The sequence below is a fragment of the Somniosus microcephalus genome, chromosome 17 (assembly GCF_052327205.1).
Source record: "Somniosus microcephalus isolate GS21.2 chromosome 17, FLI_Smic_1.0, whole genome shotgun sequence".
In the NCBI taxonomy this organism is placed as follows: Eukaryota; Metazoa; Chordata; class Chondrichthyes; order Squaliformes; family Somniosidae; genus Somniosus; species Somniosus microcephalus.
This window is the reverse complement of record NC_141003.1, coordinates 18,374,090-18,518,268: the sequence shown is the minus strand read 5'-3', so window position 1 is coordinate 18,518,268 and position 144,179 is coordinate 18,374,090.

The following is a 144,179-nucleotide window of genomic DNA, read 5'->3' as shown; positions in this document are numbered from 1 at the left end:
ACCCTGTCACTCCCTTTCATAATCTTAAAAGCCTCCATCAGGTCACCCCTAAACCTACTCTTTTCTAGAGAAAAGAGCCCCAACCTGTTCAACCTTTCCTCTCAGTTCTGGTATCATCCTTGTGAATCATTTTGCACCTTCTCCAGTGCCTCTATGTCCTTTTTATACCAGAAATGTTCACAGTACTCCGTGTGGTCTAACCCAGGTTCAATCCAAGTTTAATATAACTTCTCCGCTTTTCAATTCTATCCCTCTAGAAATGTACCCCAGTCCTTGGTTAGCTTTTTTATGGCTATATGGCCTGCATCATTACTTTTAGTGATTTGTGTATTTATACTCCCAGATCCCTTTGCTCCTCTACCCCATTTAGACTCTTGTTATCCAAGCAGTATGTGGCCTCCTTATTCTTCCTATAAAAATGCACCACCTCACATTTAATTACATGCAAATTCTGCAAGTTTATTAATGGCCCAGTAATTCGGGTCTCCACGGGTGAGTACACACGGGGTACCCACGCGTGGACCCGATGGAAGTGCCGGTTTCTTGCATGCACAGCGCATGCGTGGGAAAACGGTACTTCCGGTCCCCTGAAAGCAGGGGTTAAGAGGTGAAATGCGTGCGACGTATGAGGCAGCGCGTGCGACGTATGAGGCAGCGCGTGCGACGTATGAGGCAGCGCGTGCGACGTATGAGGCAGCGCGAGCGCGTTGAACTTCCTTTTTTTTGACAGGTTTGCCCGTGCGTGAAGGCCTCCACTTTATACACATTTAAAAAGCAGACGTAAAGACTTCATTTTAAAAGGTAAGTGGTCAATTAATTAAAATTAGAACATTTTTTCCACAGGTTTATTATTTTTAAATACTTTACAGTAAGGTAAGTGTATTTTTAGCTCTGATTTTTTATTAAATTATTTTTTTCAAAAATTTAAATTATTGTTTAAAATGGTTATTTAATGTTATTTACAGTTGATTTAAATAACGTGATGTTTTTTAAAAATTTACTTTAAGGTTATGTACTGTTTTGGGCGCCCGGAGTTTTCATGAGTTTGACAATTCTTTCTGTCAAACTCATGAATGGACTTTTCCCTCCTCCGATTGGTTGCCCAGTGCTCACGTGATCCCAGCCGATGCATCGCACTAACTACGCCGCTGGGTCACGCAAGCACAGCGCGCCGGGAGCTGGAACGGGCCACAGACAGGAAATCCACGCAGGCCCAGGCCTCAACGGCCGGCGCGCTAGGTAAGTGCAGGTCGGGGGCTTACACCCGCGGGAAGCCTCCGACCCGAATTTCTGGGCCATTGTATTTATATAGCACAATTCATGACCTCAGAACATCCCAAAGTGCATTACAGCCAATGAAGTACTGCACTGTCAGAGGTGCTGCAGTCACTGTTGTAATGTAGGAAATGCGGCAGATCATTTGCGCACGGTAAGCTCTCACAAACAGCAATGTGATAATGACCAGGTAACCTGTTTTAGTGATGTTGGTTGAGGAATAAATATTGGCCAGGACACCGGGGAGAACTCCCCTGCTGTTCTTTGAAATAGCACCGTGAGGTCTTTTGGCGCACCAGCAAAGGCAGACCTTGGTTTAACGTCTCATCCGAAAGATGTCACCTCCCTCAGTACTACAGTGCAGCACTCCCTCAGTACTGAACAGACGTGTCCGCCTAGATTATGTGCTCAAGTCTCTGGAGCGACACAGTCGCAGTCCCAGATTTTGACAGTATATATAGGGGGAAAAATTCAGTTGCTTTGCGCCTCCCATTAGCGCCCTAAGAGGACGCTAACAGGGCACAAAGCAACTAGCGCCCGGGCGCGCTGCCGCCCACGCCTCCCGCGAAATTCCGCCACACCTCGCTCGCGCCCCAGCTGCGATCTTCGGTAACGCCCCGTGACTTACCGCCGGACGCTATGTCCAACGGGGTCAGGGGGGTGCCTACCTGCAGCCGGGGCAGCGCTAATTAAAGGCGAGGTGCCGGGCGGCCATTTATGTTGCGGCCGCCTGCCAGCACCTGCCTCCGCTGCCGTCCCCGGCCTCCTGCCCGCCCCCCTCCCCGAGGAGTGCCGGCTGCTCTCCGTGAGCCCGGCACTTCTCTTGAGTGCCGGGCTCTTTTGCCAGCACCCTCGATCCCCGGTGGCCCAGCTGGGCCCCGGATCGTGCTGCGCAAGGCCCCTCCCTTTTAAGAAGGGAGAGCCCCAAGAGGGAGACAGGGTGCTTCCAGTAGTGCCCCACCTCCCTCTTGAGACGCTACCACTCAATTTCGGCCGCGGGGGTGCTAATTTTACCGGGGCACTATAAGTAGCACCCCGGCGAAGTTAGCGTCCCAAAGGGAGCGCGACTCAATTTTTGCCCCAAAATCTCTGTAACGAGGACATGGGAGCGTTTCGGTGCTGGTGTGAGTGGAATGCCAAAAAGCAAAATAAGTAGTTGGATTTTAGAAGCCTTTAATGTGATATTTTGCAGAGTATAGGGACTGAATTATAATTCCTTTTCCGCTCTGCATTATTGGTACCAAGTTGTGCTTGCATCCTCTGTTATGATGAGAGCAGGACTCATGTTAATGTGGTGCCTGGGCCCCAACAACATATAGCTGGCATCATTGGGCAAATGGTAGGTGTGAGGCTTTCAGTTTTGAGTCTGCTGAATACCAAAATGTCACCTTGTAGGAATTAACGAATTCCTACGAATAACGGAGATCGACACAAGAGAACAATCAAACAGGTCTTTACTCAACGGAGATGCCACAAGGACTGCCTGGGCAGTCCCGTGGTTTGCGACGTGACGTCATCGCGTTTGCCCGCATTTTCCCGCGCTCTTAAAGGGGCCCCGCCCCGTACATGCAAACTCTATATACAAAACACAGTAATGCCTAACACAATGGTACATGTTTAGGCTGGTGTTAGAACATCGTTAAAGAGAATTATATGCAGTTAGCCAGAGTCATTCAGTGGTTCTGCCACAGCCTCACACCAAATAAGTAACAATGGTTAAATGTGGCAAGCTGCCTCCATGATGGGCAGAGAATGGCCTGTGCGTGCTTTAATCCAAGTTTGCTGTTCTTTCTTTGCTGATGTAGCTGCTCCAAGTCCCTGATGTTCTTCAGGTAGGGCTAGAACAACACCTGGAAACCACGGGAAGAAGCGATTCCAGCCAATCACCAATCGCCAATCCTCCCGGATTGCCCTGGAGTCTCCAGGAATTAAAGATTAATCTCCCGGACACTACTGCGAACAACACCCGGGCAAAAAAATCACAGGGACATTAAAAAGCATTGTGCGTTATTTTTCATTTTCTTTGAACACTTTTGTTTATCAATTATAAAAACTTTGGAAATGGGGAAAAAGGCTATTAAGAGAAGCAAGAGTCATCCAATCGGGTAATGGAGAGTCTGTTTCCTACGTGTTAGCTGACATACTATGTGCAGTCCCTTCTCCTCTCTAACATCCATTGTTCGAGTGATCTATCAGTGGCAGGATCAAAGGCCAACGTTTATCACAAGTATCTTTGTTTAAAATATGTCAACTCACAAGCTTAGAGATATTTTTAATAGGACAAAGTCAGCATGGTTTTATGAAGGGGAAGTCATGTTTGACAAATTTGCTGGAGTTCTTTGAGGAAGTAACGTATAGGGTGGAGAAAGGGGAACCAGTGGACGTAGTGTATTTATACTTCCAAAAGGCATTTGACAAGGTGCCACACAAAAGATTATTGCTTAAGATAAAAAATCACGGGATTGGGGGTAATATTCTGGCATGGATAGAGGATTGGCTATCTAACAGAAGGCAGAGAGTTGGGATAAATGGTTCATTCTCAGACTGGCAATCAGTAACTAGTGGTGTTCCGCAGGAGTCAGTGCTGGGTCCCCAACTCTTTACAATCTATATTAACGATTTGGAAGAGGGGACCGAGTGTAACATATCAAAGTTTGCAGATGATAGTAAGATGGGAGGGAAAGTAGTGAGTGAGGAGGACATAAAAAACCTGCAAGGGGACATCGACAGGCTAAGTAAGTGGGCAGAGATTTGGCAGATGGAATACAATACTGGAAAGTGTGAGGTTATGCACTTTGGCAGGAAAAATCGTAGAGCAAGTTATTATCTTAATGGCAAGAAACTGGAAAGTACTGAAGTACAAAGGGATCTGGGGGTCCTGGTGCACGAAACTCAAAAGGTTAGTATGCAGGTGCAGCAAGTGATTAAGAAGGCCAATGGAATGTTGGCTTTCATTGCTAGGGGGATAGAATATAAAAATAGGGAGGTATTGCTTCAGTTGTACAAGGTATTGGTGAGGCCGCACCTGGAATACTGCATACAGTTTTGGTGTCCATACTTAAGAAAGGACATACTTGCTCTCGAGTCAGTACAAAGAAGGTTCACTCGGTTAATCCCGGGGATGAGGGGATGGACATATGAGGAGAGGTTGAGTAGATTGGGACTCTACTCATTGGAGTTCAGAAGAATGAGAGGCGATCTTATTGAAACATATAAGATTGTGAAGGGGTCGGATCGGGTGGATGCGGGGAAGATGTTCCCGATGATGGGTGAAACTAGAACTAGGGGGCATAGTCTTAGAATAAGGGGCTGCTCTTTCAAAACTGAGATGAGGAGGAACTACTTCACTCAGAAGGTGGTAGGTCCATGGGAAATGCTGCCCCAAAAAGCTGTAGAAGCTACATCATTACATAAATTTAAAACAGAAATAGACAGTTTCCTAGAAGTAAAGGGAATTAAGGGTTACGGGGAGCGGGCAGGAATTTGGACATGAGTCTAGGTTCGGATCGGTCATGGCCCTGTGGGTAGCGGAGCGGGCCCAGGGGCCGTGTAGCCTGATCCTGCTCCTATTTCATGTGTCTAATTCTGTTAGATTCAGGAGATGGTTCTGTGATAGTGGATTGGCGGTTAGGATCAGATCAGCCATGATCTTATTGAATGGCGGAGCAGACTCGAGGGGCCGATTGGCCTACTCCTGCTCCTATTTCTTATGTTCTTATGTTCTTATTTTGTACTGCATTTTTTTTCCATTCCTGGCCCTTTCACAAGCAGGAAGAAAATTACCTCTCTAACCTTTGAACTCTGAAGTGGGCTAAATGGACCAAAATGGTCTTTTCTGATCCGGTGGATTCTTATGTTCGATATTCCCAATTTGCAGGCACTATGTGATGTCACTTCCTCCCCGAAAGGTTGCAGAATTCGTTGCCCATTCAAATTAGACACTTGCAAATTAATTTGACAATACAATATGGTGCTGCACCCTTGTCAAAAAGAATAAAATATTTTATTTGTTCCTGGGATGTGGGCATCGCTGGCATGGCCAGCATTTATTGCCCATCCCTAGTTGCCCTCGAGAAGGTGGCGGTGAGCCGCCTTCTTGAACTGCTGCAGCCCGTGTGGTGAAGGTACTCCCACAGTGCTGTTAGGGAGGGAGTTCCAGGAGTTTGACCCAGCGACGATGAAGGAACGACGATATATTCCCAAGTCAGGATGGTGTGTGACTTGGAGGTGAACTTGGAGGTAAACTTGGAGGTGGTGGTGTTCCCATGCGTCTGCTGCCCTTGTAGGTGTTAGAGGCCGCGGGTTTGGGAGGTGCTGTGGAAGAAGTCTTGGCGAGTTGCTGCAGTGCATCTTGTAGATGATACACACTGCAGCCACAGTGCGCGGAGCTGGAGGGAGTGAATGTTCAAGGTGGTCACAATTTATAGAACTGCACTACACATCTGCGGTAGTGTATACAGGAAAAATAAAACTAATTTTAAATATTTGTGAAAGGGTACCTGCCAAGCTAGGTCATCTCAGTCAATATCCTTGGCCTGCATTTATCCAATTCCCTGTGCCTTTAACCTACATCTTAGGAACATTAGAACAAGAGGAGGCCATTCAGCCCCTCGAGCCTGCTCCACTATTCAATTAGATCATGGCTGATCTGCACCTTAACTCCATTTACCTGCCATTGCTCCATGTCCCTTGATACCCTTAGCCAACAAAAATCTATCGATAGCAAAATACTGCGGATGCTGGAAATCCGAAATAACAACAGAAAACGCTGGAAAAACTCAGCAGGCCAGGCAACATCTGTGGAGAGAGAAACAGAGTCAACGTTTCAGGTCGAAGACCCTTCGTCAGGACCGATCTCAGTCTTGATAGCTCCAATTGACCCCCAGCTTCCACAGCCTTTTGGTGGTGAGAGTTCCAGATTTCCACCACCCTATGTGTGAAAAAGTGCTTCCCGATTTCCCTCCTGAACAGCCTAGCTCTAATTTTAAGATGATTCCCTCACCAGATGAAATACTTTCTCCGTATCTACCCTATCAAATCCTTTTAACGTTTTAAACATCTCAATCAGATCACCCCTCAATCTCCTAAACTCAAGGGAATACAAGCCATGTTTATGCAACCCATCCTCATAAGTTAACCCACTAAGCCCAGTATCATTCCTCCCTACATGACTCATCTGTTACATCTCAAAAATGTCCACCCAGGCAAGGTTAACAGAAACAATGAGTCGAAGCATAGTCAATCAACCATTTCTCCACAGCTCCCCTGTTTTCAGGCAGGGACGAGCCTGCAATGCAGCACAGTCCAGCTACACTAGAACTTCAATGCTTTGTGCGACCTGAATCACAATGAGCGTGGTCAAGGGTAATCAGTGTCCTCCAATGCAGCATCAGTCAAGTGCCTACATGTGCTGCTAAACCCCAGTGCGCCACCTCTGCCACTTCATTACAAGTAGGGGCATGGCTGAAATGTTGCTCAAGTGTGCAGTATCTCTGCTGCAATAAATAATTGATTAATAAGTAACTAACTGCCTACATTTGCACCACCCCCTGCTGTGCATCTGAGGTTCCCATCAAATAGAAATTTCAGTCTAGTAGACTCAACAAGTCTGCTATAAATGTTCAACCCAATCCTAGCTTAATTACAAGGCTCTTAGTTATGCCACCATGGGCGTAGTTCTCTTCTTATCATAAATATTACAGTACAGGAGGGGACCGTTTGGCCCATCGTGTCTGTGCCGTCTCCTTGAAAGAGCTATCCACTTAATCCCATTCCCCTGCCCTTTCTCCCATATCGTTTTACGTTTTTAATGTTTGAAATATTTACCCACTTCCCTATTAAAAGTTACTATGGGCTCTGCTACCACCACCTACAATAGGCCATCGACCTGAAACGTTAACTCTGTTTCTCTCTGCACAGATGCTGCCTAACCCATTGAGTGTTTCCAGCATTTTCTGTTTTTATTTCAGATTCCCAGCATCCGCAGTATTTTGCTTTTGGACTGAAGAGTTACCCAGTCGCCCGCAGAGTACATCCTCTCATCCTCTTATCATCTGGTTAGAGAACGGTCAATCAAACCAGATCAAAGATGCGATGGTGGCAGATGCTCACAGTCCTTGATAATGGTCATTGTTGTAGGAAAAATGATTCCTCGGAAACTAGACTTTGAGTAAGAGAGACAACTTTATTAAATGACAGAGCTCTGGGAGAAGAGTCTGCAACCACGCGGTCTGCGAGAGCACCTTCTCCCCGATTGTAGTACGTGCCGAGCTTATATACAATTCCAAGAAGTTGGTTTTAGATCATTTACATTCATCCAATCAATTCGTTTATTAGCGCATATCGTTCTTTTCCTCCAGTCAGGAGTTTACACACTTGTGTTGCCAATTCTGCCTCTTCAGGTCTTCGTTCCGTCTTGTTCCCCGGCGGAATGTGATTAGTTCGATAATAGGATACAAGTGATTAGTTCGATGATAGGATACCAGTGAACCTTGTTAGTCCTCAGTGATCCAATTAGTCCCAGTCAGGACACGAGACGAACTTTGTTCCAGCCATGCGTAAGTGTGGCATGTCTCACTGTGCAGTGATTCAATTAGTCCCAGTCAGCGAATTTGTTGTTTGTGTCTTTTCCAGCAAAATCTTGTCCAGCAATCTTGTCCAGCAAAATTTTATTCTAACAATCCCTCCTCTTGGTCCTGGAGCACGATTCATTTGCTCCCAGATGACCATCCTCGGTCCCCTTTCGTCGGTGCTTACAGCCACTGGCTTATGTCCGGGGGTTCGGTTGTTCCTTCGACAGTGTCGTATTGGTGTTCTTTGTCCCTTGGTAGCAGGTTGGTGTGTTCCTCCTCGATAGAGGCGATCAGCATCACGGTTTTCATAGCAGTTTGGCAACACAACTTTATAAGGCTCAGCGCACAACACATCAACATACAAATTACAACTATTATTATTATCCCTTGCATCATCCACGCTCCCCACCCGGTTTTCCCTAGCAACCAATCAAGCCACCCTGTGCTTGTGGGTTGATGGAGCTTCTTTATTTCTTCTTGGATATGATTTGCTAGGCTCGTGATATTCTCGGAGCTATCTGGGACATATGTACAGCAGTCTGTCCCGATCAGGGCACAGGTGCCCCCTTGCGCCGCCAACAGATAATCTAGGGCTATCCTATTCTGTAAGGCGGTGGTCCGGATCGCCACCATTTCGGCACTCATTTCTCTCAGGGACTCAGCCGTATCGTTGGCTATTTGTTCGAGCACTGCTGCCATGTTTATGGATTCCCTTGCTATTTTTCCTGTTCCGTACCAGGGGAATACTATAGCCCAGAATCTTTCGGTTTCCGTAAGAGCTCTCTTAACACGCTTGGCTGGTTGCCATAACGACTGGTACCCGTAGTGGTGGGTTAGGGAGGATAAATAATGGATGTATGGTACTACGTATCCTATATAGCATGACCCAGTCCAGGTTCGTGGAAGCCATGAATACGCCTTATATCCGCAAATGAAATAGGTATTATTATAGGCCTCAAATTTGTTCCAAAGTTGGTACATGATCCCAGGTATTCCCCTCCAGGGTAGATTGCTAGTCCGGTTTAGCACTTCAGATAAATTAAACGTTCCCACGTAGGGCCATTCTAGGGCACCTGGTGGTTTAGTACTGGTTTTGGTTAAAGTGTAATTATACTTGCACTTACTCCATCCAACCACTAACCCTGCCTCGTCATAGTTTGCCAAGCAGACTTCCCCCTCTGCATTGTTTAGTTTTCCCCCTGTGCTGACTAATAGCTCTTCTGGATACCTTCGATTATCGTACTGGGGATGAAACCATCCTTTAAAGTTCGTGGGGTTATACCCTGCCTGTTTCCACTCATGTTCCAGCTGATCTGGATTCAAGCTATTTTGGGTTTGTATGGTATCCTCCTTATTCCAGGTGGTATTAGAGTATAATAACCACCCTACCATCTCCTCTACCTTAAAGGGGATAGGCCTTAATGGGATTCCTCCCTCCGTATGGGTGGGCACATGGGCGCACACCCAGCAGGAGCTTTGGCCCATTTTTTTTGCATAGACATATGACATATACAGAAAGGTATTTACATGCAATCCTCTCTCTTTACGTAAATGGGGTACCGCGCTTCCCGTGGCAATATGAAATAACACCATTACCCATAATACTCTAAACATGATTAATATATCACTACAGTCCAGTCTTTACAGGAATTTTATGACAAAGGGTATGCAGATCACTTGTAAAACAGATTCAGAAAGTAGCCAGTCAGTTGTCTTTATATACTTTCAATTGTGTCCAATGCTTCCATATTCCTTTACCCCTTATGTCTAGACAGGCACAGGTATCCCCACTGATTATGATTTCATATGGCCCACTCCATTTTGGGGCGAACCCTGGTTTGCTGGGCAGAGTTTTCACCATGACTTTACTACCCGCTGAGGGAACATAAGCCGTCATTGTGAGCTCTTGTGCCCGATCCTTGTCCTCCTGATTATCGCGGACATTCTTTCGCATCTCCTTTAATTGAGTGCTAAGTTCCAGAACGTATCGTTTTAGTCTATCTTTTAAAGGGCCTACATCAGCCCCACCTGTTATGATGCCTTCTGGCAATTGCATCGCCCTTCCTGTCATCAATTAATAAGGGGTCAAGCCTGTCGTTCGGTTTGCAGTGGCTCACAGCTTCATTAGGATAATGGGCAATACTTCAGTCCAGGTTTTCCCTGACGTCTGCATTGCCTTTGCCAATGCATTTTTAAGGGTTCGGTTCATTCGTTCCACCATGCCCGAACTTTGAGGGTGGTATGGGATGTGGAATTTTTGTTTAATTCCCATTAATTGGCATACCGTTTTTATGACACTCCCGGTAAAGTGGGTACCTTGATCAGAGTCAATTTGAATTGGTATTCCCCACCTGGGGATTACTTCTTCAGCTAAGACGGTGGCTTAGCGGTTAGCACTGTTGCCTCACAGCGCCAGGGACCCGGGTTTGAATCCGGCCTCGGGTGACTGTCTGTGTGGAGTTTGCACATTCTCCCTGTGTTTGCGTGGGTTTCCTCCGGGTGCTCCGGTTTCCTCCCACAGTCCAAAGATGTGCGGGTTAGGATGATTGGCTATGATAAATTGACCCTTAGTGTTAGGGGGATTAAATATGTGGGGATAGGGTGGGATATGTGTTGGTGTAGGGGTTACGGGGATCGGGTGGGATATGTGTCGGTGCAGGCTTGATGGGCCGAAATGGCCTCTATCTGCACTGTGGGGTTTCTGTGATTCTGTGAAGACTCTGGCAACCGTCAAAGCGGTGCAATTTCGCGTGGGGAAAGCCTCTACCCAGCGGGTGAATTGGTCTATGACCACGAGGCAGTATGTTTTGCCGTGTGACGGTGGAAGGGGACCTGTGAAGTCTATTTGTATATGCTCCCAGGGCCCTCGTGGCCTTGGTTGATGTCCCATTTTGACTTTTATGGGTCGCCCGGGGTTATACTGCGCACGGGTGATACATCGATGGCAGTATCTCGCGATATCTCTTCCCATCCCCTTCCACCACCATTCTTTGCTGAGGCTTCCCATCATCGCTTCTCTCCCTGAGTGTACAAGCCCATGGTGGAGTTCTAATAGCGTATTTTGAATGCACTTGGGGGCCATTACCCTGTTATCCTTTCGCCAGACATTATCGCTTCCCCGCTTTGCGCCTTGTTCTTCCCATGTACCTTTTTCGACGCCGGGGGTGTCCTCATGGAGTTCGTCAATACTTATCTCGTCCTCGGAGCTGCTCACAGCGGCTATTGGTACTTCTTCGATCCTTTCTTGCTCTAGCGCCCTTTGTGCTGCTTGGTCCGCAGCCTGGTTCCCATGGTGATTTAACCAGTCCGGGCTAGTCCGGTCCGGTTCCCTCTGATGTGCCTTAATCTTAATTACTGCTACCTGTTGGGGTTTGTCGCTAGCTTCTAGGAGGGCTTCTATCCTCAGCTGGTGTTTTATGGGATTGCCTCCCATAGTAATGAATCCCCTCCTACCCCATGAAGTCATATAATCGTGGACCACCCCAAAGGCATACCTACTATCTGTGTAAATGTTCACGATTTTATTCTCTGACAACTCTAGTGCCCTGGTGAGAGCCACTAGCTCTGCTACTTGGGCCGATAGGCCTCCATCAATCCGTCCTGACTCTACGGTTTTTAATTCGCCATTAACCACCGCCCACCCCGTTCGGGGCAGCCCATCTATATACTTGCGCGAACCATCTACGTACAACGTCTCTTCCGCTGTCGCTAAAGGGGTGTCTTTTATCCTATCTTCTTCCAGGTTCATATCTACGTCCCCACAGTTGTGGGGCTCCCCAGTTCCCAGTATTCCTTCTGCCGGGTTCTCCCCTGTGTCTCTAACAATGGTTACTGCTTTACTCGGAGGGAGGAGGACGGCCTCCCACTTGGCACGTCTCATGTTCGAGACGGATCTTAATTTCCTCGTATTCAGCATCTCATAGAGTCATAGAATTATACAGCACAGAAAGAGGCCCTTCGGCCCATCGTGTCTGCGCCGACCATCAAGCCCTGTCCCATCTAATCCCATTTTCCAGCATTTGCTCCATAGCCTTGTATGCAATGGCATTTCAAGTGCTCATCCAAATGCTTCTTGAATGTTGTGAGGGTTCCTGCCTCTACCACCCTTTCAGGCAATGATTTCCAGACTCTAACCACCCTCTGCGTGAAAAAGTTCCTCCTCAAATCCCCTCTAAACCTCCTGCCCCTTACCTTGAATCTATGCCCCCTTGTTATTGATCCCCCTACTAAGGGGAAAAGTTCCTCTTTATCTACCCTATCTATGCCCCTCATCATTTTGTACACCTCAATCAGGTCCCCCCTCAGCCTTCTTTGCTCCAAGGAAAACAACCCCAGCCTGTTCAGTCTTTCTTCATAGCTGAGGCGCTCCAGCCCAGGTAACATCCTGGTGAATCTCCTCTGCACCCTCTCCAATGCAGTCACATCCTTCCTATAGTGAGGAGACCAGAACTGCACACAGTACTCCAGCTGTAGCCTTACCAGCGTTTTGTACAGCTCCATCATAACCTCCCTGCTCTTATATTCTATGCCTCGGCTAATGAAGGCAAGTATCCCATATGCCTTTTTAACCACCTTATCTACCTGTTCCGCTGCCTTCAGGGATCTATGTACATGTACACCAAGGTCCCTCTGACCCTCTGTACTTCCTAGGGTCCTACCACTCATTGTGTATTCCCTTGCCTTATTTGTCCGTCCAAAATGCATCACCTCGCACTTTTCAGGGTTAAATTCCATTTGCCACTTTTCCGCCCATCTGACCAACCCGTTTATATCGTCCTGTAGCCTGAGGCTTTCCTCCTCGCAATTTACCACCCCACCAATTTTCGTGTCATCTGCGAACTTACTGATCATACCTTTTACATTCTCCTCCAAATCATTTATGTAGATCACAAACAGCAAGGGACCCAGCACCGATCCCTGAGGTACCCCACTGGACACAGGCTTCCAGTCACAAAAGCAACCTTCGATCACCACCCTCTGCCTCCTGCCACTCAGCCAGTTTAGGATCCAACGTGCCAAGGCACCCTGGATCCCATGGGCTCTTACCTTCTTGACCAGTCTCCTATGCGGGACTTTGTCAAAAGCCTTACTGAAATCCATGTATACCACATCCACAGCATTTCTTTCATCCACACACCTAGTCACCCCCTCGAAAAATTCAATCAGATTGGTCAGACATGATTTACCCTTGACAAAGCCATGCTGACTATCCCCGATTAATCCTTGCCTCTCCAAGTGGAGACTAATTTTGTCCCTCAGAATCTTTTCCAATAATTTCCCTACCACAGATGTTAGGCTCACTGACCTGTAATTTCCTGGTTTATCCCTGCTACCCTTCTTGAATAATGGTACAGGTAGACTATCCTTTATCCGAAAACCTCGGGACCAGCCGAGTTTCGGTTTTCGGAGAATTTCGGATTTCGGAAGGTGGGTCGGCGGGGGTCCGCGGGGGGGGTCGGCGGGGGTCGGGGCCGGCGGGGGTCCGCGGGGGGGGTCGGCGGTTGTCGGGGCCGGCGGGGTCCGCGGGGGGGTCGGCGGGGGGGATCGGCGGTTGTCGGGGCCGGCGGGGTCCGCGGGGGATCGGCGGGGGGGGTCGGCGGTTGTCGGGGCCGGCGGGGTCCGCGGGGGGGTCGGCGGGGGGGATCAGCGGTTGTCGGGGCCGGCGGGGTCCGCGGGGCGGTCGGCGGGGGGGGTCGGCGGTTGTCGGGGCCGGCGGGGTCCGCGGGGGGGGTCGGCGGGGGGTCGTGCGCACGACTTATGCTCAGCGTAAGTCGGTCGGGGTCGGCGGGGGTCGGGGCCGGCGGGGGGGTCGGCGGGGGTCCGCGGGGGGTCCGCGGGGGGTCGTGCGCACGACTTACCCTTTATCCGAACTTCCGAAACCGGAACCCTCTAAAAACCGAAGGTTTTTTCGTTCAGCGTAAGTCGTACGCACGACTTACGCTGAACAAAAAAACCTTCGGTTTTTAGAGGGTTTCGGTTTTCGGAAGTCCGGATAAAGGGTAGTCTACCTGTACTACGTTAGCTGTTCTCCAGTCCTCTGGTACATCCCCTGTGGCCAGAGAGGTTCTGAAAATTTGTGTCAGAGCCCCTGCAATCTCCTCCTTTGCCTCACACAGCAGCCTGGGATACATCTCGTCCGGGCCTGGGGATTTATCCACTTTTTGGCCTGCTAAAACCTCTAGTACCTCTTCCCTCTCGATGCTAATATGTTCAAGTATATCACAGTCCATCTCTACCAGAGTGTGTTTAGTGTGCAATATAATGTTTCCTGTCATTACTTTCGGCTCACTAACCTTTACTGCCCAAGCCACACAATCCAATGCAGCTATGCACCGGGAGAGCCCTGTGACTACCGGTCCCTCTGCTGTGGAATAGTAGGCGACGGGCTTTCTTTTATCCCCATGATCCTGTGTAACTACTGCTGTGTAAAACCCTTCTTCATTGTTGCAATGTATGTGGAAGTCCTTACTCATATCTGGCAGTCCTAGCCCTGGGGTTGATACTAGCTCAGACTTTAGTTGAGTATAAGCTTCCTCTTGTTCCGGTCCCCAATCTATCGGTTCCAACGCGGGTTTACCCCCTTTCACTAATCTTTGTATAGGTTCTGCTAATTTAGCGAACCCCGGGATAAAATTTCTACTGTAATTAAAGAGCCCCAGTACCTTCCTAACTCCGCGTACTGTTACGGGTCTCAGCATGCCCTGGACAGCGTGTTTCCTGTCCTGTGGCATTTCTTTAAGTCCTTGGGAGATTAGATGTCCCAGGTATAGGACCTGAGTTTTTCCTATCTGTGCTTTTTTAGGGCTTACCTTGAGGCCAGCCGTCTCTAGGGCCCTTAGTACTAAATATAGGGTTGCCAGATGGTCTGCCTTCGTTTCCGAGGCTATTAGTATGTCGTCGACGTACTGCAAAATAGTGCTTCCTTTAGGTACTTCTATCTGTTTTAGGATATCACTCATGACGCGGTGAAAAATAGCTGGGCTATTATGGAATCCCTGTGGCAATCGGGTCCACATATATTGTTTATCCCCTACTGTGAATGCAAATTTCTCTTGTGATTCCGGATCTAATGGGAGTGCCCAGAATCCATTAGCTAAATCTAAAACGGTGAATATCTTCTGTTCAGGGGATAGCCCATTCAAAATTGTTGAGGGGCTGGCAACGATGGGGTGTAATTTAGGAGTGACCCTGTTGAGGGCCGTATAGTCTATAGTCAACCTATAGCTCCCATCAGGTTTCTCTACTGGCCATGTGGGGGAATTAGTAGTGCTCGTGGTTTCCCTCAGGATACCCCTTTCTACTAGCCCCTTCACTATGTCCATGACTGCCTTCCTGGCCTCCGCCTTTATTGGGTACTGGCGGTGGGATTAGCCAATGTCCCGCCCCGACTCACAGGAGCAATCTCGACTATTTCAACGTCCCCCTCGCCTGCAGGGGCTGTTGGTTCTGCACTGTAATATGGAGGAAGGGAGGTGGTGTCTGGACAAGTCCCCATTCGCCCCCCCTCGTATACCTTACACTCTAATTCCTTTATAATCTTTGCTTGACATTTCGCCTTTGTCTCTAGTTCCGTAACCATCTGTACTTTGTCTTGTGCAACTTTCTTTATTACGTTTACTTGTTCAATGAGTCCTGCTAGTTGGTGTATTAATAACACTCCTGCCTTCTTGGTTTTATCCTTTGTCTGTTTAGTCAACCAGCTTCTCTGGAGTTCTAAAGTCTGTGACACATCCCACCCGTCTTTCTGCATCTTCTTAATTAACGACTGTCGGTTTGTCATATAAGAATATGTGAGGGAGCCCGAAGGTCCCCTCTTAACTTCCTCACCTGACATCGCCGCTGCTTCACCGATCGTTCCTTCGTGTCTGGAGATCTGTTCCTTAGAGAGCCCCCCTATTCTTTCCTTCCGAGAATACCCGAGCTTCTTCTCGCACTCTATGCCAGCGTTCTCAGAGGTCCGGGTTTGTCTTTCTCTCAAAACTGCCCGGTCGTGTAACGCTTGCTTGTTGGACGGGGTTTCTACCCCTCCCCGGTGTCTGTTTACCTGATCAGGGTCCTACAACACCGACACTAATAATCTCCTATTTCACTTAGCAACATGATATAATGCAGAAAAATGTTAACCGTACTTGACTAGTATCACGACTTTAGAACACCTTGGAGTCTCGGCACCTACTTCATGGTCCTGGCCTTCGCGTGGGGCATTTGCCCTCTTAACAACCGGCCTGAGGCTAGGTGTCTGAGACAAGTGTCCTCCTGGTCCGAGGTTTTTCTTAGTTACTATTACACAAATACAAATACACAAATACAAATACACAAATACAAATCAAGTAGTGTCTCTTACCCACTCAGTCTGTGTCCCAGATTAGTTTTGGTGCCACTTCGCCGTTCAGTCGCCTTGTTGAGTGTCTCTGATTTATGGGCGGTCAAAAATCTGACTACTCACCCTGGTCACTGATTCGAACGACTGTTCAGCTCCGTGGCACCCTGCTCGCAGCGCCAATTTGTTGTAGGAAAAATGATTCCTCGGAAACTAGACTTTGAGTAAGAGAGACAACTTTATTAAATGACAGAGCTCTGGGAGAAGAGTCTGCAACCACGCGGTCTGCGAGAGCACCTTCTCCCCGATTGTAGTACGTGCCGAGCTTATATACAATTCCAAGAAGTTGGTTTTAGATCATTTACATTCATCCAATCAATTCGTTTATTAGCGCATATCGTTATTTTCCTCCAGCCAGGAGTTTACACACTTGTGTTGCCAATTCTGCCTCTTCAGGTCTTCGTTCTGTCTTGTTCCCCGGCGGAATGTGATTAGTTCGATAATAGGATACAAGTGATTAGTTCGATGATAGGATACCAGTGAACCTTGTTAGTCCTCAGTGATCCAATTAGTCCCAGTCAGGACACGAGATGAACTTTGTTCCAGCCATGCGTAAGCGTGGCATGTCTCACTGTGCAGTGATTGAATTAGTCCCAGTCAGCGAATTTGTTGTTTGTGTCTTTTCCAGCAAACTCTTGTCCAGCAATCTTGTCCAGCAAAATTTTATTCTAACAGTCATCGACACCCACTGCCTGTGTGACCCAGGGACTGCAAGGTGCTCTACACAAAGTGCTTCTGACCACCTTTGGTAGAACAAAGGTTATGTTCAATATCTAAGCCATTGGGATAACAAAGATGCCTGCCAGATCATGGGGCAGATTTTGCGGTCGGCAGTGTACCTACAGAGTACACCGCTGGCAGCGGAGTAGAATACGAACTTCGAGTAACTTCCGATTAGGCAATTTACAGCCTTCTGGACTCAATATCGAGTTCAACAATTTCACATCATAACCTCGGCCCCTATTACATTTTTATATATTTTTTATCCACACCTTTGGTTTGTGCCTTTTCCCTTTTTTTCTCTCCCACATGGCAGCTGTCTCTCATTCTGCCAGCGCATTTCACACTTCATCTAGAGCCGTCTTTTGTCTCTTTACTTGTCCTATTTTCATCTCGTCTCGTCTTGAATACCTCTTAATGTCTCTTCACTTTCCTTTTGTTCTTTCATCCCCTCCCCCATTTGCCAGCCCCCAAACTGGCCTTTTAATCTGTTTCATTTCCTGCCTTTTTTCTCAGTTCTGATGAAGGGTTTCGACCTGAAATGTTGACTCTGTTTCTCTCTCCACGGATGTTGCCTGGCCTGCCGAGTTTTTCCAGCGTTTTCTGTTGTTATTTCGGATTTCTAGCATCCGCAGTATTTTGCTATCGTAGAATACAAACTTACCTGATGGGGACCCTCCTTCGCGAACTTGCTCTCTGACGCTACGTACTAGAGGGCAGCGTAACGACCCATGGATCCCAGGGGCTCAGCGTACCAGGGAGCACGTGGGCCTGGTCCTCCAATCATCAAACAGAAGGTCTCTCATTCATCTATAATCTCCGGAGAGGTAAAAAAAAAACCCTCATTACTAGAGCCTTCTGGGATAAACAGCTATAATTTCAGTTTGGATTTTTTTAAGCCTACGCTCCACATAGATGCCAAAAAATTAATAATTTTAACTATGTAGCAACCGTTTCTTCCGAACTTTTCATGGACTAATAAATACCTTCTATGGACAAAATCCTAATATTTGTCCATTTCCAGCCTCATAAGTTTTTTTTAATTATTTGCATTTGTCAGGAGACATCCCCTTATGCTGTCCATCAGCCGTAAAATTTTCGTACGTAATTGCAGGGCAGTCGGTGGGCAATTAGCCCAACCCTGCACCAGCAATTGGCCCAGAAATTCGGGTCAGAGGCTTCCCGCGGGTGCAAGCCTCTGACCTGCACTTACCTAGCGCGCCGGCTGTTGTGCTGTGGGCCCGCGTGGGATTCCGATCCTGGGCCTCCTCCAACTGCCGGCGGGCAGTGCTTGAGTATCCCAGGGGCACAGTTAGTTCAAAGTGTCCCTTGAGATCACGTGGGCCATGGAGAACCAATGGTAGCAGGGAATCTGTCAAATCTATGAATACAATTCAGCCCCAAAACATCACTAAAACTTCAAATAAATTTTAAAAAACATCACATTTTTAAAATAACTATAAATTACATAAAATAACTATTTTAAACAATAACTTAAATTTTTGAAAAAATTAATTACAGTTTCTAACGCAGCTAAAACTAAACTTACCTTTCTTTAAAGTATTTAAAAATAATAAACCTGTGGAAAAAATGTTTTAATTTAACTTAATTCACCACTTACCTTGTTAAAAGCAGGCCTTGTGCCTGCTTTTCACATGTGTAACTGCTGGAGACTTACCCTCCTGGAAAAACCTGGAAAAAAAACGGAAGTTCCAGGCGTACGCGCTGCCTCTCCGGCGCACGCGTTTGACCTGTGAACCCCTTCCTTTAAGGGAACGGAAGTTCCGGTTTCCCGCGCATGCGCAGTGCATGCACGAAACCGGCACTTTCGTTGAGCCTACGCGTGAGTACCCAGCGTGTACTCACGCATGGGGACCCGAAGTTCTGGCCCGAAATTGATATCGGATATCTGGTTGGTGCGGTATGGGTGTGGATGATCTGCCAAGTCGGAACTTGACAGATCGCAAGTTCGGGATTTAGCGCATGCTCTCAGAGTACGCCGTCGTACCCACCGCAGATTCTGGCCCCACATGTATCTAACTTTTCTAGCTGTGACAGAATTTGCTGCTGCAATTAACTTGTCATGGCTTCAGACAGCATTTCACGTACTTGTGTATCATCCACATAAAGACAGCAGGACTTTTTACAGCCAATAATTCACAATACTCGACCAATCAGGGCGAAAAGATATAATACAGGAGTACCTCAGGACATGCTGCAAGAAGGAGCCTCGAATCTGTCACAGTCAACTTCCAATGTTTGCCTTGGTGCGGCAGTTCCACAGAAAGAACTTAGGAAAAAAAGCGGCAGTTCCACAGAAGGAACTTAGGAAAAAAAATACTAACTATCTTATTGAAGAAATAAATAGACTAGCTGTCAGTCTTGCCTGTCAGCTGCATTCAGCCTCCACATATTGTAAATGAGGCCTGGTGTGGTAAATGAAGAGACAGAATAGCTACAACTAATACCTTTACCTTGTGGCAAAATGTGTTTGTGTCACAGATGTAATAGAACTGAATCCCATTACAGTTGTAAGATAAAGGAACGTTGACCCTTGATTGGCACATGTTACATTTTATGCTCTATTATTCGACGTTCAATGTGATTATTTAGAATGCTTAGCTCTCCAGGAACTGGTTATAACAAGGCTTGCATTAACTCATACAAACCAGTATCTCAAGAATACTAGGCAACGTGTCCTTCTAACATTTACCCACAGGTTTTCCTTCAGAAACATTGAACCCTGCTTCAGTTTGTTAATGATCACCGTGTGTTACCGGTTGCCATAGACACAATACAAATTAGCAGCAGCATACGTCAAGGTCTAGCGGTTGTCACACCTCATGAGAGGCATAGAGAGAAGGAAATTATCAGGGCAGAAGTGTAAATAAGATTGATGCCCAGTCGTGACCTGAGCACACAGCATGCTAGCTTCATATTGTTTTCAATCAACATTGATGATCTGTTTAGCGTATGCTATTTGTTTTTCGTGGCTAGTTTATTAAAAGGTTTCATGTAAAATTCATGATGAAGGTATAGCGACTTAAATTCACACCAAACTGCACTTAATGTTTTGTGGTGTACACCATATTTCGATAACAAACTCTGCAATATTGGAATGTATATATATCTACATACACCTCTCTCTCGCTCTCTCTCTATACATATATAATTTAACAAAATGTATATATACATCTCTCTCTGTCTCTATCTGTTTCTATCAATCTATCTCTCTATCTTTCTCACTAGCTCTCTCTATTTATCACTCTCCCTAGCTCTCTATCTCTCTAGCTGTCTCTCTCTGTTTTTCTCTCTATCCCTCTATTTATCTCTCCCTAGCTCTCTATCTCGCTGACTGTCTGTCTCTCTATCTTCTCTTTCTCTATCTCTCTCCCTATCTCTCTATTTCTGTCTCTCTCTCTGTCTCTATCTCATTCTCTGTCTCTCTATCTCTGTCTCTCTCTCTCTCTCTCCTGAAGAAGCTGTGCTGTCTCGTGCTGGGACTCATGCAGCCACACAGTGCCTCGCTCAGATGACTATTCTTTATGTGTGAACCAGCCTGATTTGATAATAGAGGAGAGGGCCTCCCACATGTATTTCCATCCAGGCCCAGCAGGTAATGATCAGGAGCAGGAACCCTGACAGTTTTCCCCATTATTAGCCCAGGTGGGTGCTGAGATCAATTGCTGTGACCTCCCAACACTGCAAGGCTGAGTTCAGCTAACACAGCACAGACCCAAGATCGAAACTGGTCTGTACGTCTCACAATCACACCAGCTGATGCATTTGAAAACTCAGCCTTTGGAGCATCATATTTTAATGTATATCAAGTATAAATAGCCACTGGTCCAAGTACAACACGGATCAAAGGCCAGAGTTGTAATTCCTAGTCTAAATATAACAGTGTACTCTGTAATTACCTTCAAGATATGAAGCTACTCTCTGGCTATTCATATTTGACTGCTCAGCACACTTTTATGCTGAGTACAGTGCACTTTAGTCATTCACAGAATCACAGAATCACAGAAACCCCACAGTGCAGATAGAGGCCATTTCGGCCCATCGAGCCTGCACCGACACATATCCCACCCGATTCCCCGTAACCCCTACACCAACACATATCCCACCCTATCCCTGTAACCCCACGTATTTAATCCCCCTCACACATGATCCAGGCATAACAGTTCTTGAAAACCAAGCATTTATTGGCAGCTACTGTGTTACAGCAAGGAAATTCTCCTCGTCACCACTTAGCATTAGCACATAGAAACATAGAAGATAGGAGCAGGAGTAGGCCATTCGGCCCCTCGAGCCTGCTCCGCCATTCAATGAGATCATGGCTGATCATCCAAATTCAGTACCCGGTCCCTGCTTTCTCCCCATACCCCTTGATCCCTTTAGCCTTAAGAAATATATCCAACTCCTTCTTGAATATATTTAATGAATTGGCCTCTACTGCCTTCTGTGGTAGAGAATTACACAGGTTCACCACTCTCTGGGTGAAGAAATTCCTCCTCATTTCTGTCCTAAATGGCTTACCCCTTATCCTTAGACTGTGACCCCTGGTTCTGGACTCCCCGACCATCAGGAACATCCTTCCTGCATCTAGTCATAGAAACATAGAAACATAGGAGCAGGAGTAGGCCATTCAGCCCTTCGAGCCTGCTCCGCCATTCAACGAGATCATGGCTGATCATCCAAACCCTAGCACCCGGTCCCTACACCGACAGCCATCCCACCCAAGCCCTATCCCCGTAACCCTGTAACCCCGCGTATTTAATCCCCCCTAACACTAAGGGTCAATTTTTATCATGGCCAATCAACCTAACCCGCACATCTTTGGACTGTGGGAGGAAACCGGAGCACCCGGAGAAAACCCACGCAAACACGGGGGGAATGTGCAAACTCCACACAGACAGTCACCCGAGGCCGGATTTGAACCCGGGTCCCTGGCGCTGTGAGGCAACAGTGCTAACCACTATGCCACCGTGCTGCCGTCTGTCCAGAATTTTATAAGTTTCAATGAGATCCCCTCTCATTCTTCTAAACTTCAGTGAGTACAAATCCAGTCGACCCAATCTCTCCTCATACATCATTCCTGCCATCCCAGGTAGCAGCCTGGTGAATCTTCGCTGAACTCCTTCCATGGCAAGAACATCCTTCCTCAGATAAGGCGACCAAAACTGCACACAATACTCAAGATGTGGTCTCACCAAGGCCCTGTACAACTGCAGCAAGACATCCTTGTTCCTGTACTCAAACCCTCTCGCTATGAAGGGCAACATACCATTTGCCTTCTTAACCACCTGCTGCACCTGCATGTTTACCTTCAGCGACTGGTGCACAAGGACACCCAGGTCTCGTTGCACTTCCCCTTCTCCCAATATATTGCCATTCAGATAATAATCTGCCTTCCTGTTTTTGCCACCAAAGTGGATAACCTCACATTTATCCACGTTATATTGCATCTGCCATGCTTCTGCCCAATCACCCAACCTGTCCAAATCATCCTGGAGTTTCTCGGCATCCTCCTCACAGCGCAAACGCCCACCCAGCTTTGTGTCGTCTGCAAATTTGGAGATATTACATCTAGTTCCCTTGTCTAGATCATTAATATATATTGTGAATAGCTGGGGCCCAAGGACCGATCCCTGCGGTACCCCACTAGTCACTGCTTGCCACTCGGAAAAAGACCCGTTTATTCCAACTCTTTGCTTTCTGTCTGCCAACCAGTTCTCTATCCAAGTCAATACCTTGCCCCCAATCCCATGTGCCTTAACTTTACACGCTAATCTCTTATGCGGAACCTTATCAAAAGCCTTCTGAAAGTCCAAATACACCACATCCACTGGTTCTCCCTTATCTATTTTACCAGTTACATCCTCAAAAAATTCCAGTAGATTAGTCAAGCACGATTTACCTTTTGTAAATCCATGTTGACTTTGTCCGATCCTGTCACTGTTTTCCAAGTGCTCTGCTATTACATCTTTTATAATGGACTCTAACATTTTCCCCACCACCGATGTCAGGCTTACCAGCCTGTAATTCCCCATTTTCTCTCTACCACCTTTTTTGAATAGTGGGGTAACATTAGCTACCCTCCAATCCATGGGTACTGTTCCAGATTCCATCGAATGCTGGAAGATGATCAGCAATGCATCTACTATTTACAGGGCCACTTCCTTAAGTACCCTAGGATGTAGATTATCAGGCCCTGGGGATTTATCGGCCTTCAATCCCATCAATTTCCCTAACACCATTTCCCTACAAATACTGATTTATTTCAGTTCCTCCCTTTCACAAAGGGATTGAGTCTGTCCAAAGAAATGGAATCACTTTGTATGTCTATATACATTGAATTTGAAACACAGAGATGAAATGAAACCTGCTCCCTCCTTCAATAAACCTCACCCACTGCATGGAAATAAAAGTCATTTTATTCCAACGTACCACTGAACGCTAGAATAAGTATGTGTTCACCACATTTCATGACTAGATCCTTCATTATATTATGAAGATTTATATTAATTTTTTTTTAATGATTACATGATTCAGGTATTGGATATAATAGGCCATACTTTGCTGTGCCAAGGCATCTAACAGCATCTGCCGTTAGTTAGACTTGCCCTTGCACATTTAGGTTTTTAAATTTTTGCGTGGCAACTTGCACAAAGTGCGAGCTGATAACGGCACAGCGAGGGAAACCAGGCGGCGAGGGCCTGAGCGAACAGGGAAAGCAACTGTGTATCTCCTTAACCAATCACATGGAAAGAATGGCCCAGAAATTCAGGTCGGAGGCTTCCCGCGGGTGCAAGCCTCCGACCTGCACTTACCTAGCGTGCCGGCCATTGTGCTGTGGGCCCGCGTGGGATTCCAATCCTGGGCCTGCTCCAGCTGCCGGCGCGCAGTGCTCGCGTATCCCAGGGGCGCAGTTAGTTCGAAGCGTCCCCTGGGATCACGTGGGCCATGGAGAGCCAATGGAAGACCTGTCAAATCTATGAATACAATTCAGCCCCAAAACATCACTAAAACTTCAAATAATTTTTTTTTAAATCACATTTTTAAAATAACTATAAATTACATAAAATAACTATTTTAAACAATAATTTAAATTTTTGAAAAAAATAATTACAGTTTCTAACGGGGCTAAAAATAAACTTACCTTTCTTTAAAGTATTTAAAAATAATAAACCTGTGGAAAAAATGTTTTAATTTTAATTAATTCACCACTTACCTTGTTAAAAGCAGGCCTTGCGACTGCTTTTTACAAACGTAGCTCCTGGAGACTTACCCTCCCGGAGAAATCTGCAAAAAAAACGGAAGTTCCAGGCGTACGCGCTGCCTCTCCGGCGCACGTGTTCGACCTGTGAACCCTTTCCATTAAGGGAACGGAAGTTCCGGTTTCCCACGCATGCACAGTGCATGCACGAAACCGGCACTTTCGTTGGGCCTACGTGTGAATACCCAGCGCGTACGCACCCGTGGGGACCCAAAGTTCTGGCCCATTGTGAAATTAACAGCGCAAGGACTGAGAAGTAAGTGTAATTAGAGTGGGTGAATTCAGTGCCACATCAAGTACAGAAAGAGAAATAAAGAGAGGGAACGAAAGGTCGGATTAAGAGAGAGAGAAAAAAGTGACAGAAAGAAAAAGTAAAATACATTTCTGGGATGAGAGGGTTGTCGTATGAGGAGTGATTGAGCAGAATGGGCCTATATTCTCTGGAGTTCAGAAGAATGAGGGATGATCTCATTGAAACGTATAATATCCTCAAGGGGCTTGACAGGATAAATGCTGAGAGGTTGTTTCCCCTGGCTGGAGAGACTAGAACGAGGGGTCATAGGCTCAGGATAAGAGGTTGGCCAATTAGGACTGAGATGAGGAGAAACTTCGTCACTCGGAAGGTTGTGAATCTTTGGAATTCTCTACCCCAGGGGGCTGTGGATGTTCAGTCATTGAGTGCATTCAAAAATGAGATCGATAGATTTTTGGACTCATGGGGAATCAAGGGATATGGAGATCGGGCAGGAAAGTGGAGTTGAGGTCAAAGATCAGCCATGATTTTATTGAATGGAAGAGCAGGCTCGAGGGGCCATTTGGCCTACTCCTGCTCCTAATTCTTATGTTCTTCTCATGTCGTTAAAAGGGTACTTAGACTGAAATAGACAAAACGTAACTTTCTATGGCGAGTTTAGTTCATATCTATTGTGCAAATACAGCAACTTCACACCATTCAATGCATTTCAATTATGAAACAGATAGCAAAATGCTGTTTTCAAGAAGCTAACGTCGGAATGGCACAATTTGGGCAGCAACTTCTGCATTTCCGTGTTTAACCGCGCATCTTCCCTCGCTTGAAGTTGCTGTAGCATTTGCGCATAAATAATGGTGAGTGTTATTATCCTCACTGTTACTTTGAGAGCAAATTATGAGTCAATATAATTTTTCACATTCAGTTTGCATGTGATACCAATTGATTCAACCAATTGACCGCACGACATTGGTTTATCTCTGTAACCTCCTCCAGCCCTATAATCCTGCCACCGAACTCTCTGTTCCTCAGACTATGTCCTCTTGTTCATCTCCCCTCCTTCACCCCACCTTTGGCAGCTGTGCCCCAGACTCTGGAATTCCCTTCCCAAAACCCCACATCTGTCCACCTCCCTCAAGACCTTCCTCAAGCCCACCTCTTTCCTGGAACTTTTGGCCAACCCTCCTGATATCTCTTGCTTTGGCTCAGCGTCTATTGCGAAATGCATTGCAATGTTTTTCAACATTAAAGGAGTTATATGAATGCAAGCTGTTTTTAGTGGTGGTTGATTGATTGAATCACCCAACATCAATATTCCTTTGTTAGTCTATGCAAAAGTCTTCGAAATAGTGCCATGGGATATTTTATGTCCAACTGAGAGGGACCTTGGTTTAACATCTCATCTGAAATACAGCACCTCTGACAGTGCAGCACTCCCTCAGTACTGCACGGAAGTGTCAGCCTGGATTATGGGCTTAAGTCTCTGGAGTGGGATTTGAACACACAACCTTCTGACTCAGAGGCGCGTGCGTTACCAATTGAGCCAAGGCTGACACCTTAATTATCCTTTTCCTCTTATTTGGTTTATAAATGTAATTTACTGCCAATGGACCTGGTTTATGCCACGAGGCACCAAGTTTTTGTTAAAAGTCAACAAGCAAAATCTCGCACAGCTTTCAAAATACGTATGGGAACAATTTGTCAAATTAACAAACTAACTCGGTGACCGGAGACTTCGAATATCGAAAAAGAGCAGTAATTTAAACACTGCGAGCAACTCGGCATAGAAGACACACTTAACGCTGATTAGTGGTCTAGACCAATTGAGGTAATGGAAATGAGTGTGGGTTTTTAGACCAGATCTCTCATTAATATATTAACTATAATAATAAATCAAAGTTCATTAATTCAGCTGATGCACCACTGGATTAGTGTTAATTGTAATTTAGATATACTTCCAAGTGGTTTTCATACTAGTATTATAGGAAAGTTATCATTTTCTGTCCATTTCTCAGGATTCAATTTATCAATAGCTTTAAGGATTTTGATACCAAAATAGATTCTCCTCTCAGTCTTCTCTTCTCCATACACGTTAATTCATGTTACCTCGCGTCGTCCACACCCTGAGAGGAATAGTGTATTCTCTTTCCATCAAGTAGACTAAAGATAATAAAGTTTCTGTTTGTTATTCAATAATAATGATTCAATCTATTTTTTCCAGTGCATTTCATGCTCATTAAATCGACTCCCACCACCTCCCCTGCCTCCAAGCAACCCTAGCAAGAACTGGTGCTGGCTCAGCATGGGGGTGCCCTTCCACAGCCGACTAGCCAGGTGCCTACGTTGCGCCTGCAGCTGGCCGACGGCCTTTAAACATAGAAACATAGAAGATAGGAGCAGGAGTAGGCCATTCGGCCCTTCAAGCCTGCTCCGCCATTCAATGAGATCATGGCTGATCATCCAAATTCAGTACCCTGTCCCTGCCTTCTCCCCATATCCCTTGATCCCTTTAGCCTTAAGAAATATATCCAACTCTTTCTTGAATATATTTAATGAACTGGCCTCCACCGCCCTATGTGGCAGAGAATTCCACAGGTTCACCACCCTCTGGGTGAAGAAATTCCTCCTCATTTCAGTCCTAAATGTCCTACCCCTTTATCCTTAGACTATGACCCCTGGTTCTGGGCTCCCCGACCATCAGGAACATCCTTCCAGCATCTAGTCTGTCCAGGCCTGACAGAATTTTATAGGTTTCGATGAGATCCCCTCTCAATCTTCTAAACTCCAGTGAGTATAAGCCCAATCGACACAATCTCTCCTCATACGTCATTCCTGCCATCCCAGGTATCAGCCTGGTGAATCTTCGCTGCACTCTTTCCATGGCAAGAACGTCCTTCCTCAGATAAGGCGACCAAAACTGCACACAATACTCAAGCTGCGGTCTCACCAAGGCCCTGTACAACTGTAGCAAGACATCCTTGTTCCTGTACTCGAACCCTCTTGCTACGAAGGCCAACATACCATTTGCCTTCTTAACCGCCTGCTGCACCTGCATGCTTACCTTCAGCGACTGGTGCACAAGAACACCCAGGTCTCTTTGCTCTTCCCCTTCTCCCAATCTATTGCCATTCAAATAATAATCTGCCTTCCTGTTTTTGCCACCAAAGTGGATAACCTCACATTTATCCACATTATAGTGCATTTGCCGTGTTTCTGCCCAATCACCTAACCTGTCCAAATCGTACTGGAGTTTCATGACATCCTCCTCACAGCATACCCTCCCACCCAGCTTTGTGTCGTCTGCAAATTTGGAGATATTACATCCAATTCCCTCATCCAGATCATTAATATATATTGTGAACAGCTGGGGTCCTAGGACCGATCCTTGCGGTACCCCACTAGTCACTGCCTGCCACTCAGAAAATGACCCGTTTATTCCAACTCTTTGCTTTCTGTCCGCCAACCAGTTCTCTATCCAAGTCAATACCTTGCCCCCAATCCCATGTGCCTTAATTTTGCATGCTAATCTCTTATGCGGGACCTTATCGAAAGCCTTCTGAAAGTCCAAATACACCACATCCACTGGTTCTCCCTTATCTATTCTACCAGTTACATCCTCAAAAAATTCCAGTAGATTAGTCAAGCACGATTTACCTTTTGTAAATCCATGTTGACTTTGTCCGATCCTGTCACTGCTTTCCAAGTGCTCTGCTATTACATCTTTTATAATGGACTCTAGCATTTTCCCCACTACCGATGTAAATTAGGCCCGAAAATAGATTGCCCCCCTGGGTGTTTAAAGTGGAAATGTGTGATGTGTTATGAAGACTGTACAACTTATATCCACCAGGAACAGGATTGAGATGACCCAAGCTCACTTCAACCAAGTTTACCCTGAGGCAAGCACACCCTTGGATGAACCATGGTAACATTTCTGCTTACAGATAGAAGATCTGAGAATGATAGAATCTTACAGCCATTCGGCCCATCATGCCTGTGCCAGCTCTTTGAAAGAGCTCTCCAATTAGTCCCACTCCCCCACACTTTCCCCATAGCCCTGCATTTTTCTTTCCCTTCAAGTAAATATTCAATTCTCTTTTGAAAGTTGCTATTGACTGTGCTTCCACCACCCTACAGGCCGTACATGCCAGATCACAACAACTCACTTTGTAAAAATATGTTCCTCATGTCGCCTCCGGTTCTTTTTCCAATTATCTTAAATCTGTGTCCTCTAGTTACAGACCATCCCGTCAGTGAAAACAGTTTCTCCATAGCTGTTCTCGTGATATATACCCTTCATGATTTTGAACGCGTCTATTAAATCATCCCTTAACCTTCTCTGCTCTAAGGAGAACAATCCCAGTTTCTCTAGTCTCTCCACGTAATTAAAGCCCCTCATCCCTGTATATAAAAATTATTCACTGACCATAAGGCAATTACCTCTGCAAATATTTTTCAATCTCTTAATGTGCTAGCTATGATTAGCTCATATATTGCACAGAACAGAATATGAAGGATTCTATCTTACATACATTTAGATTGGATGAAATGAGTGCATGCTTTATGAAAAATAATGATCAATTTCTGCTTCCTCCTTTAGTAGTCTCCTTCTCTTCCAAATTAAGTATTCCCAACATATATCATGCTTTTGAAAGTCCACCAATTCACAGTGCAAGCACTGCAGTCTCATGGGAGAATGATATGTGAAGCTGAGCTGTAGCCATCTGTATGATGCAAATGACTGTCTGGAAGTGGCAGATGGAGATGAAAATAGCGAGGGTAAGCTAAGGTCAGAGGGGACAGCCAGCATTGAATCCTTTCAGTGGTAGTTATAAAGTTAAGAGTTTCTGGGCTGGTCTTTGTCGACCAATCCTCTACGCGAGGTAAAATCAGTGGAAAAAGAGCAAAAGCACGGCCTGAAAGGGCGGTGGAAGCAGATTCAATAGTAACTTTCAAAAGGTAATTGGATATTTGCAGGGCTCTTGGGGGAAGAGCAGGGGGGAGTGGGACTAATTGGATAGTTCTTTCAGAGAGCCGGCACAGGCACAATGGGCCGAATGGCCTCCTTCTGTGCTGTATGATTCTACGAAAAGCACATATGGTCTGTGTCATAACCTATTATGGTCAATAACTAATGTAATTTACACTGGTCTATTTATGTACCTGGCAGCTACATGTATATACTATATGTTGTATATACTATATGCTAGCAACTACATTTACATTTCTAACACTATATATATCATAGAGTTACATGGAGTGTACAGCACAGAAACAGACCATTCGGCCCAGCTGGTCTATCCCAGCATTTACACTCCACACGAGCCTCCTCCCACCCCTCTTCCTCTAACCCTATCAGCATATCCTTCTATTCCTTTCTCCCTCATGTATTTATCTAGCTTTCCCTTAAATGCATCTATGCTATTCACCTCAACTACTCCCTGTGGTAGCAAGTTCCACATTCTAACCACTCTCTGAGTAAAGAAGTTTCTCCTGAATTCCCTATTGGATTTATTAGTGACTATCTTATATTTATGACCTCTAGTTTTGGATTACCCCACAAGCGAAATCATTTTCTCTACATCTACTCTGTCAAACCCTTTAGGGACAGGAGGAGGCCATTCAGTCCCTTGAGCCTGCTCCACCATTCAATTAGATCATGGCTGATTTGTACCTCGACCCCATTTACCCACCTTTGCTCCAGATCCCTTGATACCCTTGCCTAACAAAAATCCATCGATCTCAGTCTTGAAAGCTCCAATTGATCCACAACCTTTTGGGGGAGAGAGTCCCAGATTTCTACGACCCTTTGTGTTAAACAGGGTCGAGCAGCCAGATCATTGGCTGCCCTTCTGTCTCACTGGGTAAATGCACCGCCTCAGGCGATTTGATACTGATGCACAATCATTATTAAAATGGCAATGCAAGACCACTGAGCAGCTGCCTCAAGCTCTTAAGGCTTAAGTGCCTATGACATAACATTGCTGCCATGGCAACCAAGTAAGAATGATTGGCTGGGAATTTCCTCGGTGCTGCTCTAACTTTGCCAGGCGTGTGGTGCAAAGTCTGTTTAGGCACACGTACACCGGGGGTGTCCTTCGTACTTCCAACAAACTTACGGTGGAGGAGGAGCAGGCAAATTCTCGGCCATTGTCTTTTCCTTGACTTTTCAAAGCAATCACCTTGGAGCAGCCGGGACCCAGGTTCAATCTCTCGCCTGCGCCATGTTAGCTGATTGGAGCCAGGGTGGTGATGAGAGGACTGCAGTTAGCCTCAGCATCTCTCAACGAGGGACGGGGAAAGATCAGCCCCAGGTTCCCACTTGGGATTGCTACTTAAATTAATCCGTGCTGGAAAGTGCACTTGTGTGAAAGTTGGATGAGGATAGGATCTGGCTCTACTGTGATGCTCCACATGGTCGAATATACCACAGCACCATTCATCGCTTGAACAATGGCTACTTTGACGAGGCACCAAAGCGTGACTGGCACCCAAGGAACCATGGAATGCTCTCCCACCCACATATTCTTCAAGCGCAACCTGCCCACAGGGACCTCAGAATCACCCCCATGTCCCACCACGTGAGTTGGAGAGGAGTGCAGGAAAGGGGAGAAAAATGGAGGAAATAATGAAGCATCCAAGGGGAGCGTGCTTCAGAAAAGCCTGAAGAGGTGATCGTTCTCCCTGTTCTACAGCAGTTTCTTCAGAATATTAAACCCCTCAGCGGCTGCTGTACTTTTCACTTTCCAGTCGCGACGTGAAAACAATTTTGTGGACACATTTCGCGTGCAGCTATGAAGAGATTTTCTATGTGTCAGGCAGCAATTTCCAGAATTCTCTTTCAAAACATGTCTGCCAAGCAATGACACTTGTTCTGTTGTGTGGATTTGTTTTGTTTGCTGACAAATTCTGCAGGTGATACCTGACTCTCTTCCTGTGCCTTATTCCACTTGCTCTTGCAAGGGATGGGCTCGTCAGAAATGCTGAGTTGAATTTTTCATTGCTACAGATGCATTCTCTGCACACATGCAGCATATCCATCAGCAGTCAGATTAGGAATGACAGAAGGATGAAGCTAAGAACAGATGTCACGAGCAATGTGTTTGATGAGCAAGGAATCCTCCAGTGAATAATGGATTGGGAGCTATCTGTTCAAGTCGGTGATCTGCACAGATGGTTAATCAAATCTAGCTCTTTTTTTTTAAAAGGCCATTGGCAAAAGTTCAGCCTCTCTAAGAACCAGAAGATATGTAGTGATTCAAGGCTTTGATGAGCGGAACCGATTTAAATCCTTAAGTGCTCCTCTCATTGTCCCAGTCAGCGCATGGGAGACACCAATCAGGCACAGCCAGAGGCAGAAATGTTCCTGTCAAAGTACAAGAGTGCCAATCTCGTGAGAAGCTGCTGGAAATGCAGCATGCTCAATCGCCGTGTTCCCCGCATGTCTCCGCTCACTGTGCTGTTGCGAGCAATTATAAATTGCTATGTCAACATTTCCCATTTAATTTTGCTATGTCAACGAACATGGCGCAGTTGCGGCCTCTGACTGCTAGGTGACTCTGTGGAGTGAATGGGCCAGATTTTGCTGTGAAGATAACAGCGTCTGAACGACGCTCGCCGTTATTAATTGGCCAGCAACTTGTAGTGAGGAAGAGGTACCCCGTGTGTTGCGAATCACCACAAGTTGCTGGCCGATTTGAGTGGCTGCATGAAAACGTCATCACGCCCTTAACCTCCCCGTGATTTTCATGAAGTTGCTGCATTTGCCCATTAATTGCCCGTTAAACTCACCACAGAAAGTGAAGTCTAGTAATTAACAGCGTAAGTACCCTTTTAACAACGTGATAATTGTCAATGACTGCCAAGCAACCTCTCTGGCCCAGAAAGTAAACAATTGTAAATGTGGAGTCTCATCTTCTCCAGTTGTGAATTGTTTTAAGAGATTTTTTAAATGTCAAATTTTAAACTTTTCTTGCATTTCCTTTGTCTCTTTTTTCTCTCTCTTTTAATCCAATCTTTCTTTCCTTTTCTTTATTTCTCTTTCTGTACCTGATTTGACATTGAATTCACCCTCTCTAATTCACCCTCCTTCTCAGTCCTTCCTCTCTTTATTTCTCAATCCTTTAATCTCATTGGTCAAGGAGATACACTATTTGTCTCGTTGTTCCCCAAGGTCCCAGATGCCCTGTTATCAGCTCACACTTCCAGCAACTTTGTGGGCAAAAGATGGTAAAACCTAAATGTGCACAAACAGATCTAACTAACACGGCACTCCACGAGATGCCCCGCACCAGCCAAAACTGGCCCTTCATCTCTAGTCAACCTCCCAATTCCATCACTTCTCCAGGGTTTCCGCTGTTTGGCCACAGAAATGCTACCCCATAAAAAGACTTATATTCATCAACTGACCCCGGGCAATGCCATGGGTGATTTATAATATTTAACGTAAATGTTTACACTTTCCCAAATCATAAGATTGAAGATAATTCACGAAATGCTTGAAAGCTTAGTGTGCGAATTAAGTTTGTGTAGAAGTGTTGACGGAGGTGTAGATAACGCTTTGCCCCTCAGACATTTGAATCTAAAGTATGAATTAAGTCTATTGTTAGCACTTAGTAAAATTAATTCCACATACTTGCATTCCACTCCCAGATGATTAATTACAGCTACTCTGCTGAATCCCCACGATACCTAAACTCCTGGCAAGTCACTGCATCTGATATTTAACTGAATATTAAGCACAGCTGCCTTTTGAGTTTCTTGCAGATGTGCTAATCTTTGTCACGCGACTCAGAATTTTGGCATTCTATACTAGCTACCCAACACATTTGGGACACTTGCAATAAGTTCATATTTGAGTTTGAGCTAAGATTTCCCAGGATTCGCAGCATGGAAATGTTGTGTTTGGGGAAGTGATGGAACACTATAGAACATAATTCACTGAACCAATCTAAGCCCTTTGGATTTTATTGAACCTCCTGTGTGTAATTTTTTTTAAACCACATCACAACACCGCAGGAAATTTGAGGAGACTGAGGAGTACGCACAGTACAGGCGTTTAGGTGATTATTTGATGGCTTCGACAAGTTGTGCAAAATTGAAGTGATAAAAGAGTTGGTAAAAGTACAAAGAGTACAGATATTTACAAATGTAAGAAGTCACACAACACCAGGTTATAGTCAACAGCTTTATTTGAAATCACAAGCTTTCGGAGCGCTGCTCCTTCATCAGGTGAAGTGGAGAGATGCATATAGACACAGCATATATAGTCAGAGAATACTGCCAGATGATTACAGGTAATCTTTCTAACTGCCCTTTATCACACCTCGGCAGAGAGATAATCACAGCAATCAAAGGTGTGAATGGTGTCCAAACAGGTCAGTCAGGAAAACATTACATCAAAGAACAATGAGGTGGGGTCACAAGGGGTCAAATGTTGCAGATGCTGGGGTCTGTATGAAAAACAAAAAACAGACAAAAAACATTTTTTTTTGCTGGAAATCACAGCAGGTCTGGCCGCATCTGTGTAGAGAGAACAAGCCAACGACGACTCGAGTCTGGATGACCCTACGTCAGGTGGGGTTACATGTAGCGTGACATGAACCCAAGATCCCGGTTGAGGCTGTCCTCATGAGTGCAGAACTTGGCTATCAGTTTCTGCTCGCCGATTTTGCGTTGTCGTGTGTCTCGAAGACCGCCTTGGAGAATGCTTACCCCAAAGATCGGAGACTGAATGTCCTTGACTGCTGAAGTGTTCCCCGATTGGGAGGGAACACTCCTGCCTGGTGATTGTTGTGCGGTGTCCGTTCATCCGTTGTTGCAGTGTCTGCATGGTCTCGCCGATGTACCATGCTCCGGGGCATCCTTTCCTGCAACGTATGAGGTAGACAACGTTGGCCGAGTCACATGAGTATGTACCATGTACCTGGTGGGTGGTGTCCTCACGTGTGATGATGGTATCTGTGTTGATGATCTGGCATGTCTTGCAGAGGTTGCTGTGGCAGGGTTGTGTGGTGTCGTGGTCACTGTTCTCCTGAAAGCTGGGTAATTTGCTGCGAACAATGGTCTGTTTGAGGTTAGGCGGCTGTTTGAAGGTGCATAGTGGAGGCGTGGGGATGGCCTTAGCGAGGTGTTCGTCATCATCGATGACATGTTGAAGGCTGCGAAGAACATGGCGTAGTTTCTCCGCTCCGGGGATGTACTGAACGACGAAGGGTACTCTGTTGGTTGTGTCCCGTGTTTGTCTTCTGAGGAGGTCTATGCGATTTTTCACTGTGGCCCATCGGAACTGTCGATCGACGAGTCGAGCGTCATATCCCGTTCTTACAAGGGCGTCTTTCAGCGTCTGTAGGTGTCCATCGCGTTCCTCCTCGTCTGAGCAGATCCTGTGTATTCGCAGGGCTTGTCCATAGGGGATGGCTTCTTTAACGTGGTTAGGGTGGAAGCTGGAGAAGTGGAGCATCGTGAGGTTGTCTGTGGGCTTGCGGTAGAGTGAAGTGCTGAGGTGTCCATCTTTGATGGAGATTCGTGTGTCCAAGAATGAAACCGATTCTGAGGAGTAGTCCATGGTGAGTTTGATGGTGGGATGGAACTTATTGATGTTATCGTGTAGTCTTTTCAGTGATTCTTCGCCGTGGGTCCACAGGAAGAAAATGTCGTCGATGTATCTGGTGTATAGCGTTGGTTGGAGGTCCTGTGCAGCAAAGAAGTCTTGCTCGAACTTGTGCATGAAGATGTTGGCATATTGGGGTGTGAATTTGGTCCCCATGGCTGTTCCGTGTGTTTGGGTAAAGAACTGGTTGTCGAAGGTGAAGACATTGTGGTCAAGGATGAAGCGGATGAGTTGTAGGATGGCGTCTGGAGATTGGCTGTTGTTGGTGTTGAGTACTGAGGCTGTCGCAGCGATGCCGTCATCGTGGGGGATACTGGTGTGGAGTGCCGAGACGTCCATCGGGGCGAGGAGTGTTCCTGGTTCAACTGGTCCGTGGGTGCTGAGTTTCTGTAAGAAGTCTGTAGTGTCGCGACAGAAGCTGGGGGTTCCCTGTACGATGGGTTTTAGGATGCCCTCGAAGTATCCAGAGAGGTTCTCACACAGGGTTCCATTGCCTGATACGATAGGACATCCAGGTGTGTTGGCTTTGTGTATCTTTGGGAGGCAGTAGAAGTCTCCCATGCGGGGAGTACGCGGGATGAGAGCGCGTAGGATGCTTTGAAGGTCTGGATCGAAAGTTTTGATCAGTCTGTTGAGTTGGCGGGTGTGTTCTTTGGTCGGATCTGCGGGTAACTGTCTGTAGTGTTCCTAGTTGTCCAGTTGTCGGTATGCTTCTTTGCAATAGTCCGTTCTGTTCTGTATGACGATGGCTCCTCCTTTGTCTACTGGTTTGATGACGATGTTGCGGTTGGTCTTGAGAGCATGGATGGCGTTGCGTTGTGCTCGGGTGACATTCTGGACTGTCTTGTGAGTGCGGCTGATGAATCTGGCGTTGATGCATCTCCTGACAGCTTGAGCATACATGTCAAGCTTAGGGCAGCGACCCTCCGGAGGGATCCAATTTGACTCTTTCTTTTTCAGTTGCTGCACTGCGGATCCCTCTGTCTGCTGTTCCAGATCATTGATTGTCTCATTGGGTTCGCTGCTGACATCTTGGGATTTGTGGAAGAATTCCCGGAGCCTCATTCTCCTGATGAATTCCTCTGTGTCTGCTGCGAGACCGATGGGGTCCATTTTGGTGGTGGGGCAGAAATTGAGCCCTCGGCTGAGAACTTCGATTTCGTCTGGTTGAAGGGTGTGGTCGGACAAGTTGACGATGGACTTCCCTGTGGTTTCAACCGTGGTACCGGGGGAGGCTTATTTGCTGCTGGTGGTGATGCCGAGTTTCTCAAGCTTCCTGTTTTTGGTGTGCATGTAGGTAGCGTAGTTCCGTTGCCTCGTCTGTTTGGCGGTGTCTCGTAGCTGGTCTGCTGTGTCCTGAGCACAGGCTGAGAACATGGACTCTATCTCAGTTTCGAGGTTGCGGCGTCTGCTGTAGAGCTGGTGTACGAGATGGTTGAGGAGTGCGCGAGAGGTACGATGGCAGAGTCTCTCAGCGTAGTCTGTGTTGTAGGTCGACTTGAGTGGGTTCGTGATCTGTAGTCCTTTCGGGATCTTGTCTGCTTTCTTGCATCTCTGTAGAAACTTGATGTCTGTGTCGATATGCGCGATCTTCTTGGAGATCCTCTCCACTTTGAGCCGGCAGTTTGTGGTGTCGATAGTAGCCATGATGCGGAGATGCCGGTGTTGGACTGGATATTTACAAGACTGATGGTTGGACTTGCTCCATTTGAAGAACGCAAGTCAGAAGCAAGATTACTGTGCTTTTAAGAGATTCAACAAGATAGCTAAATGTATGCAGTTTGTGCAAACATATAATCAAATCTTAAACTTTGTACAACCTAAGAAGTAGCTGAACAAGCAGACCAGTATCTGTGCAAAGTGGAGTGGTAACCAATGTAGAGCCTCTACCACCTGCTCTGACCACAAGGGTGAAGGGATAACGGGTTTCTTTAGCGTGGGTGAAAATAGTCTCCAAGAAACGCTTGCACTCATGCTTGCAAGGGATGGTTAGCCATTCAAGATTGCCTCGTCCAACCGAAAGGTATCACAAGCCTAAAAGCAAAGTCCATGAAAGCTATAAAAAAAATAGTGATGGATCATGGGCAGTTTTACGATGTGTGATCCGCTGCATCACTGGGACTAAGGTGAAAAGTTCATCCTGACTTTATAGATAAATAGCACTTCAACACAAAACAATGTGCTGAACATAAATGCCCCTGGAATTGGTGTCATGTTTTGGGTTGATTCCAGTTCATGATTCCGTGCCAGCTGAAAAATGTATTCAGCTGCTAGAAGTGAGGGGAAATTCACCAGCCCCAGCTCGCAGCAGGGAGTGTCACTCGATGCGAGTGCAGGCTGGCAATAGAGCTAGAACACTAGCCCTGATTTCCCGTTCCCTTCTGGCACAGCTCCCACACAGGAGAGTGGAAAAGTTGAATTTACCCTACGCTGTCTCACTGTTGAATGACATTGTATGCATCCCAACTGACAGCTGCTGAATGCTGGTTGACAGACTTCTAAAAGCCGACCGGCAGCTGTGTGCTACATGTAGATAATCCAACGCATGGCGAGGGAGATACTGCACCAGAAACAGTAAGAAGTCAAGCTCTGTTCCCTATCGATTTGCTAAGTGGACCTGTGAGGTCAAAAGTGAAGAAGATCGCGCTGAATGCAACAGCAGTGATGGTGAGGATAGTGAGTGCGATAATGAGCAGGATATCACAATGATGAAGAAGATGGTAGCCTCAATATCATTCCTGCTCCAACTTCTGACCTTGCATGTTGGGTTAATATGTGATGATGACATGAAGGCCATTAGAGAAGGTGCAGAAAAGATTTACAAGAATGGTTCCAGGGATTAGGGACTTCAGTTACGTAGATAGACTGGAGAAGCTGGGGTTGTTCTCCTTGGAGCAGAGAAGGTTGAGAGGAGACTTGATAGAGATGTTCAAAATCATGAGGGGTCTAGATAGAGTAGATAGAGAGAAACTGTTCCCATTGGCGGAGCGGTCGAGAACCAGAGGACACAGATTTAAGGTGATTGACAAAAGAACCAAAGGCAACATGAGGAAAAGTTTTTTTACGCGGCGAGTGGTTAGGATCTGGAATGCACTACCTGAAAGGGTGGTGGAGACAGACTCAATCATGGCTTTCAAAAGGGAATTGGATAAGTACCTGAAGGAAAACAATTGTCGGGCTACAGGGAAAAGGCGAGGGAGTGGGACTAGCTGAGAGCTGGCACGGGCTTGATGGGCCGAATGGCCTCCTTCTGTGCTGTAATCATTCTATGATTCTACATGATATCTATCCTATGCTTAATGATAGTGAGAAAAGCTGTCAACCTTTTTGTAATGATATGCTTCAGACACAAATCAAAGAGGAATTTGGGGAGGGACAGAGCATAATTTTAGATTTTAGCTCATAGTGGAGCCTAGCTGTAGAAGCTACATCATTACATAAATTTAAAACAGAAATAGGCAGTTTCCTAGAAGTAAAGGGAATTAAGGGTTACGGGGAGCGGGCAGGAATTTGGACATGAGTCTAGGTTCGGATCGGTCATGGCCCTGTGGGTAGCGGAGTGGGCCCAAGGGCCGTGTAGCCTGATCCTGCTCCTATTTCGTGTGTCTAATTCTGTTAGATTCAGGAGATGGTTCTGTGATAGTGGATTGGCGGTTAGGATCAGATCAGCCATGATCTTATTGAATGGCGGAGCAGGCTCGAGGGGCCGATTGGCCTACTCCTGCTCCTATTTCTTATGTTCTTATGCAGCCTGCTCTCTACTCTGGAACACATACAACTCCTAAAAATCTCCATTCAGAAGAGTGTTATTGATTCTGAAATGACCTCCAGGCAAAGGTGATCATTTCTGGAGTGTTTAATCAGATCACAAAAATAGTGGCCATGCTCAACCAATCAAGTTGGGTGTAGGAGATTTCCACATTCGAGATGCTAACATTATCACAGCTGGCGGCACCATGATGTTTATGGTCCATTAGGAACCTTGAATAGACCTATTGACAAAGTATCTGCTTCATCCATGAGGAAAAAGGAGCACCGGCCTAATAATTCAAGCGCCAGGCTCCAGTGCCTGCAGAACTCAGAGCTCGTTCCTTCAAGGGCAGGCGCATTTGGTATTTTCTTACGCCCTGCTCCTGCTGTCCTGGAAAAGTTGTACGTTGTGTTGTTGGAGCAGTTGATGACAAATGAATCCACCATGTGACTCTGAGTCTGACAGTAGAACAACGAAACCTGCACGTACCGCACTCTCAGCAGTGCCAACATCAACAAGCCCAAAACAAAAGCACTATCTCTGAAAACAGCTGGCAGTGCGGACACCTGATTCTCAACCAACCTGTGCCGCACTTGGCATTGGCAATCTACGCACAGTGGGGAAGTGAGAGATGTCACTCCTGCAGAGACCAAGGGCGTCCTTTCAGCAACAGAATAATTTCTACACAAACTGAGTTCTTGTCCTGGCAATGACACTCTCTGCTTTCGCAAGAGCTTTTACACAGCTGTAAAATGATCAACTACAAACCACCCTGTTGGTACAATTGGTTGGATCCTCTTTGATAGATTGTTACAATTAACATTTGAACAGTAGGGAACGTTTACTGGGCGTGTTATTGGCTGATTGTGTGGTCTTATATTTGTTATTTGGTGCATAATCTTGGTTTACCAGCCATTAAAGCTATTGGAGTTGATGTTTTTGTACAGGGTATAGCGCTAGTGTGTGTTGTGGAAGTTGTAAAAGGGCACTTTATTGCTCTTTGGCCACCATATTCTATACCATGGGTTTCCCACAGCTGACAGTCACATCAAGGCAAACCTGTTTTCACTGGGTCTTTCTGTTTGTTGCTCATCTTAACTGAGCTAGTAGACACACTGCTACATAGCGGGATTAATAGATGAAAAAAGACCACAGTCCATCTAGTCCGCCTTCTACCACTCTGGTATTCGCATAATGCAACAACAATGGAGTTGTTAGCTGTTGTGTATGTACCTTTAAGGGAATAACTGGTCTTAGACTGCAGTACCGGCAGTGACCACCCCTGTATAAAAGGCCCTAGCAGGCTTCTGTAGTTTCAGTTTCAAGCTGCCTCTTGTTCAGTAAAGTACCTGTTAACTGTTCTCCCGAAGTCCGTGTATTATTGAAGCGCGGACTTTACAGTGGCGACGAGTAAGTTCGAACTCACCTGCAGTGTGGCATCATCTCACGGGGATCTCGCCTGAAAGGAAGGTCCTGGAAGGTCGTAGTCTGAGCAACGGGCGTCGACCGAGGGCAACCGCCCAAAGAATCCATCGGTGTTTGGAGAATTGCGGGAGAGACTGTGGTTCCAGCGAATCGTGCTGGTAGCAGGTAGCACGCTGACCCTTCCGGACTGCGGCGGGCTCAAGCTCGATCGAGCGGCTCTACAAATCGGGCCGCGCAGCGTCGCCGGGAAAAGAAAACAAGAGAGAGAGGGTGGAGCGCACAGGGCGTGGTCGGTGCTCGAGAACAGGACAGTGGAGAGAAACCAAACGGGGGGGGAAGGAAAGCGAGACGTGCCGAAGCTGCGGGTCGCCGCCATTACCCCGTAGAACGCTAGGAGCAGTGTGGCAGTAAGGGGAAGAAGCAAAAGTGCGGGAGGCGCCATTTTATTCCATTGGGGAAGAAGCAAAAGCGCGGGAGGCGCCATTTTAAATCGCCCAAGATGCCGAAAAGTGGCAGTATCACTGTTTTCGACAACGAGGTAGAAGACTGGACCACGTATGTAGAAAGAATCGAAGTGTACTGCAAGGCAAATGAGGTGGCCGATGGAAAGAGGGCGTCGGTATTATTAAATCTGATGTGTGTGAATACGTACGGCCTATTGCGGAATTTAATTACCCCAGCTAAACCAATGGAGAAAACTTTTGAGGAGATTGTTCATATCTTACAGGAACACCTAAGCCCTACACCACTGCTGATAGCAGAAAGATTCAAGTTCCATAAAAGAAACCAGCACAAAGATGAGAGCAATGCTGACTATCTTACGGAATTACGTAAGTTATCGAAGCACTGCCAGTTCGGAGCAGGACTGGCAGACACCTTACGGGATAAGTTTGTCTGCCGGCTCCAGAGTGAAGGAACCCAGAAACGACTACTTTCAAAAAAGGACCTGACGCTAGAACAGGCTTTCAGCGTGGCAGTATCCTACGAAGCAGCAGCACGGGGAGCTGCGGAAATACAACAGAAACCACAAGAATACAGCGCTAACGAAATGGCGTATGGAGCCGAAAAGTGCTATCGCTGCGGCAGAACAACCCATGAGCAGAAGGACTGCTGGTTTAAAGACAAAATATGCAGGCAATGCGGAAAAATGGGACATATAGCAAGAGTCTGCAGGTCGGGAAATAAGACCAACACGACAAGAACTACTAAGGAACAGTACAGGAAAGTAAAGAAACTGACAGATAGTAGTTCCAAAGATCAGGAGAGTGATAAGGACTCCGGGAGCAGGCGACTAAGTTGTTTAAAATTACACAACGTGATCGCAAAAGAAGATCACCGAACCATTTGGGTCACCCTCACGATAGCAGGGTCGCCAGTGAAGATGGAATTGGACACAGGATCAGCCCTAACTGTCATGAATCGACGAGACTATGAGCGGCTATTCTCACACATACCCTTAAAGGACACGTCCATTGTATTGAAGACATACACGGGGCAAAAGGTCTACCCCAGAGGAAAAATAAGGGTGCCAGTTGAAGATAACGGAAAGGAAACACAGAAACTATACTTGTATATACTACGAGATGGAGGACCACCATTATTGGGACGTGAATGGATCCGAAGACTACAATTGGATTGGCATTCCATTCTGGCACTAACTGTGACTGACAAAAAAGATGATGACATCGCACCTGGACGTCTGTCACAAATTCTATCTGACGCGGAAGAGGTGTTCCAACAAGGACTTGGGACTCTAAAAGGAGTAAAGGCAACCATAAAGATTGAGGATAACGCAACCCCAAAATTTTTCAAGGCCATACGCGATACGCCCAGCTGTGGTAGCTGAACTGGAGAGTCTGGAGCATTCGGGGGTTCTGTCGAAGGTGGACTGGAGTGAGTGGGCCACACCCATCATTCCTGTAATGAAGAAAGCATTGAGCAGCACGCCTGGGGAGCCAAGGAAGGTTCGCATCTGTGGGGACATCAAGGTGACTGTGAACCCAGTCCTGCACACAGTACAGTATCCGCTTCCGTGGATAGAAGATATTTTCGCCTCACTATCTGGAGGGAAACGTTTTACAAAGATTGACCTGGCTCAAGCGTATCTACAAATGGAGGTGGAAGAAGCATCTAAGAACTACCTCATGATAAACACTCACAAAGGCCTTTACCAGTACAATCGACTGGTATTTGGGGTAGCATCTGCCCCAGCTATGAGGCAGAGGGCAATGGAACAAGTCCTGCGAGGGATCCCGGGGACCCAGTGTTATTTGGACGACATCCTGGTTACGGGCGAAAATGACAATGAACACCTTGCCAACCTGGAACAGGTGCTCACGAGATTGCAGGAATATGGGCTACGAGCCAACCGTCCCAAATGCGAGTTCTTCAGGAGACAAATCTCGTATTGTGGCCACATGATTGATGAGGAAGGGTTGCATAAGTCGCCGGACAAGATTGAGGCTGTAGTCAAGGCTCTAGCACCAGAAAATGTGTCGCAACTGAGGTCGTTCCTCGGGTTGGTGAACTACTACCATAAGTTCTTGCTGAATTTATCTACAATTCTGCACCCACTGAACGCCCTCCTTCAAACTGGTGTAACATGGAAATGGAGTGATGAGTGTAAGCATGCCTTTCAGGAATGTAAATGCCAAATCACTTCAAAAGAAGTATTGGCCCACTACAACCCAACACTACCGATTCGGTTGGCATGTGATGCGTCATCTTACGGCATTGGAGCGGTGCTGTCACACAAATTCCGTGACGGTTCAGAGAGGCCAATAGCCTTTGCATCGCGCTTGCTAACCTCAGCCGAGTGTAACTACGCCCAGATTGACAGGGAGGCCCTCAGCCTGGTGTGGGGGGTGAAGAAGTTCAATCACTATCTGCACAGGCAGAAATTCACCCTACTGACTGATCATCAACCCCTGGTCTCAATTTTTAACCCAAAGAAGGGCGTTCCGGTGATGACGGCGCAACGGCTGCAGAGATGGTCACTTTTTCTAGGGGCACATCAGTATGACATAGAGTACAAAGGTACGAAACAACATGGAAACGCTGATGGGCTGTCGCGCCTACCGTTGTCTACGGCGGAAGAAGCATCTGCAGTGGACCCTGTGGAGATATTCCATGCGACCATAGTCGAATGTTTGCCTGTTACAAACGCAAGTATTGAGAAGGAAACCCGAAATGACCCGACACTCTCTTGGGTCTATGATTTGACGGTGAAGGGATGGCCAGCATATGGCGACTCACTGTTGCCAGCATTCTCGCCAAGGAGGGAACAGCTGTCAGTGTGCCGGGGAACCTTGATGTGTGGATCCCGAGTGGTAATTCCACCCAAGTTGAGAGATAGAGTACTCAATGAGCTTCACGAGGGTCATCTGGGAGGGGTAAAAATGAAGAGCCTAGCCAGGGCGTTTGTGTGGTGGCCGGGAATCGATAAAGAAATTGAGGATATGACCAAGAGATGCACAGGATGCCAGAAGGTCCAAAACGCTCCACCACAGGCCCCGCTACATCCATGGGAGTGGCCCTCATCTCCATGGCAACGGGTACACATTGATTTCGCTGGTCCATTTATGGGCTCAATGTTTCTAATCGCTGTGGACGCCCATTCGAAATGGCCAGAGGTCATTAAAATGTCCTCCACCACCACGGAGAAAACTATTGCAGTCTTAAGGACATCTTCGCCAGGAATGGCTTGCCAGAACAGATCTGTTCCGACAATGGCCCACAGTTTGTGTCTGAGGATTTCCAGAGGTTCCTGAAGAATAATGGGGTGAAACATTACACATCTGCCCCATATCATCCAGCCACAAATGGATTGGCTGAGAGGTTTGTTCAGACCTTTAAAAAGGCCATAAAGGCAATGTATAATGACGACATACCACTGCAACACAAGGTGGATAACTTCCTGTTTGCTTACCGGAATGTGACACATGCAGTAACCAACCAAACTCCAGCCGTACTGTTTTTCAGCTGGAGACTAAGATGTCACTTGGATTTGCTCAAACCAAACATAAGACGAGATGTTGAGGATAAGCAGTTCCAGCACATAAATGAGAAGCCAACCAGGAGCTTCAAGATAGGGCAACCAGTCTTGGCCCGCGACTACCGAACAGAAAAATGGCAGCCAGACACGATATGCACACAGCAGGGACCACTAATGTACACCGTGGATGTTGGAGAGAGCATCGTGAGACGCCATGCTGACCAGATTCTAGAGTCACAGGAACAAGCCAAACCTGTACCACAAGCATGTGCACCTGGTAATGAGCCCGAAGTACAGATTGCGTCTACCTCAGAAGCAGGGGTATTGGAAGCTGACGAACCAACCAATGACAATGAGCCAGAATTGACTCCACCGCCAGAACAGGATACTCAAGAAAGGCGCTATCCAGTCTGGATCAGGAAGCCTCCTCAAAGACTGAACTTATAAATGACTATTTCAGTTGATGTATATATTAGAGAAAATTGTAATTGTAATTAGTTACTATTTAGTTGTTAAATGAATGTTATGTACTGTTTATCTAAAAGGGGAGGAATTGTTGTGTATGTACCTTTAAGGGAATAACTGGTCTTAGACTGCAGTACCGGCAGTGACCACCCCTGTATAAAAGGCCCTAGCAGGCTTCTGTAGTTTCAGTTTCAAGCTGCCTCTTGTTCAGTAAAGTACCTGTTAACTGTTCTCCCGAAGTCCGCGTATTATTGAGGCGCGGACTTTACATTAGCATCACCTTTTGTGGTTGCTGTTGTATTGTCCAAGAGAATAGTGTGAAGTAGTGAAAGGATACGCAGGCTGATTAACAGTCTGACAGGCTGTGATGTGAATGCTCCTCCCACGGCCATAACCATCTAGATAGCAGCCAATAGTGGGGCTTACTCTATACAGCAGGAGGGTTTTATGGGCTCCCATAACCCATACAATGAGGGGAGACCATCTACACCCATTGGACATGAGTATCCCACTGGAAGCCAACTCAGAATTCAGAGCTGGAGCTCCAGTCTTCACTTGCCAGGGCTGTCTGCAGTTGAGTTTGAACGCTGTACCTTCTGAAGGTGGCAGGGCAGGTTGAGAAAGCGGTTAAAAAAGCATACGGGATCCTGGGCTTCATAAATAGAGGCATAGAGTACAAAAGCAAGGAAGTTATGATGAACCTTTATAAAACACTGGTCCTCAGCTGGAGTATTGTGTTCAATTCTGGGCACCACACTTTAGGAAGAATGTGAAGGCCTTAGAGAGGGTGCAGAAAAGATTTACAAGAATGGTTCCAGGGATGAGAGACTTCAGTTACATGGGTAGACTGGAGAAGCTGGGGTTGTTCTCCTTAGAGCAGAGAAGGTTAAGAGGAGATTTGATAAAGGTGTTCAAAATCATGAGGGGTCTAGACAGAGTAGATACAGAGAAACTGTTCCCATTGGCGAAAGGGTTGAGAACCAGAGGACACAGATTTAAGGTGATTGGCAGAAGAACAAAAGGTGACATCAGAAAAACTTTTTTACGCAGCGAGTGGTTATAATCTGGAATGCACTGCTTGAAAGGGTAGTGGAGGCAGATTCAATCATGGCTTTCAAAAGGGAATTGGATAACTACCTGAAGAAAAAAATTTGCAGGGCTATGGGGAATGGGCGGGGGAGTGGGACTCGCTGAAGTGCTCTTACAGAGAGCCAGTACAGGCTCAATGGGCCGAATAGCGTTCTACTGTGCTGTAGCCATTGTATGATTCTATGACTCAAAAGCACGAATACTACCACTAAGCCAAAGGCTCACTCCAGCTTTTGTGCTAATATCACGGTGTTTTGTAACCTAGTAGTCAGGGTACTAAGCAATGTTTCCTGTAAGCTGCGTGGCCAGGTGGCCATGCACCTCTCTGTCGGTCCCATGCAGCTCGGGACTGGCTTAACTGTGAATGGGCCACGCAACTCACTGCGTAAAAATGTTTTCCCTCATGTCGTCTCTGGTTCTTTTACCAGTCACATTAAATCTGTGCCCTCTGGTTATCGACTGTTCATATTGGAAATCGTTTCTCTTTATTTACTCCATCTAAACCCTTCTTGATTTTTAAACACCTCTATTAAATCTCCTCTTAGTCTTCTCTGCTCTAAGGAGAACAACCCTAGCTCCTCCAGTCTCTCCACCTAACTGTAATCCATCATCCCTGGAACCATTCGAGCAAATCTCTTCTGTACGCTCTCCAAAGTATGACTCCCGTCTGCTTTGAACAACCATCAATTTTCTTCATTCAACATCAGTCTAGGCACCGGACTACCTGTTAACAATGTGACAAGAGAAGCCCAAGTATATATTCTGAATATTTCACATGTTGCTATGTTGGTCCACTGCGATAATACTGCATTGATTTGGTGATCTTACAGTAATTCCTTAAAAAAAGCAAAAGAATAAGTTAGCTTTTTAATGATATAGGCACATGACTGTTCTGATATGCTAGACTGTAGAATGGTTGGAACACGGGCTCGTGTCACAAAATGAAGCCTTAGCTTCTGGGGGAATGTGCCAGACCAAGGGAAAGTGCACATTCAACAACAACTACAACAACTTACATTTATATAGCACCTTTAACGAGGTAAAATGTCCCAAGACACAGGAACGTAATCAGAGAAACAAATTGACAGTAAGCCAAAGAAGGAGATATTAGGTGACCAAAAGCTTGGTCAAAGAGGCAGGTTTTAAGCAGAGTCTTAAAGGTGGAGAGGCGGAGAGGTTTGAAGAGAACCAAGTATGTATTCCAGAGCTTAAGGCCGAGACATCTGAAAGCACGGCCACCAATGGTGGGGCGAAGGAAGTGGGGGGTGCAGAAGAGGCCTGAGTTGGAGGAACGTAGAGTTCTTGGTGGGTTGTATAGGTTGGAGGAGCTTACAGTGATAGGGTGGGGTGAGGCCAAGAAGAGATTTGAACATGAGGATGAGAATTTTTAAATCAATGTGTTGGTGGACCGGGAGCCAATGCAGGTCAGCAACCACAGGTGTGATAGGTGAGCGGGACTTGGTCCGAGTTAGGATATGGGCAGCAGAGTTTGGGATGAACTCAAGTTTATGGAGGGAGGCCAGCTAAGAGAAAGTCTAGAGGTAACAAAGGCATGGATGAAGGTTTCAGCAGCAGATGGGCTTGAAGGGATTATTACTAGTCCTAACCCCTTTAGGGCTACCCCAGATCAGGCACATTCCCCAGACGTTCACTTTCAACTAAAGTTAGAGGTAGCCTAATCCTAAAGACGCTTAATTGGGTCTAAAGGTCCAGACTATCTCTCCCTAAAGGAAAGGAACAGCCTGAAAATGTTACCGTCCTCCAGATAGCACTTTTATTAAGTTTAGCTAGACTGTAACCTTCCGGATATTATGAGGGTCTGGAAAACTCCCCCAGAATTCTGCAACTCCTCACCAAAGAATGTACAGAGATCGAGTTTGCGAGTTTGATATAGAAGTACTATGTGAGACAATTCTAAAAATATATAGATTTATTAAAGAACTGACATGTAATTACAGTAGGTGATTCAATCGCAACATTAACAGTTCCAAATACAAAAATCTTACAATTCTATTATCAGAGATCCTTATTCTCAAATCTTAAATTTGTTACATTTTTACATTTCTTAGTCTATTCCAGGATATCCACCAAAATCAAATACCTTACAATACCTTGATCCCCGAGATACAAAAAGTTGAAGACTTACAGAGCTTGCCTCTGAAGCCTGAGAATCGCTTTGGCCCTTTACAGCGAATCTGTCTTCCCATTTGAAAGTTCAATTTTTATACTTTTTCTCAGTGGTATTTCCTTTGAAGTTTTCTGCTAATGTAAGCTAATTATCTCATCATTTTTCTGTTGACCCCTGCTATTTTTACAGTTAGATCAGATTGTAGCATTAAGAATTATGTCTCCTGTGTAGGTGTCTCAAGCTTAACACAAAAACAATGTGATGGCTGGTGCATCTATTTGATGTCATTCTTACCAAAGTCTTCTGTTTGTGTCTCTTTCTGAAGTGTAAATTAAAAATACCTCAACCGGGTGCACCATTGTCTTCTTAGTTACCTCAACTGGTTGTAACACAGACTCGTGTCTCCGTGTTTCATTTAATGTCATTTTTACAAAGGCATAAGTTTCTTTAATTTTATGCGATTCTTTCCAAAGTGTTGGTTTAAGACACTTTAACAGGGTATACCATTGTGTTCTTTCCAAGGCTTCAGGCTTTCTGTAACTTCTAACCTTCTGTTTCAATAAGGCTATTGATTCAGCGTCAACAACTTATCTTATTTCAATATCCTGTATGCTGTTTACAGCTTTTCCATTGTTGAGGCTTTTAGATTTTTCAAGCCCAGTATGTCAGCTGTACTCCTCAGCTCAGCTCCCTGTGACTGCTGTGGGACAGCATTGTCTAAGTTTGGGAGGCAGTGAAAGGAGGTTGAATGCGGAAAACAACAAGATCATTTTTTGAAAAGAAGAGTAGTGCCTTGTTAAGTGCCGATTGAACTTTACACACTGTGTTTCCTTCCCCTTTAATTTCTGGATTTATTTTCAGTTGTTGCGAGAGATTCTTTTAATTTAACAGAGCTGTTACTTTGAATAAGAAAAAGTTAAAGATCCAAGTTTTCAGGTTTACCTGGAGGTTACAGTTCTTAGATAGTGCAGAGCATTCTGTTTCTTAACCTATAATTAAATGCTTTCTTAATAAGTCTTTGGTTGGAGGGAACAATTGCAACCTATTAGCTTAGGAAATGTACACAGAAAGCACTCCAGTCATAGAATCATAGGGGGTGATTTTCATTCAGAAGTCGGGAAGGAGGCGGGACTACAACAGACTGCAATTTCATCTGTTAGGTTTTGACAGATGAAATATCAGCGTTTCACAGCTGTTTGAAGCTGTCAAACACTGACAGCCTTACTTCTAACATGAGTCCTTCTACACAGACTCAGTTAGAAATCTCTCCTGCACAGAAAGCTGCAGGCTGTCACTTTTGACAGTTCGCAGCCATTCTGCTTTCTGTGCCGGTGAAATAAGGAACTCCCAGGACCTAAAGGAAGGAAGGCTGAAAAGGTAAGAAAAGGAATGTAAAACTTATTCAATCACTTTAGACACACCAAACACACTTACCTTTGCACTCATGCACACATCACTCACCTGAACACTGACATCTCAACCCCTCCAAGTCCTTAAACCCGATGGTCCAACTCCTTTAACTTGGCATGGTTTGGAGCCATCGGGAATCCCACACTTCAAGCTTTAAAATAGGGATTAGGCTAAAAACTGCCTGGTAACTACCTGTTAACAGGCAGTTAATTGGCACTAATCCCTTCCCGCCTCGGGTAGGCAGGACCCAGTGCGGGGTGGGTACCCGCCTCCTTTGAAACTGGCATGGAGGCAGGTTGGGTGCGGGATGGAGTCGGGGCCCCTGATTTCGGGAATTTAACCCCCCGCACGCCTCCAATCCCGACTCCACGGCTCAATGAAAATCGAGCCCATAGACTGATACAGCACAGAAAGAGGCCATTCGGACCATCGTGCCTGCGTCACCTCTTGGAAAGAGTTCTCCAATTAGCCCCACTCCCCCGCTCTTTCCCCATAGCCCTGCAAATTTTTCCTTTTCAAGTATTTATCCAATTCCCTTTTGAAAGTTACTATTGAATCTGCTTCCTCCACCACCAGGCATTGACTTCTAGATCATTGCTGCGTAAAAGAAATTCACCTCAGCACATCCACCCTCCCTGGTTCTTTTGCCAATTATCTTTCAAAAAATCTGACATTAGACATCAAACAAATATTTGATTTTGCTGTACAGTCAATCAGACTGATTTTTCAGCAAGTCAGCTATATGGGGTGAATCTCTTAGAAAAGTGGAGCTGCTGGTTACTCGTGATGACTGGGCTTGGGAATTTGCCTTTCATGAGGACTTCCTTTCTTGGTGATGATTTATAAATTGGGCACATGGGTAATGAAAAGTAATTCTGAAGTACGATAGCAAAATACTGCAGATGCTGGAAATCCGAAATAACAACAGAAAATGCTGGAAAAACTCAGCAGGCCAGGCAACATCCGTGGAGAGAAATTAGAGTCGACGTTTCAGGTCTAACCCTTTTTCAAAACTGGAAAGGAAATGAAATAGATCGAAAGGCAGGGCTGGGACAGAACAAAAGAAGTGAAGAGACATTAAGAGGTATTCAAAACGAGACGAGATGGTGATAGGACTAGTGGAGACAAAAGACGACTCTAGATTAGGTGTGAAATGTTCTGGCAGAATGAGAGACAGCTGCCATGTGGGAGAGAGAAAAAAAAGGAAAGGGGGGAAAGGGAGAAACCGCAAAGGGGTGGATAAAAAATATAAGTAAAAATGTAATAGGGGCCGAGGTTATGATCTGAAATTGTTGAACTCGATATTGAGTCCGGAAGGCTGTAAAGTGCCTAATCGGAAGATAAGGTGCTGTTCCTCGAGTTTACGTTGAGCTTCCGTGGAACAATGCAAGAGGCCAAGGACGGTGAGGTAGTAATTCTGAAGTAGCCAGGGTGAAAAACCCATAGCAACAACTGAAGCTGCACATAATAAGAACTTAAGAACATAAGAAATAGAAGCAGGAGTAGGCCATAGGCCCCTCAAGCCTGCTCCGCCATTCAGTAAGATCATGGCTGGTCTTCGACCTCAACTCCACTTTCCCACCCAATTCCCATATTCCTTGATTCCCATAGAGTCCAAACATTTATTGATCTCAGCCTTGAATATACTCAATGACTGAACATCCACACCCCTCTGGGGTAGAGAATTCCAAAGATTTACAGCCCTCTGAGTGAAGAAATTTCTGCACATCTCAGTCTTAAATGGCTGACCCATTATCCTGAGACTGTGACCCCTAATTCTAGACTCTCCAGCCAGGGATACAACCTCTCAGCATCTATCCTGTCAAGCTCTCTAATGTTAGTCTGATGCCAATTAAGAATTCCTGGTTAAATTCTGAAGTGAAATGAGAATGGTCCTCTCGTGGTTAATGTAATGTATGTACCTTTAAGAGAGGAACTATCTTTTACAGCCCCTGTATACTGCAGTACCAGTAGTGACCACACCTGTATATAACACTGTGTAGTAATTTGTACAGTTAGTTCCAGCATATCCTCTGTTCAGTAAACACCTGTTATTACCGTTCTCCTGCAGTCCGTGTGTTATTTATATGCGGGCACTACAGTGGCAACGAGCAGGTTCGAACTCACCTGCAGTACTGCATCACCTCACGGGGATCCATCCCTGAAAAGAAGCTTCTTGGAGGTCGAAGCCAGAGCAACGGGCGTCGACCGCGGGCAACCGCCCAGTGATCCATCGGAGTTCAGAGAATCGCAGGGGAGGCTGTGGAGAGCTGGGCTTGGTTCTCCAGTCAAGGTGTTCCAGCAAATCGGGCTGGTAGCAGGTAGTGCGCTGACCCTTCCCGGACTGCGGCGGGCTAGAGCTCGATTGAGCGGCTCTGCAAGGGGGCCGAGCAGCGTCGTCGGGAAGAAAAAGAGAGAGAAAGGGTGGAGCGCACAGGGCGCGGCCGGTGCTCAAGAGCCGGGCAGCGTTAAAGAAAATTAAAAGGGGGGAAGGAAAAGAGACGCACAGTGGACAGCGTCGAAGAAGAATAAAACTAAGAAAATTAATTAACAAAAGAGAGAAAGCAGAAAGCCGCAAGGCACCTCCATTACTATTTAGAACACTAGGAGCAGCGTTGGCAGCAGCGGGGGAAGAAGGAAAAGCGCGGGAGGTGCCATTTTAATCCATTGGGGAAGAAGGAAAAGTGCGGGAGGCGCCATTTTAAACCACCCAAGATGCCGAAGAGTGGCAGCATCACTGCTTTCGACAACGAAATAGAAGACTGGACCACGTATGTGGAAAGAATTGAAGTGTACTGCAAGGCAAATGAGGTGGCCGATGAAAAGAAGGCGTCAGTATTATTGAATTTGATGGGCGCGAGAACGTACGGCCTATTGCGGAATTTAATTACCCCAGCTAAACCAATGGAGAAAAGCTTTGAAGAGATTGTCAATATCTTACAGGAACATCTAAACCCTACACTGCTGCTGATAGCAGAAAGATTCAAGTTCCATAAAAGAAACCAGCACAAAGACGAAAGTAATGCTGACTATCTTACGGAACTGCGTGGGTTATCGAAACACTGCCAGTTCAGAGCAGGACTGGCAGATACCTTAAGGGATAAGTTTGTCTGTGGGCTCCAGAGTGAAGGAACCCAGAAACGACTACTTTTGGAAAAGGACCTTACGCTAGAAAAGGCTTTCAGCGTTGCAGTATCCTATGAAGCAGCAGCATGGGGAGCTGCGGAAATACAACAGAAACTGCAAGAATATAGCACCAATGAAATGGCGTATGGAGCAGAAAAGTGCTATCGCTGTGGCAGAACAACCCATGACCAGAAGGATTGCTGGTTTAAGGACAAAGTATGCAGGCAATGTGGAAAAGTGGGACACCTAGCACGAGCCTGCAGGTCGGGAAAGAAAACCAACACTAAAAGAACTAAGGAAAAGTACAAGAAAGTACAAAAGATGATGGACAGTAGTTCAGAAGATCAGAAGAGTGATAATGACTCCGGGAGCAGGAGACTAAGTTGTCTAAAGTTACACAACGTGATCGCAAAGGAGGATCACCGAACCATTTGGGTCACCCTCATGATAGCAGGGTCCCAAGTAAAGATGGAATTGGACACAGGATCAGCCCTAACAGTCATGAATCGACGCGACTAGGAGCGGCTATTCTCACACATACCCTTGAAGGACACGTCCATTGTCTTGAAGACATATACGGGGCAAAAAGTCTACCCCAGAGGAAAAATAAGGGTGCCCGTTAAATACAACGGCAAGGAAACACAGAAACTGTATCTATATATACTACAAGATGGAGGACCACCATTATTGGGACGTGAATGGATCCGAAAAATACAATTGGATTGGCATTCCATTCAGGCGCTAACTGTGGCTGACAAAAAGGATGACGACGTCACACCTTGTCGACTGTCAAAAATTCTAACTGACGCGAAAGAAGTGTTCCAGCAAGGACTTGGGACTCTAAAAGGCATAACGGCAATGATAAAAATTGAAGATAACGCAAACCCAAAATTTTTTAAGGCCAGACCGGTACCGTATGCGATCCGCCCAGCCGTCAAAGCAGAGCTGGAGAGTCTGGAGCATTTGGGTGTGCTGTCCAAGGTGGACTGGAGCGAGTGGGCCACACCCATCGTTCCTGTAATGAAGAAATCATTGAGCAGCACGCCTGGGGAGCCGAAGAAGGTTCGCATCTGTGGGGACTTTAAGGTAACTATGAACCCAGTCCTTCACACAGTACAACATCCACTTCCGCGGATAGAAGATATTTTCGCCTCACTATCTGGAGGGAAACGCTTTACGAAGATTGATCTGGCCCAAGCGTATCTACAAATGGAAGTAGAAGAAGCATCTAGAAAATACCTCACGATAAACACTCACAAAGGTCTTTACCAGTACAACCGACTGGTATTCGGGGTAGCATCAGCTCCGGCTATTTGGCAGAGGGCGATGGAACAAGTCCTGCAAGGGATCCCGGGAACCCAGTGTTATTTGGACGACATCCTGGTTACGAGCGAAAATGACAGTGAACACCTTGCCTACCTGGAGCAGGTGCTCACTAGATTACAAGAATATGGGCTACGAGCCAACCGCCGCAAATGCGAGTTTTTCAGGAAACAAATCTTGTATTATGGCCACGTGATTGATGAAGAGGGGTTACATAAGTCCCCAGACAAGATTGAGGCAGTAGTCAAGGCTCCAGCACCGGAAAATGTGTCGCAACTGAGGTCGTTCCTCGGGTTGGTGAACTACTACCATAAGTTCTTGCTAAATTTGTCTACAATTCTGTACCCACTGAACGCCCTGCTGCAAACTGGAGTAGCATGGAAATGGAGTGATGAGTGTAAGCGTGCCTTTCAGAAATCTAAATGCCTAATCACTTCAAAAGAAGTATTGGCCCACTACAATCCAACACTACCGATTCGGTTGGCATGTGATGTGCCTCCCTACGGCATTGGAGCGGTGCTGTCGCACAAATTCCTTGACGGTTCAGAGAGGCCAATAGCCTTTGCGTCACGCTCGTTAACCTCAGCCGAGCGTAACTACGCCCAGATTGACAGGGAGGCCCTCAGCCTGGTGTGGGGGGTGAAGAAGTTCAATCACTATCTGCACGGGCAGAAATTCACCTTATTGACTGATCACCAGCCTCTAGTCTCCATTTTTAACCCAAAGAAGGGCGTTCCGGTGATGACGGCACAACGGCTGCAAAGATGGTCACTTTTTCTAGGGGCACATCAATACAAAATAGAGTGTAAGGGCACGAAACAGCATCGAAACACTGATGGGCTGTCGCGCCTGCCGCTGCCTACGGTGGAGGAAGCATCTGCAGTGGACCCTGTTGAGATATTCCATTCGACCATAGTCGAATGTCTACCTGTTACAAACTCAGGTATAGAGAAGGAAACCCGAAATGACCCAACACTCTCTCTGGTCTATGATTTGACGGTGAAGGGATGGCCAGCACATGGCAACTCACTGTTGCCAGCATTCTCGCCAAAGAGAGAACAGCTGCCAGTGTGCCGGGGGACCTTGATGTGTGGATCCCGAGTGGTAATTCCACCCAAGTTGAGAGATAGAGTGCTCAATGAGCTTCATGAGGGTCATCTGGGAGGGGTAAAAATGAAGAGCCTAGCCAGGGCGTTTGTGTGGTGGCCGGGAATCGATAAAGAAATCGAGGAAATGACTAAGAGCTGCACAGGATGCCAGAAAGTCCAAAACGCTCCACCACAGGCCCCGCTACACCCATGGGAGTGGCCCTCATCTCCATGGCAACGGGTACACATTGATTTTGCTGGTCCATTTATGGACTCAATGTTTTTAATCGCCGTGGATGCACATTCGAAATGGCCAGAGGTCATTAAAATGTCCTCCACCACCACGGAGAAATCTATTGCAGTCCTACGGACCATCTTCGCCAGGAATGGCTTGCCAGAACAGATTTGCTCCGACAATGGACCACAGTTTGTGTCCGAGGATTTCCGGAGGTTTTTGAGGAATAATGGGGTAAAGCATTATACATCCGCCCCATATCATCCAGCCACAAATGGATTGGCTGAGAGGTTTGTTCAAACCTTTAAAAAAGCAATAAAGGCGATGTATAACGATAACATACCACTGCAACACAAGGCGGATAATTTCTTGTTTGCTTACTGCGACACATGCAGTCACCAACCAAGCTCCAGCCATGACGTTCTTTAACCACGGGTTAAGATGTCGCCTGGATTTGCTCAAACCAAACATAAGACGAGATGTTGAGAATAAGCAATTCCAGCACATCAATGAGAAGCCAACCAGGAGCTTCAAGATAGGGCAACCAGTCTTGGCCCGCGACTACCGAACAGAAAAATGGCAGCCAGGAACGATATGCACACGGCAAGGACCACTAATGCACACAGTGGACGTTGGAGAGAGCATCTTGAGACGCCATGCTGACCAGATTCTAGAGTCACAGGAACAAGTCAAACCCATGCCACGATCATACGCACCTGGTGATGAACCCAAAGTACAGATTGCGTCTACCTCAGAATCAGTGGTATTGGAAGCTGACGAACCAACCAATGACAATGAGCCAGAATCGACTCCGCCGCAAGAACAGGATATTCGAGAAAGGTGCTATCCAGACAGGATCAGGAAGCCTCCTCAAAGACTGAATTTATAAATGATTACTTTCAGCTGATGTATATAGTACAAAGAAAATTGTAATTGTAATTAGTTATTACTTAATTGTTAAATGAATGTTATGTACTGTTTATCTAAAAGGGGAGGAATTGTAATGTATGTACCTTTAAGAGAGGAACTATCTTTTACAGCCCCTGTATACTGCAGTACCAGTAGTGACCACCCCTGTATATAACACCGTGTAGTAATTTGTGCAGCTAGTTCCAGCATACCCTCTGTTCAGTAAACACCTGTTATTACCATTCTCCTGCAGTCCGTGTGTTATTTATACGCGGACACTACAGTTAATATTGTCTTAATGCACTGTAGCTAAATGGTGCAATAAAGTCTGCGTAAACTTCCAGTATTTGAAACAGTTAATGTTGCTTCATAACTACATTTATCTTCTGAAAATTTTATCAACTGCCCAGAGCCAACAGAGTTATTTATTGGTCCCAAAGATTACATATCTGAAAGACCCTACATTCCGATTGGTGGTGTTGGATATGGAAACGTTTAATGTGCTCATGCTATGTTCCTGTGTGTGCTATTTTTATGCAGGCAGTGAAATAAACCCCAGATAAATGGTGCCAGCCTTGGCTGTGTGGTAACACTCTTGCCTCTGCATTGAAGGTCAGGGGTTCAACCCTCACTCCATGGGATTTGCCCACTTAATCTCAGCTGACACTCCAGTGCAGTACTATGGGAGTGCTGCACTGTTGGAGCCGCCACTTATCAGGTGATATATTAAACCGAGGCCCCGTCTGCTGTCTGAGAGGGACGCAAAAGATACCATTTGTGGCGTACCGACCACAGAAAGGACACCGCTTTTCGGTCCGTAGACTATAAATCAGGCGTCATGCCTTTAAGAAGGATCACACCTTTAAGAAACTGGATCTGCAACATAGTTAAGCCCAGAGCGGGGGAGGAGCAGTCGAAGCTGTGGACTGATGAAAGGTAGTCGTGCTTGGTGTAGGCTCTGACGCCATTTTGTGTTCAACATGCAGTCTCAAGAATTAAACCTATTCTGTTGAACCTCTCCGAGTTCAGTATTTTTTGCTAGGAGTACGTAGACTCCTACATTGGTGACCCCAACGCTCAGGACGACTCCTAAGCGTAACCATGGCTGACACAAACGCAGTTTCTGTGAAGCTGCCGGAGTTCTGGGAGAACCTGGCCACCGCCTGGTTCCTTCAAGCCGAATCGCAATTCCGACTCCGCGGCATCACCGCCGACGCAACGATGTACGACTACCTCCTCGCCTCCCTGGGCAGCTCCACAATCACGAAAGTCTGGACAAAACTACAAAACCCTTCGGAGGAAGGCAAGTACGCACATCTCAAGGCCACGCTCCTTAAAAAATTCACAGCCTCCCAATTTTTGCGCAACTGCCACCTCCTCGACCTCCCAGGCCTCGGTGACTCCACGCCGTCAGACTTGCTCTCACACATGCTTGCTCTGACCGACGAGAAACCGCCCGGCTCCCTCTTCCGCACGCTCTTTATCCGCCAACTACCTCCCAGCATCCGCCCGGCGATCGTGGCATCCAGCCTCACGGACCTCGAGGTCCTGGCTGATGAAGCCGATAAGCTCCTGTCCGCCGGCTCCAAACACGCCATCACCCCTGACCTGGCCTCCGCAGCGTCGGCGCGCGCTCCACCCTCTATCGCGCGGCCACACAGCTCGGCCACGAGGCCCCCCAGGCCCCCACATCCCCCAAGCCCTCCGACCCAGGGCTACTGCTACTTCCATACCCGGTTCGGTGCACGGGCACGCCGCTGCAGCCATCCCTGCACGTTTCCAACCACCCCCACACCGGCCTACACGATGGCCATGGGGCAAGCAGGCGCGCTGCTGTATGTTACGGACAGCGCCGCACCGACATCCGGACGTACGGCACCCGCACCATCACCATCGACTTCGCAGGCCGCCGCTACCACTGGGAGTTTATCACCACCAAGGTGCTCTCCCCGCTCCTCGGTGCGGATTTCCTGTGCGCCCACGGCCTGTTGGTCGACATGCCTCGGCACCGCCTCGTGGACATGAACACCATGTCACCTATCCCGGGCGCCATGGCCCCCCCCCCCAACCTGCCGAAATGGCGTGGCAGTGCCGCGCCCGCTCAACGGACGACTACTCAGAACTCCTGGCTGAGTTCCCAGCCCTCACCAACCCGACCTTCTCTGCGAATGTTGCTAAGCACGGGGTAGAACACTTTATCCCCACCACAGGCCCACCGGTGTATGCCCACGCCCGCAGGCTGGACCCGGCCAAGCTGGAGATCGCGCGGGCCGAGTTCGACACAATGGAACAGCTCGGCATCATCCGCCGCTCCAACAGCCCATGGGCCGCCCCACTCCACATCGTCACCAAACCCGACGGGGGATGGCGCCCCTGCGGGGACTACCAGCGCCTAAACGACACCACCACGCCGGATCGGTACCCCATACCGCACATTCAAGACTTCTCGGCTAGACTGGCCAGCCGCTCAGTCTTCTCCAAAGTCGACCTGGTGCGCGGTTACCATCAGGTGCCAGTCCACCCCACGGACGTTCCCAAGACAGCCATAATCACCCCTTTTGGGCTATTCGAGTTCCTCCGAATGCCCTTTGGCCTCAAAAACGCAGCCCAGGCCTTCCAGCGTCTCATGGACTCGGTCCTCCGGGACCTGAAGTTCCTCTTTGTCTACCTGGATGACATCCTGGTAGCTAGTTCCTCCAAGCAGGAACACATCGAACACCTCCGCACCCTGTTCCAGCGGCTCAGTGAGCACGGGCTCATCATCAGCCCAGCCAAGTGCCAATTCGGCCTCAGCAGGATCGAATTCCTCGGCCACCACATCACGCAGGACGGAGCCATTCCCCTGCCCGCCAAGGTGCAAGCTGTCCAGCAGTTCCCCCGGCCTACCACCATCAAAGGCCTCCAGAGGTTCTTGGGGATGATCAACTTTTACAACCGCTTCATTCCCGGAGCGGCCTCCCTCATGCGGCCCCTATACGAAGCCCTCCGGGGTAAGAAAGACAGAATGGCGATCGAGTGGTCAGCGGACATGTTGACCGCTTTCGATTTGACCAAAAAGGCGCTCGCCGACGCCACCATGCTCGCTCACCCACAGCCCAACGCCAGGGTGGCTCTCACCACGGACGCCTCCGACCACACGGTCGGCGCCGTGTATGAACAGTGGGTCGACGGGGCCTGGCAACCGCTGGCATTTTTCAGCCGCCAACTGCGCCCCCCGGAAGCCAAATACAGCGCCTTTGACCGCGAGCTCCTCGCACTGTACCTGGCAGTCCGCCATTTTAGATTTCTTCTGGAGGGCCGCCCCTTCACCGCGTTTGTCGACCACAAACCCTGACATTCGCGATGGCGAAATCTGTGGAACCGTGGTCAGCCAGGCAACAGCGCCAGCTTGCCGCGGTGTCCGAATTCACCACGGACATCCGGCACGTCTCCAGTCGAGACAACGTGGTGACCGACTGCCTATCGCGCGCCGCCGTCCACGACGCCCACCTGGCAGTGGACTATGCTCAACTGGCAGCGGAGCAACGCACCGACCCTGATCTGCTCTCCACACCCACAACCCTCCCAGGGCTGCGACTGACCGACGTCGCCTGCGGCCCGTCCGCCATCACAGTCAAATATGACACCTCCTTGGCGCAACCCCGCCCCGTAGTCCCGGCGTCCTGGCAAAAACGGGTGTTCGACATCATCCACGGCCTCTCACACCCCGGCACCCGCGCGTCCATTAGACTGCTGGCCAACCGATTTGTCTGGCGCGGCCTGCGCAAAGATGTGCGCGTCTGGTCCAGATCCTGCATAGCTTGCCAGCGTGCCAAAATCCACCAGCACATCAAAGCCCCACTCGAGGAGTTCACCGTGCCAGAAAGAAGGTTTGACCACGTCCACATCGACCTCGTCGGCCCCCTGCTGCCATCACAAGGTCACACGCACCTGCTGACAATCGTGGACCGTACCACCCGCTGGCCCCAGGCCATTCCACTGACGTCCACCACCACCGCCGACATCGCGAGGGCATTCATCGGTACCTGGGTCGCTCGGTTCGGCGTCCCCTCCGACATGATGTCGGATAGAGGCCCGCCGTTCACCTCTGATCTGTGGGCCGCCATCGCCCGAAACGTCGGGGTGGCCGTTCACCGCACCACGGCTTACCACCCCCAAGCCAACGGACTGTGCGAGCGATTCCACAGGTCCATGAAGGCGTCCCTCCGCGCCAGCCTCGAGGACGAGGCTTGGATCGACCGCCTCCCGTGGGTGCTACTTGGCCTACGCTCCGCGGTCAAGGAAGACCTGCAAGCCTCGGCGGCGGAACTCGTGTACGGCCAGCCGCTGCGCGTACCCGGAGAGTTCCTGCCCACCGCCACGACCCCCTGGTCGGCTGACCAGCAACGCCGCGCTTTCGCCAACCGAGCACAACAGTTCGCTCCGGTACCCACCGGCCGGCACAGCGAACCAGCAACCCGCGTACCACCTAGCCTGCACATGGCCAAATTTGTTTTCGTGCGCCATGACGCCCACCGAGGACCTCTACGGCCCCCATACGACGGACCCTACAAGGTACTCCAGACGGGGAACAAGTTCTTCCTCCTCCAAGTGGGCGGCAGAACTGACAAGGTGTCGGTCGACCGGCTCAAGCTGGCGCACCTAGAGCCCGACGAACCCGTTCAAGTGAGCCAACCCCCACCGCGGGGCAGACCACCTAAGAGCCCGACGCGTCCGACCGCCCCGCTCCCGACACCAACCGCCAAGAGCCGTTCCGGCCGTGCCATCAAGCCGCCACGCCGGTTTGTACACTCCCTACTAGCGGATTCTGGGGGGAGCTGTGTAGCGTACCAACCACAGAAAGGACACAATTCGCTTTTCGGTCCATAGACTATGAATCAGGCGTCATGCCTTTAAGAAGGATCACACCTTTAAGAAACTCGATCTGCAACATAGTTAAGCCCAGAGCGGGGGAGGAGCAGTCGAAGCTGTGGACTGATGAAAGGCAGTCGTGCTTGGTGTAGGCTCTGACGCCATTTTGTGTTCAACATGCAGTCTCAAGAATTAAACCTTTTCTGTTGAATCTCTCCGAGTCAGTATTTTTTGCTAGGAGTACGTAGACTCCTACACAATTACACTATTTGAAGAAGAGCAGGGGAGTTCTTCCCAATATCCTGGCCAATATTTATCCCTCAACCAACATCACTAAAACACCTTAATTGGTCATTTATCTGATTGCTCTTTGTGGGACCTTGCTGTGCACAAATTGGCTGCTGTGTTTTTCTAAATTGCAACAGGGACTGCACTTCAAAAAGTATTTAATTGGCTGTCAGGCACTTTGGGAAGTCCTGAGGTTGTGAAAGGTTCTATATAAATTATTTATTTCTTTTTATTAAAAAGTGTACACAGAATTGTAACTTGAGTGAATTAAACATTCATATGTGTTTTCAAAAGCACCGATTTTTAAATACTGTAACATGTTTTATTTTGTGATTTTTTTTTCCTTTAAAAGTTTGTTATTGAGACTCTAGTAGGAAATTGCAAGCTTACTCCCAATCAGGCAATTCCATTGAGATGGGCTTTTTCCAGTTCTTTGTGTATTGTAGTAAGAATTCCAGAATGTCCATATTGACCGAACCAAGGGATTTCCTCCAAACTGTGGATATTTTTTCAGGTGCAGGGTTGAACATTTGGCAAAATAAACACTTGTGCTTTTAAGAGTTTATGTAGTAAGGAAGGACATGACGTTTCTATTACAAAGTTCAGCAATCACCTTTGAACTTTGGCCTCTGCTCTTGTCTCCATCCAAGCATTTAAGCCGTGACCTTGTTTTCGATGTTCAATTTCAGTCCACTTTTAAAAGAGGCAGTCTGGCATTTCAGCTTATCAACCCTGTTCTTGTACCCTGTGGCCGGGTTTGGACAATTGGGTTTTCAACAAAATGCTGGCAGTTTGAATGATTTCCCCAAGTGACTGGGCTCAGCTGGAGTTTGTGTTTGAAATAAGAGTAGCCCATTTCCTGCTGCAGTGGTTGTGGAGCAGGAACATGTGTGCCTCATCACCTCGGTAGTATTTAATGACACTGCAAGAGCCTGTTTCAGGGCATTGTGTGCAGTGGGAGTCCGTGCCTGCATTGTTAAAATAAACAGACCGGTGCGGTCTCAGCGTATCGCCTCGACCTTTACAAATTACTCATTTTGATTTACTACCCTGCAATAAACCCAGGGGTCACTCAATGCAATTAGCATCTTTGGAAACAGTTGCCACCCATGAAACTGTCAACAAACACAGGATTATCTGTAGGGCTGGGGTTTTTTTTTTAGTTCACTCTCAGGATGTGGGCGTTGCTGGCAAGACCGGCATTTATTGCCCAACGCTAGTTGCCCTGAGAAGGTGCTGGTGGGCCACTTTCTTCAACTGAGTGGCTTGCTTCTGGCTTTTTGTGCGTTCCTCACTTCCTTTGCCCCACCATTGATGGCCGTGCCTTCAGCTGTCTAGGCTCTAAGCTCTGGAATTCCCTCCTTAAACCTCTCTGCCTCTCTACCTCTCTCTCTTCCTTTAAGACGCTCCTTAAAACCTACTTATTTGACTAAACTTTTGGTCATCTTCCCTAATATCTCATCTGGCTTGGTTGTCTGATAACACTCCTGTGAAGCGCCTTGGGATGTTTTACTACATTAAAGGAGCTATATAAATGCAAGTTGTTGTTGTTGCTAGGCCACTTCAGAGGGCAGCTAAGAGTCAACTACATTGGTGTGGGACTGGAGTCACATATAGGCCGGACTGGGTAAGGACAGCAGATTTCCTTCCCTAAAGGACATTAGTGAACCAGTTGGGTTTTTATGATAATCTGGTAGTTTCATGGTCACTTTTTACTGACAGCAGTTTTTTATTTCCAGATTTTTAATAAGCAGTTCTTCAGCTGCCATGGTGGGATTTGAACTCACGTTCTCTGGATTGCTAGTCCAGTAACAGTGTATTTTCAGGTAGCTGATAATATATATTAATGGTTCTCCCGTGGCATTGCTCACAGTCGTCTCGGGTCTGAAGCAAGGTGCAATGTTTAGCTACGAACCTGACGTGCCTCTTTGAGGCTCCCTGTGGCAATCCAGTTTCGCGCAAGTTCCTTGGAGTTGGAGTAGAGATCAGTGTTACTTGTAAATGAATGGCTCCAGGCCAAGACCCAGGATGAAACGCCTGGCTTTCCTTCATCTGGAACAGAGTATGAGATCAGGACAGTGGCAGATGCAGACTAGATGTAAGACTTTGATTGAAATTCTATTGGCTGTCTCATGGTGTTACACACGGGTGCTTGAGGTTGTAGATTTCTTCAGAGCTGGCAGCCTGTTTCCCCATGTGTAAATTTTTTAACTATATCTTCAGTAGGTCATCCTGGCCCCCTGTTGCGTTCACTGCTGAAGTTACTTATTACACTTCGGGGGCAGGGGGCTGGAATGAGACTGGAATTTGGCTGATATCATCTTAAAAAACTGTAACTGCCCTGAAGACTCCACTAAATATATTTACACTGTTCCTGGTTCAGGGTCGGGAACTGATTGGAAAGCCTGGCTTAGGTACGAGCCAGGCATGACAAATGTTTGACACAGGAAGTACATGCGAGAACAAGAAGTGTGTCCAGATACAAGACTTAATTTACAATAATGGTCTGAAAATGCGCGGCTAGCCAATCCCCAGTGTAAGTGCCAAGATCCACCCACCGGTGACCTTATGTACTCACCCCACCAAAATATGGCTGAATGTAAATGTTCCTAACAGTTCTTGAGCCTCTATTCTTGCCCTGAACGCTGTAGAGGTCATTTTACAATAGAGAAGGAGGTTTCTGAGAGGTGAACTTATTGAGGTATATACATTAGCAAATGGTATGGAAAAGTAAATATTTTAAATTAAACTATGGGAGGAGGACATAGAAAGAAAGACTTGCATTTATTTAGCACTTTTCATGATCTCAGGATGTCCCAAAGCGCTTTACATACAATGAAGTACGTTTGTAGTGTAGTCACTGTTGTAATGTAGGAAATGTGGCAGCCAATTTGCGCACAGCAAGCTCCCACAAACAGCAATGAGATTATGACCAGATAATCTGTTTGCTATCGTCCTAATCTGTTTCTAGGTGTTGGTTGAGGGATAAATAATGGCCAGGACACCAGGGAGAACTCCCCTGCTCATCTTCAAAATAGTGCCCGGGGATCTTTTGCATCTTCCTGAGAGAGCAGAAGGGGCCTCGGTTTAACGTCTCATCTGAAAAGCAGCCTCATCCACCAGTGCCGCGCTCCCTCAGTACTACACTGGAGTGTCAGCCTAAATTTTCAGCTCAAGTCTCTGGAGCTGGACTTGAATACACAGCCTTTGGCCCCAGAGATGAGAGTGCTACCCACTGAGCCACAGCTTTCAACATTACACTATAAAAAGAACTCAAAGCAGCTAATGATAGAGGACAGCTGACTATTCAGATGGTGTGGACGTGCCGGTGTTGGACTGGGGTGGACAAATGTAAGAAGTCACACAACACCAGGTTATAGTCCAACAGTTTTATTTGAAATCACAAGCTTTCGGAGCGCTGCTCCTTCACTTCACCTGACGAAGGAGCAGCGCTCCGAAAGCTTGTGATTTCAAATAAAACTGTTGGACTATAACCTGGTGTTGTGTGACTTCTTACATTCGACTATTCAGATGGCTAACAGTAGAGATCTCACGAGCAGATCGAGGTCAGTGAACAGAGCTCCTTGCCACTAAATAGCCAGCTGCAGAGATTTAGTTTACTTGATAAAGGAGGGGTATGAACAGACAGCATAATTCTATACTACCCATTTGCACTGCTCCAAAAACAGTCATGGTATCACAGCAGGAGTATAAATGGACATTTCATGAGGAGCACTAATGTGTGCATTGCGATAATCTCTCTAATTATTTGATTGTCATCGTAGCATGATGTCACAAGTATTATAATTTAAAATCTGTAAATCCCTTCAAATAAGGAAAGAACTTGTACCTTTCACAACTTCAGGACCTAGCCAATGAAGTAATTGGAAGTGTAGTCACTGTTGTAATGTAGATAAACGCAGTAGCCAATTTACATACAGCAAGATCCCACAAATAAAATGGTAGAGTTGGGTAAGGATTAAATGTTGAACAGAACACTGGGAGAGCTCCCCTGCTCGTCCTCAATTAGTGTCATGGGATCTTTTACATCCACCTGAGAGGGCAGACAGGACCTCAGTTTAACATCTCACCTGAAGGACGGCACCTCCACCACTACTGCACTTCCTGAGTACTGCACTAGAATATCAGCCTGGAATATGTGCTGCAAGTCTCTGGAGTGGTGTTTGAACTCATGGACCTTCTGAGTCAGAGGCAAGAGTGCAACCATGGAGCCAAGACTGGCACTCTTAGCTAATGAAGCCCAGGCCATGCTGTCATTGATGGTGTCGTGGTTGAAATTACAAGGATCAGATAATTTACTTGAAGACAGTCTCAGCTTTTCTCCCCATATTGGACAGCCCTTCTCTCTGTGGGTGGCAGTATCTTCTTGTCATTGCCATTCTGGGTGATCTCCCATGCAGCCCCTCCAAATACTTTCAGTGATCAACTGCATCCCTTTCACTGATAATTGTAGCAGGGACCAGGCACACACTAATAATTACCAGACGATACAGATGCGCAGAGTTTCCATAGACTGCCATGGAATCTCTCCCCCATCACCACTAAAGAGCAGATTAGACACCATTAAACCATCAGTAATTAGATTCCCAAGGAGTCATTCTTATCCCAATCACACAATGCTCAGCTGCCAAGGGCATGTGGCTTCTCAGTCCTAAGATGGCATCTCCCCATTTCACCAAAACAGTCCTCCTCCCAAAGATGTGCTGAGGGACATTTTTTTGCCGTTCTGGTACAGGTGGGAATAATGTTTGAGTTGTTAAACAAAGAAAAAAGAAAGACTTGCATTTTTACACCACCTTTCACGGCCTCAGGACATCCCAAAGTCCTTTACAGCCAATGAAGTACTTTTTTGAAGTGTAGTCACTGTTGTAATGTAGAACACACGACAGCCAATTTGCACTCAGCAAACTCCCACAAACAGCAATGTGATAATGACCAGATAATGTTTTTTTATTATGTCGATTGAGGGATAAATATTGGCCTGGACACCGGGCAGAACTCCTCTGCCCTTCTTCGAAATAGTGCCATGGGATCTTTTACGTCCACCTGAGAGAGCAGACGGGGCCTCGGTTTAACGTCTCACCTGAAAGACGGCACCTCCGACCGTGCAGCACTCCCTCAGTACTGCACTGGGAGTGTCAGCCTAGCTTTATGTGCTCAAGTCCCTGGAGTGGGATTGTGAACCCACAACCTTCTGACTCAGAGGCGAGAGTGCTGCCCACTGAGCCACAGCTGACAAATATGTACAATTTCAGTCTTGGTTCATTATCCAGACACCATATCTGCCCATTCACTAAAACATCCAGCCCGTGGGCCTGTGAAGTTCTCCAGCAATCCATAATAAACAAAGAAAAGCCTTTTTGGTGAATGCCGTGAGTTGGAAACATAGAAACATAGAAGATAGGAGCAGGAGTAGGCCATTCGGCCCTTTGAGCCTGCTCCGCCATTCAATGAGATCATGGCCGATCATCCAAATTCAGTACCCTGTCCCTGCCTTCTCCCCATATCCCTTGATCCCTTTAGCCTCAAGAAATATATCCAACTCTTTCTTGAATATATTTAATGAACTGGCCTCCACCGCCCTCTGTGGCAGAGAATTCCACAGGTTCACCACTCTCTGGGTGAAGAAATTCCTCCTCATTTCAGTCCTAAATGGCTTACCCCTTATCCTTAGACTATGACCCCTGGTTCTGGACTCCCCGGCCATCAGAAACATCCTTTCTGCATCTAGTCTGTCCAGACCTGACAGAATTTTATAGGTTTCGATGAGATCCCCTCTCAATCTTCTAAACTCCAGTGAGTATAAGCCCAATCGACACAATCTCTCCTCGTACGTCATTCCTGCCATCCCAGGTATCAGCCTGGTGAATCTTCGTTGCACTCCCTCCATGGCAAAAACGTCCTTCCTCAGGTAAGGTGACCAAAACTGCACACAATACTCAAGGTGCGGTCTCACCAAGGCCCTGTACAACTGCAGCAAGACATCCTTGTTCTTGTACTCGAACCCTCTTGCTACGAAGGCCAACATGCCATTTGCCTTCTTAACCGCCTGCTGCACCTGCATGCTTACCTTCAGCGACTGGTGCACAATAACACCCAGGTCTCTTTGCACTTCCCCTTCTCCCAATCTATTGCCATTCAAATAATAATCTGCCTTCCTGTTTTTGCCACCAAAGTGGATAATCTCACATTTATCCACATTATAGTGCATTTGCCATGATTCTGCCCAATCACCCAACCTGTCCAAATCGTACTGGAGTTTCACGACATCCTCCTCACAGCTTACCCTCCCACCCAGGGTTAGACTCCTCTAACACCCTTTGGGTAGTACAGTTATGGTTACCTATACATGAGACTCTGCAGCTTGTAAGCTAAACACTATTGCTATCTGCTAGCAGTATATCGACAGATAGATTATTGATACACAGGCCCCAATTTTAAAGGGGAAGTCAGGTACAGTGCGTGCGAGCCCCGAAGCGAGCAGCGCACCCAGGAAACCCGGGGACGTGGAGGCCCTGCCCTCATTACCATCACTTTCATTGGATTCCCACCCTGATGCACTGCCTGGCCGGCGGGCAGGAGCAGTAGACCGCAGGCAGGAGGCTGGAGCCGGGGACCCACAGGATCGTTCTCAGGTAAATGGTGAGGTGGGGGAAGGGGTGGTGAAGGTGATCGAGGGAGGGGTAGGAAGCTCGGGTAAGGGAGGCCCAAGGCTTCGTTGTGAGGTCCGGAGGAACACTCCTGCCCCTCCTGGCCCGCAATGACACTGGAAATAAAATGAAAAACTTGCAACTTGGGCCTCCTGTGGCCCACTATCCACCTCCCAACAGGTCTGGCCTGGGGGGGGGGGGGGGGAGGGGGGGCGGGGAAGCCTCACTGTTCCTCTTATAAGACCTTGGACTAAAATAGCAGAACGGATCCCAGTGACGTAATCGGGACCATATCTGCATGTTTAAAGAGGACCCTGCCTAGCCGAGGGTGGGTGTTCAGCTCCCCCGCTCAAAATAGCAGGGTAATATTCGGACCTATTGGGAAGGCAGCGGGATTGGAGGGGGGTAAGTCATTCCCATCATTTTAACTGCCCCCCCAGCCCAGTTTCTGCTGTGGGGGGGGAGGCGGGTGGAGTTAAAATTGGTGCCATAGTTGCACTGATAATAAAGGAGTGAATGACCATTCAGGTTAATTTGGTCTTTAACATTCAGAAATACTAAAGATATCGAGTGTTCGTGAAATCTGATATTGAAGCTCAGGTCATGCTGTCATCCATGGTCTCTGCTACACATCTGCCAGTGGTGCGACAGATCAGACACACGCCATTAATTAGCAATGGTATCAGCTGCATCCTCCTCGAGAAAGGATCAGAGTCACAGGCTCCCCAAAGATTACCGAGAAGCCTCTCATATACACTACCTCTAAACAGCCACAGATTATAGACCACTAAACCATCAGTGATTAGATCCCCAAGGACCACATCGCTACATCTCCCCATTAAAATACAAAGGACAGGACATCACCCCACCTAAACCACCAAGCATAAACAATCGTAAACCTCAAAAGAAGAAGGCTGAGAGGTAACCTGATAGAGGTCTGTAAAATTATGAAGGGGTTTGATAGAGTAGGCGTAGAGATGTTTCCACTTGTGGGGAGTGCAAAAATAACTAGGGCCATTAATATAAAAGAGTCACTAATAAATCAAATAAGGAATTCAGGAGAAATGTCTTTGCTCGGAGGATGATGAGAATGTGGAACTCGCTACCACAGGGAGTAGTTGAGGCGAAGAGCATAGATGTATTTAAGGAAAAGCTAAATAAGTACATAAGGGGTAAAGGAAAAGAAGGGTGAGAGGAAGTAAGGTGGGGTAAGGCTCGTATAGAGCATAAACACCGGCATAGACCAGTTGGGCGGAATGGTCTGTTTCTGTGCTGAACAATTCTATGTAATTCTATGTAAAGCATTTTCTAATAAAAATATCTGCATTTGGTGTTGGGATAAACACGTGGGAGGGAGCTGATACCCATCAGCATCTACCAGCACGAAGTAGATGGGAATTTGCAGACAACTATTATCTCGCCAAGAGGGACAGTCGCATCCAACCTTGGACTGTTCCAAATGTGCGAACTGAGAACAAGCCTAATTTATGCCAAATCTGGATGATTTTGTGCTTTTAATTTGGGTCAGAAACTCATATTTAATTTCCTCTACTATTCAATAGTGATGTAGCTACGGCTTCCAGAGGCTCATCCTTGTGAACTATACAATGGTGCGCTGAAATCAAACTTGTCAAATAACTTTTCTTTATATTAGAATTAATTCTAGCAGATTGGAAATGGCAGTATTTATAGGGTAGAATGATTTTACTGAAAAGATAATGGCCCAGAAATTCGGGTCGGAGGCTTCCCGCGGGTGCAAGCCTCCGACCTGCACTTATCTAGCGCGCCGGCCGTTGAGCTGTGGGCCCGCATGGGATTCCGATCCTGGGCCTGCTCCAACTGCCGGCGCGCAGTGCTTGCGTATCCCAGGGGCGCAGTTAGTTCAAAGTGTACCCTGGGATCACGTGGGCCATGGAGAGCCAATGGTAGCAGGGAATGCTTCATTCATAAATTTGACAGGAAGAGCTGTCAAACCTATAAATACTATAAGCCCCAAAACATCACTAAAACTTCAAATAATTTTTTTTAAAACATCACATTTTTAAAATAACTATAAATTACATGAAATAACTATTTTAAACAGTAATTTAAATTTTTGAAAAAATTAATTACATTTTCTAATGGGGCTAAAAATAAACTTACCTTTCTTTAATGTATTTAAAAATAATAAACCTGTGGAAAAAATGTTTTAATTTTAATTAATTCACCACTTACCTTGTTAAAAGCAAGCCTTGCGCCTGCTTTTTAAAAGTGTAACTGCTGGAGACTTAACCTCCCGGAAAAACCTGCAAAAAAAATGTAAGTTCGATACGCACGCGCTGCCTCTCCGGCGCACGCGTTCCACCTGTCAGCCCCTTCTTTCAGGGGAACGGAAGTTCCGGTTTCCCACGCATGCTCAGTGCATGCACGAAACTGGCACTTTTGTTGGGCCTACGCGTGAGTACCCGGTGCGTACTCACGCGTGGGGACCTGAATTTCTGGGCCAATGACGTCTGAATGACGCTTGCCTAAAATATTAATGCGCAAATCGCCCAGCAACTTGTGGCAAGGAAGAGATGCCCCGTGAGGTGCAAATCAATTTGCAGCACTCCGCTGTTAGCATCGTGAAAACGGCATCTGAACCTCTCTGTGAGCTTCATGACCTGCTGCCTTTGCACATTAATTGCCCATTAAACTCGCCTCAGAAAGTGAAGTCCATTAATTAATAGCATAAGTACCCTTTCAACATGATACTGTAATTGTTAACGGCTGCCAATCAACCTCTCTTGCTCAGAAAGTAAGTGTAAGCTTGTAAATGTGGATTCTCATTCCGTCAGCTAGTGAATTGTTGGGAGATTTTAAAAATGACAAATTTGAATTTTAAATTTTTTTCTTGCTTTTCCTTACTGTCTCTTTACTCCCTCTCTTAATCCAATCTTTCTTTCCCTCTCTTTATTTCTCTTTCTGTACCTGATTTGACATTGAATTCACCCACTCTAATTCACACTCCTTCTCAGTCCTTCCCCTGTTTATTTCTCAGTCCTTAAATCTCATTGGGTAAGATACATGCACTGTTGGTCCCGTTGTTCACCAAGGCCCCAGATGCCCTGTTGCCCTCACTATGCCGTATCAGCTCACACTTCCAACAACTTACAGGGCAAAAGCATTTTAAAAACCTAAACGTGCACGAACAAGTCTAATTAACGGGGCACGCCGCAAGATGCCTCATTCTGTCCCTAATTTTGTGTCAGCTGTGGCTCAGTGGTAGCACTCTTGCCTTTGGGTGAAGGTTGTGGGTTCAAGCCCCACTCCAGAGACTTGAGTACATAAAGCTAGGCTGACACTCCAGTGCAGTACTGAGGGAGCGCTGCACTGTCGGAGGGGCCGTCCTTCGAATGAGATGTTAAATATCTCAGGTGGACGTTAAATGTAGTGTATGTACCTTTAAGAGGAACTATGTTTTTTTTGAAGCCCCTGTGTACTGTAGTACCGGTAGTGACCACTCGGGTATATAAGCCTGTATAGCGTCTTTTATAGTTAGTTCACCTCCAGACTTTGTTCAGTAAACACTTGTTAAATCAACTCCTGCGTCCCGTGTCTCCATTAACACACGGATACAACAGTGGCGACGAGTTAGAAACGAACTTACCTGCAATTCGGCAGCACCTCAAGGAGATCGATTCCTCAGACAAAGGTCGAAGAAAAAAAAAAAAACTGTGGTTTCACCAGCTAGCCGGGCTGGTGGCAGGTAGTGCACTGATCCTTCCTGGGTGGCGGGCTGGGGCTCGATCGGGTACTCTGCAGCGGGGCCAGGCAGCAAGTCGGAAGGCAGAAGCAAACAGAGACAGAGGGTGGAGCACTCAGGAGACGGCCGGTGCTGCAAAGCAGGTCGGCGTTCGGACCAAGCAGAGGGAGGGGAAAGTCCCAGAGAGTCCGACGGGAACGATTCTCCAAGTGACGGAGAAACTGTTTAAAATATATGTGTAAATAAAAACCACGGAGAACAGCGTTGGCAGCAGCGGCAGCGGCGGGAAAGCGCGGGAGGCGCCATCTTGACTCGGCAGGGAAGAAGGGAAAGCGCGGGAGGCGCCATTTATGATTTTCAGGATGCCTAAGACTGGCAATATTACTGCTTTCGATAGTAATATAGAGGATTGGACCACATATGTGGAAAGAGTGTAGGTATATTGCAAGGTGAATGAAGTAGCGGATGATAAAAAGGATTCGGTACTTCTAAATCTGATGGGCGCAAGGACATACGGGCTGTTACGAAACTTGATCACTCCAGCCAAACCGATGGACAAGAATTTTAAGGAGATTATTGATACCCTACAGGAGCACTTAAACCCAACACCGCTGCCGATAGCGGAACGATTCAAATTCTTCAGGAGGAATCAGCACAAGAATGAAAGTAACGCTGATTACCTCACCGAATTACGAAAGCTGTCAAAGCACTGCCAATTCGGGGCAGGACTGGTAGATTCTCTACGAGACAAATTCGTCTGCGGCCTCCTAAGTGAAGGAAAACAGAAAAGACTACTTTCTGAGAAAGATTTGACACTGGACAAGGCTTTCAGTGTGGCTGTATCATACGAAGCAGCAGCAAGAGGAGCTGCAGAGATACAGCAAAAGCCACAGGACTTCGGCACCCATGAAATGACACGGGGTTTCGAGAGATGTTATCGCTGCGGCAGAACCACCCATGACCAGAGGGACTGCTGGTTCAAGGACAAAGCATGCAGGCAATGCGGAAAGATCGGACACATTGCACGTGTATGCCGATCTGGAAAAAAATCCGCTGACAGTAAAAAGGTCAATAAGGAAAAGTACAGAAAGGTACAAATGATGACGGACAGTAGCTCCGAAGACCAGGAGAGCGATAGCAACTCCGGAAACAAGAGACTAAGCTGTCTCAAATTACATAATGTAATTGCCAAAGAAGATTACCAGACCATTTGGGTTACCCTCACAATAGCGGGGTCCCCAGTTAAAATGGAGCTAGATACAGGATCAGCTCTGACCGTCATAAGTCGATGGGATTACGAGCGGCTATTTCTGCATATACCTTTGAAAGACACATCCATTATCTTGAAGACATATACGGGGCAGAAAGTATACCCCAGAGGGAAAATAAGGGTGCCTGTTGTATACAACGGCAAGGAAATACAGAAGTTGTATTTATACGTTCTGCAAGATGGTGGTCCACTGTTGTTGGGACGTGAATGGATCTCCATTCAGGCACTGACGGTGACCAGTAAAAAAAAAATGATGACGTCATACCTGGACGATTAAAAGAAATCTTGGCTGACGCCAAAGAAGTGTTTCAACAGGAAATAGGAACCCTGAAAGGCGCCACTGCCTCAATAAAAGTGGAAGATGCGGCAATTCCCAAGTTTTTTAAGGCAAGGCCGGTGCCATACGCAATTCGTCCAGCAGTCGAGGCAGAGCTGGAGAATTTGGAAAAAGCAGGCGTGTTATCCAAGGTAGATTGGAGCGAGTGGGCAACACCCATCGTCCCGGTCATGAAGAAAACGTTGAATAATGATAAATCTGAAGAACAGAGAAAAATTCGCATCTGTGGGGACTTCAAGGTGACTGTAAACCCAGTTCTTCATACGGTACAGTATCCTCTTCCGAGGATAGAAGATATTTTCGCCTCACTATCCGGAGGGAAACGTTTCACCAAAATTGACTTGGCACAGGCATATCTACAGATGGAGGTTGAGGAGGCCTCTAAAAAGTATCTCACGATAAACACACACAAAGGCCTGTACCAGTACAATCGGCTGGTTTTCGGAGTAGCATCAGCTCCAGCTATCTGGCAAAGAGCTATGGAGCAAGTCCTGCAAGGGATTCCGGGGACTCAATGCTACCTAGACGACATCCTTGTAACAGGAGAAAATGACAACGAGCACCTTGCCAATTTGGAGCAGGTGCTCACGAGGCTGAGAGAACGGGGCCTACGAGCAAATCGCCCCAAGTGCGAATTTTTCCAGAAACAAATATCATATTGTGGCCATGTCATTAACGAAGAAGGGTTCCATAAATCACCTGAAAAAATTGAAGCGGTCGTAAAAGCCCCAGCGCCTGAAAATGTCTCACAATTAAGGTCGTTCCTGGGATTAATAAATTACTATCATAAATTTTTACCGAACTTATCAACTCTTCTGCACCCTCTTAATGAACTGCAACAAACAGGAGTAATTTGGAAATGGAGCGAAGACTGTAAACGTGCCTTCCATAAATGCAAAGGCTTGATCATGTCCAAGGAAGTGTTGGCTCATTACAACCCATCACTGCCAATCAGACTGGCGTGCGATGCATCCCCTTACGGCGTGGGAGCGGTATTATCGCATAAATTCCCTGATGGCTCGGAGCGGCCGATAGCTTTTGCGTCATGCTCATTGAACTCAGCCGAGCGTAACTATGCCCAGATCGACAGGGAGGCACTCAGCCTGGTGTGGGGGGTGAAGAAATTCAACCATTACCTACACGGACAAAACTTTACCTTGTTGACTGACCATCAACCCCTCGTCTCCATATTCAACCCTAAAAAGGGCGTTCCCATTATGACAGCGCAAAGGCTACAGAGGTGGTCCCTTTTCTTAGGGGCACACCAATATGACATAGAATACAAAGGAACAAAACAGCATGGGAATGCTGACAGTTTATCGCGCCTACCGTTGCCAACGGTAGAAGAGGCACCTACAGTGGACCCAGTGGAGATGTTCCACTCGACCATAGTGGAATGTCTACCAGTGACAAATTCTACCATTGAAAAGGAAACGAGAAATGACCCGACTCTCTCACGAGTCTACAATTTAACGGTGAAGGGATGGCCAGCACATGGCGAACCACTGTTGCCAGCATTCTCGCAAAGAAGAGAACAGCTGTCAGTGTGCCGAGGAACCTTGATGTGTGGATCCAGAGCGGTGATTCCACCCAAACTCCAGGATAAAGTGCTAAAGGAGCTTCACGAGGGGCATCTGGGTGGAGTGAAAATGAAGAACTTAGCCAGAGCGTTTGTGTGGTGGCCAGGTATCGATGGAGACATCGAAGAAATGACCAAGAGCTGTCTAGGATGCCAGAAGGTCCAAAACGCCCCACCACAAGCCCCTCTACATCCATGGGAGTGGCCCTCATCTCCCTGGCAAAGGGTACATATCGACTTTGCTGGTCCATTTATGGACTCAATGTTCTTAATCGCGGTTGATGCACACTCCAAGTGGCCGGAGGTAATAAAGATGTCCTCCACCACCACGGAAAAAACCATCACAGTATTAAGGACCATATTCGCCAGGAATGGGCTGCCTGAACAGATCTGTTCTGATAATGGACCGCAATTTGTATCCGAAGAATTCAGGAAGTTCTTAAAAAACAATGGGGTTAAGCACTACACGTCCACCCCATACCATTCCGCCACCAATGGATTAGCTGAAAGGTTTCTCCAGACCTTCAAGAAGGCCATAAAGGCCATGGGTAATGAAGACATAAATCTACAACATAAGGTAGATAACTTCTTGTTTGCATACAGGAATGCAACACATGTGGTTACAAACCAAACCCCCGCCATGATGTTTTTCAATAGAAGACTAAGATGCCGGCTGGATTTGATCAAGCCAAACATCAGAAGGGACGTAGAGAACCGGCAATTTCAAGGCGTGAATGAAAGGCCAACTAGAACCTTCCAGATAGGTCAACAAGTTTTGGCCCGGGACTACCGTACCGAGAAATGGCAGCCTGGAACAATTTGCACACGACTAGGACCGCTGATGTATACCGTGGACATTGGAGAAAGCATAATAAGGCGCCATGCTGACCAGATCATAGAGTCATCCGAAAAGGGACAACCTACACCACAACTCTATACGCCTAATGATGAAGCAGAGATACCCATGGTATCTACCTCCGATCCGGTGATACTGGAACCAGATGAACCCGACACTGGCATTCAAGCCGAATCAACCTTGCCAAAAGAACCTACTACACCACCGAAAACTACTACACCACCGAGGCGTTATCCGGACCGAGTCAGGAAGCCCCCAGAGAGACTGAATTTGTAATTGATTAACTTCAGCAAATGTGTAGATTATTGTTCTTGTAAAAATATTAATTAATGATTACTTAAAATGTTATGTACTAATTATCTAAAAGGGGAGGAATTGTGGTGTATGTACCTTTAAGAGGAACTATGTTTTTTTGTAGCCCCTGTGTACTGTAGTACCAGTAGTGACCACTCGGGTATATAAGCCTGTATAGCGTCTTGTATAGTTAGTTCACCTCCAGACTTTGTTCAGTAAACACTTGTTAAATCAACTCCTGCTTCCCGTGTCTCCATTAACACACGGATACAACATTAAAGATCTCATGGCACTATTTCAAAGAAGAGCAGGGGAGTTCTCCCCAGTGTCCTGGCCAATATTTATCCCTCAACCAACGTCATTGAAACAAATTATCTAGTCATTATCTTATTGCTATTTGTGGGAGCTTGCTGTGCACAAATTGGCTGCTGCATTCCCTACATTACAATAGTGACTACACTTCAAAAGTATTTAATTGGATGTAAAGCGCTTTGGGACGTCCTAATGTTGTGAAAGGTGCTGTACAAAGGCAAATTCTTCCTTTTTTCTAATTACCCAATTAATTAATGTTCTTCACAGATGGCTAAATCCATTTGTATCCTGTACCAGTGTCATTGATGTTCCTAGAATCTTAGGGGGAGAATATCAATGCAGTTCATCCAATCTCCCACCGTAACTTTGGCCAAAGCCTTTAGGAACCTGTCATTTGCACCACTTCTGCGAGGGCTTTCTGCCAAAGTTTTGGTGTAGAGTTCGTGAGAACCCATGCGGAGATTCCAGCTGATAGAATCTTATAGCACAGGAGGAGGCCATTCAGCCTATCGTGCCGGTGCCGGCTCTCTGAAAGAGCTTTCCACTGAGTCCCACTACCCTGCCCTTTAAAATGTTTATTTCCCATATTTATCTATTTTCCATTTTGGAAGCTATAATGGATTCTGCTACCCCACGGTTTTTGCTAGGGCACTCCATGATTGAACAACCCTTACGTACAAAACAACATTTTCCGAGCCTCTTCCTTCATTCTTTTGGTGATAATCATAAATTTATGCCCCTCCAATTACTGGCTCACCAACAAATGGGAAGTCTCTGGAGTGAGGCTTGGACCCCTGACCTTTGGAGTCAGAGGCAGGCGTGCTGCCAGTGAGCCATGGCTAACGCCAGTAAGGAAAGCTTTCTGTTTCTGTGCTCACGCCGCACATCAGGAAATCATGCAGTCACTGGGCAATTTTCTGATATAGGCCTCTGGTGGATGACACTCAGCATCAAGAGCGCAGAAGAAGAAAATGTGCCCTATTGGGAGAAATTAATAGGTGGGATTCCAGATCCAAATGTTGTTTTTAAAGATTAGCCTATTGAAAAATCACTCGTGAACTGTCTGTTAGGTGTAAATTCCGATTATATTATGGGCAGCACGGTGGCATAGTGGTTAGCACTGTTGCCTCACAGCGCCAGGGACTCGGGTTCGAATCCAGCCTCGGGTGACTGTCTGTGTGGAGTTTGCACATTCTCCCCGTGTTTGCGTGGGTTTCCTCTGGGTGCTCCAGTTTCCTCCCACAGTCCAAAGATGTGCGGGTTAGGTTGATTGGCTCTGATAAATTGACCCTTAGTGTTAGGGGGATTAAATACGTGGGGTTACGGGGATAGGGTGGGATATGTGTTGGTGTAGGGGTTACGGGGATTGGGTGGGATATGTGTCGGTGCAGGCTCGATGGGCCGCAATGGCCTCTATCTGCACTGTGGGGTTTCTGTGATTCTGTGATTATGTCTATTCTCTCATGAAGGTATTTCGGTTTAAAATAATTTTGTCAGCTGTGGCCCAGTGGGTAGCACTTTCCTCTGTGTCAAAAGCTTCAAGTCCCACTCCAGAGATTAGAACACATAATCCAGGTTGGCACTTCAGTGCAGTACTGAGGGAATGCTGCACTGTTGGGAGGTGCCGTGTTTCAGATGAGGCGTTAAACTGAGGCCCAGTCTTCAGTCTCCGGTGGATATTAAAGATCCCAAGCCGCGATTCAAAGAAGAGCAGGGTTGTACTCCTGATGTCATGGCCAACATTTAATCCTCACCCAACACCCAAAACAGATAATCCGGTCATTTATTTAACTGCTGTTTGTGGGACCTTTGTATGTGCAAAGTGATTACTCTTTAAAAGTACTTCATTGGCTGTAAAATACTTTGGGACATCCTAAGGTTGTGAAAGTCTTTCTTTTTTTTAACTAATTTTTTTTATCAAAAACGCTACAGCAACTCTAATCTCATTGTTTTTTCCTCCATTTAAACATCCATAAGCATCCTGTGGAAAAAAGTTCAGGCTGCAGATCACAAGATAATTATAGGTGAGGAAGGCCATTTGGCCCAGGTTAGTTCACCTAGCCAGAGCGAGATCCTAATGGCCCTCAGTATAGTAATTCAATTGGTTCTTAAACAATTCCAGGGTTTCTGCCTCCACTACTTTATCTGAAAGACAATCCTGTGCACTCATCACTCTTTGTGTGAAGAGAACTTTCCTGATATCAGTCCTAAATCTACCTTCTACTAGTTTTAGTCGGTCTTCTTCTAGTTCTATTCCTGCAGTTTAATTTAAAGTAATATTTTGGGTTAACTTTTTCTATACGCTTAACAATCTTAAAAACTTCTGTACCGTCATCTATCAGAGGCCTCCTTTCTAGGCTGTAAAGGCCAAGTTTCGCCAGCCTTTCCTCATTACTCAGGCCCCTGACTCCAGGGATCAGGCTCATGGCTCTTCCCTGAAGTGCCTTCACTGTTTGGATGTCTCCTATTTATTGGCGAACAGAACTCGCAATGTGCATGGTACGGGCTGACCCAAAGCACAAGTACAATCTTCTGAACATACCAACACGTAAAATGACAATCCTAACCCAGGAAGAAATGCTGCTCTGATACATTACAAATAACATAGAAGTACATAGTATTTACAGCACAGAAACAGGCCATTCGGCCCACCTGGTCTATGCTGGTGTTTATGCTCCACACGAGCCTCCTCCCACTCTATTTACTTCATCTAACCCCATCAACATATCCTTCTATTCCTTTCTCCCTCATGTACTTAACTAGCTTCCCTTTAAATGTATCTCTGCTGTTCGCCTCAACCACTCCCTGTGGTAGCGAGTTCCACATTCTCACCACTCTCTGGGTAAAGAAGTTTCTCCTGAATTCCCTATTGGATTTATTAGTGACTATCTTACGTTTATGACCCCCTAGCTTTGAACTACCCCACAAGTGGAAACATCTTCTCTACAGTTACCCTATTGAACCCCTTCATAATTTTAAAGACCTCTAACAGATTAGTTCTCAGATAAATAATAATATTAATAATAAATAATAAATTAATAAATAATTGTCTTTTACATTATTTTTTTCTCTATCAGTAGGAATCCATATCCATAACGATCAGAACTGGCCAAGCTAGGATCTTCTCAATAAACCCTAAATAGTCCACTTTGTTTTTTTTAAAGTACACAATTTGGTTTGTCACTCATCCTTACAAGCGGTGAAAATCTTGGCAGCACATTCGAATAAGTAACCCAGCCTTATCTTCGCTATTCTCGAGGACTGCAGTTGCAAGCCAGGACAATAAGCGTGCCAGCAAAAGGTGCTGTTACATTTTCTGGCTTAGATTCAAAACAACTGGGAAATTAATGTGTGGCTGACTTACAGGACTTCTTCAATGGAGACATTTTTATTTAATTGCATTTTTTCCAATAGGGTTCTTCCTATGTCCAAACGTAGCAGCCACAATAGAATGATATTATAGACCACAGAACAGCGGGAAGGAGATAGAGGAAGAGATATGTGGACCAATTGGAGAAAAATGCAGGAACATTGAGTACATCATAACGGGTGAATTTAATTATTTAAAGGTCGCCTGAAATAAGAATAATATAAATGGCAAAGTTGGGAGCAGTTTCTACAATGTGTCTGAGACTGCTTCCTAGATCAGAATGTTTCCCTTTATGTCCCATGTCAGTTTTTCTTTATACCCTCTCATACCCTTCTAATCATTTTTGCTTCCCCTCTGTGGGTGTCTGCCGTGGCTCAGCGGTAGTACTCTCGCCTCGGAAATGAACGTCAAGTGACGTTGTTGACGAGCGGACCACGGTTCGGTGGTCTTGGCCATGGCGAACGTAAGGGGTTTGTGGTCGACAAAAGCCGTGAAGGGGTGCCCCTCCAATAAAAACCGGAAATGGTGAATGGCGAGGAAAAGGGCCAGTAGTTCCCTATCGAAGGGGCTGTACTTTTTTTCATTTGTTCGCAATTGACGGCTGAAAAACGCCAGCGGTTGCCACGTGCCGTTGACCCATTGTTCTTGCACCGCACCAATGGCGTAGTCTGACGCGTCGGTGGTAAGGGCGATAGTAGCACCTGGAAGTGGGTGCGCCAGCATGGTTGCATTGGCCAAAGCATTCTTGGTGTCGCCAAATGCCTGGATCATTTCAGCTGTCCAGCTGATTGGGTCTTTACCGGACTTGCCCTTGAGGGCCCCGAACAAGGGTTGCATGAGTTGAGCCGCCTTGGGGATGAAACGGTGGTAGAAGATGACCATCCCCAGGAACTCCTGCAAGGCCTTGACTGTCGATGGCCACGGGAAAGAAATAACTGCCTCAACCTTCATCGCCAAAGGGACGGCACCGTCCGATGTTATGCGATGTCCCAGGAAGTCGATTTGTTGTAGGCCGAACTGGCACTTGGCCGGGTTGATGATTAACCCGTGCTGGCTGAGGCGCATAAAGAGGGAACGCAAATGGGAGATGTGCTCCTCCTTGCTGGCACTGGCGATGAGTATGTCGTCCAGGTAGACGAAAAGGAAATGCAGGTCCCGAAGAATGGAGTCCATTAAACGCTGGAACGCCTGTGCTGCATTCTTTAAGCCAAACGGCATCCGCAGGAACTCAAAGAGGCCAAAAGGGGTGATGACCGCGGTTTTCGGGACGTCTTGTGGGTGCACTGGAACCTGGTGATATCCACGGACGAGGTCGACTTTAGAGAAGATAGTATTTCCCGCCAAGTGGGCCGAGAAGTCCTGGATATGCGGGATTGGGTACCGATCTGGAGTGGGGGCGTCGTTGAGGCGCCGGTAGTCACCGCATGGCCGCCAGCCGCCACCTGGTTTCGGCACGATGTGGAGAGGCGAAGACCAGGGACTGTTCGATCGCCTAATGATGCCGAGCCGCTCCATTGTGGCGAACTCCGCCTTCGCAGCTGCAAGCTTGCTGGGTTCGAGTCTTCTAGCCCGTGCATAAACCGGGGAGCCAGTAGTGGTGATGTGATGTTCAACACCATGTTTCGTCGCTGAAGAGGAGAAGGTGGGCATTGTCAGCTCCGGAAACTCCCCGAGGAGCCGCGTGAAATCATCTGGAGGAGGAAAAGCACAGGCAATGGAACGGGCCACAGAGGTACCGTGGAAGCACGGGATCGAGTGGAAGGTGGCCGCGTTGATCAGCCGGCGGTGTCGGACATCGACTAGCAGGCTGTTGGCACACAGAAAATCTGCCCCTACGATAGGCTGTGAGACTGTAGCTATTAAATCCGTGTGTTAATGGAGACACGGAATGCAGGAGTTGGTTTAACAAGTCTTTACTGAATGGAGACAATCTGGAAACTGAAACTACAGAAGCCTGCCAGGGCCTTTTATACAGGGATGGTCACTGCCGGTACTGCAGTCTGAGACCAGTTATTCCCTTAAAGGGACATACACAACAATTCCTCCCCTTTTAGATAAACAGTACATAACATTCATTTAACAACTAAATAATAACTAATTACAATTACGGTTGCTAGATACATTAGTTGAAGTTAAGCAATTATAAGTTCAGTCTTTGAGGAGGCCTCCTGATTCTGTCTGGATAACGCCTCTTTGGGATATCAGGTTCTTCTGGCAAGGTTGAGTCGGGATCAATGTCGTTGTTTGGTTAGTCTGCTTCCAATATCACCGATTCTGCGGTAGATGCAATTGGTACTTCGGTTTCATCGCCAGGTGTATCAGATCGTGGTGTGGAGTTGAGGTTTTCCAGTGACTCTAGAATCTGGTCAGCATGGCGTCTTACAATGCTTTCTCCAACGTCCATGGTATACATTAGAGGTCCTTGCCGTGTACAGATCGTTCCTGGCTGCCATTTCTCTGTGCGGTAGTCCCGGGCCAAAACTGTTTGACCTATCTTAAAACTCCTGGTCGGCCTTTCATTCATATTCTGAAACTGCCTGTTCTCCACATCTCTTCTGATGTTTGGCTTAACCAAATCCAAGCGGCATCGTAGTCTTCGATTGAAGAACATCATGGCTGGAGTTTGGTTGGTAACCGCATGTGTCGCATTCCGGTAGGCAAACAAGAAGTTATCCACCTTGTGTTGTAGGGGTATATCTTCATTACACATTGCCTTGATAGCCTTCTTGAATGTTTGAACAAACCTCTCGGCCAATCCATTAGTGGCTGGATGATATGGGGCGGATGTGTAATGCTTAACACCATTGTCCTTTAAGAACCTCTGGAACTCTTCAGACACAAACTATGGTCCATTGTCAGAGCAAATCTGTTCAGACAGCCCATTCCTGGCGAATATGGTTCGTAAGACTGTGATAGTTTTTTCTGTGGTGGTTGAGGACATTTTTATTACCTCTGGCCACTTTGAATGTGCATCCACTGCAATTAAAAACATCGAGTCCATAAAGGGACCAGCAAAATCAATGTGCACCCTTTGCCATGGAGATGAGGGCCACTCCCATGGATGTAGAGGGACTTGTGGTGGGGCGTTTTGGACCTTCTGGCATCCTGTACAGCTCTTGGTCATCTCTTCAATTTCTCTATCGATTCCCGGCCACCACACAAACGCGCTGGCTAAGTTCTTCATTTTTACCCCTCCCAGATGACCCTCATGAAGCTCATTGAGCACTCTATCCTTCAATTTGGGTGGAATTACTACTCTGGATCCACACATCAAGGTTCCTCTGCACACTGACAGCTGTTCTCTTCTCGGCGAGAATGCTGGCAGCAGTGGTTCGCCATGTGCTGGCCATCCCTTCACCGTTAAATCATAGACCCAGGAGGGTGTCGGGTCATTTCGTGTTTCCTTTTCTATGTTTGCATTCGTCACAGGGAGACATTCGACAATAGTCGAGTGGAATAACTCCACTGGATCCACTGCCAGTTCTTCTTCCACCGTCGGCAAAGGTAGACACGACAATCCATCAGCATTCCCATGCTGTTTAGTTCCTTTGTACTCGATGTTATATTGGTGTGCCCCTAGGAAAAGGGACCACCTCTGTAGCCGTTGTGCCGTCATTATCGGTACGCCCTTCTGAGGGTTGAAAATGGAGACGAGAGGTTGATGATCAGTTAGTGGAGTAAATTTCTGACCGTGCAGGTAGTGATTGAACTTCTTCACCCCCCACACCAGGCTGAGGGCCCCTCTGTCAATCTGGGCGTAGTTACGCTCGGCTGAAGTTAACAAGCGTGACGCAAAAGTTACCGGCCTCTCAGAACCATCAAGGAATTTATGTGATAGTACCGCCCCAATGCCGTAGGGAGATGCATCACATGCCAGTCTTATCGGTAGTGATGGGTTGTAGTGAGCCAATACTTCTCTTGAAGTGATTAGGTCCTTACTCTTCTGAAAGGCCCGCTTACATTCATTGCTCCATTTCCATGCTACTCCCGTTCGTAGTAGGGCATTCAGTGGATGCAGAATTGTGGACAAATTCGCCAAAAACTTATGGTAGTAATTCACCAATCCGAGGAATGACCTCAGTTGTGACACATTTTCAGGCGCTGGAGCCTTAACTACCGCTTCAATTTTGGCAGGGGACTTATGCAACCCCTTTTCATCAATCACGTGTCCACAATACGATATCTGTTTCTTAAAAAACTCGCATTTGGGGTGATTGGCTCGTAGCCCATGTTCACATAGTCTAGTGAGCACCTGCTCTAGGTTGGCAAGGTGTTCACTGTCATCTTCACCTGTCACTAGGATGTCGTCCAAGTAACACTGAGTCCTCGGAATCCCTTGCAGGACTTGTTCCATCGCTCTTTGCCATATCGCCGGAGCTGATGCTACTCCGAATACCAGTCGATTATACTGGTAAAGACCTTTGTGAGTGTTTATCATGAGATACTTCCTAGAGGATTCTTCAACCTCCATCTGCAAATATGCTTGCGCTCGGTCAATTTTTGTAAAACGCTTCCCTCCGGATAGTGAGGCGAAGATATCTTCTATCCTTGGAAGAGGATATTGTACTGTGTGAAGGACTGGGTTCACTGTCACTTTGAAGTCCCCACAAATGCGAACCTTCCTTGGCTCCTCAGACTTGTTTAACGTTTTCTTCATGACAGGAACGATGAGTGTCGCCCACTCGCTCCAGTCTACCTTAGATAACACGCCTGCATTCTCCAGATTCTCCAGCTCTGCCTCGACGGCTGGACGAATTGCATATGGTACCGGTCTTGCTTTGAAAAACTTGGGAATTGCATTCTCCTCTATTTTTATCGAGGCAGTTACGCCTTTAAGAGTACCCAGTTCTTGTTGAAATACCTCTTTGGCGTCAGCTAAGATTGTTGACAATCGACCAGGAGTGACGTCGTCATCCTTTTTACCAGCCACCGTCAGTGCCTGAATGGAGTGCCAGTCTAAATTTATCTTTCTGATCCATTCACATCCCAATAACGGTGGTCCACCATCTTGCAGAATGTAGAGATACAATTTCCGTATTTTCTTGCCGTTGTATTCGACAGGCACCCTTATTTTTCCTCTGGGGTATACTTTTTGCCCCGTATACGTCCTCAAGACAATGGATGTCTCTCTCAAGGGTATGTGTGAGAATAGCCGCTCGTAGTCTCGTCGATTCATGACGGTTAGAGCTGATCCTGTATCCAATTCCATTTTGACTTGAGACCCTGCTATCGTGAGGGTGACCCAAATGGTTCGGTGATCCTCTTTTGCGATTACGTTGTGAAGTTTGAGACAGCTTAGTCTCTTGTTCCCGGATTCACTATCGCTCATCTGGTCTTCGGAACTACTGTCTGTCATCTTTTGTACTTTGCTGTACGGTTCCTTAGTAGCCTTTTTATTGTCGTTGGTCTTCTTCTCAGACCTGCAAACTCGTGCAATGTGTCCCATCTTTCCGCATTGCCTGCATATTTTGTCCTTGGACCAGCAGTCCTTCTGGTCATGGTTTGTTCTGCCGCAGCGATAACATTTTGCAAATCCCCGTGTCATTTCGTGGGTGCCGTATTCCTGTGGCTTTTGTTGTATTTCCGCAGTTCCCCTTGCTGCTGCTTCATACGATACTGCCACGCTGAAAGCCTTATCTAGCGTCAGCTCTTTCTCTGAGAGTAACCTCTTCTGGGTTCCTTCACTCAGGAGTCCACAGACAAATTTGTCCCGTAAGGTATCTGCCAGTCCTGCTCCGAACTGGCAGTGCTTTGATAGCTTGCGTAGTTCCGTAAGGTAATCAGCATTGCTCTCATTTTTATGCTGATTTCTCCTGTGGAATTTAAATCTTTCTGCTATCAGCAGCGGTGTAGTATTTAGGTGTTCCTTTAGGATAGCAACAATTTCGTTAAAACTCTTCGCCTTCGGTTTGGCTGGAGTAATCAGGTCCCGCAATAGGCCGTACGTTCTTGCGCCCATTAAATTTAGCAATACCGATGCCTTTTTCCCCTCGGCTATTTTGTTTGCCTCGCAATATACCTCGACTCTTTCCACATACGTGGTCCAGTCTTCTATTGCATTATCGAAGGCAGTGATATCGCCAGTCTTTGGCATCTTGAAAATCTAAGATGGCGTCTCCCGCGCTTTTCCTTCGTCCCCGATGGATCAAAATGGCGCCTCCCACGCTTTTCCTTCTTCCCCGCCGAGTTAAGATGGCGCCTCCCGCGCTTTCCCGCCGCTGCCGCTGCTGTCAACGCCGCTCTCCGCGGTATTTTTATTTTTAACAGTTCCCGTCGTGGAGCGGACCCTCTGGGACACTTCCCTCCCTCTTCTTAGATCCGAACGCTGCCCGGCTGCGAAGCACCGGCCGCGCCCTGTGTGCTCCACCCTCTCTCTCTCTTTGCTTCCCGACTCGCTGCCCGGCCCCGTTGCAGAGCCACCCGATCGAGCTCTAGCCCGCCGCAGCCCAGGAAGGATCAGTGCACTACCTGCCACCAGCCCGATTAGCTGGGAAACCACAGACTGGGGAACCAAGCCTGGCTCTTGACAGTCTCCCCTGCAAGTTTTCAATCCGATGATTTGGAGGGCGGTTGCGGTTGCCCACGGTCGACGCCCGTTTCTCGAGTTTCTTTGAATTATTTTTTTTTCTTTTCTGGCTTCGACCTTCAATAACGTCGTCTGAGGTGCTGCCGAGTTGCAGGTAAGTTTGTTTCTTACTCGTCGCCAGTATTAAATCCGTGTGTTAATGGAGACGCGGAATGCAGGAGTTGGTTTAACAAGTCTTTACTGAATGGAGACAATCTGGAAACTGAAAGTACAGAAGCCTGCCAGGGCCTTTTATACAGGGATGGTCACTGCCGGTACTGCAGTCTGAGACCAGTTATTCCCTTAAAGGGACATACACAACAGTAGCTGTGATGAAATCCCAAAAGTAGCGCTGACCGCCGAAACAGACTTCGACCCGCCGCTTTCGGAACATTCGAATAGCTGCGCCATTAGCCGCTACGAGGGAAAAACTGAGGTTCCCAGTCTGCGTGTCGAGCTTCGACACAGGTAGAATGCTACACTGCGCCCCGGTGTCACAAAGGAAACGGCGGCCCGAGAGGGAATCGGTGATATAGAGGAGTTTCCCCATAGAACCGACGGCCATCGCCACCGCGGAATGCCCATTAGATTTGGTCATCCGTCGCCAGGGACGCTGCCTGCGCCTTCTTGGGTTTTTTTTTTGGCAAAAAACTGCAGGGGGAACGGCAGCATCGTGCTTTCGCGCCAAAACGGGTGTGGTAGGAGCAGCAGCCCGCTGTAGGAGAAGCCGGGACCACGTCTGTGGAGGGTGAGCGCCTCGTGGCCACACAACACTGCTGGGTAACTGTGAAAATCTTATCGGCTTCGGCCGCAAGCTTGGCGCAGTCAGTAATGTCGGAGCTGGCCAGGGCAGCCTGAACCTGTTCAGGCAGTTGGTAGAGGAAAAGCTCCCGGAAGATGAAACATTCCGGTTCAGCACCCAAGAGCGTGAGCATTTGGCTCATGAGCTCGGACGGTTTGGAATCCCCGAGGCCGGGCAGCGTGATGAGCCGGCAAGCACGCTCCGACTTTGATAGCCCGAAAACCTGAAGCAACCGCGCCTTAATTGCATCATACTTGCTGTAGGAGGACTACCGATGAGGCTGATGATCCGGGATGCAGTTGCGCTGTCGAGGGCGGAGACCACGTAATAATAACGGGTCTGATCCACGTTGATGTTCCAAATGGCGGACTGGGCTTCAGCCTGGATGAACCAGGCGTCTGGTTGTTACTCCCAGAACTGTGGCAGTTTCAGCGTGACGGCGTTCGTGTCCATGTCGAATCTTCCACGAAAATTGTTCGTAGAAGTCGGGGTCACCAATGTAGGAACGGTGGTTCCTATCAAAAGACTGAGTTCGACTCAGATAATTAAATTAATGAACTTTAATGAAAACAAACGAGTTTAAACTGGAAACTGCTAGGACACATCAATAACAGGTCTGTTCTCCTTGAGGGCTCCACGAGGACTAATCCCCTGATCAGGAGAGTGACGTCATAACGTCATCACGTTCTTCCCGCCGTTGGGGCATCATGTGACTAACGGCATGACGTCATCACGTGCTGTAAAGGTAACTGGCATTGTACAGTCAAACAGTGTAATTAAAGGTACAGGCACAGACAGTAACTACATAAAGGAATTATGTACAACCGCTCCGAGTCCTTTGGTGGCTCCGCCATAACAGCACATGTGTGACAAGTGAAACATTTCACTTCGAAATGTTAGCATTTTAAAATGCTTATATATTTTGTGACGTATTCTAAATGGTTAGAACAGGTGTTCTTTTTTTATTGATTTGTTTCAGACAGAATGTTTTTAAAAACTCGACAGCTGGATCAGTGGCAAGTTCTGGAAGGATCTAGACGTGCACTGCTCTAAAGTTAGACGGTTGGGCATAAAGGCATTTCCAAGAGTTTTGAAGCATTAACCATGTGTATTCACCACAAAAACCAACCACCAAATTTTTGGCCCATTTTGAGGTTTCTTTTCCTCACCAGCATGCTGGTTGTTAACCTTTGGAGAAAATATTTTCTTTATTACTCTTCACAGCTCTGCAAAATAACTTTCTCTGTTCTCTCTGCAGACGCTGACAGGCCTGCTGAGTGTTTCCAGCATTTCCTGTTTATGTTGCGGGATTTCCAGCATCTGCAGTATTTTCCATTCCTTCACGGCTGGCTTATTCGCCAAGCTTCCAGGCAACTTCACAAAATCCTCCAAATATTACCTCAGACAATTTCACTCCCAAACTTAAATCAGAAATACATGATCCAATAAAGAAAGAAAAAAAGAAATACTTGCATGTATATAGTGCCTTTCATGACCTCAGGGCCTTCCAAAGTGCTTTATAACCAATGAAGTACTATTGAAGTGTAGTAGTCACTGTTGCACTGTAGGAAACGCATTGTATTTAAAGGGAGAAAAAAGGGGTTTAAAAAGGGAGAAAAGGACAGACCGAGTAATTACAGGCCAGTCAGCCTAACCTCGGTGGTGGGAAAATTATTGGAAAGAATTCTGCAGGACAGGATAAATCTTCATTTAGAAAAACACGGATTAATCAAGGACAGTCAGCATGGATTTGTTAAGGGAAGGTCGTGTCTGACAAACTTGATTGAATTTTTTGAGGAGGTAACAAGGAGGGTAGATGAGGGTAGTGCGTTTGATGTAGTGTATATGGACTTTAGCTATGAAGGAATAGCCATGATTCAGAGAAATACACGATACCATGAACAGAATTCTGATATTATTAATAAAAGTCTGGAAAGCTTAAAAGACACAAGTCTCAGCACTCAGGCTGGAAACAGAAATACAGGCTTCTGAGATAAGATCAGTTGATTACAAAGTTGTAAACAAGCTTTGAAATGGGAATTAGTTAAATTCTAAAACAATGAAAGATTGAAGCAAACCATTGGTGGTTCCGAAAGGCCTACGGTTTGCAACGAACACAATGAGAAGGCCCAGTTTAAGGTGTTACAAACTAACACGTTGAAACAGAAATACAAACATTAAAAGAGGCATGCGCCTTTGAAACATGACATTAAGAAAAGAAACATCTGCTGGTCAAATAGTTTTACGTTAAACTTGGAAAACAGGAACCATAAGATTAAATATGCAACCAATTGAGATAGCTAGAAAACAAGTAAACACACAGTTAAAGTGGTTTTGATTTAGATATAGTAAAAACCATACCAACAAGAAGGCTTTGAAGATATAACTTCAATTGAGACAACAAGCAATTGCATTGTGTTTGTATTGAACATGCAGAATAAGGAAAGACACAATGGCTGCAAAAAAGTAGTTAAACCAAAATTAAGAATTGAATAAAGAATCTTCAGTAAGAATGACATCAAACAGAAACCATAGCTGTTGTTGTTTTTATGATGGTTTTTGGAACACCTAAAAGTAGAGAAATAATTATGCACGCAATAGTCGAATTGATAGTAACATAGAAAGCATTCAAACAGAGGTATCGATCAAGACAATTAGCTGACATCAGCAGAGAACATCAAAGAAGAAATCAAAGCCAAAAGGGTATAAAAATAAGACCTTTTTAACAGAAAGTCAGAATTCGCTGAATGGGCAGGGCGTTTCTCAACTTTCCAGAGGCATCTCTAAGTTTTTAACTATGAGTCTCAGGAAGTTAAAGTATTGATTTTTGGTGGATGTTCTGGATTTAAAAATAAGAAATAAGAAATATAACGAAGTAAAGATTTGAGAATAAGGATCTCTGAAATGTAAGCTAATTGTACTTTGAATTGTTAATGTTGCGACTGATTCAACAGATGTTAACTGAATGCCGGCTCTTAAATAAAACTATATATTTCTAGAATTGTCTCAAAGAGTGAATCTGTATAGACTCGCGAACCCACAAATTCTGAACACTCTTTTGTAAGGAGTTGCAGAAATCTGGGGGGTATTCCGGACCCTCATAATATTCGGAAGGTTACAGTCTAGTTCAACTTATTAAAAGTACTATCCAGAGGACGGTAACATTTTTAGTCGTTCCTTTCCTTTAGGGAGAGATAGCCTGAACCTTTAGATCCATTTAAGCGTCTTATGGAATTCGGCTATCTCAAACTTAAGTTGAGGGTGAACGTCTGGGGAATACGCCTGATCTGGAATAGCCCAAAAGGGCTAGGACTGTAATTAACCCTTCATAGCAAGGCTTTTGATAAGGTTCCCCATGGCAGACTGGTCACGAAGTTAAAAGGCCATGGGATCCAGGGCAAAGTGTCAAGTTGGATTCAAAACAGGCTCGGAGGCAGGAAGCAGAGGGTAATGGTTGATGGGTGGTTTTGTGACTGGAAGGCTGTTTCCAGTGGGGTCCCGCAGGGCTCAGTACTAGGTCCCTTGCTTTTTGTGGTATATATCAATGATCTAGACTTGAATATAGGGGGTATGATTAAGAAGTTTGCAGATGATACTAAAATCGGCTGTGTGGTTGATACTGAAGAAGGAAGCTGTAGACTGCAGGAAGATATCAATAAATTGGTCAGGTGGGCAGAACAGTGGCAAATGCAATTCAATCCGGAGAAGTGTGAGGTAATGCATTTGGGGAGGGCAACAAGGAAAGGGAATACACATTAAGTGGTAGGACACTGAGTAGTGTAGAGGAACAAAGGGATCTTGGAGTGCATGTCCACAGATCCCTGAAGGTAGCAGGCCAGGTAGATAAGGTGGTTAAGAAGGTATACGGAATGCTTGCCTTTATTAGCCGTGGCATAGAATACAAGAGCAGAGGGGTTATGCTTCAACTGTATAAAACACTAGTTAGGCCTCAGCTAGAGTACTGCGTGCAGTTCTGGTCACCACATTACAGGAAAGATGTGATTGCACTAGAGAGGGTACAGAGGAGATTTACAAGGATGTTGCCGGGAGTAGAGAATCTTAGCTATGAGGAAAGACTGGATAGGCTGGGTCTGTTTTCCTTGGAACAGAGGAGGCTGAGAGGAGACCTTATTGAGGTGTATAAAATTATGAGGGGCCTAGATAGAGTGGATAGAAAGGCCTTATTTCCCTTAGCAGAGGGGTCAAAAACCAGGGAGCACAGATTTAAGGTAATTGGTGGAAGGTTTAGAGGAGATTTGAGGGGAAATTTCTTCATCCAGAGGGTTGTAGGGGTCTGGAACTCACTGCCTGAAATGGTGGTAGAGGCAGGAACCCTAACCACATTGAAAAAGCACTTGGATGCTGTAAGCTGCAGGGCTACGGACAAAGAGCTGGGAAGTGGGATTAGGCTGGATAGCTCTTTGTTGGCTGGCGCGGACACAATGGGCCGAAATGGCCTCCTTCCGTGCTGTAAATTTCTATGTATTAAATTTAGTCAATAATATGATTTAAAACATGACCAAACCCTTGCAAACTGTGGACTGAGACTCACAGTTGGGCCAATTGATTGCCAATTATTGTTCTATATTTTCAATTGAACAATATTTTATACATAAATCAAATGGATCAATGGGCTGAGGGTAAATTTTCTGATTGAATGCTCTCGAGACAGAGGTCTCAATGTTAACAGGAGCCCGTTAGCAGGCGATGAACCCGGCAAGGCCCCGGCTAATTTAATGGCAGGCCCTCTTTTAAATGACAGTTCACTGACACCCGGCCAGATTGACTGCCAGGCCAGCGGGCGTGAGTAAAAGTTTAGCAGCAGGAGGCCGCGGCTGGGGACCTGTGGGGACGGTCCCTGGCAGTCACTGGGCTTTGCAGGAGAGCAGGGTCGGGGGGTTCCAGTGAGATCGGGGGTGAGGCCGGGGGTGCTGGGAAGGCCCAAGGTGGGGGTGGGGTTGCAATCCTGCTCCTCCCAGCCAACAAGCAGCTCTAGAAGTAGCAGATCTTTAATATTTACCTTGCCAGTCACGCCTCCCGTCTTGGGGACACCCCTGACGTTCAGTCAATTCTACGTTGCAGCGCCGATGATGTCATGGGGGCTGCTACTTTTGAATGCTGACTAGGCCCCCGCCTGCCTTTTGCAGGAGCCTCATCGATGGCCTGATTTGGGGGCAGTAAAAATTTAAGCGTCCGGGAAGGCGGCAGGTTGATGTCGGGAAGTAGAATTTTTACATTTTATCCCATCCCATGCACAATTTCCACTGGGCAGGGCTGGGTGGTGAGGGATATAATCGGGGCCAGAGTGTTTCCTGCAGGGATCAGGCATTGGGAATTATAGGAAACGCTTTGATATCCGGCACCGACGGGACCGGTGTGTTGCCGATTGATCAAAAATTCCGGATGAGGGAGAGGGTTATCTACCGAGGCTATTTTTAACAAAGAAAAATAAAAAAATCAAGAAATGTGCAGTATACAGTAATTGGGTACTCACCTACAGAATGTTGTGTTAAATGGATGGTGGGAGATGCTTGATTAAGTACAGTACTGCCAGTTGAGGGTAATGCAATTCAATGACTACCAGCAGCGTGGGAGACACACAGTACCCCTGTAAAATGGCAGATCAGAAGAGACTACCGGCAGCGCGGGAGAGTCAGACTCCTGTTACAGGGGTATTGAGGAGTTCCGACTTCCGACAGCACCAAGAAGCCGAGTAGTGGCAGTTTGGAGAACTACCCCCACTGACTAACTCGGGAGACTCGGACTCGGCAACATTGCCGGCTATTGAGGTGTTTTTTTCGGAGTGAGAATTTTGCCGGTTAAGAGAATTCCAGATATTTAGGTGCCGTTTAAACGAGAGTTTCCTGTAGCGTGCACGCAGCCGATGATTGTCTCAACGTGCGTTCCAAGGGGCCTGGGCTCGGCATCTGAAGCCCGCCATCAGAACATCTGCCCTTAATATAACATGTAATGGTCACATAACCATTAATGTCACCGCCAATGCTCAGAGTTGGTTCTTTTTGCGGACAGTTTGAGCAGGCTCAAATACGATTTAGATTAGTTGACGATCAAATGCCTTTGGGGTGTCTTTGGAAAAGGGAAGAAAAAAAAATAGAATTTAAACTTAATTATGCATGAGCTCCCTGAGTATTGATTGCACAAACAGACTTCCATTTATTATAAAGAGTTGGGTTTCAGATTCAGAGACTGTCCTAAATCTTGGATGTTCAGAAAAAGCCATAAAACTGGCACTGATCCCACGAAAAAAAGCACTCAAGCCTCTCTGTAATGCGAGGAAATGTAAATACATTCCCCTAACCAGAACACTAGGAAACAAAGGTACTTAATCATCAGGATATTACCTCCCTTGGGGCATATAGTATATTATGGGCATGGATACACCCTACACCAAACCTCAAAGGACTCAGATAAAGGCCGTTACTACATTACCACAGGCTGAGATGTCTATGAATAGACTGCCAGCTATAAATTAAAATGTAATTAAAATATAAGAAAGACTTGTATTTATATAGCACCTTTCAAGGCCTCAGGACATCCCAAAGCGCTTTGCAGCCAATGTATATATAATAATGTAGGAAATGCAGCAGTCAATTTGCACCCAGCAAGGTCCCACAAACATTATAACCAGATACAAAAAGAAAATGCTGCAGATGCTGGAAATCTGAAATAAAAACAGAAAATGCTGGAGATACTCAGCAGGTCAGGCAGCATCTGTGAAGAGAGAAACAGAGTCTACGTTTCAGATCGATGACCTTTCGTCAGACGAAAATATCAGTAGTGCGGCACTCACCGGAGCCGTCCTGCACATGCCCAATCCTCATGCCATTTTAACAGGCACGTTTAGGGCAGCGTGTGAGGTCCTCTCCCCCGGCCAGCCGAGGGCCTCATTGACGTTCAAAAGTCGGGGACTGGTGACATCATTCAGACCCTGACCACAATTTAACCGGCAGCAGAGAGGTCAGCACCTGGTGCCGGCCTAACCAGGGAAGCCCGGAGCCGAGGAGACAGCAGCCTCAGAAGAGGGTCGAAAAGATTCGTTATTTTAATTTTAACAGTTTTCTTGACGGCCGGGAGGACCATGAGTCCCTGGCTGCGGCCTACTGCCACGTTCACCCGACTCCTGCCTGTTAGCCTGATGCCATTGACGCCGGGTTCAGGTGGGTGTTGGGCCTGGTCTATTTAAATGAGGCCCAGGTATTAAAATGGTCCCTGGCCAATGTTCCCTCTAATCTATTTTTAGGCCACACCGCCCCTTTAACGGCTGCGCAGCCCATTCAAAATTTTGTGCGGCACGTTTTTTACCCTTTACATATGCCGCTGAGCCGGCTACGTGGGGCCTCCAGACGCTGCACAGCTTAAAGGGAACTTTGTCCCCAGCCTCACTTCGGTGAGCTGGAGTGCTGACTTAGGGACACGTTGGCCCCACACTCACCACTCTGCCCGAGTTAAAATCAGGGCTTCCATCTCCCAAAAGATCCAACATCATTTCGAAGTAAAGGTTATGCACGTGACGCTGTGCCCACTTTGCCTGTCTAGCTACCTACCAACTTTCCAACTGCTTTCCAAATGCCTTGTCTCCTGGCCACCTTGATTGTCCTCTTGGGTTCTTTCTCTTTCTTTATGCAACCAGTCCATTAATGGCCCAGCTGCTCAGGATTAATTAGGAAGGCAAATGGAATGTTGGCCTTTATTGCAAGGGGGATGGAGTATAAAAGTCGGGAAGTCTTGCTACAACTGTACAGGGCATTGGTGCGACCACACCTGGAGTACTGGTCTCCTTATTTAAGGAGGGATATACTTGCATTGGAGGCGGTTCAGAGAAGGTTCATGAGGTTGATTCCTGAGATGAAAGGGTTGTCTTATGAAGAAAGGTTGAGCAGGTTGGGCCTATACTCATTGGAGTTTAAAAGAATGAGAGGGGATCTTATTGAAACATATAGGCCCAGAAATTCGGGTCGGAGGCTTCCCGCGGGTGTAAGCCCCCGACCTGCACTTACCTTGCACGCCGGCCGTTGAGCTGTGGGCCCCCGTGGAATTCCGATCCGGGGCCTGGCCCAGCTGCCGGCGCGCAGTGCTTGCGTATCCCAGGGGCGCAGTTAGTTCGATGCGTCCCCTGGGATCATGTGGGCCATGGGGAGCCAATCGGAGCTCCATTCATAAGTCTGACAGGAAGTGCTGTCAAGACTTACAAATACTACATCCCCAAAATAGCACTAAATCTTCAAATAATTTTTTTTTTAAATCACATTTTTTAAATAAACTATAAATTACATGAAATAACTATTTTAAACAATAATTTAAATTTTTGAAAAAAATAATGTTATTCCCTAATGGGGCTAAAAATAAACTTGCCTTGCTTTAAAGTATTTAAAAATAATAAACCTGTGGAAAAAATGTTTTAATTTTAATTAATTCACCACTTACCTTGTAAAAAGCAGGCCTTACGCCTGCTTTTTACATTTCTAAATTCTGCAGGCTTACGTTCCTGGGAAAACCTGTAAAAAAGACCGAAGTTCGATGCGCACGCGCAGCCCCTCCTGTGCACGCATTCGACCTCTGAACCCCTTCGTTCATAGGAACAGAAGTGCCGGTTTCCCGCGCATGCGCAGTGCATGCAGGAAACCGGCACTTCCATTGGGCTTACGGGTGAGTACCCCGTGCGTACTCACTCGTGGAGACCCGAATTTCTGGGCCATAAGGTTTTGAGGGGGCTTGACAGGGTAGAGGATGTTTCCCCTCGTGGGGGAATCTAGAACTAGGGGGCATAGTGGGAATAAGGGCACATTTAAAACGGAGATGAGGAGGAATTTCTTCTCTCAGGAGGGTCGTGAATCTTTGGCATTCTCTATCCCAGAGAGCTGTGGAGGCTGAGTCATTGAATATATTTAAGGTGCAGATAGACAGATTTTTGAACTACAGGGGAGTCAAGGGTTATGGGGATCGGGCAGGAAAGTGGAGTTGAGGCCAAGATCAGATCAGCCGTGATCTTATTGAATGGCGGAGTAGGCTCGAGGGGCCGAATGGCCTATTCCTGCTCTTACGTCTTATGTTCAGCTGCCATTAGAGGGAAGTGTGACAAGGCAGCCTTGGATTGTTTGCTGTACAGGGCCATGCTATTGCATCGTTACAGAGATTCCACATTTCTTTTAAATGCAGCAACACTTCTTTTTGTGCATCTCCACCTTTTTTTTAGTGGCTTTCCAACAGCTACCACTTAAAGAGAGCACTTCTGCAGAAACCAGTGGCTCGCTTGATCCCAATTGCTTCCATTAATTAAAAACTTCAGAGCGCAGGAGGAACCTTTACTGAAAGACGTGTTTCCCTTTAAATGACCATTCCCATTAAGAAGCTTCCCTGTTATTTTGGTAATGGCCCGGAGCAGAAAGGGTAAAAAAAAAACATGTGTTTAATGGGAGAGGTAATGTTTAATAAGCAGCTAAATGGCGCAGGACCAAAAATAGTGTGTTTCGGACAAGGAACAGCTCCCAGATGATAAACTGAAGATGAACATCCTGTTTCTGTCCTCGGGCCCAGAGAGAAAATACAGAGAAATTTATGCTGATCCTCAGTCCGTGGATCTTTTGTATTTTGTCCCTCCTCCTGTTCAAAGGTCAATTGCAGGACATATCGACACACAGCTTCATTTGACACTGTTGCTGCATCCAGCAAATTAGATGCCTCAGCTAGCGTTGGTTCTCATTGATCCATTTCTCTGCTTGACTGCCCAGCCGCACACTGTTAAAGGAAGCTAACTGGCATCGATCAATGCCGTTACCATAGCAACACTGTTCTGCACAAAGGCAGCACCAAATAGCATTTTAATTTTTAGCAGAATTTACAGACAATCAAACGCTAATGCCCTTGTTTTAAAGTCAGCTCAGCGCGATAATGTTTTCTCATAATAATTCTTTATAATCGTTACGTCAGAGAATGTTTTATTTTTTAATAAAGCCTCTCTTTCCTCTCTCGCTCTCAATCTGCTCTGCTGTCACAGCCTCCTGGTCCTGTCACGTGCAACAAAATGGCCTGACTGAAATTTGAGGTCCAATTTTAATTGGGGGGCAGGAATCAGGGGGCCAATGTGGGCAACGGACAATCCGATCCCACCCACATCTTCCAGAACACGGGGCCTTGGAGATTTTAACACCCCGGCCTCATTTGCACGTTCCGATAATGATCCCGCCAAAATCCGGAGGGGATAACATCAACGCTGGCGGGTGGGAGTCAAAGACCATGGGGGTTTGGGGGGGGGGGCAGTGGTAGGTGCAGGTCAGGCTGCTGCCCGGGACCCACAGAAATGGTTCCCAGCCAGATAAGTATGGATTGGTGGGTGGGAGAGGCGGGTGAGGCCTCGATCGGGAGGTAAGTCCTCAATCGGGGAAAAGGGCAAACCTGGAGCAGGGGAGGCCCACGGCATCCTGGTGTCCATTTGACCCTGAAATGAGCTACCGACCACATAGCCGCAGCATAACAAAGACCGCCTACATCCACCTCCGTAACATCGCCCGTCTCCGCCCTTGCCTCAGCTCATCCACTGCTCAAACCCTCATCCATGCCTTTGTTACCTCTAGACTTGACTATTCCAATGCACTCCTGGCTGGCCTCCCACTTTCTACCCTACGTAAACTTGAGAGACATACATATCTCGGCTACCCGTGTCCTAACTCGCACCAAGTCCCGTTCGCTCATCACCCCTGTGCTCGCTGACCTACACTGGCTCCTGGTTAAGCAGCGCCTCGATTTCAAAATTTTCATCCTTGCTTTCAAATCCTTCCATGGCCTCCCCCCTCCCTATCTCTGTAATCTCCTCCAGCCCCACAACCCCCCAAGATATCTGCGCTCCTCTAATTCTGCCCTCTTGAGCATCCCTGATTATAATCGCTCAACCATTGGCGGCCGTGCCTTCTGTTGCCTAGGCCCTAAGCTCTGGAATTCCCTGCCTAAACCTGTCCGCCTCTCTACCTCTCTTTCCTCCTTTAAGATGCTCCTTAAAACCTACCTCTTTGACCTCACCCGCCCTAATTTATCCTTATGTGGATTGGTGTCAAATTTTTGTCTTAAAATACTCCTGTGCAGCGCCTTGGGATGTTTTACTATGTTAAAGGCGCTATATAAATACAAGTTGTTGTTGTGAGACGAGGGGAAGCTCTGCTGCTCCTCCTGGAACAGAAGAAAACTTTAACAAGTAAAAAACACACCTACCTGGGCCTGCTGTCACCAGGAACATCCCTGCTTTCGCTGGTGGGCCGGAGACCGTGGGCGCCTTAGTCGGATCCATGGGTAAAAAAGACCTGAGTGTCCTGATGACATCATCATGATGCGACTGTGCCATTTAAATCAAGCCCCAGCTCCTCTGGGGCAGGCGGGCGGCCCTTCCCGTGCCTGAATGCGAACTAGCAAAAATGCTTGAGGGCAGGAACGCGTCTGGAATGCGGCGGGATTGCCCCCACCACCCGGATATCTTACCCCACATGCCCGCTCCGTCCCTGCCTGGTGGGAATGGTTCAAATCGTCCCTCTGATGTCCTAAGTGCAGAAGTCAACAATAATAAGAAAATATCGGTGGTGGTGATAGAACCCAGAAAATAATGGGAAAGGATGGAAACATTTTATAAAAATGAAATGTAGCTGGAAGTGTGTGCCAGTGTGAGCCACACTCAGTGAGCCTCAGACAACAACACACAACTCCGATTTCGTCTTGTGATTCATGACATCGTACAAACTCTTGAAATGTTTTAGTCCTGAAGCATTGATTCAGAGAGAGCATGACTGAGAGAGAGAGAGACAGACAGGACCAGATTAAGCACAGAGAAAGCAAGACAGGCAGAGAGAAACATAGAGAAACAGAGAGACCGAGGAGAAAGAAAGAGAGACAGAAAGAAAAATGGAGAGAGATAAAGCCACAATGCGAGAGATAGATAGAGACAGAGAGGCTGAGAAACAGAGAAAAAGAGACAGATACAAAGGGAAGAGATAAGGAGACAGAGAGAGAGAGAAATAAAATGAGTAATAGTGAGAGGGAGAGAGTCCAGCTGGGTGGTCGCCTGGTTCCATTCTTATCTATCTAGTCGTAGCCAGAGAATCACCTGCAATGGATTCTCTTCTCGCTCCTGCATGGTTACCTCTGGAGTCCCCCAGGGATCTATCCTTGGCCCCCTCCTATTTCTCATCTACATGAGAACGCAATAGATTAATACAGCTATTCCAGTACAACTACAACACTGGCGTCTACCCAACAATGTAAAAAACTGCCCAGGTGTGTCCTATCCACAAAAAGCAGGACAAATGCAATCCAAAAAGTTACCACCCCATCAGTCTACTCTCAATCATTAGCAAAGTGATGGAAGGTGTCGTCGGCAGTGCTATCAAGCAGCACTTACTCACCAATAATCTGCTCACCAATGCTCAGTTTGGGATCCGCCAGGACCACTCGGCTCCCGACCTCATTACAGCCTTAGTCCAAACATGGACAAAAGAGCTGAATTCCAGAGGTGAGGTGAGAGTGACTGCCCTTGACGTCAAGGCAGCATTTGACCGAGTGTGGCATCAAGGAGCCCTAGTATAATTAAAGTCAATGGGAATCAGGGGGAAAACTCTCAACTGGCTGGAGTCATACCTAGCACAAAGGAAGATGGTTGTGGTTGTTGGAGGTCAATCACCACAACCCAAGGACATCACTGCAGGAGTTCCTCAGGGCAGTGTCCTTGGCCCAGCCATCTTCAGCTGCTTCATCAATGACCTTCCCTCCATCATAAGGCCAGAACTGGGGATGTTCGCTGATTATTGAACAGTGTTCAGTTCCTGGACGACATTCAGGCTCAGGCTGATAAGTGGCAAGTAACACAAGTGCCAGGCAATGACTAGCAGCAACAAGCAAGCGTCTAACCACCGCCCCTTGACATTCAACGGTATTACCATCGACAAATCCTCCATCAACATCCTGGGGGTCACCATTGACCAGAAACTTAACTGGACCAGTCACATAAATACTGTGGCAACAAAAGCAGGTCAGAGGCTGAGTATTCTGCGATAAGTGTCTCACCTCCTGACTCCCCAAAGCCTTTCCACCATCTACAAGGCTCAAGTCAGGAGTGTGATGGAATACTCTCCACTTGCCTGGATGAGTGCAGCTCCGAAAATTCTCAAGAAGCTCGACACCATCCAGGTCAAAGCAGACCCCTTGATTGGCACCCCATCCACCACCTTAAGCATTCACTCCCTCCACCACCGGCGTACCGTGGCTGCAGTGTGTACCCTCTGCAAGATGCACTGCAGCAACTCGCCAAAGCTTCTTCAGCAGCACCTCCCAAACCCGCGACCTCTTCCACCTAGTAGGACAAGGGCAGCAGGCGCATGGGAACACCATCAACTCCAAGTTCCCCTCCAAGTCACACACCATCCTGACTTGGAAGTATATCGCCGATCCTTCATTGCCGCTGGGTCAAAATCCAGGAACTCCCTCCCTAACAGCACTGTGAGAGTACCTTCACCACACGGACTGCAGCGGTTCAAGAAGGCGGTCCACCACCACCTTCTCAAAGGCAACTAGGGATGGGCAATAAATGCTGGATTGTCTTGGCTACAGAAAATGCTGTTTATAGTTGTGTGCTCGGAGCCTTTCCTGCACTACATGCTAATGCTATTTCAAGATGACTCACGGACATTAAACCTATTATTTTGGCAGCTGCGAGCCAGAATGACTGGCTTTCAATCTGCAAAATAGGTAAACAAAAAAGAGGCCATTTTAATAACTGCATTTATATTAATAAAAAGGTAGATGAGTCATTTCAATCCATACTTGCACACTCCCTAGAATTCAGCTTAAGAGCAGAATGAGCCGAAAGAAGGAAGGTCCCCTTTCTCAGCTGTAGGGTGTGCTGAGTCAGAAAGAATGCAAGACTTGCATTTCTATAGCGCCTTTCACCACCTCAGGACATCCCGAAGCGCTTTACAGCCAATGAAGTACTTTTGAAGTGTAGTCACTGTTGTAATGTAGGAAACGTGGCAGCCAATTTGCGCACAGCAAGCTCCCACAAACAGCAATGAGATAAATGACCAGATCATCTGTGTTAGGTGTTGGTTGAGGGATAAATGTTGACCAGGACACCGGGGAGAACTCCCCTGCTCTTCTTCGAATAGTGCCATTGGATCTCATACATCCGTCTGAGAAGGAAGAGGGGACCTGAGTTTAACATCGCATCTGAAAGGCAGCATTTCTGACAGTGCAGCACTTCCTCAGTACTGCACTGGATTGTCAGCCTAGACTATGTGTTCATGTCTCGGGAGTGGGGCTTGAACCTTCTGACTCAGAGGCAAAAGTGCTACCACTGAACGACCGCTGGCACCTTAATTATCCTTTTCCTCTTATTTGTTTATAACTGTAATTTACTGCCAACGGACCTGGTTTATGCCACGAGGCACCAAGCTTTTGTTAAAAGTCAACACAAAAAATCTGGTTCAGCTCTCAAAATACATATGGGAACAATTTGTCAAATTAACAAACTAACTCGGTGGATGGAGTCTTCGAATATTGAAAAAGAGCATTCATTTTAACACCGCGAGCAACTCAGTATAAAAGACACACTTAAAACTGATTAGTGGCCTAGACCAATTGAGGTAGTGGAACGGAGTGTGGGTTTTTAGACCAGATTTCTCTTTAATACATCAGCTATTAATGGGGAACATTACTTCACTTGATTATTGCGTTTTTCTGTTATCCATATCCTACACTCACCAATGCGACCACAAATGTATTTTGGTGAATTGGAAGTATCAAACGTACACAACACAAAACAAATGTGAAAAGCTTTATATTTTGAAAAGAACTGACTCAGAGTTCGGCCCTATTCATCAATCAGCACCGTAAGTCAACTGTTACATGTTCTGTGCCTGCCTTAGATATTCTTTCGGGTTTCCTACATTACAACTACTGGAAGCAGAGGGTAATGGTTGATGGGTGTTTTTGTGACTGGAAGGCTGTTTCCAGTGGGGTTCCGCAGGGCTCAGTACTAGGTCCCTTGCTTTTTGTGGTATATATCAATGATCCAGACTTGAATATAGGGGGTATGATTAAGAAGTTTGCAGATGATACTAAAATCGGCTGTGTGGTTGATACTGAAGAAGGAAGATGTAGACTGCAGGAAGATATCAATAAACTGGTCAGGTGGGCAGAACAGTGGCAAATGGAATTCAATCCGGAGAAGTGTGAGCTAATGCATTTGGGGAGGGCTAACAAGGAAAGGGAATACATATTAAGTGGTAGGACACTGAGTAGTGTAGAGGAACAAAGGGACCTTGGAGTGCATGTCCACAGATCCCTGAAGGTAGCAGGCCAGGTAGATAAGGTGGTTAAGAAGGCATACGGAATGCGTGCCTTTATTAGCCGTGGCATAGAATACAAGAGCAGGGGGGTTATGCTTCAACTGTATAAAACACTAGTTAAGCCTCAGCTAGAGTACTGCGTGCAGTTCTGGTCACCACATTACAGGAAAGATGTGATTGCACTAGAGAGGGTACAGAGGAGATTTACAAGGATGTTGCCGGGAGTAGAGAATCTTAGCTATGAGGAAAGACTGGGTAGGCTGGGTTTATTTTCCTTGGAACAGAGGAGGCTGAGGGGAGACCTTATTGAGGTGTATAAAATTATGAGGGGCCTAGATAACATCGATAGAAAGGACCTATTTCCCTTAGCAGAGGGGTCAAAAACCAGGGGGCACAGATTTAAGGTAATTGGTGGAAGGTTTAGAGGGAAAATTTCTTCACCTAGAGGGTGGTGGGGGTCTGGAACTCACTGCCTGAAAGAGTGGTAGAGGCAGAAACCCTCACCACATTTAAAAAGCACTTGGATGTGCACTTGGGATGCTGTAACCTGCAGGGCTACGGACCAAGAGCTGGGAACTGGGATTAGGCTGGACAGATCTTTGTTGGCCGGGGCGGACACAATGGGCCGAAATGGCCTCCTTCCGTGCAGTAACTTTCTATGATTCTACAACAGTGACTACACTTCAAAAAGTACTTCGTTGACTGTAAAGTGCTTTGGGACGTCCGGTGGTCATGACAGGCGCTATATAAATGCAAACCTTTCTTTTCTTTATGGTGGGGCTGGTCTCTGTCAGAAATGGTCTGAATGTCTTATCTTTTTTTTCGTTCTCAGGATGTGTGTGTCGCTGGCAAGGCCGGCATTTATTGTTCATTCCTTGCTGCCCTGAGAAGGTGGTGCTGGGCCTTCTTCCTGAACCAACTTTTGATAAAACTGAGTAGCTTGGTATGCCACTTCAGAGGGCAGCTAAGAGTCAAACACGTTGGAGTCACATATAGGCCAGACCAGGTAAGGACGGCCGGTGTCTTTCCCAAAAAGACATCAGTGAACCAATTGGGTTTTTACGACAATCCAACAGCTTCAAGTCACTTTTACTGATGCTAGCTTTTTATTCCCATATTTTGTTTTTTTAACTGAATTCAAATTCATAAACTGCCACAGTGGGGTTTAAACTCATGTTCTCTGGATTATTAGTGCACGTCTCGGGATTACTAGTCCAGTAACAAAACCACTGTTCAGGAGTGTGCCCGCACTGCCCAATATCTAACTATAGGATAGCGCAACCCAGAGGTGTAAGAATGGGGACTCCCCTTGTGATTTGAACTGGACAATGTGATTTTCACATGCATGTCTCCAAGCTTTTGAAGGCAGACTTACATAGAATTACATAGAATTAACAGCATTGGAACAGGCCAAGTTTTCTTAAAGACACACACACCTCCAGCTTTCTTAAACGAACACACACCTCCAACATTCTTAAAGACACACAAAGCTCCAACATTCTTAAAGGCACACACACCTCCAACATTCTTAAAGACACACAAAGCTCCAACATTCTTAAAGACACACAAAGCTCCAACATTCTTAAAGGCACACACACCTCCAACATTCCTAAAGGCACACACACCTCCAACATTCTTCAAGACAAACACACCTCCAACATTCTTAAAGTCACACACATCTCCAACATTCTTAAAGACACACACACCTCCGACATTCTTAAAGATACATGCAGCTCCAACCTTTTTGTTAAACCGCATAAGTGACTTAATCCATGCAGGTACAATGCTGGTTTTGTACTCAAGCACTGATATTCTGCAGAAGAAAGTAACATAAAAACTGAAATGCTCACACGGGCAGCTGGGCTGCAATATTTCTCGTGCAGTATTCCAATATAATAACAGTGCTGAAAACCCTATTCATTGCAGAGACAGCTGGCGAGTATTTGAAATCCAATGTTACACAGACCTTGCTGTCGTATAAGCGAGTGACGCGATTCAGCAGCTGGAAAAGCTGATGGTTTGGAAAGGCCAGAAGCGAACAGCTGCAGATTCAACCATGACATTGTTTAAGCATCTCCTGGATTGCACAACCCAGTGACACTGTGTGGGAAAGAGATGAGCAGAACAGCGTGTTCATCAGAATCGGTTGTGCGTCGCACTCGAACTTTAGCCCTTGCGAGCAGTCGGTGCTGAAACGCAAGTGGCAATTCTGGATTAGTACCCGAAAATAGTCAACGGGGAACAAAACCCCGCCTCTAATTGAATTCAATAACTGCAGAATTGCGATTGGAAAAATAATATTTTAATTACACGACAAGGTCTGCGTCGACACAGAGAACGCTGTCACGAGCTTCCAGTACTCGTCAGTGAGGGAACCTGCAATCTGGCCCTCTCAGATGTGGTGATGCTCACAGGGAGTACCAGTCGGGAAATCGGGGTGGGGGGGGGGACGGGATTTTCCATCGATTACTCGTGATCCTGTCCCCTGCGAGCACCATCGCCAATAGCTAACCGCCGGAAAAGTGATTTCACTCAGCTTTTAAAGGTCCAAGAGGAACCTTCCTTTTACGTGATGGCAATTATTTTCCACAGGCCTGTGGCGGCGCGTGCCCTCAGTCGCTGTGTGCGGTGATACCGTGACAGAGTTCGAGAAGACTCCCACTGCTCTGTACTTCTTGCCAAATCATGAGGCGGGAATGCCGCCACTCAGCCTAAAGCCCCACCCCTCAGAATGTATACACTGAAGTCATTTAAGTTATATAGAACAGCAACTTTGCAGCAGTACACAAATTCCCTGACATCTTGTCAAAAGCAATGGAGCGCAAAGCTAACTGCAAAAGTTTTCATCGGTATATTCATTGGAAGAGACAGGTACAGGGGATTGTGGGCCCATTAGAGGCGGATGCAGACAAGACTTTAAGGGTTGATAAGAAAATGGCAGATTTGTTAAATGAGTACTTCAGGAAACCAGGCCAAGGGATCGCCTGCTAGGCCAAGCAAAGAAGGCAAGTAACTCAGCTGAATGTGGAGCCGGGAGGAGCAGGAGTGCTACACCCGACCCCACATTAAAGAACCGCTCCCCCACCCCCGACATCGCCACAGCACCCAGCCCCCAACCGCTTTGCCGCCCCCCCCCCCACAAATCGCCGCCTAACCGGGTCCCGACCCCCATCCCACCCTCCGATCTCCTGAACCCGACCCTTGATCTCCCTCCCATGACCCCCCCCTCCCCGATGCACAGCCCCATGATCCCCAGGCCCGCAATTCCTGGACCCCCGAATCCCCCTGATATTCCAGCTCTGACTCCCAATCACTCCCCAATCTCCTAGCCCCGACCCCTGATCTTCCTCCCCTGATCCCCCCCGCCCACCCCAATCCCTGGCTCCCTGATCCGTGGCCCTGTTGTAGTGTATGTAACGTTCCACCTTTAAGAGAACTATTTTAAGGGTTGCACTACTTTATCTTGGCTACTGTATACTGTAATACCGGTGGTGACCACACCGGTATATAAGTGCTGTGTAAGGATTTATTGGGCAGATTCGCCCTGACCTTCGAATAGTAAAGTCCTGTTAAAGTTACTCTTGTAGTCTGTGTATTAATTCACCATATAACCCACAGACTTTACAGTGGCGACGAGTTCGATCTTACCCTGCGGCAGCGATACATCCAAAGCAGTTAACGAGCGTCAAGAGGAGGCACCCGCCCTCGTCATTCTGCTGAGAGAAGACTCGAGTCTGCAGAGCAAGGAAGAAGGAAGAATTCAGACACGAAGCCTTCCATCAGCAACAGGCAGTGATCGTCCCTTCTGCCACGGTGGTGAGTGAGCCGATCAGCCACGAGAAGCAAGTCGGCCACGTTGACTGTGAGTAGGGGGAAAATTAAAAAAAAAGAACGGAGGAAGGGCGGTGAACTCGACCACGGTCGGGGGGGAAAGGAGCCGGACAGAAGTCGGGCCCAGAGGCGCTGAGACTGGGGCAGCGTGGGGCACGGAAGCCGCGGTGCAAGCGGGAACGCAGCCGGTGTGAGAGACCGGGCTACAAGCAGGCTGGGAGATGCAACAGCGTCGTGAGACAGCTCGACCGCGACCGGCGAAAGGCCGGGCAGCTACCGAGGCCGCGAGGCGCTGCGACCGGGATCGTAAGGCGCGGGAAGAAATAAAAATAAGAAACCGCGGAGAACTCAGCCGCAGCCGGGGGAGGAAAGGACCGGACTGCGAGAGGGCTGGGAGGCGCGATTGGAAGCCGCTGAGGGAGAGACAGAGCCCGAGCGAGCGGGAGAGACAGAGCCGAGCAAGGGAGACCGAGGAGATTCAGCCAGTGGCTGGAACTGTTCGCCGTCAACGGGTTGTCCCCAGCGCCGGTTGCCCTGCCGAGAAAAGGGAACAAAGAACGCACTGAAGCCGGCGCGCAGGCTGCGAACCCCGAAAGCCAGCGGTCGTCGCCCGAGGGAAAAGCTTACCCCTCCCGCCAGTAGGCGGAGAAGAAGACAGGAGCGGGAAACCGCCATTTTGAAAGTGGGCGGGGAAGAAGACAAGCGCGGGAAACCGCCATTTTTGGAAAAAAAAAGTTAAAGAAAAATTTCGTTGTTGGTTCTCAGGAAGATTGTGAAGATGCCTAAGCGTGGCAACATCAACGAATTCGATTCTGATGTGGAAGATTGGACCACGTATGTAGAACGCATCGAGATATATTGTAAGGTCAATAAGATAGCAAATTATGATAAAGCTCCAACCTTACTAAACTCAATGGGTGCGAAGACATACGGGTTATTGAAGCATCTTCTATCACCAGCTAAACCGGCGGATCAGTCTTTCACTAATATTGTTGCTGTCCTGAAGGATCATGTGAACCCCACACCGCTGATGTTAGCGGAACGAGCTAAATTTTACGGGAGAACGCAACTAAAGGAGGAAAGCAACGCGGAGTACCTGGTTGAACTGCGTAGGCTAGCAAAATACTGTCAGTTTGGGGTAAATCTGACAGAGGCACTGAGAGACAAGTTCGTGTGCGGGATGTCGAAGGAAGGAACACAAAAGCGACTGCTCGAAGAGAACGATCTTACACTTGATAAGGCTGTCCTTATTGCAGCATCGCACAAAGCCGCAGCGAGAGGCACGGCGGAAATGCAGCTGAAGACAGCGGTACTCAGTGTGGATCAAATGACTTCGGGTACAACGAAATGTTACCGTTGTGGGAAGACAACACACGACCAGAACCAATGCTGGTTTAAAAACCAGGAATGTAGAAAATGTGGCAAACTTGGTCACATAGCTAAAGTATGCCGGTCAGGAAAGAAGACCAGCAACAATAAGTCACCGCAGAAGAAGTACAGAAAGGTACATAAGGTGACTGTGAAGAGTCCAGATGAACTGAATTCGGATTCAGACCCCAACAGCAAGGAACTGGGTAGTCTGAGGATTCACAATGTGAGTAAAGAAGCTGACCGACAAACTATCTGGGTCACACTGCAGATTGCAAAAGTCCAAGTGAAGATGGAAGTGGACACCGGATCGGCGTTGACGGTCATGAATAAACAAGATTACAAAAAGTTATTCAAACATATTCCCCTACGGGATACGGAGATAGTATTGCATACATACACGGGGCATAAAGTATACCCCATCGGAAAGATAAAAGTCAAGGTGAGACACAAGGGCAAAGATCACCAAGGAATGGACTTATATGTACTACCCGAGGGAGGTCCACCACTTCTGGGACGGGAGTGGATCAGGAAAATAAAGATAGACTGGCACTCACTAAACACAATGACGGTAGATTTCGGAAAGAAAGATGTCAAACCTGAACGGTTGTCCAGAATATTGGACGAGGCTAAAGAGGTATTCCAGCAGGGACTGGGAACACTGAGAGGAATTAAGGCAAAAATCAAGATTGCAGAACATGCAAGCCCAAAATTTTTCAAAGCCAGATCGGTACCTTACGCGATACGACCTGCTGTGGAGGCAGAACTGGAAGAGCTTGAACGTGCAGGGGTACTGTCGAAGGTGGACTGGAGTGAGTGGGCCATGCCCATTGTTCCCGTCATGAAGTCTTCATCAAGTAACAAGCCAGGGGGACCGGGGAAGGTCCGCATCTGCGGAGACTTCAAGATCACAGTTAATCCGGTGCTTCACACGGTACAATACCCGCTTCCGCGGATTGAGGATATCTTTGCTTCATTGTCTGGCGGGAAACACTTCACCAAGATAGACCTGGCACAAGCATATTTACAGATGGAGGTCGAGGAAGAGTCACGCCAGTATCTCACAATCAACACGCACAGAGGCTTGTATCGATATAATAGACTGGTTTTTGGAGTAGCTTCGGCTCCAGCAATTTGGCAGAGGGCCATGGAGCAGGTCTTACAGGGTATTCCAAGCACTCAGTGTTACTTGGACGATATCCTGATTACGGGAGAAGACGAGGAGGAACACCTCACAAATTTGAAACTGGTGCTCACCAGGTTGAAGGAATATGGCCTTCGAGTTAATCGCCAGAAATGTGAGTTCTTCCAGAAACGGATCTCGTACTGCGGTCGTGTCATTGACCAAGAGGGGCTGCACAAGTCACCTGACAAGATCGAAGCGGTCGTGAAGGCCCCCGCTCCAGAAAATGTATCACAGTTGAGGTCGTTTCTGGGGTTGATTAATTATTACCATAAGTTTCTGCCAAATCTATCCACGGTGCTGCACCCGCTGAATGCTCTGTTGCGGAAAGAAGTACCATGGAAGTGGAGCGAGGACTGTAAGAAGGCCTTTCGCAGAAGCAAGGCGTTGATTACCTCTGAGGAAGTGTTGGCTCACTTCAACCCAACGCTACCTCTTCGTCTAGCTTGTGATGCTTCCCCTTATGGTATTGGAGCTGTACTCTCACACAAGTTACCAAATGGCTCGGAAAGGCCAGTTGCATTTGCGTCCCGATCATTGACCTCCGCTGAGCGAAATTATGCTCAGATAGATAGGGAGGCTCTCAGCCTTGTGTGGGGAGTAAAGAAATTCAATCATTACCTGCAGGGCAAGAAGTTTACATTGCTGACAGACCACCAGCCGTTGGTGTCCATATTCAACCCTAACAAGGCCGTTTCCACTATGACAGCACAAAGGCTACAGAGGTGGTCCGTTCTACTAGGGGCACACCAATATGACATCGAATACAAAAGGTCCAAACAGCATGGAAATGCTGATGGGTTATCGCGCCTACCGTTGCCAGTGGAAGAAGAGGCGACTACAGTGGACCCAGTGGAGATGTTCCACTCAACCATAATGGAATGTCTACCAGTAACAAATTCCATGATCGAAAAGGAAACAAGAAATGACCCGACTCTCTCACGAGTCTACGATTTAATGGTGGAGGGATGGCCAGTACATGGCGAACCAATGCTGCCAGCATTTTCGCACAGAAGAGAACAGCTGTCAGTGTGCCGAGGAACCTTGATGTGTGGATCTAGAGTGGTGATTCCACCCAAACTCCAGCAGAAAGTACTAAAGGAGCTTCACGAGGGGCATCTGGGTGGAGTGAAAATGAAGAACCTAGCCAGAGCGTTTGTGTGGTGGCCAGGTATTGATGGAGACATCGAAGAAATAACCAAGAGCTGTCTAGGATGCCAGAAGGTCCAAAACGCGCCACCACAAGCTCCTCTGCATCCATGGGAGTGGCCCTCATCTCCATGGCAAAGGGTACATATCGACTTTGCTGGTCCATTTATGGACTCAATGTTTTTAATCGCGGTGGATGCACACTCCAAGTGGCCGGAGGTAATAAAAATGTCCTCCACCACCACGGAAAAAACCATCACAGTATTAAGGACCATATTTGCCAGGAATGGGCTGCCGGAACAGATCTGTTCTGATAATGGACCGCAATTTGTGTCCGAAGAATTCAGGAAGTTCTTAAAAAGCAATGGGGTCAAGCACTATACGTCCACCCCATACCATCCCGCCACCAATGGATTAGCTGAAAGGTTTGTCCAGACCTTCAAGAAGGCCATAAAGGCCATGGGTAATGAAGACATAAATCTACAACATAAGGTAGATAACTTCTTGTTGGCGTACAGGAATGCAACACATGCGGTCACAAACCAAACTCCCGCCATGATGTTTTTCAATAGAAGAATAAGATGCCGGCTGGATTTGATTAAGCCAAACGTCAGAAGGGACGTAGAGAACCGGCAATTTCAAGGCATGAATGAAAGGCCAACTAGATCCTTTCAGATAGGTCAACAAGTTTTGGCCCGGGACTACCGTACCGAGAAATGGCAGCCGGGAACTATTGGAAAAAGGCTAGGACCGTTGATGTATACCGTGGGCATTGGTGAAAGCATAATAAGGCGCCATGTTGACCAGATCATAGAATCATCCACAAAGGCCCAACCTACTCCACAACTCTATACGTCTAATGTTGAAGCAGAGATACCCAGAGCATCTACCTCCGATCCGGTAATACTGGAATCCGATGAACCTGAAACGGTCCTTCAAGCCGAATCGACCTTGCCAGAAGAACCTACTACACCACCGAAAATGACTACACCACCGAGGCGTTATCCGGACAGAGTCCGGAAGCCTCCAGAGAGACTGAATCTGTGAACTGTTTCACATAAAGTTGTATATATGTTAAGATGTTATATTAATGGGAATATGTATATGTTGTTAACCTAAAAAGGGAGGATTGTAGTGTATGTAACGTTCCACCTTTAAGAGAACTATTTTAAGGGTTGCACTACTTTATCTTGGCTACTGTATACTGTAATACCGGTGGTGACCACACCGGTATATAAGTGCTGTGTAAGGATTTATTGGGCAGATTCGCCCTGACCTTCGAATAGTAAAGTCCTGTTAAAGTTACTCTTGTGGTCTGTGTATTAATTCACCATATAACCCATAGACTTTACACTGTGATCCCTGACCTTGATCCCCGGACCCCCCCCCCCCCATCCACGGACTCGCAATTCCCAGACCCACGATCCCTGGTCTGCCGATTCCGTGATTCCTGGACCTGCCCCCTGCCCTGGCCCCAATCCCGGACCTAACCCCCAGACCCACGATCCCTGGTCTGCCGATTCCGTGATTCCCAGACCTGCCCCCTGCCCTGGCCCCAATCCCGGACCTGACCCCCCAGGCCCACATACCTGAGGCCTGCTGCGACACTAGCAGCGGCCTGATCTTGCACTGCCCTTCGCCAGCCGCTCTGATGCAGCACAGGCTCCATTATAATGAGGCCCGAGGCCCAATATCGAGTTCTCTTTGAGGGGTGAAAGGGCAAATCAGAACATAGAATGCACGAAAACCTGGAATGAGAAAAGGCCGTTCAGCCCTTCATGTCTGTTCCTTTCAAAGCCGATGTAAAATCTGCCCTATCACGATTCTAAATCATTTATTGAAATATGGAAATTACAAAACAGAAGGAGCCCATTTGGGTCACTACTCCTGTGTTGGTGCAAGCTCTTCAATGGGAGCTACCTACTTAATCCCATCTTCCTGCAGAGAAGGTTAAGGGGAGAGTTAACAGAGGTTTTCAAAATTTTGAAGGTTTTAGATAGAGCAGATGGGGAGAAACTGTTTCAACTCGCAGGATGGTCGGTAACCAGAGGACTCAGATTTAAGATAATTGGCAAAAGAACCAGAGGGGAGGTGAGGAGAACTTCTTTTTACGCAGCGAGTTGTCGTGACCTGGAATGCACTGCAGATTCAACAATAAGTTTCAAATGGAAATTGGAGAAATACTTGAAATGGAAAGGGCAGGGGAGTGGACTAATTGGACAGTTCTTTCAAAGAGCCAGCACAGGCGCGATGGGCCGAATGGCCTTCTTTTGTGTTGTATCATTCTATGATTCTATGATATTTATCTAATTCCCTTTTGAATGTCTCCGCCTCAATAGTCACTTGTGATAAAGCATGCCATGTTCTAATAACCTGTGATGTGAAAAACTTTCTCCTAACCTCCCCCTTCATTCTTCTGGGGATAATGCTAAGCCTATTCCACCTTTGTTAGCGGTTCACCCAACTATCGGAAACTTTCATCATCTTGAGAACCTCTATTAGATCTCTGCTTCGCCTCCTCTGTTCGAGTGACAGAAAAAAAAAACAATTGTTGGAGCTCATCTGAGGGAAAGTTCTGGAAGATTTCTCCCTGATCCCAAATATAGTTGAGCCACATTCTCCAATATTGACCTAAACTTTCACTGCAGTATTCAAAGCAGTTGTTGCCACAAATGCTATCTCTGTGGGCCCAGCAGCAGATGATGATTCCATTCCAAGGAGTATTTGATTATCTCTGGCTCTGTTTATTCCAATGACCTTCAACCCTTAATACAAAAGCAAAATACTGCGGACGCTGGAAATCTGAAATAAAAACAGAAAATGCTGGAAACACTCAGCAGGCCAGGCAGCATCCATGGAGAGAGAAACAGAGTTAACGTTTCAGGTCGATGACCCTTCATCAGAACTGGAAAAAGTTAGAGATGTAACAGGTTTTAAGCAAGTGCAGGGGCAGGGAAAGGGGGGAGGGGAGGAAAGAACAAAAGGGAAAGTCTGTGATCGGATGGAAGGCAGGAGAGATTAAATGAGACAAGGGATGATTCATGGTGCAAGTCAAAAGGGAGTGATAATGGGACAAGAAAAGAAACAAAAGATGGGTCTAGAGGAGTTGAAAATGACAACAGCAGAATTATTACCAATAGCTGCTGTCCGAAAAAATGGGAGCAGTGGTTATGATCTGAAATTGTTGAATTCCCTGTTGAGTCCGGAAGGCTGTAAAGTGCCTAATCAAAAGATGAGGTGCTGTTCCTCGAACTTCCGTTGAGCTTCATTAGAACAGTGTAGGAGGTCAGAGTGGGAGTGGGGTGGAGAAATAAAATGGCAAGCAACCGGAAGCTCAGGATCACGCATGCGGACTGAACAGAGGTGCTCAACTAAGCGATCACTCAATCTGCATTTGGTCTCCCCAGTGTAGAGGAGACCACATCGTGAGCAACGAATACAGTAGATGAAATTGAAAGAAGTACAAGTAAATCGCTGTTTCTTTTCCTGATTAAGAATTTGAGGTTCCTCCTTCTGAATTTTTGACCTTTGCTAGCATTCTCTGCCAATTTTCTTCCCCTGCTCCTCTACTGAAAGCACAGACTCCTTGCTGAGGTACAGATCCAGGGGCATCGGTGAGCCCACATTAACTCACCTATGTGCCTCATTATTCGTGTGCGAGTGCCAGCGTGTATCTCAGACGCAGTGACATCACACAGCCGAGCTCGGTCCTGTCCTCACTGGGCATCGGCACTTCCAGCAGAAGGTCCTGGACAGCGGCCAGGAGTGGGAACCCTGGCTGATGTACCCCACCCTAACCCAGGAGAATTAATCATACGGCTGATAGGAGCTAACTCAAGACAGAAAGCATGAACCTTCCTCAGCCTGGATCAGGTACTCATCTGCTAAGTCCACTGCGCCATCGAGGGAGTCCCTGGGGCCATTAACATTAGCCAGCTTAGCCACATGACATACTGATGATAGGATTATTTACAATAATGATTATCCATTTGGCTTGGAAAAGCCCCAGCCCAATTCTATACAGCTGGCAGCTCACTGGGTGATTGTCCTTCGAGTGAGGAATGTTTATTTTATTGATTTTTTAAAAAATTCTACTAATGTTAATTCCTCTTTCGCTTCATACCAGATATATTTCCAGCTGTTTCAAATGCAGACACACATATTCTTCACGCTCAGTCGAACAGTTTGTAGTTGCGCTGATGAAGAAACATTTCCTACCATAATAAGAATTAGAATCACCTTGAAAGGTCTCAGAGGAATTGCCTTTATTTTAAAGTTGCTTTGTCATCAGCTACTTCTGTCTTAAGAGCACAAAATTACTGATGTGAGCAAACTGCAAGTTTGCTGCAATCTCGTTCAGTAATACTGTTTTGGAATACAGGAAACTCTTTTTTATCTGGCACCGACGGGACCGGCGTGGTGTCGGTTTATCAAAAAGTCCAGATTACAGAGAGGTACAGTAAAAGGTACGAGAGCCCCATACACGGCCACAGATCCAGGCATCCCTGTTGCATGGCAACAGGTGCAGGAACCCCGACCACAGACAAAGCATCCCTGTTGCACAGCAACAGGTGCAGGAACCCCGGTTACACGGCCACAGATCCAGGAACAGCCACTAATATGAAGTAAAACTTACCTGAACCTACTCCTGAATTTTGCCGGTTAATGGAGATTTCTGGTTATTTAGGTGCCAGTAAATCAAGAGTTTCCTGTACTGTAAAGAAAGTTGGAGCGTTTGAGCTCCTCAGAAATAGCATCATCGAAAGGATCACTGAGGACTGATGTGAAGCTGGATACTGTACAGCAGGTGATCCAACTGCGATCCTAGTGCTACAAATGACCCCGGCAATCCAGCCCCGAAGCCCAGGTAACTTAGTCCTATTTACATTTCTATTCTTCGTTCAGTGGTTTATCCTCTTTGGATTTGTGAGGGCCAGGAGGTTTGGAAAGGGCTCTTTTAGCACTGTTTTTTTCACTTCACTGGAAACTGGTTTAACGGGTGGCCAATATCACACGTTTTACACTATCGGCCAAAGTCAAAATTACGCCCAGGGAGTCAAGACCAAGTGTAGTCTTCAAGTGAAGTGGAGTTAGAGTGTAGAAGATAATTGAACCAGGAGGCACGTAACATTTTTTTAAGTCATACATTTTATCCTTATTTTGTATAATACTTTGATTTGATATTATTTATAGTTAAATAGCACAACATGACGATTTAGGAAGAAAAAAAGTAAAGTTGGTTGGAGCATAAAAGTATTTCTGCAGTACAGACTGAGGAGCTCGGAGACATAAAACAGAGGTGCAGCAGCACCAGTACTGGCAGGAGGGTGTCATTGCACTGTGACAAGGTTACATAGACAATTCCCATTATAAATGCGGACATATGAATTTATAATAGAGGCTAATCCCGGCATAATATTTTAAATATATTATCAGTTACATTCTTATGAAGTATTAAGCTTGTTACACAAATTTCATTTTTAGCAAACAGTATTTGCAATATTCTTTGTCTGTCATTGCTGCTGGTTCTTTATTTATGGTTACAGTGTAAAGTATTAAATATTCCCTCCTAACCTTTCACATCATGTGGTCTTTTGATGTTAAAGACTCATGCGTGCCTAAATTTGGGTTGGATTCTTTCACGAATCAGCAATGATAAAGGCAACAGAGATCAATGATTGTACTAAATGTTTGGCAAATTAATCCCTTAGGTGTCTCATGCCTGGCAGTCGGAGATGGGGAGATGGGGGCCTCCCAGCTGTTGGACATCCTGGAGAGATGTATGTTGGAGTTAAGGGTTAACAGTTGAACTTCTTTGTGTCTTAAAGCAACAGGCTTTCCGATATAAACAGGATGATATTGAAGTGTCGTGAGGAGAAGGCATTGACTATCTTCTGATATGTAAAGTGCTTGTGTAAGGGAATAAGTGTTAGTAATAACATCACCCATGAGTGGTTAATGGGTAATAAAATTAGCGCGTCCATTTGCTAAAGATAACAGCAGATAAAGAAAGTTTTGTTTAAAGGATGTGGTTATGAGGTAAACAATTGCAAACTGTTTACACAGATGGTCTGCTTTCAAAGGATTTGGGAAATAGATACATAATTTTGACATTTTCCTTTGACGTAATCAAAATATGGTGTATAAAGGAGCATGGTTTTCAACAGTTTGTCAGAGTGTGCTCGAAAGACACAGAAACCGAATATCCACTCTTTGTAGGCAGTTAAGAGTGATCACCTTTACTGTGGTTCAATAAAGTCTGCTCCGTATACTCCACTACAAAGTCCCGTGCTTACTCGAAATGTATTGTTGTGAACCAGTGGAGAAAGGAGGTTGCTTAACACCAGCTACCTGGTGATGCAATTAAATATCAGACAGCCACATGGCATACAACACGCAGTCATGTTGACTTGGTGTCAATAGCGAGTGAAATATGATCATGTTCATAATGATAACTTCCAACATTCTTACCTTGGCAGAACTCATTCATGTCTTTTATCTCCCACAGGGCCATCACATGTTCAGCAGGAGTTGGTCGAGGTGGCTGCCACCAACCCCTCAGAGGAGCTCAATGCCTCTGGGGGTGCACCATCACAGGATTCATGCAGACCATGCACCAACTCAGATACTCGCACCTCAGTGGCAGTAGTTAGAGGGATAGTTGGGTTTTCACCTGGTGGCTCACACTTCACAAGTGAGCAAGAGCCGATAGTGGAGTGAGGGACAGCAGTAGAGAGTCTGCATCGGAGGGCGCAGCCTTCTTCAAACTCTGCTCAGCTGGGCACAGATGCTGTACCCCGGGGGCTGTCGATGAAGACGATAATCAGTGAGCAGCAACAGAGAATGTGCGATGTACCGACAGGCTTTCCACGCACACTGACCATGATTGCAGAGAGATTGGAGGAGTCCGCCTCAAGCATGAGTGAGATGCTGTCACTGGCCATTGCAATGTCTTCTTCCATGGATAGAGTGGCCAGCTGCATTGAGCATCAAATGCGGCAATCGAACAAGTGCATGTAGGCCTTGAACAAGGGCTTGCAGACTCTGGATGTCATCTTAAATTGGATGAACAATACCCTAGCCTTGGCCTTGCAGCACCCGACTGATCTGCACCAAAGTGCTCTCCGGCACAGTGGTAATCAGTGAAGTGTGCCTGGGCCACGAGAGGGATGATGGTGAAAGGGGACATGGAAGTGGGGACTCCACTCAAAGCGGTTCCACTTCTCACCCGTTGCCGCCCCCCACCCCCAACCCCCAGTCAGTACCCGACATGCTGCCTCATGTCCCGATGGCCGAGTCTGCCCCAGCACAGGTGCAGGTGGAGCAGTCTTTGGCGGGGCCCTCACGGGCTCCAAAACTCAGAGTACATCAGCCAAGAGCATCTCAACAGTCAGTGCAGGGATCTGAGTAGCCTGCCTCTAGCTCTGCTCAAGCCACGGGGGTTGCACCACATAGAAGCACTAGGAAAAGGAAGAGTAATGAGTTATAGTTGCATAAGGGCATGCACATGGATGTCTTACACATTGTTATATTATGAAGTTTCTTTTCCTCATTTGAAGCACATAAATATTATTCTTTTGCACCACTTTCCTGTCTTGCCCATTCTTGGTTGCTGGCTGGCAAGTGGCCTTTTCAATTGCTTGGCGATGAATGGGAAGACATGAATTGACAGCGACCAATAAGGTGATGTGAAAGGGGTGGTTGATTGTTCGCAGGACTGTTTTGTGTTAGTAGCATTGGGGTGGGGGACGGACGAAAAGTGGCTTTTGCTTGAGGTTATGATATGGGTGCACTGGTGGAACCTAAGTGAACCTCGCAATAAACAGGGCATCCTGTGCAGTAATGAGCACCGCTGGTGGTGCATTGCCCTCATCACCTTCCGCTTCCTCGTCTTGATCCTCCTCCTCGGAATCCTCTGAAGAGGATCTGCGCTCTGCGCCTTGGTCCTCCTGCAGGTCCAAACCTCGCTGCTGCGCAATGTTGTGCAGAGCACAAAACACCACGATCATTCTGGAGACCGACTGGTGCGTACTGGTGTCAATATCACTCTAATTGAGCGATTAACATATGTTAATAGCAATCCGTCTCTCCCGAGGGGGTTGCGCGCACACATCCTAATGTGCTGCAGTGAAACACGGAAGTCAGCGGGTTGGAGCCAGATCCCGACGTGCTGTCAATTTTGCCAGTTTTAACGCCCCCCCCGCCCCCGCCGCCATCCACTCCCAAACCCACCTGCTCCTGCGCATTAAAATCCAGCCCAATAGGTCAGGTAGAGAAGATACAGTCGACTGGAAAGAGTGTATGACGGTTTGAAAATCAGACAGGGTTCCCTTTCTCAAGATCCCCACTACATACATTAAAAGATACTAATGGAACCCAGCATGATTTTCTCATCCATTTAATACGGGATCACACTGTGCACTCTGCTCATCCATTCTGAGTGGGTGATGGAGCAGGTGCCTCTTTGTACATTTTCTAATTTAAAATTTTCCAGTGCCCTTTTACTGCTGTTTTTTGGGGATTTTTTTGTTGGTTTTCTTTAGCGCAGTACAATTGATGGGAGAGACGCGGGCAGTCTACAACAACAACAACTTGCACTTACTTTGTAAAATGTCCCAAGGTGCTTCACAGGAGCGTTATCAAACAGAATTTGACACCGAGCCACTTAAGGAGATATTAGCACAGATGAACAAAAGCTAGGTGGAAGAGGTAGGTTTTAAGGAATGTCTTAAAGGAGGAAAGAGCGGTAGAGAGGCGGAGAGGTTTAGGGAGGGAATTCCAGAGCTTTGGGCCTTGGCAGCTGAAGGCACGGCAGCCAATTGTGGAACGATTAAAATCAGGGAAGCTCAAGAGGCCGGAATTGGAGGAGCACAGATAACAGAGGGTTGTAGGGATGGAGAAGGTTACAAAGATAGGGCGGGGTGAAGAATTTGAAAACAAGGATGGGAATTTTAAAATGGAGGCATTACCGGACCGGGAGCCAATGTAGGTCAGTGAGCATAGGGGTGATGGGTGAACTTAGGATACCGGCAGCAGAGTTTGGGATGAGCTCAAGTTTATGGAGAGTGCAAGATGGGAGGCTGACCAGGAGTGCATTGGAATAGTCAGGTCTAGAGGTAACAAAGGAATAGATGAGGGTTTCAGCAGCGGATGAGCTGAGGCAAGGGCGGAGACAGCAGGATTTGAACTACACAACCTTTTGGTTGTTAGTCCAGGACCAAAGCCACTGGGCCACCATACCCTGTTGGTTTTAGTACCTCCCAGAGACGTGCCAGTGAGATCAGCAGACACTAAAGCTGGAACGCCTGCACCTGCCTTTATGCTACCAAACATAACTAGAATCTATGGAAAGCTACCTGAGAATGACTGGGGACAGCAGCCTCGGCAAGCGGCAGGTCGAGATAGAGCTAAAAGCAGAACACTGCCAATAGGAACACAGACAGTGGCAAACATGTGCCCAACCTGCATGATGCATGTGTCAGTAAACATGGTGCTTGAATGATTTACTGCATGTAGCACTTTCAAGGTATCAGCGGGCCAAGAATTTCCATTGTAAGTTGCAGCTTGATTGCGTGCCCTGCTGGAATACAGGTATGCATGGTCAACATAAGAACTGTAAGGTTTCCTTAGGGCTTAATATGGGCTAGCAGTATATGTGCAGCAAGTTGAAAGGCAACATTTTACAGCATGCATAAATGGGAGGATCTGGCAGAAACAGACACTTCTAATTTGTACAAGTGTGTCTGAAGTGGGTAAATTCAAAACTGATCAGCGGAAACATTATTTCAGTAAGCGAGTGGTCAATCTATGGAACAGGCTCCCTAGGGAGACAATGGAAGCTGATAAAAAGAAAGAAAGACTTGTATTTCTATAGCGCCTTTCACGACCACCGGACACCTCAAAACGCTTTACAGCCAATGAAGTACTTTTTGAAGTGGAGTCACTGTTGTAATGTGGGGATAGTGTTGGTTCATTCAAATGCAAATTAGATAGATTTATTTCAGATAACATTTTTTGATGCAGTATATGAGTAATTTGAGACATGACACCTGGTGAGTGTAGCAGGCTTGGGAGGAGCAGGTGATTTTGGACCTCTGGTTCACAAAGTTCTCCACCACCGGGGTTTTCCTCGCCTCATGTCTGGGTCTGTTGTAGACTCATTGATAGAGATTGATTGTTCTGATTGGTCATCAACTTCATTATCGTTGTATCCTGCGACTACCAGGATGGTAGAAGGCGAACTAGATGAACCTTGGTCTTTTTTCTTCTAGCAATTGTATGTTCTTGTGACAAACATCATATACAAACAAATTTCCCATGTGTCTATAATGGTCAATGACATTATCCAGAGCCCTCACGTGTTCAATCCATTGGAAAGGGCAAAAGCTGGTATGTTTTACAAGGCAACATCTGGTTGGAGATGGATCCCTGGTGAATTCGAGAAATGTTGTGGTTGAAATTTGTTTTCGATGGTTGTGCAAGACAGGTGAAAGCAAATTGGCAACATGTTTTACACCGGTCTGATTTTCTTAAAGGAATATGAAATGGGCTGCTGATTCGTTCTCACTTGTATTACCCAAGACAAAGTCCCCACCCGCCCACTCCCTGTTGTGCCTTTGAACACAGTGCATACACTTTAAAATCCTGGTACATTCTCTAAAAGAAACAAAGGTCTCTTAATGATTAATGTCACCTGTTGTTTCAATTGATTTGTCCCAGTGCACACTGCAAAGTTTCCAGTTCTTATTAAGAATCTCGAAGTGCTTTGAATGTCTTTATCCATTTTATAAATGACATACTTTTATAATACCAATTTAGCCTTCAGAGAGATTCGTGTTGCAAATGTCAAGTAAAGTATTAAATATCATTATCCGGCTCCTTAAGGAAGTGGCTTTGTGAGAAAACATTCAGAGCACATTCATCGACTGTAACAGGACATAGAAAGGCTAGCAGAATGGGCAGACAAGTGGCATTTAATACAAAGAAGTGTGAGGTGATGCATTTTGGCAGAAGGAACAGGGAGAGGCAATATACACTTAATGGTACAGTTTTAAAGAGTGTGCAGGGACAGAGGGACCTGGGAGTTAATGTGCATAGGTCCCTGAAGGTGGCAGGACATATTGAGAGAGTGGTTAGCAAAGTATATGGAATCTTGGGCTTCATAAATAGAGGTATTGAGTACAAAAGTAGAGAAGTTATGCTGAATCTTTATAAAGCGCTGGTTAGGCCACAACTGGAGTATTGCGTCCAGTTCTGGTCACCGCACTTTAGGAAGGATGTGCAGGCCCTTGAGAGGGTGCAGAGGAGATTTACCAGAATGGTTCCAGGGATGGGGGATCTTAGCTACAAGGACAGGTTGGAGAAGCAGGATTTGTTTTCATTAGAGCAAAGGAGGTTGAGGGGTGATTTGATAGAGGTGTACAAGATTATGACAGGTTTGGATAGGCTAGATGGGAAAAGGTTGTTCTCAATAGTTGATGGTACAAGGACTAGGGGACACAGATTTAAGGTTTTGGGCAAACGATACAGGGGGGACGTGAGGAAAAACTTTTTTACGTAACGAGTGGTGAGGATCTGGAATTCGCTGCCGACGGAAGTGGTGGAAGCGGAGACACTCAGGCCGCAATTTTCTCCTTGGTGTCGGGATGGGGGCGTGTCAGGTGGTTTCCGGGTTCCAGTCCCGCCCCCAGCTGCCTCCGCACTGTAATCGTGATTTTCCCTTGATTGGCCTTGTTAACCCCGCCCTGCGGGTTTACCGGCCAATTAACAGGAAGCGGGTCTGATGACGTCATTTGAGGACGTGTCATCAGCCGGTTTCCTTAAAGGGACCATGCACAATTTTATTTTGACAGTTGATTTTTCAATGTTTGACAGCATGGAGGTGCTGCAAACACTGACAATCACTGCACAATGGTGAACTCTTGCACCCAGGCTCTCCAATGACATATGGAGGGAGTCACAGCACGCAGGGAGGTTCTCTTCCCTTCCAAGGGCAGAAGAGACCTCCCCAGGACATCAACTTACCTTGCACCTCCACCCAACCCTCTCTATCTACTTTATCACTTCCCCATCTCGCTAGGTCTGATTGTTTCATTGGCTCTGATGTTGCTGGAATAGATGGCAGCTGCAGGTGAGATGACAGAAGCGATCTGTCACTGGTGAGAGAGGTTCTACCAATGAGGTGGCACTGGACATACAGTTGAATTTGTAAGCTAAAGAAATCTGTATATGTATTAAAAATGCAGTAACCAACATTTTCTTTGCGCTGAAACTCACCATGTGCAACATGGCATCCTTGACACCACTTCTGCAGCTGTCAGCTTTTCACAAACATCAGACCAGACTCACAACACGCCACACTTAACTGGCGTGTTGTCCGGACATCATGAAACCCGACCCAGAAGCTGGAAAATCGAAAAAGACCCTGAAAACTGCTGACAAGTACCTGGTAATAGGCAGTTAATTGCCTTTAGTCCATTCCCGCCACTAGGTGTCGAGTCCATTCGCAAATCGGGGACCCGACACTTGGGAAGGTTGTCTGGAGGCGGGTTGGCAGTGGGTTCGGGACCCGCCATCAATCAAAACGAATTTAACCTCTGACCCGCCTCCAAACCCGCCCTCTGAGCAGCGGCAAAATCACGGCCTCGATGTTTTCAAGGGAAGACTGGATAGGCACTTGAGGGAAATAAACTTTCAGGGCTACCGGGATAGAGCGGGAGAATGAGACTGACTGGATGGCTCTACAGAGAGCCAACACGGACTCGATGGGCTGAATGGCCTCCCTCTGTGCCGTATGGCTCTATTTATAACTCTATGACTCTATGACACGGAATGTTGTCAGGTAATATCTAATATTGCAATTATTTACATACTTATGTCTGAAATAAATATAAAATAATCTCAGCTGTGTAGTGTGGAGCAATGTGGCTCATCACCTCTAGACCAGAAGGTTGTGGGTTCAAGCCCCATGCCAGAGATGTGAGCATAAAATCCAGGCTCATGCTCCAGTGGCATACTGAGGGAGAGGATACAGTTACAGAGGTGTCCATTTTTCAGATGGGACATTTAACTGAGGCCCTGGCTGCCCTCTCAGGTGGATGTAAAAGATCCCATGGCACTATTTTGAAGAAGAGCAGGGGAGTTCTCCCCAGTGTCCTGACTAGTATTTATCCCTCAACCAACATCACTAAAACTGATTATCCCATTGCTGTTTGTGGGAGCTTGCTGTGCGCAAATTTTGCTGCCGCATTTCCTACATTACAACAGTGACTACACTTCAAAAATAATTCACTGGCTGTAAAGCACTTTGGGATGTCCTGAGGTTGTCAAAGCTGCTATTTTTTTTTTCAATGCGTTGTCACACACAATGTTAGGCAATGACAAGATGAGGGTTGACATCCATGATTCCTCACACAATGAGTTCCCAATCTCGGCCAAGTTCTCAGAGGGAAGGCGCAGAATAGAGGCAAGGTGCTTTGCTACATGGAAGGGAGGACAGCTGAGCAAGTCACCTAGCAGCCAGTTATAAGGTACTATATGATTAGGATCGGTCCATTGGACAGGGAATGATACATGGAAAAGGGGTACTTGAAAAGGAGGGGAAGAACATAGTAAAATTGGTGAGGAGGTGGAATAAAGAGTTCCACAGTAACCGATAAGTTTGGGAAGAATTTTGGCCACCCCGTACATGTAAAAAATCTCTATAATACATGGCTATTAAACCTTTGGAAACAAACCAAATAGGACGTCAACATAAGATTCCACCATACTGAGCCTCTTTGTGGCCTTTGCTTCCAAAAGACTTGACTTTATTAGGAAGAAAACTAAAACGTATGTGATAGTTATTATGGCTTGTGTATATTTTCTTTCCATTATAATTACGTTGCTGAGAAACTGGGCTTTGTCCCATTTTATAGACACAGTGGATCAAACATTATGGGACTGTGGCAGGGATAACATATGGTAGAATTCCATCTAAATTGCACATTCAACATACATACCTGGAAAATAACCTGGACAACAAGCAGCAGCTGACCAAACAGCTTCAAAATAGCTGTCACCGACCTGATTATAAGTCTATGACATGCGAAAGCAAATAGTTACACAGGCTTGTAATTTAAATTCCTGCACTTATATTGGAGGAAAAAGTAATCGAAAATGCTAATGGAATGTTAGCCTGTATCTCAAGGGGGCTGGATTATAGAATCATAAAATCATAGTACAGCACAGAAGGAGGCCATTCGGCCCATCGAATCTGCGTCGGTTTCTTCGAAGAGCAATCCATAGTCCCCTTCCCCCGCTCTTTCCCAATATCCCTGCAGTTTTTTCTCCTTCAAGTATTTATCCAATTCTCTTTTGAAGACTACTATTGACTCTGTATCCACCTATCAGGCAATGCATTCCAAAACCTAACCACCCGTTGCGTAAAAATGTTTTTCCTCCTGTCGCCTCTGGTTCTTTTGCCAATCGCCTTAAATCTGTGCCCTCTGGTTATCGACCCTTCCGCCGTTACAAAGAGATGAAGCTCTGCTTCAGCTGTACAGAGCCTTGGTCAGACCCCATCGGGAGCATTGTGTTCAGTTCTGGGCAGCGCAGCTCAGGAAGGATATATCGGCCTTGGAGGGGGTACAGCACAGCTTCCCCAGAATGATACCGAGCTTTAAAACGTTAAATTATGAGGACAGGTTGCATAGACTAGAAGTCTGAGGGGTGAACTAAGTGACGTGTTTAAAATGATAAAAGGTTTTGATAGGGTAGAGGCAGAGGAACTATTTCCTCTGGTGGGGAATCCAGAACCTTTCATGTGCAGATAATGCCATCTCACACAAACAGAGCTTCATATCATCAGTAACACATGTCCCACCTGTGGTGTCTGTGACATATAGATTACTTTCCCATCAGGAAGGGGGCACAATCTGAAAATTAGAGCTAAGTCATTCAGGAGAGAAACCAGAAAGCACTTTTTCACACAAAGGGCAGTGGATATCTGCTATTCTGTCCCACAAAAGGCCGTGGATGAAGGCCCTGCTTAGCTCACATCCACAATAGCAATCATTCTGCTGCAAAAAATATCTGAGGCAAAGTCATCCTTTGTTGGGCGTGCTCCTCCCCTTCCTTTACACGTAGCATATTGCCAGCTCCAAGATACATAGCCACTAACTTATTTAACAGGCCAGTAATTGCGAAACTGTCAGGCTGAAGTCATGTAAGAATTACATAGGATGTACAACACAGAAACAGGCCATTCGGCTCAACCAGTCCATGCCGGCGTTTATGCTCCACTCGCGCCTCCTCCTGTCTTTCCTCATCTAACTCTATCAGCATAACCCTCTATTCCCTCCTCCCTCATATGCTTGTCTAGCCTCCCCTTAAATGCATCTATACTATTCGCTTCAACCACTCCCTGTGGTAGCGAGTTCCACATTCTCACCACTCTCTGGGTAAAGAAGTTTCTTCTGAATTCCCTATTTGATTTCTTGGTGACTATCTTATGTTGATGGCCTCTAGTTTTGCTCTTCCCCACAAGTGGAAACACTCTCTCTGTATCGACTATATCAAAACCTTTCATAACTTAAATTTTAATTTGAAGCCTTGACAGTGCACATGTGTCAGGAGGTTAACATTTGATAGTATTACACACAGAAGGAAAATGATTAAGCAGTGTCTATTGTAATATGGGCATTTTGTAATCTCCTCCGGCCCTACAGCCCTCCAAGATCCTCCAATTCTGGCCTCTTGAGCATCCTGATTTTAAATGCTCCCCCATTGCTGGCCATGCCTTCAGCTGCAAAGGCCCTAAACTCTGGAATTCCCTCCCTAAACCTCTCCACCTCTTTTTCCTCCTTTAAGAAGGGAATGGAGTATAAAAGTAGGGAAGTCCTGTTACAACTGTACAGGGCGTTGGCGAGGCCACACCTGGAGTACTGCGTACAGTTTTGGTCTCCTTATTTAAGGAAGGATATACTTGCATTGGAGGCAGTTCAGAGAAGGTTCACGAGGTTGATTCTGGAGATGAAGGGGTTGTCTTATGAAGAAAGGTTGAGCAGGTTGGGCCTATACTCATTGGAGTTTAGAAGAATGAGAGGGGATCTTATTGAAACATATAAGATTCTGAACGGGCTTGACAGAGTAGATGCAGAGAGGATGTTTCCCCTCGTGGGGGAATCTAGAACTAGGGGGGCATATTTTCAGAACAAGGGGAAACCCTTTTAAATCGGAAATGAGGAGGAATTTCTTCTCTCAGAGGGTCATGAATCTTTGGAATTTGTAGTGTATGTACCTTTAAGGGGAGAACTACTTTTTACAGCTCCTGTATACTGTAGTACTGGCAGTGACCACACCTGTATATAACCCTGAGTAGGGATCTGTACAGTAGTTCTAGAGTAACCCTCATCCAGTAAACACCTGTTGATCGTTCCCTGCAGCCTCTTGTCTAATTATTAAAGGACACAACATCAAGATACACGGATCTAAAATTGGCGACGAGAAGATTCAAACCTACCTGCAACTCTGCATCACCTCCCAGGGATTCCCTCCTGGAGAACAGTGAAAGAAAGAAGGCCAAGTCCAGAAGCACGGGCGTCGACCACGGGAAACCCCCCAGTCACCCAACGGAGATTTGAGCATCGCAGGGGAGGCTGTCGAGAGCCGGGCTTGGTTCTCCAGTCACGGTGGTCCAGCGAAACGGGCTGGCAACAGGTACGGCGCAGACCCTTCCCGGACAGCGGCGGCTAGAGCCGACCGACGGCACAGAAAAAGGCCGAACAGCGTCGACGGGAGGAGAGGGTCGAGCGCACAGGGCGCAGCCGGTGTTCAGGACCGAGCGGCATCGACGGGAGAAGAAAGAGGGTAGAGCACACAGGGCGCAGCCGGTGTTCAGGACCGAGCGGCATCGACGGGAGAAGAAAGAGGGTAGAGCACACAGGGCGCAGCCGGTGTTCAGGACCGAGCGGCATCGACGGGAGAAGAAAGAGGGTAGAGCACACAGGGCGCAGCCGGTGTTCAGGACCGAGCGGCGTCAACGAGAGAGAGCAGGGCGCAGCCGGTGTTCAAGGGCCGAGCAGCGTCAATGAGAGAGAGAGGCGCACAGGAAAACGCGCAGAGCGCAGCCGGTGTTCAAGGGCCGAGCAGCGTCAGCGGGGAAGGAAAGCGCGGGAGCCGCCATTTTGAGCCGCAGCGGGGAAGAAGGGAGAGCGCGGGAGATGCCATTTTGAGCCAGTCTAACCACACCCAGGGATGCCGAAGAATGGCAGTGTCACAGCATTCGACAATGAATTCGAAGATTGGACGACATATGTCGAACGCATAGAAGTATACTGCAAGACGAATGAAGTGCCAGATGACAGGAAAGTGCTGGTATTGTTGAATTCAATGGGTGCAAAAACGTATGGCTTACTGCGAAACCTAGTAACCCCAGAGAAGCCGGTAGAAAAGGATTTTGAAAACATAGTGTCAATCCTACAGGACCACTTAAACCCCACACCGCTGCTGATGATAGCAGAAAGATTTAAGTTTCACAAAAGGAACCAGCATAAAGATGAAAGTAATGCTGAGTATTTACCGGAACTGTGCAAGCTATCAAAACACTGCCAGTTTGGAACGGGACTAGCAGATACTTTAAGGGACAAGTTTGTGTGTGGGCTTCAAAGTGAAGGAACCCAGAAACGGCTTCTATCAGAAAAGGATCTTACGCTGGACAAGGCTTTCAGCATTGCAGTATCACATGAAGCAGCCGCACGGGGTGCGGCAGAGATACAACGGAGACCGCAAAAATATGGCACAAATGAAATGTCATATGGAACAGTGGAGTGCTTTCACTGCGGCAGAACAATCCATAAGGATTGCTGGTTCAAAGACAGTGTGCAGACAGTGTGGGAAAGTAGGACACATAGCATGAGTCTACAGGTCGGGAAAGAAAACCAGCAGCAAGAACTCTCCACAGGAGAATTACAAGAAGGTACATAAGGTGACGGAGAGTAGTTCAGACGAACAGAAAAGTGATACAGACTCTGGAAGCAAGGAGCTGGGTTGTCTGAAACTACATAATGTGATCAAAACAGAGGATCACCAAACTATCTGGGTCACGCTCAAGATAGCCGGAGTCCAAGTGAAAATGGAATTGGACACAGGATCAGCCCTAACAGTCATAAACCGAAGGGACTACAAGCGGCTATTCTCACATATACCCTTGAGAGATACAGAGATTGTCTTGAAGACGTACACGGGGCAAAAAGTCTACCCCAAAGGAAAAATAAGGGTGAACGATATATATAACGGCAAGGAAACACCAAAAATGGACCTATATGTATTGCCAGATGGAGGACCACCACTACTAGGACATGAATGGATCCGGAAGATACAGCTAGATTGGCATTCCATACAAGCACTGACTGTAGATGCCAAAAAGGATGACGACATCACACCTGGACGACTGTCAAAAAGGCTAACTGACGCACAAGAAGTGTTCCAGGAGGGACTCGGAACACTAAAAGGCATAACAGCGACAATTAAAATAGAGGAAAATGCAAGCCCAAAGTTTATTTAAGGCCAGACCGGTGCCTTATGCGATCCGCCCAGCCGTCGAAACAGAGCTGGAAGGTTTGGAATGTTCAGGAGTACTGTCAAAAGTGGACTGGAGCAAGTGGGCTACACCCATCGTTCCTGTAATGAAGAGGTCGTTGAGTAATACGCCTGGGGAACCAAAGAAGGTTCGCATCTGTGGGGACTTTAAGGTGACAGTGAACCCAGTCCTTCATATGGTACAATATCCACTTCCGCGGATTGAAGATATTTTCACCTCGCTATCTGGAGGGAAACGCTTCACTAAGATTGATCTGGCCCAGGCGTACCTGCAAATGGAGGTAGAAGAAGCCTCGAAACAGTACCTCACGATCAACACTCATAAAGGTCTCTACCAATACAACCGGCTGGTGTTCGGGGTAGCATCAGCTCCGGCTATTTGGCAAAGGGTAATGGATCAAGTCCTGCAAGGGATTCCAGGGACCCAGTGTTATTTGGACGACATCCTGGTCACCGGCGAAAATGACAGTGATCACCTCGCCAACCTGGAGCAGGTGCTCACTAGATTGAAGGAATATGGGCTCCGAGCTAATCGCCACAAATGCGAGTTTTTCCAGAAGCAGATCTCGTATTGTGGCCACGTTATTGATGAAGAGGGGTTACATAAGTCCCCTGAAAAGATTGAGGCAGTAATTAAGGCTCCAGCACCGGAAACTGTGTCACAACTGAGGTCGTTCCTCGGGCTGGTGAACTACTACCATAAGTTCTTGCCGAATTTGTCTACAGTCCTACACCCACTGAACACCCTACTGCAAACGGGGGTACCATGGAAGTAGAGTGACGAATGTGAACGAGCTTTCCAGAAGAGCAAAGCATTGATCACATCAAAAGAGGTGTTGGCTCATTTCAACCCAGCACTACCAATTCGGTTGGCGTGTGATGCATCACCCTATGGCATTGGAGCTGTGCTGTCGCACAAATTCCCGGACGGCTCGGAGAGGCCAGTAGCCTTTGCGTCTCGGTCACTAACCTCAGCTGAGCGTAACTATGCCCAGATTGACCGGGAGGCCCTCAGCCTAGTGTGGGGAGTGAAAAAGTTCAATCACTATCTGCACGGGCAGAAGTTCACCTTGCTGACTGACCACCAACCACTTGTCTCCATCTTTAATCCAAAGAAGGACGTTCCGGTGATGACTGTGCAACGGCTACAAAGACGGTCCCTTTTTCTAGGGGCGAACCAATATGAAATCGAGTATAAGGGCACGAAACAGCATGGAAGCGCTGATGGGCTATCACGCCTGCCACTGCCTACTGCGGAGGAAGCACCAGCAGTGGACCCTGTCGAAATATTTTATTCGACTATAATTGAACGCTTGCCAGTAAGTAACGCTGATATAGAAAAGGAGACCCGAAATGACCCGACACTGTCTCGGGTATATGACTTGACGGTGAAGGGATGGCCAACACATGGCGACTCACTGTTGCCAGCATTCTCATCCAGGAGAGAACAGCTGTCAATATGCCAGGGGACCTTGATGTGTGGATCCCGAGTGGTAATTCCACCCAAGTTAAGGGAGAGAGTGCTCAATGAGCTTCACGAAGGCCATCTGGGAGGGGTGAAAATGAAAAGCCTTGCTAGGGCTTATGTGTGGTGGCCGGGGATCGATCAGCAAATCGAGGACCTGACAAAGAGCTGCTCAGGATGCCAGAAGGTCCAAAATGCACCACCACATGCCCCTCTACACCCATGGGAGTGGCCCTCATCTCCATGGCAATGGGTGCATATTGATTTTGCTGGTCCATTCATGGACTCAATGTTCTTAATAGCCGTGGATGCGCACTCGAAATGGCCTGAGGTGATCAAAATGTCCTCCACCACCACGGAGAAAACTATTGCAGTCCTACGGACCATATTTGCCAGGAACGGTTTGCCAGAGCAGATTTGCTCTGATAATGGACCACAGTTTGTGTCCGAAGAGTTTCAAAAATTTATGAGAAGGAATGGGGTAAGGCATTACACATCCGCCCCGTATCATCCAGCCACAAATGGATTGGCTGAGAGGTTCGTACAAACCTTTACGAAGGCGTTAAAGGCCATGTGCGACGATGAAATTCCACTACAGCATAAGATGGACAGTTTCTTATTAGCCTACCGAAACGCGACACATGCAGTTACCAACCAGACCCCGGCCATGATGTTCTTTAACCGAAGGTTGCGATCTCGTCTGGACTTGCTTAGACCAAATGTGCGAAGAAATGTTGATGATAAACAATTCCAGCACATCAATGAGAAGCCGACAAGGAGCTTCAATGTAGGACAACCAGTCTTGGCCCGTGACTACCGAACAGAGAAATGGCAACCCGGAACGATATGCACACGGCAGGGGCCATTAATGTACACGGTGGATGTCGGGGAGAACATTGTGAGACGCCACGTTGATCAGATCTTAGCGTCACAGGAACGACTCAACCCCATGTTTTGCGTACCTGGGGATGAACTCGACATACCGGTAGCATCTACCTCCGAACCAGTAGCAGTGGAACCCGATGAACTAACCAATAAAAAGGGGCCAGAATCGCCTCCGCACCAAGAACAAGAACCTCAGGAAAGGCGCTATCCCGAAAGGATCAGGAAGCCGCCCCAAAGACTGAATCTATAAATGGACTATTGTTGTTTAATGTACATGTTAAAGTGTTAATTGTTATTTGAATATTATGGGTACAACTAATCTAAAAGGGGAGGAATTGTAGTGTATGTACCTTTAAGAGAGAACTACTTTTACAGCTCCTGTATACTGTAGTACCGGCAGTGACTACACCTGTATATAAGCCTTGAGCATGCCTCTGTACCCCAGTCTTGAGACTACCCTACTCCAGTAAATACCTGTTGATTGTTAAGTTACAGCATCCGTGTGGTTATTGAAAAACATCATACTCTCAGAATCACGGATCTAACAAACCCGACATACAGGTAGCATCTACCCCAGAAACAGTAGCATCGGAAGCTGATGAACCAACCGACGACAGGGGGCCAGAATCGCCTCCGCACCAAGAACAAGACACTCAGGAAAGGCGCTATCCAGAAAGGATCAGGAAGCCTCCCCCAAGACTGAATTTATAAATAGACTATTTTCAGTTAATGCTGCATGTTAAAAGTGTTAATTGTAATTAGTTGATATTTAATTGTTAAATTAATGTTATGGTACTGTTAATCTAAAAGGGGAGGAATTGTAGTGTATGTACCTTTAAGGGGAGAACTACTTTTTACAGCTCCTGTATACTGTAGTACCGGCAGTGACCACACCTGTATATAAACCCTGAGTAGGGATCTGTACAGTTAGTTCTAGAGTAACCCTCATCCAGTAAACACCTGTTGATTGTTCCCTGCAGTCTCTTGTCTAATTATTGAAGGACACACAACATCAAGATACATGGATCTAACAGAATTCTCTTCCCCAGAGAGCTGTGGAGGCTGGGTCATTGAATATATTTAAGGTGGAGATAGAGAGATTTTTGAACGATAAGGGAGTCAAGGGTTATGGGGAGTGGGCAGGGAAGTGGAGTTGGGGCCAAGATCAGATCAGCCATGATCTTATTGAATGGCGGAGCAGGCTCGAGGGGCCAAATGACCTACTCCTGCTCCTATGTCTTATGTTCGTATGTTCTTATGTAAGACGCTCCTTAAAACCTACCTCTTTGACACAGTTTTTGGTCACCTGCCCTAATATCTCCTTATGTGGCTCGGTGTCAAATTTTGTCTGATAACCCTCCTGAAGCGCCCTGGGAAGTTTTACATTAAATACAAGTTGTTGTTGTAAGTTTGATTACATATTCATGTATCTCCGCCCATAATACTGGCCCCGCCTTCAAGTTACAGATTCGCGAATTTCCTGCAATTTCACTTACTCAGAGGCCCCCCTTCAAATTACCATCAGATTTTCAGGCACAGCAGGAAACAAAGCCATTGATGTGGTGTTTTGTTACAATTTTTGAGCATTTTCTTTTCACTCATCTTCACTGAGACCGGCTCTGTATTTTTGGTTTCTTTGAATGGATTTTTATGGCATCAGTATCAGTCACATTAAAAAATGAAAAGCTTCCCTGATTGCAGATTCCCAAACATGCTGTGCCTGATGGGCATGAATGGCGGTTAGATGAGTTAAAACTTAAACTTTCATACTTAAAGAAAGAATATATGGCGTGAATTCATTGTTTCCTTGGGCTCCGCTTGTTTACACGCATCTACACCCATTTTTTCCGTACGGGCATATTATAATGAGACTGGCAGCGAATTTGAGCATAACTGGACATTGGCAGAATGAGCACTGGAATGGGCGCATTTTCGGGTCGAGCCTCTGGGTTCCGCCCGCGGAGGATATTCCAGGCCGTTATTTGTAAACTGATTAGTGTTTTGCGCTGTTAAACTGTCGCAGTGTGCCCGTATTCTGGAACATGTCGCAGTGGTGGCCATCTCCTACCCTCAGGTCAGGGAGAGAGTCATCACAATGGGAAATATATCTGATGCTCAAGCACCCTTTTAACTGGTATGAAAAGTAGAGTTCAATGGCGTTCTGCTAACCGGTTAAATGTCAGCAGGAACAGTAAACCTCAGTACAAGAAAGAAAGTTTTGCATTTATACAGCGCCTTTCACGACCACCGGACATCTCAAAGCGCTTCACAGCCAATGAAATACTTTTTGAAGTGTAGTCACTGTCATAATGTGGGAAACGCAGCAGCCAATTTGCGCACAGCAAGGTCCCACAAACAGCAATGTGATAATGACCAGATACTCTGTTTTAGTGATGTTGATTGAGGGATAAATATTGGCCAGGACACCGGGGAGAAGTCCCCTGCTCTTCTTCGAAATAGTGCCATGGGATCTTTTACGTCCACCTGAGAAAGCAGATGGGGCCTCGGTTTAACGTCTCATCCAAAAGACGGCACCTCTGACAGTGCAGCATTCCCTCAGCACTGCACTGGATTGTCAGCCTAGAGTTATGTGCTCAAGTCCCTAGAGTGGGACTTAAACCCACAACCTTCTGACTCAGAGGCGAGTGCGCTACCAACTGAGTAAACTGTTAGTAACACGCTGGGGCTGTGCACTAAATTGATCAGAATGCAACGATAACATGTTGAAGGAATACTGCGGTGCTATTCCTAAATTGTACCTTTCAAGTGCAGATAAGGCCATCTCACACAAACTGAACTGTTATGCTTCATATTAATGGCCATCTTCAGTCCAATATCGTCCAGGAGGCACTTAGAATCGGCCCCTCTGTGAGCACCTAAAGCACAAAGAATTATTTTGCCCAAACAGGTTTAACTTTCTATTTGGACTTAAAGTAAACTCATAGGCCTAGAAATTCAGTTGCGTTCGCCAGCCGCTAACGCCATAAGAGGGGTAGATTTGCAGCGCTAGGCGCTTAGCGCCCGGGCGCAGAACGATCTGCGCCTACGCCCAACTTCAGTTGACATTTAGCGCCGGCGCAAAGTGTTTGCGCCCGCTCAGCTGCGCGCGCAGCTTATGACGTCATTTCGTCGTGCAACGCTGTTTGTGCGCCCCAAACCGGAAATTCAGTGGCGCCCGGCCAATGTGGGCGTGGCGCTGTTAAGAACTGTGAAGTGGAACGCAACAGAGGCCCTGTGGGCCTCGGGGAGCGCTAATTAAAGGGCACTTACACTGACCTATAAAGCCCAGCCATTTTGCTGCAATGACTTCAGTGCTTTGGATTTCTGGACAGAGACCAAGGAACAGAGCTTACTGATTTGGGACAACATAGGAGAGGTATTTTTGGCTTCTGGCCAGAGCTTGGAAATTTGAATCATTGTGATTTAACTGTTTGCAAGTTTATTATGGGGGCTGTATGGGGTTCCAACCCTCAGTTCCAGCATTATGTGCGAAGGGCTCGCAGACGCTGTGTGAGAGGGCCAGCCATGCCTAGACGCAGAGGGGCCATCAGGCATCGGCAACGTAGGCCTTACCCACTCAGGGAATACCGGCAGCAGGTGTCCTATCTCACCATGACTGCCGCGCATTGTGTTAAGAGGCTGCGCTTCTGAAGGGAGGTGGTTGCAGAGATCTGCCAGCTGCTTCACAGAGATCTGCGTCCACAGCTGATGTGCAGGACGTCTCTCTCGGTGGAAGTGAAGGTCACGGTGGCTCTGAACTTTTATGCAAGCGGCTCCTTCCAAGCCGCTGCTGGGGACATAGCGAACATCTCCCAGTTCGCCGCGCATCGCTGCATCCGGCAGGTCACCGATGCCCTTTTCACAAGGAGACACCAATTCATCTCCTTCCCCATGACCCTAGAGAGGCAGGAGCAGCGTGCAGTCGGATTTGGCAGGATCGCGGACTTCCCCATGGTGCAGGGCGCCATTGACTGCACGCATGTGGCTATGCGGGCACCTATCGACAATGCCGAGAATTACCGCAACCGGAAGGGCTACCATTCCCTCAATGTACAGCTGGTGTGTGACCACAGGCAGCGCATCCTAGCTGTCAATGCCCGCTTTCCAGGAAGCAGCCACGATGCATTTATCCTGCGCCAGACTACTGTGGCTGACATGTTCGAGGCACAGCCTCCACCAAGGGGATGGCTTATTGGGGACAAGGGCTACCCTTTGTGTACATGGCTCATGACCCCGCTCCGCGCGCCCAGGACCCCTGCGGAGGAGGCATACAACGAAAGCCATCAAGCCACAAGGAACATCATAGAGTAAACGATTGGCATCCTCAAGCAACGGTTCCGCTGCCTGGATCGCTCCGGCGGATCTCTACAGTATTCGCCGGATAGAGTCTCCCAGTTCGTCGTCGTTTGCTGCATGCTGCACAACCTGGCTATCCGCAGGACTCAGGCACTGCCACCTGACGTAGCACCACCACCTCAGGAGGACGCACAGGAGGACCATGAGGAGGAGGAGGAGGAGGAGTACCAGCCCAGGAGGGAGCCACAAGGTCCAAGGGCTGTCCGCCGGCGGCTTATTGAACGACACTTCTAGGCCCCCTGTCAGGGAATGGATTGTGGCAATGAACGCACCTGAATGCAGCCGCTCCGCAAGCCCTCAGCCGCTTAACGCAACAGCCACTGGAAACATGACACCTGGACAAGCTGAATAAATAAAAAGCTTTATTTAACAAACTCAGGGCCCTTCCCACATGAAACAGAAAAACAGACAAGACCCCCAAAAAACAGTCACAAAAATATCTCACTCCCACAACCTGGGGAGGAATAACAAAACTTGCCCATCCAATTGGCCTTCATCCTCGGCCTTACCAAAATAAGCCCCCCCCACAACACAAACACCCCCATATAAAAAAAACCGTTGGCAACACACTCTACTGGGTGTGCCGAGAGGGCGAGTCCTTGTGCAGCCTTGTGCGGCCCCTGCCCGACCTGTTGCTCCGCCTCAACCTGGGCCCTGTGGGTGTTGCAAGGCTGGGGGAAGGCTCCTGAGGGGCAGAATGCGTGACGGCAGATGCCCTTGGGGGTCGGCCTAGACGAGGACCGGCCCTGGAGGGGCCGGCTGCTGACTGCTGCAGCTGTGGCTGGGCAGCATCAGTCTCTGCAGCAGCTCGTCGCACCTTGGCTGGGGGAGTTGCAGTGGCGGCTGCAGCAATGGGGGCAAGCTGGCTGATGCCAGGCGCTCACTGGTCGCCAGAGACACTGGCACTCGGCCGGGCTGGCAGTGCAGCAAGCGCAGCAATCTGGTGGAGGCCAGACCGCTGTGCTGCAGCAGGGCGGCGGGTGCCCTGGCGATGCTTCCGCGACACAGCGAGTGTGGCAGAAGTGAGTGCCCGAACTGCCCTGGTCTGTGCCTGCATCAGATCAGTGAGTGTCTGCACGGCACCACTCATGAACTCGCGACTCGCGTCCTGCGCTGCCGCGAGTTGCTGGACACCCCTGTCCTGTGCTGCCACAAGTTGCTGGACACCCCTGTCCTGTGCTGCCGCAAGTTGCTGGACACCCCTGTCCTGTGCTGCCACGAGTTGGTCGACACCCCTGGCCTGTGCTGCCGCGAGTTGTTCGACACCCCTGGCCTGTGAGTCCCCGAAAGCGGCCACACTATGAGCCAGGGACTCAATGGCCTGAGGCAACTGTCCCACAACCCCCATGAACTCCTTGTGGCGGCGCTCAGAATCCGCGGACATTTCATCTAGGAGGCGCACCTCCTGGGCGAGGACCGTCTCCGGACTGGAGGCCGGACTCTCCCTCTGGGGAGAAGGCCGCCGTTCTGCCCGACCCTTCCCACGTGCCTGGACGCCACTGGGCCCAGCAACTGGCCTCCCCTGCAACACTTGCCCCCTCTGGGGAGAAGGCCGCCGTTCTGCCCGACCCTTCCCACATGCCTGGACGCCACTGGGCACAGGAACTGGCCTCCCCTGCAACACTTGCCCCCTCTGGGGAGAAGGCCGCCGTTCTGCCCGACCCTTCCCACGTGCCTGGACGCCACTGGGCCCAGGAGCTACACCCCCCTGCAGCACTTCCCCCTGGCTCTCCTCCAGGCAAGACGTCTCCCCTCCATTGCCATCCCCTGGCGCAGATGAGGCTTCGCCCGATGTGCCGCCTTCCTGTTGGTCCTCGTCGTCCTCCTCTTCCGAGGGACTGGCACTCTCAGCTTCAAGGACCTCCTCCTCACCAGCTGAAAGCAGGAAGGCACAAGAGTAGCTTTAGAGTGAGGACAGGGCGTCAGCGAGGGAGGCATGAGTGGTGGCATTCAGCGCATTGGTCGGACAGTGGCAAAGGATGTAGATCTGATGTGCTAGGGGAACGAGAGAGGTCCAAATGGTCATGTCCTTACCATTGGGTCGCAGCACAGGGTCGGCATCTCCAATGGCAACAGGGCCAGTCACCCAGCCACGCATGAGTCGAGCCACGCTCTCCTCCAGCTCACTGAGCTCCTGGAACTGGGCACGGCCTCCCCCGGTGACATTCTGGCTCTTCAAATTCCGGGCCATCTTGGCCTGCAAGAGAAAGGACGGCCTCTAAGTACATTGTGGTGGCCTGTTGTTGTGTGCACTGCCTCCCATGGTGGAATAGCTTGGCCAGTGTGGTGGCCTGTTGTTGTGTGCACTGCCTCCCATGGTCGAATAGCTTGGCCAGTGTGGTGCCCTGTTGTTGTGTGCACTGCCTCCCATGGTGGAATAGCTTGGCCAGTGTGGTGGCCTGTTGTTGTGTGCACTGCCTCCCATGGCCGAATAGCTTGGCCAGTGTGGTGCCCTGTTGTTGTGTGCACTGCCTCCCATGGTCGAATAGCTTGGCCAGTGTGGTGCCCTGTTGTTGTGTGCACTGCCTCCCATGGTCGAATAGCTTGGCCAGTGTGGTGGCCTGTTGTTGTGTGCACTGCCTCCCATGGTCGAATAGCTTGGCCAGTGTGGCGCCCTGTTGTTGTGTGCACTGCCTCCCATGGTCGAATAGCTTGGCCAGTGTGTTAAGTGCAGAAAGTGCTATTGAGGACCATGCCAGTGCCATAGCTGCGGGAGGAGGGCTGGCCATTAGGCCTTTGAGGTCCCTTTGCCCATAATGTGAGGTGCACATGCAAGGATGAGGAGGACACTGGAAAGGGTACTCACCTTGACCATCCGAGTGAGGTCGTTGTACTTCTTGCGGCATTGGTCACCAGTCCTGGGGACATCGCTGTTGACTGACACCCTGTGGGCGATTTTCCTCCAGGCTCTCCTGTACTGCCTCCTGGGAGCCTTCTTGCCACTGTCCGGGCACAAGATCTCTTTGTACCTTTCCAACCCCCTAACCAGCACCCTCAAAGCATGCTGGGAGAAGCGCTGCGCTCGTTCACGGGCCTTCTCCATGGCTTCAGGCGCTATTTGGGTCCACCAGCAGTGTTCAGGCCTAGCTGCAGGGCTCCACTATCCAGGGCGTGGCTGCAGACCAAGTCGACCCTTCCCCCTTTAAGAGCTGGCCGGCGTCAGGGTGTCTGCTGTCAATCAAAACATGACCGCACCTGCGCTGCGCCCGGCCTCGGCGTTATCAGTCCGCACCGCCGGCTTAGCGCCTAAAGATAGGAGTGCAACGCCAGTTTCAGCGCTCGCCCAAACTCTTGGCCAAATCTACTGAATTTCAGCGAACTGACCTGCACTTTCCGGCGGGCGCTAACTTTAGCGACCGCCCGACTTTACCGCCCCAAAAGTGGCTATACTGAATTTCTAGGCCATACAGTATATTCATCATGGATGATTAATAATCTATGCAACAAGTTATTTAATCCGATTGACTCTTGGTCAGAAATGGATATAATCCTAAATCCATGACAGTATGACAGAATTGTAATTTGAGGATAAATATTACCAACTGGGTACAAAATGAGATATAAGCTCAAATTTATCACTAGCCTGAAATCAGTATTAGTCCCAGGATAAATACAAAACACACGTTATACTTGTGCTGTGGGGATCTAGACCAAGTATTGTATTCCAGCCACACTGACAGCTGGTATTCAACCTAATTAACCTTGGCACTGCCATGCTGACCATGTTCGAGCTGGTGGCAAAAAGGAAAAACAATAATCAATCATGAGAATTTGTATTTATATAGCACTCCTCCTGTACAGGGATACATCCCAAAGCATTTAACAGAACAAGGATATCAACCGTGGGGAAAGGGGGAAAATATCGAGTGGCTAGGATGGGGAACCTATTTTTGACTCGTTCTCAGGATGTGGGCATCACTGGCGACGTCAGCCTTTATTGCCCATTCCCTAGTTGCCCAGTTTTGATATAACTGAGTGGCTTGCTAGGCCACTTCTGCAGGCAGTTAAGAGTTGAGGACTGGAGTCACATATAGGCCAGACCAGGTAAAGACGACCGGTCTCTAAAGGACATTAGTGAACATGTTGGGTACTTACGATAATCTGACACAGCTTCACGCAGATACCAGTTTTTTTTCCAGATTTTTAAAAAATTGAATTCAAATTCGCAAACTGCCCATGGTGGAATGTGAACTCACATTCTCTATATTATAAATCGAGGCTGCTGGATTCCCAGTCCAGTAACATAACCACCATACTACTGTACCTCATTGTGTTTAGGCATAAAAATTCCATTTGACAATGATATTCATTGCTAATAGCTAAATGTCAATCCAACGATGCAGAGCGATTCAGCAACGTATACCGATTATGAAATTGGCAAACATACGAATTTAACGGGCAGGAAAAGACCAGCTGGTTCATCAAGCCTACCCCACACTGGTGATGGCCGGAGCAACATGACTGAACACTTCCTCCCTCCCCACACACCCCGCAGCCGTGTAATCTCCTGGGACAGGCAAAAAATACAGAGAAAAATCCCAGGGACAATAAGGGATAAAATACCCTGGAAAATTCCTCTCCGACCCCCTCAGGTGATCAGAACCAGTCCAGGAGATCACATGGACCATGTGTTATCTGTAAATATGCTTACCTTCTTTATGATGTGATCTCTGCCCCAGTCAAGAACCGGTTCAGCACTCTCTTGAAGACAGACAGAGGCCGGAATTTTCCCTACCTGGGCAGGTCCGGTGCGGGCGGTGACCATGGCGGATCACGACCCCATTGCTGGCTCCGTCCCTCTGCACAAACCGCCTTTGCGTCAATTGGGCCTATTAAGCCCGCCCGGCGCGTTACCCGGCCCAATTAAATGGAGCGGGTCTGCTGACGTCATCCATGATGCATTTTCAGCTGGGATATTTAAAGGGGCCATGGCCACATTAAATTTGAAGGTTCATCTAAAATAGTGCTGTCAGTGCACTACAGCATTGGAGTGCTGCAAACATTGACAATGACTGCACAGAGGCAGAGGGCTGCACCCAGGTTCTCCGATGACTCACTCCATATGCTTATGGAGGGAGCTTATGGAGGGAGTCAGAGCACGCAGGGAGGAGGGAGGTCCTCTTCCCTTATGTTCCAATGGGTGGAAGAGACCTCCCCAGGAGACTGAAACAGCCTGGTTGAAGACGCTACACCGAGGCCCCGTGTGCTGTCTCAGGTGGACCTAAAAGATCCCATGGCCACTATTTCGAAGAAGAGCAGGGGAGTTCTCCCCGGTGTCCTGCCCAATATTTATCCCCCAACCAACATAACAAAACAGATTATCTGGTCATTATCACATTGCTGTTTGTGGGAGCTTGCTGTGTGCAAATTGGCTGCCGTGTATCCCACATTACAACAGTGACTACACTCCAAAAGTACTTAATTAGCTGTAAAGCACTTTGAGACGTCCGGTGGTCGTGAAAGGCGTTATATAAATGCAAGTCTTTCTTTCTTTGCTGATGTGCCTGGTGCTGCTGGTGTTGGAGCTCATTGTGGTCAGATTCTGAGGACCAAGGTGAGAGAGTATAACTGGCACCCATGTTGATGGACTGCATGGCAGGTGAAGTAGGGATGACAGAAGCAATCTGTCAATGGTGAGAGAGGTTCTGCCAATGAGTTGACACTGGATGGAGACATTGCTGGAAAGACTTGCAGCCTGCAGAAAGCTCAATCTGTGCTGGCAATGCAGTGAGCAACAGCTTCTGCCTGAGGAAAGTGATCAGCTGTCAGGTGGGAGCTTTTATACTACATTTGATGCTGTCAACTTATCAGCTGGATCAACTCCCACCTCAGGTTGACAGACGTGTTCCCCAAGCAACGTGAATCCCGTGGGCATCCAGTGAAATTGGAAAGATAAGATTAAACAGACTCTTAAGTGTCTGACAACAAGCTAATAATTCTTTAAATTGGGTCGCCAGCCTCTGCTGGTGGGGTCGCTGCCGCGCTGACAGACGCGCCCGAGGGAAAGGCGCGTGGGGGCGGGATGACGGCAGGTTCCCGATCCGCTGAAAGAACTTCCAACTTTCCCACCCGACCCACCTCCGATCGCGCCCGCACGGACCTACGAAAATTCCGGTCAGAGAGTCAGCACCCACCACACCAGCACACCAGCCGGCAGCACATTCCCGAGGTTTGCTGCTCTCTGGGAAAAGAAGAACTGCTATGGATGTTCTATATTAGGGAATTAGGGAATTGGGGACAGCAAGCCCAAGTGAAGAACTAGACCCAGCTCCTTCATTTCATGATGGCATGTAAGTCCATACTTAATAATAATCAATGAAGCAACTTAAAATAGTAAAAGAGAAGGAAAGAGTTTGAAAGTGTTGGTTGAGAGGATACAAGTGAAGTTGCATGCTTGAATTTGACATGGACTGCCAGTTTGGAAAAATCTGATCTCATAGATACATAGATACATAGAAGATAGGAGCAGGAGTAGGCCATTCGGCCCTTCGTGCCTGCTCCGCCATTCGATGAGATCATGGCTGATCCTTTAATTCAGTATCCCGTCCCCGCCTTCTCTCCGTAACCCTTAACCCCTTTTGCCCGTAGAAATATATCTAATTCCCTCTTAAATATATTTAATGAGCTGGCGTACACTGCCCTCTGTGGCAATGAGTTCCACAGGTTCACCACTCTCTGAGTGAAGAAATTCCCCCTCATCTCTGTCCTAAATGGTTTAGCCCTTATCCTTAAATTATGTCCTCTAGTTCTGTTCTCACCCGCCAAGGGAAACATTCCTTCTGCATCCAGTCTGTCTAGACCTGTCAGAATTTTATACACTTCTATGAGGTCCCCTCTCAATCTTCTAAACTCCAGTGTGTACATCCCTAAACTACATAGTCTCTCCTCATAGGTCATTCCCGCCATTCCTGGTATCAGCCTGGTGAATCGCCGCTGCACCCCCTCCATGGCAAGAACATCCTTCCTCAGATGAGGCGACCAAAACTGTACACAGTACTCGAGGTGTGGTCTCACCAGTGCCCTGTACAGCTGCAGCAAGGTATCCCTGTTCCTGTATTCTAACCCTTTTGCTATGAAGGCCAGCATACCGTTTGCCTTCTTGACCGCCTGTTGCACCTGCATGCTCGCCTTCAGTGACTGGTGTACAAGAACACCCAGGTCTCTCTGTACTTCCCCCTCTCCCAATCTATTGCCATTTAAATAATAATTTGCCCTCCCGTTCCTGCACCCAAGGTGGATAACTTCGCACTTGTCCACATTATAGTGCATCTGCCATTTATCCGCCCAATCGCCCAGTCTGTCCAAATCGCTCTGGAGCTTCCTGGTCTCTTCCTCTGAGCCCACCCCCCCTCCTAGTTTAGTGTCGTCTGCAAATTTGGAAATGCTGCATCCGACTCCCTGATCCAGGTCATTAATGTAAATTGTGAACAGCTGGGGGCCCAGGACAGATCCCTGTGGTACCCCACTTGTTACTGCCTGCCATTCAGAAAATGAGCCGTTTATTCCAACTCTCTGTTTTCTATCTGACAGCCAGTTCCCTATCCACGCCAAAACTTTCCCCTTTATCCCATGAGCCTCAATTTTCCATGCTAATCTTTTATGTGGGACCTTATCGAAGGCCTTTTGGAAGTCCAGGTACACCACATCTACTGGCTCTCCCCCATCTATTCTACCAGTTACTCCCTCAAAAAATTCCAATAGATTAGTCAAGCACGATTTACCCTTTGTAAATCCATGTTGACTCTGTCCTATCCTGTCCCCATTTGCTAAGTGCTCCGCTATTTCATCCTTAATGATGGACTCCAGCATTTTGCCCACAACTGATGTAAGGCTTACAGGTCTGTAATTACCTGCTTTTTCCCTACCCCCCTTTTTGAATAGTGGGGTAACGTTAGCTACCCTCCAATCCATCGGCACTGTTCCCGAGTCTAATGAATTCTGAAAAATCATCCTTAGTGCATCCGCTATCTCTAGGGCCACCTCCTTCAGTACCCTAGGATGCATGTTATCAGGCCCTGGGGATTTGTCCACCTTCAATCCCTTTAGCTTCCTTAACACCATATCCTTAGAGATATTGATTTGCGTCAGTTCCTCCTTTGCCAATGTCCCTATTTTTCCCGATATCCCAGGGAGGTTTTTTGTGTCTTCCTTCGTAAAGACTGACCCAAAGTATGCATTTAGTTGATCTGCCATTTCCTTATTTCCCATTATATATTCCCCCGTATCTGACTGCAATGGACCAACTTTGGTTTTCACCAGTCTTTTCCTTTTGATATACTTATAAAAGCTTTTGGAGTTAGTTTTTATATTTTCCGCCAGCTTGTTTTCGTAAGCTATTTTGCCCCTCTTGATTATGCCCTTTGCCCTCCTTTGCTCTATCTTAAACTGTTCCCAATCTTCCGCTCTGGCGCTTTTTTTGGCTATTTTATACGCCCTATCTTTGGATTTTATGCTGTCTCTAATTTCCCCTGTTATCCACGGTTGAGTCACCTTTTTAGATTTCCTTTTATGCCAGATTGGTATAAACAATTTTTGCAATTTTGTCATTCTATCTTTAAATGTTTGCCATATCAGCACTGATACCTCATTGGTCTCAAATTCACAAACAAGGCAGCAGTGCTGAGCTTCCAAACCATCAATCACATCAAATTCAAACATGTAAACCCAACAGCGCAGGAAGTACAAGTGCAAATTGAAGAGAGGACTCTTCTATGTCATGAGGCCATCAAAGGATAGAGTTACATGTCAGGAAGAGTACATAAAGATTCTCCCCCGTCACCCGATCGCAACCCTAGAGTTCACAGAAATTAATAATTAGCCCACGACAGCAGGGATAGACAGTCAGAGTTCAATCACATACATGGGAATTTGACAAAACCGCAAAGTGCTTTCTGATATCCTGAGACACAGCTGTCACAGCAGGTTATCTCTCTCGTGGAACTGTTGCAGGTACCAGACTGGCAGATCATCGGCCGAAAGAAAAGTTTTCTGCAAAAACGACAATTTTCCACTGGTACAAATCTGGCAGCAATCCATGTGAATTAACCTTTTGTACAAACTAGCGATGTATTT